The following is a 139,655-nucleotide window of genomic DNA, read 5'->3' on the forward strand; positions in this document are numbered from 1 at the left end:
GCAATAAGCTTTTCAAGCAAAGATGATTAATGTGTTTTCTGTAGCCAAGCGTAAGTATTCTTTGTAAAATATTAATCTACTTTATAAGACAAGTATTATAATATACATGAAAAACTAATATTGATAAATTCAAAATCAGATTTTGCACCACATCTAAGACATCCTTAAACAAACAATTCCTGTAAGCAGGATTTGCTACAGTTCCTCACATTCCAAAACTCTTTTTTCTGAAATGTATGGTCTGATTCCCTTGATATAAGTGGGGGGACGGAAGGAAAAAGGCAAATCAAAGACATGCCTTCCAGTGTAGAACGAGATGTCCATAGTGCCAAGGACACCTCCTTCACCCCATCAGTTCATAGTAAGACATTTAAGCTACACGCAGAACCCCAAAGCCCTCCTGAAGAGCAGCTGGAGTTACTAGGAGGCAGCGCGATCTTACGGCCCACAAGTACCCAATTTACTGAAGAGCAGGGACGAGCGATGCTCAGCATGACAAAGCACAAGCTGACGGAGCGACCAGGAGGCCCTGGAGTTACAACACACGCTGTCACCAACCTCAGCCAACTCCACCTGCCAGCAGAGTTCTGTGCTGTGGCTGCTTATTGTAACTGATTCCCACCGTTTTCTGCAAGGAGAAAAAACCCTAATAATATGCAGCCATATTGAACACAGAGAAAAACAAAAACAAACCCAACTTATTCTGGAATGGACTGTTGTCCATGTATAAGCCTTGGCTCCTTGGAGAGAAACCCTTCACTGGTATTGGATGCTTCATTAGTTCTTGCTTTATCTGCACTAAGTTCATCAGTTCACATGGAGAAGAGATCACCCGGCAGAATTTCATCTAATGCTAGAAAAAATTCCTGTGAAATTGCACAATGTGCTGCAGAAACACTGCAGCCTCTTGCCTTGCAAAATATTTATGTGATTCCAAGCAGTACAGTTTTTAAGTATCTCCTTTCAGGAATTCACATGTGAAAGCATTGTGAGGATATTAAAACAAAAAGCTCCTGATTTCTTTTGTGGCATACTCCACAGAATGTAGAAGCTAGTACTGTGCCAGGAAATATATAAAACTCAAAACAAGTTACACCGGTGTTGACATCATACGGCATTGGATGGAGATATTTACAAACAAGCCACAAGATTTATTAATCCTGTGAAGATATGCAACTTATTTATTGAAACCATGTTACATTTTAGACTTGTTAAGCAACTTTCAGTTCAAATTCAAGAATTATGCTGTATGTATTAAATTTTCACTACAATTATATAGTAATACGAATATTGTATTGACTAGTGAGTGGCATAGTTAAAAATAGTTCGAACAAAAGGCCTAACAGATTTTTTCAGGACTGTATTTTGTGAAGTAGCAGGATAATAAATAGTTAATTCCATATTTACAGAACTTGTATTTCTAAACAGATTTCAAAGGAATTTGGATCATGTGACATCATCTATGATTTTCAATGCAACCAGAGGAAAAAAAAATCACATTAAAACAATATTATATGATAATTTCAACTTTTAAGTCCACTTATTATAAGGACAATTAAGCCTGTCCATATAATAAACTGAAAGTAATGACTAAATTTTGAATTCTGCTGTAAGATTCCCGCAGCAGAGGCCGTACCTTGTGTTTTCAGAAAGAGGATTTGGCCCTGAAAATTCTGTGTAATGGTAACATTGATGAAAAGCAGGATCAAGTGAAACACTCAATTAATGCAGTATGCAGAGAATCAAGTTTAATTAGGTACCAATAAAATTCAGTTTGTCTAATCAGGAAAAGTCCTGGGAAAAAAATGAAAAGCCATGCAAGTGACCATGCAGCTGAGCAGAAAGAGATGCAAACAATTTTACTTACAGATGTTTAGTAACGTGTCTGGCATATTTTACAGCACTTTTCATAGTTAGTCAATCTGGATCCAGCAGAACTATTGGTCACCATCTTTTTTATATATTTTATATATATATACATATATATTCTTCTTTACTTTCTTAGAGTTAATTGTAATTACTACCACCATGACAGAGAAGCTACATAACTCAAAATAAGTAAATCTAGCTAACAGTCATCTAGACAATATTTTTCAATAAAGGCCATGATATACTTGTAAGTACTACAGTGTACAGACCTAGGTGCCTGTATTTTTGTTTTTTTTATGATCCCCCAGTTAATTGCATATAAATTACTAATAAAAATTAATATTACATATAAAATTCTACTTTCTTGTTGAAAAATGTATATATTGAAATATGGAATGAATGAGGTGGAGCAGAACAGATATCTAAACCTGCAGTAATCCTGTAAACGATGCAATGGCATGACTAAACACCTTTCTCCTCTCCCTCAGCCAAGTTCAATATTGTCTGTATTTTAAACTCCATTTACATTAAGGGACGTAAATACAGTATCTACTAAAGAAATAGGAAGAACAGAAGTTTTCTCTTGAGAATGGCAAAATTCATGTAGAATTTTATGGAGAGAGAGAAATGGGTAAAGAAAGGGAAAAGATTTATTGCTTAGGAAAATTTATTGATTGGAAAATGATCTCTAGAAAATCATGTTCTGATTACAAGCTGTAACAAGGGGATGGTGGGTAAGTCCTATGCTAATTTTTTAACATTCTGAATCCTGATGGAATCGGGACACTTTGAAATGCTTTTAGTTCTCATATTAAGGCTTTTAGTTAGCACACATCAAAACAGTTTATAGCAAAATGGAAAATCTGAAATAATTGTTAGTCTTTTCAAAGCAGTTTAACCACAGTACTGCGCTGCCATTTAAAACTACTCCTTCATCATTAATGGTTACATTGAGTAAGCATTACTGAAGAGCACTTGACAAGATCTGAGAATGAGGAGTTTGTTGGCAAAATAAAAGAAATAATTGGAGATGATAAACTCATCAAAACAAAGGCTCTGTGAGCAGAAAATATACAGTAAATGAACTGAAGTCGCACAAATGGGAATGTGCAAAATACTTGTGAACAGATGTGTTAGCTGCAGCATCTGTACAGATATGGGGGATAAAAGAGACAGTAGGAGGCAACTAATGGGGTACTTGGGAATCAGGATCAGGATGAGGCTGTAGATGCAACTGTCAGGTCCAAGATAGAAGTGACAGCTTAAAAACAAGCAGAAAACGATGCAGAGTGGCACTCAGTGCAGTTAAGGACACAACTCATCTAAGGCAAAGTATTCTATTATTTTGGCATGATTATAACCTGAGTTACAGACCTGTTATAAACCCGTGGAGGAACAGAGGCATTGCCATAGTTTGGAACTCACTGATCTTTAGATGCAATTTATATTAAAATATCAAATAATAAACGTCATGGGAAAGTTGTATGTATTCTTCCACAAAATAGTTACTCAACAGCAAAAACAGGACAAGAAAATTAAAAAAATACAGTTGCAATTTAGCATGCCGTTCATTTTAGATCTTATAATAATGCAACAGTTTGCAAGAAGTAGCCCACAGCTTCAGGCTCTCCCTGCTAAAAATCTGATTTTTTGGATATCAATCTTAGAAAGTTTACTGAGGAAGTAAAGTTGATAAAAACAACTGTGAAATACGGTATTTATTATTAATATTAATTTGATTCTATTCATCTTTTTTGTTTGTTTGTTTAGCACACAAAACTGCATGATTCAGGGGATATTTTTTGGTATAGAACAGTGTCCTTAAACCTCAAGGCTTCCTTACTAAGTTGTAAATCTGTTGATAACATTAACTTAGAGTAATCGGGTTTCATTCACATGTGTGGGTATATATTAATTTTCCATATGATATGCTTTTGTAAACTGACAAGATTTTCTTTGCATATTGCCTTGAGTAGAATATAAAAAAGTTCATACTAAAAATTGTATTGTGTTGTAAATTCATCATAACACATTCTATTCATTTACAAAAAGGAAAAGGTATTTGTTAACCAAGCAGCCCCCCTTGTCATTTATAGACATAAATTAGACTTTTCTGATCAGCAGCATCCTTCATAGAACTGGAGTTTTAAGACTAGTGCTGAGTAAGCTCACATTTTCCCAGATGAAGAAATTGGAATTTCAACACAGCATTATGTTTCACAAGATATGAAACTGAAGACAGAAATTAAATACTGGTTTTCAAATTATTTTTGGATTTAAATCAAACATCTGCTCTGCATAATACCATAAGAATTACTCCAGAGTTCAATTTCAGTATCAAATGTAAAGTAATTGGACGTAAAATATGCTCACTTTATACTGTATTTTCAAAAATGAAATCTGGAATTCATAAGCAAAAAAATCCAGTATGTCAAAAGTAGGCTGATTTGGTTTTTGAACACTTTTTTTTTAACGGCAACTATTTTTGTGACAATGATTCAATAGTGATATATCAGAAGACTGATGCAACAATAATAAAGTTTCACAAATCCTCTTTTCCTCCTTTCTTTTTCTTTTGATATTTACAGTTCAAGTGGTTCTGCATGACAAAGAGGAATTAAAGGTAACTTGTTGATTCAGTGTTCTTCATGTCTCGTCGTCTTCAGTGATTACAGTTTTGGCTGATTCTCTCTCACTTCTTCCAGTTTAGAAAGTATCCACTGTGTAAGGCAAAAGGAGAAAATAAAAGTGTTTCCTTAGTAGAAACCATGCAGAACAACTGGAAATTTCAATGCGAAGGACAGACTCTTCACCATCCACTCTTTTCCCTAGCTGAGCTTTAGCACAATGCCAGCAATCCTTCCATGGATTATTAATTCTTGATTTTTTTTGCATGAAGATAGAAATGTTTAAATACCAAGATCTGATATGGGCACACTGAGGACCACGGCCAAGCTGACTGGATTCAGCAGCTCAGCGAAAGGTATTTTATAAAAATAAAGGACACCACAGGCCATCGTTGCTAATGCTGTACATTGGTCTAGAACTCAAGGCCATAAAAGACAATGGAAAAGAACAGTTTGCGTCAACGTGATAATACTGTTACTCTGAAATCAGTTAATTCATTTTCTTGAATTTCAAATTTGCATGCTTTTTTAACATACTAAAAGGGGAATTAGTTCCTGAAAGTTTAGAAAAAATGTAAGGGACAGTGACATGAGATACATATATATGTATGTGTATATATATGTATATATATATATATATATATATATATATACAGCTTTCAGGAAAGATGAGTGGATCGTCACAAATCAGATGCCGCGTTAGGGAGAAAGTGGAGCCCTGCAGCCGCCGGGTCTGAAGGGAATGCGCGCCTGCTTAGCTGGACACTGGAGGCTTGGAGGGAGACACAGCTCTGCCAGAAACGACTACGTCCCACAGGGGCAGAAATACCTTGTGCTGCCCCCGGACAAGCAAGGGACAAGGTCCATGGAGCGGGGAGCTCTCGGGGGTCCCTGCCGCCCCTGGCTGCGCGGACGGGCGCAGACGGCAGCGCTGAAGCCCCGCGGCCGCGTCGGGCCCGGGGGCACCCGCGGCAGCACCGGCCACCGGGGCTGCTCCTCAGGCCCCCATTCCCGCTACATCTGGTTTTGTAAAGTGCATAGGCTTTTCCAGGGGAAAAAACATCACAATAAACATTTTTGTGAAACATATGTGTCGTCTTTCCAGTTTTCTTTTCCTTGCACCCCTCTTGGAGTTTGTTTTACTTTGTTTTTTAGGAGAACCTAAAAACAGTTGGTTTGGACCAACTGTTTTTGAAATGGAGTCATGAACCTGTCATTTAAATGTCCCTCTGCACAATGGCCATATGGCAACACTGAATTTAAACCAGGTTTCCTAAGGATTGTGTTCCAACTGAATCAACCCCTACACACAGAGGAGACCTCTGGCTTATACTGAAGCACTGCATAAATAAAATTCACTGCCTAAATAAAACATTTACACGTTACATGTAAAAACATATGCTTTTTACCCTCATTCACAAAAGCTTCATATCCAACCTACTAAATCAGCAGCCATTAGGGTTGACAGAAATAGGCAGGTTTATTCACTAATATTTATGTGCTTTATATGAATGACAAAAATCCTTATAAGCATCTACTTGCAAGTGGGAAAACAGCTGGTATTTCACACTGCAAATGCCAGCCGGCCGCGCCGAAAGCTGGGCCGCCCCAACCCGTGTCAGCTCCAACCCGGTTCAACTCCAGCGGGAAGCAACACAAACCACAAAACACTTCTTGTCAGCACCCACGAGGCCGGGAACATTGCTATTCTGCTTATCTCTATATCAAGCGTTACACAATATAATTTCATTAAGATTCTGAGTTTACCTTAGCATCTTCGGGGGTTTTAAAATTAATAATTTTTCCAAATTCTTTGGCATGGAACACAGACTTAACTCGTTCCTAAAAAATTAAAAAAATCAGGAGTGAGTTCAGTTTCTTCAAACTGGCCAAGTAAGAGGTTATCTACCCAAGGCCGTGCGTGGAGCCGGCGCGCCGCGCGCCCGTGGCCCTGGTCGTGCGCGTTCCCACGGGAGCTGCTCTCCGTGCGCCGGGAGGGGAACGTTCCCGCACTGCCCCGCGAGCCCCAGCTATAGAAACAGGCAGGGACGGAAAGCAGATAATGAAATATGGGGGATCACAAAATCCAGGAATAAGTAAAAATTGGCAATTCTTCGTTCCCATCATTGCCGCAGTTCCACGGACTCGCGGGCAGCGCGGACACGGGCGCTGCTCTGCCGGACGCGGCCTCCAGCCCCAGCGGGGACGCTGGGGACGCGAGGAGGCCCAAAGCACCGCTCTGTGCAGGCTAAAGGAAGTGTGCTCCGGCACTGCCTGAAAGGGCAGAAACCAAGAATTATGGCAGGGTCTCCTCTCGCACATGCAGACAAAACGGCCAGCTTGGAAGACGATGATTAACACAGCTCTGCCCTGCATGCTCTCTGCAACAGAGATGAACCAAAAAAAAAAAAAAGAAGTGAAAAACTGAATGACTTCGTTCTTACAGATACGACACCACGACTGCCCTGACATCCTCATGTTTTATTACGTGTGAAGCTTATTTTTAAAAGAGGAGAAAGTAAAGAAAGGCAAGTAAATTTGTTGATTCAAAAGCAATTTAGTCACTATCCTGACACAAATCTAGGGTTAGTTCTTTGGGTGCCTTGCCTCTATAAGCAAGCTCTGTCGCCAGTGCTTGGCTTTGTTTTTTTTAAATGCAACTGAAAGCGACATTCCTCAGCTTGAGCTGAGAAGGGTAAAACAGGCACACCTCACCATGATTTTTATAAGGATATTATACTTTTGAAGGACTTGATCACTAGCAGATGGAAAAAATCCTTTATGCATAGCATATGCAAGGGGATTGGTCTAACATACACGAATTTCTGTGACAACAGTAATTTTGCATATTTTACGCGCTGACTTTGGACTTTAGACAGAATGCATGATGGATATTCTGTGACCTTCTAGAGAAAAACAGAGTACCACAAGGCAGTGCATTTAGCAAAAGGATGGCTGAGAAACACAAGTTTTCAGATGCAAGTTTCCATTCTGCTCCACATGCGCGGCCGGTGATCCCGGTAGTTTCCTAACGGCAAACGCCAGCTCCCCTCCCCGCGCCCCCGTGCCTGGGAACCCAGGGCTCCGCGCGGCGGGGAGGACGCGGGGAGGACGCGGGGAGGACGCAGAGCGCCGCGGGACGGGGCCCTCCTACCTTGGCCTCAATGCGCAGCCTCCTGCCGTCCACAATGAAGGGCTCCTTGGTGAACTCGTCGTACGTGTACTGCCACTCACACGTGAGCTGCCCAAAGGTGCCTTTTGTCACAAACAACACGCCGCTACACAGGACAAAGCAAAATCAGCAATTTAAGAATTAACGTTAAAAGGAAATCCCTAAAAGTTACCACGTTATGTGTTAAACTAATCACTGAAAGCGATGTCATTGTTTAAAAACAGCTCGTGTCCAGCTACACGTAACCATCATACAGTGTAACTTGTGGAAGTCTCAGTTCTGAAGGTTCACCCAATGGCCAATTTTCTTTTCCTTTAATAGCAGAACAGTAACACTACTTCTATTACGGACTCTTCATCTAAGAGGGATGCCTGACATCCCAGTGCTAGACCTTACTGACTTCCCATTCCTGTTATCCCTTTTTTCTGCAGGATGCTAATTTATAGATGAATCCCACATTTCCACTGGTTTCAGCCTGACCAGATTTACAGCAAAACTCAGCAGTGCTGCCCTAAGCAAGATTATTATTGCATTAAGCATGATTTCCCCATTTTCCTATCCATGCATGTAATGCCAGACACATGAAAGCAGCTACCCATACTAAAGCAGGCTTATTTTGATGATACAATTTCAAGTTACTTATTAATCAGACACAAAATGGTTTACCTTTTAGTTACCATTAACAAATCCGTACTGTTTACCATGGCATGCGCAATATATCTGAATTTTGCAAATCTTCCATTTTCAATTTTCTAAAAGAGATAAAAATTGTATAGCTTAGAATATGCCATTAAAATGTCATGTATTCATTTTGTGCTTAAAATATATTTATCCACATGGTTTTAAATAAAAGGCTACTTTCATAAAGTCAGCATGTGACTGATCTGTGACATCTTATGTTACTGATTACAATTATTTCATCTCTCTCAACGCAGCTATATATGTAACATCAACTCTAACCAAATCTGACCAAGAACAATAATGTAATTTCCAAAAAGACTTCAGAACTCATTTTTTATTTATTATTAGTGCTTTCCAAACTTGTATTGATCCCTGAAGTTTAGAGTGAGCATAAGAAATAAGCAGATTCAGAAAAATCTGAGGGACCTTTAAGCGGAGTCATCTACAAAATATCAATCATTAATCCTCACCCTCACACAAGAACACAAGACTGTGCAGACAGCAAAACTAAATAAACATACTTCAGATAATGCTGAGTGTATTTCTATTTGTTTTTGGCTTTTTTTGGTTTCTAATCAACTTGCTTAATTCCTACGTTTTCTGTGAATACTACAGTAGAACTTCCTTTACTAGGAAATTGAACCTAAAATATGAATGAGAGCAGATTATTCAGTTTTAAATACTAAGGTTTTCCTGACTTTCCAAGCTGTGAGTGACCAAATTAATACTCCTGCACCCCAGTTTGGGATAGCAGCATGACTGCTGGCATGTTCCCCATCTGCTGCAAGTTGGAAGAGAAAACAGATTAGCACGAATAAGTACGATTTAATAAACCATTACCTATGAACATGCTGCTGCAGATACCACAACCCAATATTGTGTAAAAACATGTTAAGTTAATCAATAAAACAAGTTAAAACAATAAAACAATTTTATGAGTTTATGAGTTATAAGTTATCAGCTTTACAACGATTTATATTCTCTAGATGAAAGAAAATGTCCATTTAATTAGGCCTACACTAAAACTGGAAAATCTGAAAACAAGCCAACAGAGAACTCCACTTGGTCTAACATCTTTATTTTTTTAAAAAAAGATGCCTTCCTTCAAAGATGCTGGTTATTTAGTGACCAAGACACACAAACACTTGAATAACTTCCAAACTTGTCAGAAAAAAAAAGATCATAAAAAGCACAAACGGCATGCAGGAAAGTCTGTGTTATTTCACTCCCTCTAACTCAGCTGGGCTGCAAAATCACAACAACTCACCACATGTCTACCCGCGCTAAGTCACTGCTTGAATTTAGTCCTGCCAGAGCTAAAGGGAAGGAAGAATTCAACAAGAAAAATGGTATGAGAAATAAGAAAGGCCTTGGCACTTTTCTCCTCTCTTTTCTAAAGACAATTTTGGAAACTCCTTATTCAGGGTCCACGTGGGAGTTGCCCTCCTCCCGATCTGAATCTCTCCCTGCCTCTTGTATGAAGTAGGAGCTTGGAATTCTTCAAATAACTGAAAAACCAATGGACAAAAACCCCACAACCTCTCAAACTGCCACCCGCAATGTGGAAAGGAGACAAACCGGAGGGCCGGAGAGGGCGCCCGCCCTTGGGAGCACCCGCACGAGCGACAACAGCCCAAAGACACCGCGGCCCGGCCCAGCGGAGCCGCTTGCGTGGCGTGAGCAGCGCACCGAGACAGACAAGCAAAGGATGAAGGAAAAAAAGGTCGGGAATTCACATATTTTAGGGAAATTTTGTGGGTGGAAGAGAAAGCACTAGTGAGCATAAAAAAAAAAATCATAGTTGTGTTTAGTGTTCAAAACTGCGACACCACCGGTGATCTCTCTTTGTGACCAAAACTACTCCAACTCCTTCAAGCACAAACATCATCACTCGTATGTAAAAAAAAGACTGTAGGTGTAAAAGATTGTACTTAGCAACCACTGCCTGCAGGGCTTCATGAGGATGGAAAGCACCTTCATTCTCCTGCACGGACAGATCCCTGCTCCTAGGCTTCGTGTCGTGTGAAGGTGAGGCTGGCGCTGGGTACCTCTTCCTGCCTCTCCCTTTCTGCTCTGTTGCTTTGGGCAAATCGTACCACCCTGCTGCCATTTTTTGAGTTTATAGATGATGGACTGAGAATTGCAAAAATGAATATGGATATACTGTACTTTGCTGACCCAGAGATAATCTGACGAAAAAACTACTTAAATGTCTCTGAAAGTCAAGAAAGTATATTTCATTTTATTGAGATTCACAAACCAGCTATCTACTCAGCAGGAGGTGCTGCCGGCGCGTCCTGCGCTGTCTCTCAGGGAAGTTCACCCTGTAAATTGCAGCTGTAAAAAGCAGACTAGTGCAAGCCTGCGCCTCCTTCGTCTTACCTGTAGTACATTTGTCTGTCACTGCAGCAACCTAATGCCAGCTAGGATCACCTACGTAGACAGAGGCTTGCAGAAACGCTCGCTGTCCTGAAGCTTTCCAAGAGCTGGATTTGCAGAGCATCCCAACCTCACCCCATGGCCCCATTCCCTGGGTAGGCACACAGGGACCTTTGGAAAAGCAGAAATGGGGCAGCACCGGGCACAAGTCGTGGAGAGCAACTTAACGTGTCCCTGGTACTCGACACACGAAAGTCTGAATACACTTATCACCTCTCTTGAACTAATTTCATCTGAATCAGTATCTCAAAACCCCTTTGAAGACTGTGACTGCTTAAAAGATTGTTACATATGTCTGCCATCCTTTATTCTTCCTTCATCTTCAGTTTACATTTGAATTTTTAACTGGATTTTAGACCGAAATAAATTTTATCTATTTCCTCATAGGCTGCCCAGATGTACAAACGTGAAGGGCTTGTGGTTAGACTCCATGATCTTGGAGGTCTTTTCCAACCCTAATGATTGTGTTTCTATGAACTCTGATGGCAATTTGCTGCTGTGAATTGCTGATACACCAGCAATATTAAACCACTTTCTTGGCTCACCTCAAAATGAAGTGACCTTCTAAAAACACAGAATTACTATCTCATCCAATTAACCTCGTCTAATACTCATCTTCCCCACAGAACCATTTCAATGATTCCAAACAGTATTTTCCAGATTATCTAGGGTCGACATGCGAGGAAAGCACCCCCTAACAGCTATGACATAAACCCTCCCTTCCCCGCGCTGCGGGATCCCCCGTCCCCGGCTCCCGCAGCGCTCGGCGCTGAGGCGGCGGCGGCAGCGGCGACGCGGGTTCCTCGGCCGGCGGCCGCGGGACCGACACGAGCGCAGGCCGCGCGGCCGGGCCGCAGCCCCGCGGGCGCCGGGCGCTTCGCAGAGCTTCGTTTCTCCTCACGCCAGACGCGACCTGAACAGGGCGGCTGGCAGAACAAACTGGGCTGGTATTCAGCTAAACACCAACAAACTCATTTGAGGAGCTGTGCGGAAAACCCTCTCTGACCTACACTTTCGACATGACTTCCAGGTCTAGATTTTTTGTGTGTTTTCAAGCCAAAACGATGGTTCTTTCCCCATTTGTAGCCCCTGAGGTGCTTCCTGGATTGGGCAGTAAGACCTCAGCGTTTCTCTCCGCGGTGCCTGTGCCAGGCAGCTCAGCCCAGCACATGCTCTGCCCAGGACAACTCAAGGTCCTGCCTGCTTTCCTGCAGCACGTAAACCTCCACAAGCCACAGTGAAACTGTGAGTCACACCGACTTCCACGTGCTCCTCAACTACTGGTTTTCTTTAGTTTCCAATAAGTACGTAGAGGCCTTCTATTTGGCGGGCTGAATAACACCCAAATACTGCACATGCAAGTGGGGTCTGCACTCTAGGGCCCCCAGGGAGGAAGGGAGCCAACAGCTGCGACCCAGACCCCACATGTGAGCGGATGCCCGATAAAGGCCACAACACAGAACAAAACGGGGGTGTTCTGGGCTGCTGGAGGGATTTGTCCTTGCAGCTTTATGGAGCAAAGCCCCACCTTCAGCAGCTACATCCTGCAGTGCGTTCGACGTGACCTCAGCCCGAGGGCCGCGCTGGCGGGGAAGGCCGTGACGCCCTTTCCCCTTTCCACAGGCGTTCAGCTCGTTCCAACGCTCTGCCGCTCCATCTGGAGCTCAGCTCAACTCACGACCAAAACCAGGGACGCTGAGCGGAAGCCTGAGCTGACCCAACGCTTGTTACCTTTCCTTTGCCCTGTCCCCATTCTCTCTTTTCTGCTGCCACATCCAGTGCAGAAGCAGGAGCACAAGTCTGGTCTGCCGGCGCGTTTGGTGACTACAGCGTGTGCTGAGCTGGCCATGACGAATGGAGAAACGAATCCTGCCATCACAGGCAGTGTGATTATTGGCTGTCCTAAATCCGCTTATTTACTATTAATCCATATTAAGAGGATGGTACTCGAAACAGAAACAATTAATTATTTGTGCAAAACGAGTATTTTTTTTTGATACAAATACTTCAGAAATAAAACTGTTCTCCATGAAACAGAGAAAATAATGAAAGGTATATAACCCTATTTGCTTACTTTCCTAGCCATTGTTTTTCTGATTTTTTTTTTGCAGGTGGCATTTTAAAACCTCTGTATATACACCTGGGAGAAGGAAAAAAGAGTTATTTTTAAGCCATATAATGAGGCTTAAAGCAATAAAAAGCAATAAAGCTATGGTGTCAGATCAAGAAATGCTGCAATTTCCACAAACTTTTACTTCCAGATCCTGCAATGATTTGCGAATTTTAAGTTAAGAAAATTGCAGGGTTGGCTCAAGTTTCTAGTTATACGGGACTCCTAAAAACCAGAAGTCCTGTTTTTGCAGGGATGCTTCTGTCAAAGAAGTAACGGTACTTCTATTTAAAACTCTTTTAGAATGAAGATATAGATTTTGTTATAAAATTTACATGCTTTTTTGGCGGGGGGGAGAAGACAGGTCACAACAGAAGAAAGGCAAAATTTGATGGGATAAAATAAAAAAGAAATTGCACTAAAAAGTCAATTATAAGCACACCAAAGGAAAAAGAAATGTTAAATAACAGCTTTAAAAGGTACTCTTCTCAGCCTACGGCTAGTTAAACACAGCAATAAGTTGTCAAAAAGCCAAACTTCATAACTCCCTCAACACGGCTTTTTTCAGGACCCGAGGCCAGAACCGTTTCCTGCCTCTTTCCAGCGCGCACCCCCGGCCGGGGCTCCCTGCTCAGCCCGGCCCGGACGGACGGAGCTCCGTATTTAAATGTATTTAAATGTATTTAAATGTATTTAAATGTAACCTGCTCCCCGGCAGCTCCGCGGCTCCCGCAGCCCCTGTGCCCCAGAGCTCCCCGCGCCGCTCCAGAGCCAGCCTCGTTCCTCAGCCACTGGCAGGAAAGGTGACTCTTGTCTGCAGTAACTACTGATACACGGAAATACTGATGCATTAAAAAAGAGGGAAACTACTCAGACTTCCCAGCGAAAAGAAAAATACAAACAAATCGCAAAAATAATTTTAAAGCAAGTAACACAAAGCTACACACACGCAAAAAAATACAATACAGAATTATGGGGATTTAGTTGTTTTTCACATTTTTTTTTCCTTCCATCTTGCTTAATTAAGAACTAAATACTTCTGCACTTTACACCCACCTCTTTGCCACTTTATAAAGTGGCATACTCTTTGCCACTTCGCACACGCCTACACATGCCTCAGTTTGGCACTGGAGACTTCTTTTGATTTGTTGTTGTTGTTTTTATGAAGACATTAAAGAATGATTTAACAAAGGAGTAATTTGTACTCCCAACCCTAAGCAACTAAATAAACACTTGTCCTTCACATCCCTCAGGATTCCAAATGATACATAAACTCAACATTTAAAAATAGCCCTAAAAGCAACAATGAACAAAAAAATAAATATATTAAGTTTTCCTTTTTAAAAATATAAACTTGTAAATAAATGCTTTTTTTTTGGACAACTAGTGTTTCTGTACAATCTAGTTCCAGGAAACACGAGGAACAATGTTGGAACAGAACAGATGAATCCATTTTTAGATATACTTTTTATATGTTTATTGTTTAAAAAAAGAAAACTGGACAAAATACTTCTGAAATATAAAATAAATAGAATATAAAACAATCAAACAGCATTTTAATAGCAGTAATGACAGTACAACTCAGTAAAGTTACACTAAACACATTTAAAGGCATTGCATCTAACAAATTATGATAAAAAGTGTAAAACACTTATGTAAATGCAAAAACAAATTAAATACACCTAAGAGAACCGCATCTGGAAATAAACTCTAATTCACAGTAATACTTTGTATTTCTTTATACTGTTAAATATTTAAATATTATAATCTAATATCCAACTCTCTGTATAGAGATTATTATTTTTATTATATTCTTTACCTCTTCCCCTAACATCTGACATCGTGTACTTCATTTGCCCGCATTTTATTTTTGCACAATTTTAAAAATATGAGGTTAATAGCCGACAATGCTGATTTCTCAGTGGGAACTATAGCAGCAACATTTAATTCTCAAAGGTCAAAAGAATAAGACAGAGGCCCTGCATAGCTGTAAGAGTCCACATTATCCTAACTGCCATCATCATCATCGCTACTACTGTGAGTGTTAGTCCATTCCCTGTAGGCCTGTCTTTTCTGAAAGCATGATAAGGGAAGAAGAAAGCAGAAGTATTAGTTCAGAAGAGCATTAGTTTGAGCTGGAAAGTTAGTTGATTAAAGCAAAATAAAAACCTCAAAAGAAAGCAATTCTGGTAATTTGGGATACAACACAAACACTCAATGTCACATGTATCCTATTTCTATTTGGTCAGCATATGCAGGTACCATCTGTAAAAAGAAGTTGTATTTAAATGTAACCTGGTGTGCTGCTGAAACTGCAACAGCACCGTGAGGGCAGGCAGGGTGGTCACCAGACCTGCGGCCACGGAAATGATACAAAAGGGGAAATTATTCTTATTTTTCTGTAAGAAAACACTAAGCTAGTAAAGAACTACTTCAGGGAGGAACATGCAAGATTCTGAGTCTCATGCAAATACGAGAAACACCTCTAGAACAAAAAACATTAATATACACAACAGCAGTAAGATTAAGACATCAAAGATACTATACCAGCAACTAACACCTGTAAAACAAATTGCATAATTTGTTTTGTGAAGTTGTTCTCTAATGTGGCTGCCTATGTTGAAAGACTCTTGTTTGTATTTTTCATAACCCTTCTTCAAGAACACTTCTACTGAGAACTGTCAGCAACAAAAAGTAGTATGAAAAATGCCAATTTTCAACTTCAGCTTCTCACAAATGGTAGCTGCCCCCCCAAAATGACAGGTAGTCCTTATTCCCTATGTTTTTCAAGTTGGTAAATTGCAGGTGGTGGTACTCACCCACGCAATACCACAAAAATTAGAACCACGTATTTTAGAAGTGGTTCAATGCTATGTTCTTCTATGCGAATTTGGGCAAAGCTAAGAAACAAAACCAATGCAAAGTCATTTCACAGGTTTGAGCATTTTAAATCTGAACTTGCTGGCTTGCTAACATTCTGTTTTCATAATAGATCATTAAACAGAAAAGGGGATGTTTTGGAATCCATTTGCCTACCAGAAGGAAGAAAAAGTGCCATTAAGCGTTCCTTGGCAGCAGGTGTAACTGTGCTCAGCTGTAAGAGCCTCTTCGCCCCGGGCGCCGCGGCTCCGCAGAGCGCTCCGAGCAGGGAGCGCACGGGACGCGGCCGCGGCTCCGAGCAACGGGAGCATCCGCATGGGAGCCGGACATGGAACAACCTGCACGTCCCAAAACAGTCTTAAGGGGCTACTTAATTCTTATAATATTCTCCAAAGTAAGTTTTGCTGGTTCAGAAAAAAAGTTTATTTTTGTATGACATCTCCAACATTTCTTGGCACGCTGCTAAAATGAATTATTCAATGTGTAATTAAAAAGGTCTATTATTTTTATATCCCCAGTTTTCATTTGCCTAGTCAATATTTTCAACTTTATTTCTTAAAAACTCTGTTTTATTTATATCAAAGAAAAAAAAACTCTATAAACTAACAGTTGAAATTTTTTCCACTTTAAAAAAGTGGAAAAAGTTCAATTGCTGTCAACTGAGTCCTGGTCCTGGGTTTCACAAGGAGCTGAATAGCAGCTGAATTATTAAAGAGTAATTATTCAAACTAAAAGCTGCTTAAGGCACTATTGATACAAACAGTGTTCCACTTCAAGTTATTTGTAAATCCTTTCAACGATATAAATACAAATATTTTGAGTTTGAAATGGTATGTTTTCCAAAAAAAAAATCTAAAACCTGTGTTTAAAATGTATATTATAAAATTATTAGAAAATGTATCTGTGTGTCTGTCAACTGTTTTATCAAATATAAAAGGTTAAAAAAAAACATATAAATCTTTTTCTCCTTTTAAATTGTTCTTCGTCTTGCACAAAGCTCTCTATATGTTGGTACAAATAGAGTGTCTTTCCCAAAATCCCTTAGGAAAGTAAACAGGACTTAAAAAAAAAAGTTAAATATTTATTTCGATATCAGATGAACTATATTTTATGATAAAATATCTTTCAGTTTCTTCACCTGTAACATTTGACTCCCGGTTCCATCTCTTAGCCTGTAAGGTCTAATAACTCCATCTTCACCAAAGAAGCGAGGAGGGCGCAGACTTATCACATCTTCTGATGAATCTGCAACTCTGAGAATAAAACAAAAATAATTAAAATACATACCATGTCTCCCCTATGTTTTTTCAACTGTAATATTTAGTAAAGTTCAAAAATTATTTAAAATACAAATTAAATTCAAGTATTAGTAAAGTGACACCTTTGGTACAGGCATACACACCCAGGACATATGAACTAACAAAAGACTTAGCTCAGATATTCAATTTCATTCAAAAAATGATTATTAGAAAAATCAGATGGCAACGCATGGGTGCAATATCAATTACTATTTGAATAAAAATTTCTCACACAAATGATACAAAGACAAAGTATTCCTTCTATTCTCTGTTCCATCCAATATGCCATGCTTCATTACTTATTTCACTTACTTTTTAATGCCCTGAAATGTGCTGCTTGCCATATCTATGATTCCACCGGTAGGCCTAGCTACTGCTCCCACTAAACCTTTTCCAACACCTTTGAAAAAGCCAGCTGCTCCTTCTCTTTGGGCTCCTAAAAGTTTGAAAAGCAGCAAATAATTATAAAACATTCTGACATTTTTCTTATTACAATAATGTTAGCAAATGTAATTTATAGGTAATTATCTAATTACATATGATAAGTAAATACAATTTCCTCCATACAAAGTTCATCATCAATAGTACCTTAATTATAGGCAAGAACATAAAATCTGATACAAATTTCTATAGTTCTCAGATTTATGACCCCTCTCATCAAATGTCAAAAATTTTAGATTGTAAGAACACATATAAAACATGGTAAGACCTGTACTTACCTCTTATTGGTTTTGTAACTATTCCCGTTATGCCACTGACAAAACCCTACCAAGAGAAATCAACAAGATTTAACACAGGTATCTTCATTTTCATACATTATTACAATTTTCTTATTATTTCAAAAGTGAATAACCTCAAAGCGTATGTTTTCAGGGAATGTAAAATCCACCGCTAAGTGAAAAGAATCAGAAATATCTGCTTCAGTTTCTCCTTTCTACCCAATTCTCATGCATTTTTCTTTAAAACTACCGCTCTATTGGGGCAATATATTTGCAAAAAATTAGGATTCAAACGGAGAGATGCAACTCGTGGCAATTAGGGCAGTCTATAGGTATATTACTCTTGTCTGGATAAAATCTATTAATAATTATTCCTTCTGTCTCCTTACAGAAACTAATCCTTTTCCTCCACGAGTGATACCCTCTCTTAGACCAGTGGGTTGTCTATTCATGGCTTCTCTCCTTTTCTGCTGGTAATCCTCATCCATAGTTATTGCAGCTACTCCTTTTGCCATTGCACCTGTGATTCTTGAGGCTGCACCAGCTAATCCACCTACGAGAAAATCAAAGTCTCTAAGTAAAATGCCAATGTGATTTATAAATACTCTGTTACACTGCTCTCTACGTGTACACTGCTGTAATAATACTGAAACTTACCAACAGCTCCCCCTACTAGTGCTTTAAGTCCCAAGGCCATTCCTTCTATAAATTCTTCAGGACCCTGGATGGCTCCCTAAAAGAAAATCACATTTATTTAAAGTTTTAAATATGAGGTTTATAGACATATATATAGTGTATGCACAGGCACCTGCAGAGAGAGAGAGAGAGAGAGAGAAAGAAAATGAGAATTATTTTAAAATACTAATTCAGTCTTGGAATTCTGATCAGACAAATGCAAAAAGCGGAGTTACTGAAAAGTAAGCAGCATAAAGTCTTTTGTGAATTAAGTGTTAGAGACTATCCTCTCTTTTTTCTTGTCTGAATTTTCTAGTAACATTTCCTGGCACTTTCACTATGAATTTTCAATTATAAATCTAAGATAAATATTTACTAATAAAACTGATGTTTTCAAAGCAATCCATACAGAATTATCTGTGCTATATTTCATATGCAGCCAGTAGAGTCTTTTTACCTGATAAGGCTCATAGAACAATGCTTCAACTCCTTCAGACAAGCCCCTTATGAATCCAAATGGATTACCCAAGACATCAAGGCCAAGAATAAGAACATACATCTGTTTAATAGCCTAAAATAAAATTAGATTGTTTTTAGTAAAATATTGCAGAAATCACACAATGAGTAAAACAAACAGAATACTTGAGACAGTACAGACGTGAAAAAGATTAGTATACTAAGAACTCAATATAACTGAAGAACTAGAAATAGTAACATTTAAAAGGATTTTACAATAAGTAAATCATAGAAGCCCACAATTAAGTCAGCCAAAGCAACTCTACTTTTTGAAAGCAGTCACAAATAACTGAAATTAACTCTTCTGAGATTTTATGAAAAAGGCACATTATCCGGATTTTTCTCACACTGCACAACTACGAAATTTGATCTGCTTGCATATCCTGAGAGGAAATTTTGTCCACTGTGATTAACATGAAGAATTGGATATAAAATAATAATAATAATAATAAAATGCTCCTAGGGGATTTCCAACCGTCTCTCTGTAGAAGAATCAAAAGTATGATAGACAACCCATTTCCCAATTAAAGCAGAACTTTTCTCTTTTAGAGTTGGTAGAGCACAAAATAAATACATTCTAAGAAGATCTCTTAACAATGATGTGTGGGTAAAAGAGGCCTCATCTTTTTGCAGTAATGTGTCTACTGATCTCTCTCCTCAAAATGTTGGGATCCAGCAGGTCAAAGAGGGATAATAATTCTGATGGTAGTGGAGTTTGAGAGAAAGCATTCTCAGTTTGATACAAATCAAACCAGGAATGTTTTATCAGAATGGCACTGTGTGTGCTATTTACTCCAGGAGTTTTGTTAACCATGATATTTTCCCTCTAGCAGGAAATTTAGAAATAATGCACCATTGCTTTCTTGCCCTATAGTTTCTTCCAGAATAAGAAATTTGATTCAACTAATGAATAACAGTTTCTTGTGAGCTGGGCGTCTCATTTATTCAATTTTTTTTTTTTTTGTCAAAAACCCACCAAGATGTCAAGGAGAATTCAAAGACTCGGCTTCCAGGAAATATTAAAAAGTTACATTAAGAAAGGATGTACTAAGAAGAGAGGAAACAGATGATGATTATTCTTATTTTAAAATGACCTCCCCCTCCCTTTATAAATTAGGAGATTGTAATTTAAAGCAATAGCTTTTTCCTGTGATTTATACAAATATACAAGCCTGAAAGGTTTTATGCATTTTCACAGAACTGAAAGCATATAGCAACTCACTTAAAACAGATATTCACTGAAAAAATAAACTATACTATTCCAACCTGTTTTGAATAATGCTTTATAACTGCTGATTGCAATTGTTGTGTAGTACAGAAGTGATAGTTTAGTTCAAAGAACGCCAACCTAAAAAAGAAAAAAAAAAAGGCAGTCATATTATTCACCGCAAAAAAAAACATAACAAAAATTAGATTGATGTGATCTCTTTTTAACCTACTTAAAGACAACATCTTGTACATCTGTGAGTGTGGCACCTATACTCTTCAGCAGGAGATTCAAAGATTGAAGTGGTATCAATTCATTCTTTCTTTCTTCTTTGTTGCTATCTTCTCCACCCGTACTAAGTGAAAAGCTTAAGTGTAACTGAAGAATAAAAACAAAAGTGGAAAAAATATACAAATGTCTATCAGAAGTATCATATTTCTCCTTTTGTAATTTTGTTAGAAGATTTAAAATTTGAGATATGGCATTTCTATACTTGATTGAAATCAGACTGAATAAATACAGAAAATACAAATACACCATTTAAGGTGACAAAACGATACTGCAATTCAAACTGAACACATACAACTACTTTTAAGAAACTAGGAACTGCTTACCTTTTTCTTCATTTTCTTCTCTCTTTTTTTTTTTCTTTAAAGAAAAGAAGTACCCAGAATTTTTTAGCTATAATTTCAGTCATTATCTTGTTTCCAAACTATTATTTGTTTCTATTACTAATACCAAAATGTGCAGCACACTGAAAATAATAAACACAGTGTCTAACCAGGAATGAGAAGGAAAGTCCAAAGGAAAGAAAAAAAGATTTTTTTTAAATTTTTGAATTCCCCTACAATTTTTCAAATTCCTGTTATGTAGGAGACAAAGAAATTCTCCATTCAGAGAGCAAGCACAACATACTGTGAGAAAGGCATACCTTTATTGGAGAGATATGAAAGAACTCATACAAGCTGATTTGTGATGTATCCATTGACGACACACTCATCAGCTCTTCTTGAAGAGATTCTACATCCTTTTTGAAGAGTTCCAACTGTGAATGAATTTTCAAAAAATACTACTTGCATATGTAGAATATTTAAGCCATTTAATCTTTACGTAAATTTATAAAATTCCATCTTGAGATATTTAGATTCCTAACTTGCTTGCAATGTTATTACAGCCATGCACTTCTCTGGTTGTTATACATCTCTAATTTCCATTTTCTATTTCCCAATGACCAGCTATTTACCTTTTGTTTTTATTTTTGTATAAACCTGATCATCACTACTTCTTTTCCAATTCTGGCATGTAAATTAGGGAAAACAAAGCAAAATAACATCTCTTTTCATCATACATTTTACTTGGTATAATAAGAAAATATCTTTTAATGTGCTATTGGAAAGCATCTCTTGTCTTTATTCATCCAGGCAGATCTTACCTACAGGTTTTTCTGGTTCATTTTTTACTAGAAGCACCTTTTATTAAAATGCAGACAAAACAACACCACACATTCTGCTTAACAGTACCTCATCAATGTCTCATATAGTGAAACTCGTATTTCAGTATAGTTAGAAAAACAACTTGACTGATACCGTTCAGAACTGCATTATTACAGTATATCACTTGGCTGCTTCAGGTTCCTTGGCAAAACCAAGACCCTTCACTTCCTCTGTCACCTTTAGCTTTGGTCTGAAGTTTTCACTGCCGAAGAAAATGACCATGCACTTCATGCCATTTCATCTGATTTCTACTTTTCTTATGAACAAATTCCTCTCATTCACCCTGTAGTATAAGTCAGTCCTCTCCCACTGCCCTTCTCTTTGCAGTACTTCTTGGTATAATCATTTCAATTGTATCGTTTACCTATTTCGCAATCTCATATAAAATTACTAAACAAACTTCCTCTCTCCACTCCCTAAAGGGCCTTTATCAGCCCTTTCCTGACGAAGTATTTTCTAGATATTTTTTGGCAGGTCTAAGAAGAAAATATTATTTTCACTCTTTTCCTGTTCTTTTTATTGGAAACATCAACCAGGTATTGTAAAGACTGCATAGAGTCTTTTTAACATTTTTAACTTTTACTTTTATTCCTTTAGTAAGGTTTTAAAGACTTTTTAGATATTATACCAAAATAAGGATAAATGAGAGCCTACTGTTTGCCTCGAAAAACAGTACTTCTTTAAAACCCCATAGTTTCCTATTATTCCCAGATACAACACTCAGTCGATGCCTTAGCCATACAAGAATGAGTTGCTTTTTTGTTGTTGTTCTGTTTTTGAATATAGTTTAAATAATTACACATGTAAATATATCAATCTTTAAACAACAGAAGGTTTTTACCTCTTGGTCACTGGGGACATCAGTCTGTGTAAAGAATTCTACCAGTGCATACAGGAACCCAAGGTCTAGTCTGAGATCCATCTCCTGAATCAGGACCTTAAAATACCTGTACAACACATACACACACACACACACACAAATAAATAAATAAAAGTAACTATTTTATGAAAAAACAAAGAGCTTTAAATAACAAAGTACAAGCTAGCATATTTAGGGCATAGGGTATTTGTTTCACTTATTAATTTCACATACTTACCTTTTTCTTAATTATTTATAGGGGGTGTCATCAGTTTTAGTTAAAAGAAAGCAGTATAAGGTAAACATATATTTTGTAAACAGAACTATTTTATTGAAAGAGCAGCATTTGGCACTAGGGATAGCATTGTTAAATGCAGTTTACTTTCCAAACTAAAAAGCATAAAAATCTATATTCAGAATTCCTAAAAATGCTTCTTTTACTCTCGAATCACATGGATAATAACCTTTATTCTGGAATCACATGCATAATAATAAAACTTTCACCTCTCTTTTTGAAGTGCTCTCTTCTTTTCTAGAATGAATTGGTACAAAATCATCTTGTCTTATTTTTGCTGCTACTTTTGTTTTAAAGCCTGAATAGAAATGATCAATGGCAAAAGAGATGGAATGTTGAAATACTTACTTAATGTGAGATATTTGTGAATGTCCTGCAGTTCTCATAACAATACTGACATCTGTAAATGGTTTTGGTGCTATGAAGTCGTAAAATAAAAAGAGATCAGAACAGATTTTTGTATGCTTGAGATATATATATATATGTGTGTGTGTGTAAAATTTCATGCATTTAATATGAAAAAGCCATACATGGTTAGGATTTTTTCAATCCTATGAAGCAAGAATATATAATGGATGAGACAGGAAAACAACTAATTTGGGGAAAAGAGCAGGAACTGAAAGGAGAAGGATTCAAGAATGAAATGGAACAATAAAATTCTATTTCATTTATTTATCTCTGAAAAATGTATCATTGACCAGGCCAAATTAATGCTGATAATCTTAGCCACATACAATTTCTGCAATCATGGGATAAATTTATATTTCCAAAGACTGATCTAAAAATACAAATACAGAATAAGCAAATTATGTTCTTCAAATTCATGCACTCTAAATTGACCGTAATCAGGATGAGCATTGTCATAATAGCTTCTGAAGAAGAATACAGTATTCTTCATCTCAACCCAGACTCTTTCCTGCCAATACCCTCGTCTTCCAAATGACTTTGCCCTGAGAAAGTTTATGGAATACTCTTCGAAAAAAGCTCAGCAGTTCATCACATCATGCATTGACTTTGGACCAAGCAGTGCAGAACCTGGAAGGTACTTTCAGACAAAACTATGTCTAAATTTAAAATAATTTGTGAGGCACCATTTAAAAGGTCAACAGACGACAAATTATGTCTTGTTTACATTTAGACTACTATAGGCAGAAGTTTCTTTTATAACTTAGCTAAGAGAGTAGCATGCAGTTTCATTACTGGATACAAGTAAATTAGAAATAAGCTTCATAAACACCACTATTAGGATAAACTGAACAACTTATTTTAATCAGTAGATAAAAATCTAGTAACTAGATATGAAAAGTCAGGTTTAGCACTAGAACCCTCATTACCCTGGCACTCCAAGTGTAAGCAATAAACCGGGCAACACGTTTGTTGCCATCAGGCCTAGCAACAATTCGACTTTTCCATTTTTAGCAGGTAACATTTCTTCTGCGTTACTTATTTTTGTTCTGATTTGCATGCAACTGCCACAACCACAATTTCAGCTTGAACTAAATTTGACTTAAGACTTATGTTCTCAGAGAGCACCAATTAGTATTTCAGTAAGATGCTCTTCAAAGGTATGATACTGATGAATAAAGCAGTTTTTTATTCTTTCTTCTAACAATCGTTAACAATTTACATGGCTTTCTCTAAGTCCTCTTTGTGGAGCTGGGGAAGCAATTTTCTCTAACATTCGTATTTGTATTTTGTCTAGTTAGTTTTCCAGGGAAGTCTCTAAATTTTTAAACAAGCAGTTTTCACCGAATAGAACTAGCAAGGTGGAACTTCATTAAAAACAAGCACCTCTTCCTTCTGTAAGTATAAATTACGTTAAAACTAGAACAACAAACCTGAATCCAGGGTGATGGACTTTGGAGGTTTAATAGGATAGAACACAAAGGGAAATATGGCTCCAGGAATCTGGTTTTGTATCTAGTAAGGGTAAGGACAGGACAAGGTGTGGCATGTTAGCTTTTCAAGACATGAAATATTTTAAAAGCAGGACAAGCAAAGAATTATATATTACCTGTTAATCTGCCCTAATTAGAAAGCAGAGAAAGACACTACTGTGGTTCAAAATAACTGTTTTCAAAATGAAATTATTCACTCCAAATAATCTAGAAAAGCTTCTCACATTATTCACTGCAAATAATCTAGAAAAGCTTCTCACAATCTGTGGTCATAAATGGTAGAAAAAGGTTTTGCAGAGGATAAATTAAAAAAAAAAAAAAAAACACTTGAACATATAAAATATAGCAAGTTTTACCCAATTTTCAGTTACTTGCAATTAGAGACCACTGAGGAAAGATCATGGAAAATGAATGGTAGATGGATTTCTCTCAGTATTTTTAGGTGTCTGGTTGTTTTGAATTTTATAAAAATCTGGTAGTATTTCCATAAAAAGATTGAGAATCAGTGACGTAAAAGCCAGTGGCTACGGTTAATTTGAAAACAACAAGAAAAACCCAAAGTTTCTAAAAAATTAATCCTTCTAACTTTCCATATTTTTTCCTATATGCAACTCCCTGTTCTTTGGCAACACTCACCTGTATCCTGTAAATTTGTACTCTGAAAGACTTCTGATGGGCAGATGAACTATATTCTACTTTTAAAGCTGGTAGATAATTTCTTCTGATAGGAATCTCATTTGGCTGTTGAATTTTCATGTTACTTCCATTAGGAGTTAAACACACCTATTATATCATTAAAGAAAAGTATGCAATGTGTTTCAAAATGTTGCTTTTTCCACAACATATTTTAAGTTTTACAGTTTTATTAAGGAACCAATAACAAAAGATTAATGGTAAGGCTTTTACAGCTTTCTAGTCAGATGTCAAAACTATTTAAATCAATCAAGTTTTGTCTTAAATTTCAAGAGACACAAAACTAGTAAGTGCATATATATGTTGAAATTATGAAATTAATTTTTGATATTTCTGTGTTTGAATCACATGGGTGAATCATTCCATAATAAGCCACTTGAAAAATTCAAGACTTTTTGTTAAAACAAACAAACCAAAGCCAATCACCCAGTTATATCAGATTAAGAAAATGTAAAGTTTCTTTCCTGCAGTTTTGCATATATTTAGTCTCATAATCTGCAAACTTTCAAACCTTCATGGAATCTTTCTAGACAGAGATAAAGAAGGAATTTCAAATGGGACTGGATAAATCAGTCATCTCAATTTTCACTGGAAATATTTTGGGAGACAAAAAAAAAAAAATGTTATCTTTGTTCTATGTACACATGCAAACAATAGTTATCAAGTATTACCAAAACATTTGATTCCAGCTCAATAATCTTATTTTCTGAAGGAGTAAGTTCGCAGTAATCTTTAAATTCTTGTTCTAATTTATCAGTTTGTTTAACACTCATAGGTCTCCATCTTGACTTCTTCTTGGGTTTTGTCTCCCAAACCACATCAGAACTTCGAAAATCATAGAAAGGATCAAGAGAAAAGGATTAGGTATTTCAAATTAAACTTTACTTATTTTAGCATGGCTTTTAGTATGTCATAATGATGAAATGAGAAAAAAAAAATCACAAAACATTCCTGGGGTAAATGACCCAAATGGCCCTATGCCTTCTCAGTTCTAAACAGAAGGCCAATCTTTCCAATGTAATGCATAAAAAATAAGTTTACGGCAAGTTTGTCCAACTCCCACTTTGATCAAAATAGGTATGTAAAGATACAGGTTCAACAGTACTGCTATCCAATCCTCTACAAACTCACCATAGGCTTTCAAGTATGCATCCTTGCTAAAATTTGGGATGGTTTAATATACCAGAATTTCAGAATTCAGCAATGAACTGCTCCTCACTTTGCTAGCTACTTTCTACACTTTCTATCTCAGTCTGAATCACTAAATACTGTTTTTCATTGCTGGAGTCTCCTGATGACAGATGACCACTTCGAGAAAGGACCGATTTAGTGGAAGTAGTCACCTAGCCTTTAAATTTGGACAATTTACTCTCATAGCTAAGATCAGGAAATTTTTTATTTTAACATTTGGAGATGGTGAAATGTTTCCAGATTTTAGATAGTTTTTCATTTCTCAAGTAAGGGCAAGGATCGGGATTTTCTTTGTAAATGACAGAAGGGAATAATTTGTACCTAGGTGACCAAGTTTTGCAGAAACTCTGCTTGTCTTGTCTGAAAATTATTCATTAGGAAAAGGAAAAAGCACATTCTGAGCAACGCCATGGCTAAGAATGATTATCAAGGCAGTGATATACAAATGTCCTTTGAGGATTCAAAAAATACCCTGTATAAATACATGACTCTTATGAGCTATAGTAGAAACACAAAGTATTAGATATTTGGCTTGCCTCAAAATAGAGAGGACTACAAGATGTTACCTTATTGAAGTTTTGACTGATGACCAAAATCTATTGATACAAACAGCAGACCCTACTGATGACTCCAGTACCATCCCAAACCATAGAGGTAAAACTAAGCTTCGATGGACTGGGGAAGTATAGCTATGCTTAATAAACTGTAAGAGTATGCCATCAATCCAAACACAGATTTCTATATATTTATAAATGTAGAATTCTCTACATTTCCACTACAAAGGAAAAATATATAATGATTCAATTCTAAATATCCTTGATCAGATTTATTTTCCCTCCTCCCCTTCTCCTCAACACAAAATTCAGTTTGTTAAAATAACAGGTGTTAAACATTTTGCAAAGTGAGTAAGTTACCTTGTAATTCCAATATAGGACACCTCCTGCTTTGTGTAGTTATTAACCAATGAGATTCCAACATCCTGTAAAGACAGAACAATTTCTTGCTCCGCTAGCTCTGCTTTTACACTTTCGTATGTCAGTTTAAATACATTCTGATCTTCAGTGAACAGAAGAATACGCTGTAAGCCTTCAAAAAATGACACCAGATACACCATCTTTCTATTATCCAAGCTGAGTATCTCCATTCTGTCCTACAAAACAAGAGAGAGAAAATTTTTAGACATCTATTCAGTTTAATCCGGCAAACAAGTTTTACCACAGTCACATCCATAAACTTTGGAACTGAAGATAATGCTTATTAGGTCTTTGTGTTAGACTCTCACCAGACTGGTGATTTCACTTGCTATATATAGAATTACATATATATTCTTATCCCAGTTACAGATCCAAAGTATAGATCCAAGTTACAGAAAACCAAAATATATATTTTTTCCCCAAGCATCCACTCAATATTCTAATAATTTCATAAAATCAAGGTTTGAAAAATATGTACATATTTTATCCAATATGCTTTTAGGGGAAAAAAAAGAAAAACTTTTGCCTGGATATTGCCATATTATAGGTTTTTATGGCAATAGTTTCATGCTAGAATTTGAAAACATTTTCATATTTTTGAAAACAGAGTCTTTGATATTTTACCTTCAGCTTTAATAAAAAAGTGTCAGTCTTATTGTTTAGGCAGTGAGGGTGCTTTCATATGCCACTTATTTAGTGGGTCATTAAAGTCTAAAATGTCATGTGCAAGGTAATGTCATGTGCAAGCTCACTGATACTGAAATTCTCCATACTGACTGCTTCCAGAAGCCTTGAAAATTCATCACATCTATCACTGAATCAGTTCAGGAGGGAGGAAAACATACACAAAAACGACAAAACTAAAAGACCCCCAAGTAAACAAAAAAAACCTCTTTTCTGATTATATTGTTTTCTGCCATTTTTATTAGCTGCATTAGCACAGAGAAGGCTCTGGTAAGCACCATGTGGAAATACAAAAACATGCAGCTGGAATAATGAGATAATGCAGAAGTAAGAGGAGGAGGCTGCCACCCTTCAGTGTCTCTCAGTGACACTGTGGTTTTTTGGAGAGTTCATCACATCATAAACAACTCTGTAACTTAATTTGCCTCTTTATTATAGGAAAGTATTACTTACATACGAATGAATCTCTATTGCATTACCTGTGGCAGACAAACATTTAGATCACTACCAAAGTACTGGGGGGAAGAGGGGAATCCATCTCCATCAGATGCATGAGAAAAAAAAACAGCATTTAAAGGAGCTGTACACAACAAGCATACCTCCTTCGGGCTAACTTCCTCAGCTCTCTTTCCACATTTCCATTTCAATTTTCTAGATCCTGTTGGGTCAGCCCAAGTATACAACACGGCCTTATTTGGCTGAAGACAGTCTTCCAACTCACAGAGGGAACTAAGAAGTAATGCAAAATATTCATTCACATTTTATTTTCATATCAAAGACTTTGCAGAGTCTAAAATTTCAGTTGAAGGAACAAGAATGCTTACACAATAAGTTTTAATGAAAACTTAAAACAACACTGTGTTTGTAACACGTGCACAAAACTATTTTCATCACAGTAATAAAAAAATAGTTTTATTAGTTACAGAACTTCTAGAAATGCAGCTTATCAGTAACATTCCAAATACTCATTTTCTCCTCTGCTTGTATTTATAGGGAAACTTAAACTGTGAGAAAGCAGAGAGTGGAGCTCATGAACTGAAAAGGATATTCAGGTTTTGTTATCTAATAAATATTATTAGAGGGAGGAAATGTGGTCACAGCCTATTGTTCAGGGAAGATTTCTTCTATGAGATTTGCTGAAGGGAAAACAATTAAAAAAAAAAAAAAACAGACTGCCTTCTAAATCTCTCTGAAGGTGCCTGATGCTGTGCATCATTAATTACAAAAACTGATCTATACATGTTGAATTTAAATTCCAAACTGGTATGTTCAAAGACAGCTAAAAAGCTGAAGACTTTGAAACTTTTCAAATAACAAAGCAAGACATTGAATATATTCTTTAAGAGATGCATACAGCTGCAAGCCTAATTGGACTAGCAGTTCTTCAGCTTTTCAATCACCAATTTATAAGCTACACTGCTTTTATTGTCTGAAGGAATGAAGATTTTGCTTAGCATTTACAAAGACACAAGCTAAAGACACTGCAGACACATTGCACAGCACGCACACAGTGTAGCAAAGCTTTATGAAGATATAACAGTACGATGATAGAACGGGGATAGCTGCAATAGGCTGGTAGCACACGGTACTGATACGACTTTGCTGCTCTCAGCCTAAGCCGCACTAACAGGAGGCTTGGCTCCAATCTCTGCAATGTGCCTCAGAAGCGGCTTTGTACAGAGTAACGTGAAGCCAAGAATTTGAGTTTTAAAGATTTGTCCCTCTTTTTTCAAATCCTTGCCTCACATGCATGAGATGTTTGAACAAAACCAAGACAGAGCCCATTTTTAGCAGTTGCAGATAAATCACAATTTTCAATTTCTTAGTTTTGATCTGGCTTAATAAAACTTAAATAACTATCCATCTGCCTTTCTGTTGATTCCATCATCGCTCCCATAACTATTGAATCTATTGCTCCAGCTAAATCTGAACTAGATTTGACAGGACATTGTATTTATTTAGGACTCCTCTGTTACCTGTTCTGCATAAAACAGTACACACACATTTCCAACACCGAGTGTGTACTACAAGAGAAGGTAAAGGGTAAGGACATATAAAATGACACCATTAGTACTGTTGAACACAAAACAGCTTCTTCACTTAGAGAAACAGAACCTTGGCACTATGTAATCCTTCTTTGTTAACAATCCATCTTGTTCAACTTATAAAACAAGAGTCTTCTGGGAGCTGCAACAAGTTTAGGCAACTGCTGCTTAGGCACTTGAAAATGAAAGAGAATTTTGGACATAGAACTCAAATCTACACTTTTCACAGATGACTGACAGACTGAAAAAACAAGTTCCCCTGTAAGGAGATGAAAGTATTCTACCTAGTAACACTCTAATAGCTCCCTGCATGGTGCTCTGATTTTTGCACACAGTTGAAGAAGGGAATGTTGATGCAACTGTTTTGTTAATTCAGTATGTAATTTAGGCATTTTTAAATGTATATACTCTATCCATAAGCTTGCAAAGAAAGATTAAAGCATAGCCAACATGCCAATTGTGTAACAGCAGTCAAGCCTGAACTTCACATCACTTAGGTCATACTGTAGTAATACGTAGTGTCAAGCAGACACATTTATAATACAGTTCAGATGTTCATGCAGACATACACACTACAACTACATACATACCTCTGACCATACTCAATAATTTCTTCTTTAGTATGGTTTATTAACAAAAATGGAGCTGCACCATCGTGGTAATCAGAAAATGTAATTACTGTAGAATGCTCCGTCAGGTTAACATCCACTATAATTCCTCCAAACTATCAGATGTAAAAATTACAAAGTAAATAACAGTGGTATGAATTTCTAAAATTGTAACTTTTACGCAGTAGTGCTACTTTTGAAAGTACCATTCTACCCATAATACTTTATACCTATAAACTTAAAATCATCAAAAATCCACCTGTTTTAAAATATTTAAAAAATATTTTCCAATCATACTATTAAGAATTTCCATACTCTCAAGTTTTAGGTTGACAATAGAGGAATCTTTCTTGGATCATTCACATACAGCGACATCATGTAAAACATACTACCATTGGAAATTCACCAACTTAAAAACTATGTGCTAGATGAGACTATGTAACACGCAGAAGTAACTTTAGTGAAGGTTACCTGTTAGAGAAACTTAGTGTTACCTTAAAAACAGGGTAACTACTTTCAGCTTTAGGCATGCAACACAGTCTCTGTTTCAGATTAGAGAGATTTGCTTATCAGAGAAACATTTAAAATGAAATGCCTACATATATTTGCGTATACATATGCCAGCGTAAATTAAATTATACTGTGGGAAAAACGGTGGAAAACAGATCGAATGAAAACACCATACATGCACATATACATACAAAATATTGTCCTCCTTACGACTGTGGAATGTTTGATTGTATGAAAAGGGAGAAATGTTTGGAGGGTGAAGTGAAATACATCTTTATATTGCTTTGCCTGATTTCTGAAAGAAAGCATTTACCTTGTTGTCCAGATGCAGTAAGAGACAGTTTTCTTGTTTATCAAAATTTATTTTCTTTGCAGGAAGATCAGAATTTTCAACTCTAACAAGCAGTTTGTTGGCATCACTTTCAGGCCAAAAAGGAATGCACTTTAAAAAAAAAAAGTTTAAATTAAGTAACAGAAACAAGCTAGATGTTAACTGAACTGAAGTTCATTTATTTAAACTTTAACAGAAACTAAAGTAAGCTGGATCAGAAACTCCATTAGAGCACCTAAAAATCCACAGTTACTCAGCTGAATAAAATAAAGTCAGAAAAAAAAAATCAGACCAAAGTGAAGAAATGTAAAAGATACAGTGACATGAGTGAAAAAGGTTAGGTCTATATAAAATCCACAGTATGAAGTTGAGCAGAGCTGCAATACCAAAACGGCCCAGCTGGTCAATGAGAAATTATGAGAAATTTCAATGCATAAAGCTTTTTTTTTTTTTTTTTTCCTGCAATAAGAGATCTCTTGCCATAAAGGCATTAATCACAAGGTAATCTTATCTTAAAAAAAAAAAAAAAGGTATATAAATATAATGTTAAGTAAGTGGAGTTCTCAGGACACCCGCATGCTGTATTTATTTATTTATTATAAATCACAAAGGACATTCTGCTATTCACATTTCACACCCCAGCCATTATGAGTTGAAGATGATACCATTTCCGCAGAAAATCTCTCCTCCAGTAGTTCAGACACAAAATGGACAGGGAGTGGGGCCGTGGTGGGGGAGGGAAAGAGGCAGAAGCTTTAACTGTAACTGAAGTCCGACCCCAGGAATGAGCTCAGACTAGTGGTAACTCCCACTGTGTTGACAAACACGCGCTGCATTCTTCTAAAGACTGTGGTGGTTTTATGCTTATAATGAAAAGATCAGCAAAAGCCAAAGACTGTCTAGATAAGTCATCTTGTATTTCAAACTGCTCATCTGCAACACTCAAAACCTCAGCAGCATCTCTCCAACACATACTATGAAATTAGATTTTTATATTCAATTATGTGTGATTGAATTAAATCTTCAATGGTGAAAAACTAGTTCACCAACTTACCATGCCACTAAGTTCCCTTTCCCATTGTTTCTCACACCACAGGAAGCAGGAAGACAAGGGAAAAAAATATAGTTAAACAGCAAGATTGAAGGTGTTATCTAAATCAACATGGATCCTACAGACAAAGGAAATTTAAACTGTTTTGTAAAATAGTGTAAAATCCAGCAAGTCACTCTCAACATGGAAACTAAAAGCACCCAGAGGAAATGTAGAGAACCAAACAACAGTAAATTAGAGTTTGAATTTAAAAGCAAAACAAATAAAAAGGATTGTCTTAACAAGAAGTAACAGAAACAAATATAGAAAACAGAAAAAAAAATGTCTTTAGTTACAGAGTATGTTCCAACATGATGTTTCCAAAACTTTCGCAATATGCTTACAAAGTGCTTCACCAGATGTTGTATGTATACTGTCATTTATAACCATTGAAGAAAACTGGATTTTCTAAAAACAGAAATCAGTGTATGTGACAGCTGACTTCATGCCAGAGAGCGAACGTGTGCAGGAGGAGAGGGACTCTACCCGGGGATTCCATTCCATCTTGATAAGACGGATTGTCACCAAGAAAGAACAGTCATAAAAAGAAGAGTGGCAGGAGAGACTCTGCTTAGCCTTAATGTGACAAAAATTGAATTAGGAGGGGAAAAAATAAGGCAAGTAAATCAAGTCAAAATAAGGATTAATGATTAGTTATGATTAACTCAACAATCAAGGAGTATATTAAGAAGTAATCCAAAAATCTGAGGCACTAATTCAAAAGTCTAGTTTAGCCAGGTAGTATCAGATCCATATGCCAAGAATGGCAACAGACTGGCTCCTGGAAATCTATCCTATATACCAGAACTGAACCAAGACTGTCTGGACTCTACTCAATTATAGATGAGATTAAAAACATACTGAAATGAGCGATCCACAAAACTGAACAGTGCGGGGAGACTTAACTGTCACAACACAGAATTGTCAAAAGAAAAAAAAAGAGACGCATTGTTGGAAGACTAGAAATTTGAGGAGCAGGGTCTGGAAGAATTTAAAACAGGAATACAGACGCCCCTGTTAACCTCTACTGCTACTACTGCAGTAAACTGTCATATTTCATCTTCCAGTGAGAGTAGCAGTGATTCTAAAATCTACTAAGTTGTCCCGTGATACTTCATAAACGAATGGACACTGAGAGAAATTAATGCACTTGCGAAATCCTTGAGAAACATTGATGTTTTGGGGATAATCTACAAAATTCTGTAAGCGTATTGATAAAAGAATCAATACAGGGAAACAGCTATATCTTCCAACAATATATGTGGAACTTCAGAACTATTGCCTTTCAACAGTTTTGACAAAGAATATAATTATCTCCCTGCAAAATTATTTATTCTAGCATCTCTTCTACTAGAAATGAACACATCAAGTATAAACCAAGAAATACTAAGGAATAGGGAAAATAAGAGGTTAGATGTGAAATGTCCTACGACACTACACATGAGTTACCAGATTCATTTAAGAAATCAATAAGAAACTTTATGGAAACAACTAAACAATGCAGATTCAAAAGCTCAGAGGAACATAAGAACGTTAGCAGATGATAGAAGTATGCAAGCTTATGCATAAAATCTATTATTGAATAAAACCAAAGAAAAAATTTGTATGTAATAACTCTTATGGGAGCCTACATCGACTTAAACCTGAACATCATTCTGTACAACTCCACAAAAGGTCTCTGTATAACAATGACATTAATTTTACAAACGGAACTAGCAGAACTCTTACATTTGTCATTTCATAACAGGTTTTGGTCAAAAAGGGAAACAAAATGCAAATATGATCACATATGAAAATGCATACCCTTATATTTGTTTACTCCCATTAAACATTACTAATATAAAGAATTTAGTGTTTTTCAAAATAAAAACAGATATTGTACCATTAACACTGATAATTAACATCAGTCAGGAATTTTAAAATAATCAGAAGTAGATAATGATTCATATGAACCTTCAGGAAGTTTATAAGGAATTAATTTGATCCAGCCAGACTATTAACAATGGCCCCCAATTCTTTTTCCATGCCTTCTAAAGGGAAAGGTTCATTACCTACCCACTACTGGGGAAAAGATACTAAAACATATAGCCCATATCGTCAATATTCATAATAATTGGTTTGAAGGTGTCCGATGTAATCATTATCTGGTCAGAAGTTCTCTTCCATAACCAGTACAGATAAAATGTTATTTAAGGAACATGTATTTAGAGTACCAAAAGAAAAAAAAAAAGAGAGAGAGAGAAAAAAAAAGATATATTTACATATACAGAAGGATTAAGGTTGGAAATGACATTTGGAGATCATCTAGTCCAACCCCCTGCTCCAGCAGGGACACCCAGAGCTCATGGAAAAGGGTGGCATCCAGGTGGGTTTTGAAGATCTCCAGAGAAGGAGACTCCACAGCCTCTCTGGGCAGCCTGTTCCAGGGCCCTGTCACCCTCACAGGAAAAAAGTTCTTCCTCTCGTTCACATGGGCCTTCCTGAGTTTCAATCTGTGCCCACTGCCTCTTCTTCTATTGCTGGTCTCTACTGACAATAGTCAGGCCCCATCCTCTTGACACATCCCTTTAAGATATTTTTTAAGATATGCAGGTAGTTCCAGATTATTTTAGTCTGCAAGATTTTTTTTTCTTTTTTTTTAAATTCACTAGGCATACCTATAGTTCTAAATAAGAGACTTATAATAATAAAGATAATAATAAAGAGGCAGCACAGGGCCTTCAGCAACTTTTCTGTTTATTAAAATAGACTCTGAAAATGTTTTGGATCTGTCTTCCTCAAGACACATATGACACAGAAGGAATTCAGTCTACAAACTCCTCCCAAAAGGAAGCGTGGTCCAATTATAGCTTTTACAGAGCTCCAACACTACCCCAAACAGGCGCTGTTAAAATCTTTTTCCCTCCCTTTAGGGAAAAAAAATAAAAACACATTCCTTTATAAGCTTACCTGTTGCAAAACAATAGGAATCCACTTTTCTTTGCCTTCTTCAGATACTTCCAAAGTGTATTTGCTTCTATTTGAGATCATAAAAAATGGAGTGAAAGTTACAATTCTAGTAATATTAAAGCTGCTGTTGTTTATAGTGACTCCAACCTGTGAATTGAAAGACACTATTGAAGTATGCTCTTTTTACCTATAATTCTTAAAACTTTGAAAGATAAATTTAACTCACTTGATACTCTTTTTTATGACTCTTGCATTTCACAGAACCATGACTTCCCACAGTGTCCAGTGAAAACTGATCAGATAGTTCGCTGTCAGTTACCATAAGTTGCACCTACAAAGAAGTACCCTGAGTTTGTTTTTGATTTACAGATACAACATTTAATATCACATATAAAACATATGCACACATTAACCTATATAAAAACATACTGAAAGCTTATGTTTCCACTAAAAAGTCAGGACATGGCTATTATCATTTACTAGCTTTAATTAAGGCTATGTGGGGCAATCATTTTAAGTATAATATTCTAGGGAAACCAACCACACTGGGATCCAAGCCACACTTTATCACAGTGTAGATCTCTAACGTACATAAAGTCACATTAACAGACCTTTGTCATTTCTCCAGTATCAACACTCTCACTGCTATTCTAAATTGTTCCAAAATATTATATTTACACAATATAACACTCTAGAAATCAGTAATACTTGGCATTAAAAACACTGCATAGCAATCTCAAAACAGAAATTGTAATTTATACCATCTCGGGCCCAGATTAAAAACCACCACCGCAAGGGTTCACTTTTCAAAAACTCAAGATACCTATTCATATTTAGAACAAGGAAACGTATCAAAGAACTTCTCCTATTCTATTTCTCTCGAAGATGATATAGATTTCACATCTCAGACATATCTGACAACATATTGTGTCATGTATCTGTGACATACATACTAATTATCAGGCCCTTATTATGGATCACTTTCAAAGTGTAAAAATCACTTTTATTCATCAAGATAGGAGAGTATGATACACAGCTCTATCAACTATATAATACCTTGTTGTTTTGGAGGAAGTTTTTGGGCTGGAAAGAAAAAAGCAGCGGCTTTTTGTAATCCGGAGGATGCTTGCGGTGAATTCCATCAGCTTTGTACTGCAACATTCGACCAGTTTTATTTACCATCCAGTAAGGACTGTGAATCGCAATGACCATCTGTCCAGTTGTGTAGGTCACATGGACAGCAATATCCAATTCGGTCTTATCCAACTCAGTGATGCAGTAAAATGTTGTGAAGCTGATATCTGGTAGATTACTTTTTATATGGTACTCACTTTTCCAATTTTGATCAAGATAGTTAAGCAACTGTAAGTCTAGCTTTGTTTGATCCAAGACTGCGTTGTGAATCTGGGCTGAGCATCCATCTTCTAAAGTGTCATATTTGTTTCCACTCCCCTTAAAAAAAAAAAAAAAAGTATATTTATGCAGGATTCACAGGCATAAAGTATATTTATGCAGGAACAGGCATGACGGAGCCACTCTAATTGATGAGCATGGTAAATTTTGCAAACCTTCAGAAACTTTGCTAGGTTCTAGTTCTGACTGACTGCACACATAAGCCCTTACTGACCAATTCTGGGACTAGGACTGGATCCTCTGAGAAGGAGTCTGGAGAGCGAGGTCCATTCCAAACCTCACGACTCAACTGGAGGGTGTCCCCGACACTTTCTGCTGATCCTACCCTCCACGCTGACTTTGCCATCATGTCCTGTTAAATCACTGTCTGTTTTTGACTGAAATTTGTTGAGCCACTATCTGACCACAAAAAAATATTGGCTATTTCTGTCTTATAAGTGAAGTGCATGATCGAAGGATGAGTGAGAAGTGCAATAACAATATAGAGGAAATACTGTAGAAATTTAAACATTAAAGGATTACCTCAACAGAGTAAGTTATTTGATATGGAAGAAAATTGCGGAGAAGAACAGAAGGCCATAAATGCACAACATATGGAAAATCCCATTGGTCATCCACAGATAATGAAGTTGTCAAGGTGTCCTTTACTGGGACAATATTGATGACAAGTGAGTGGCTAGTTGACTTCACCGACTGGCATTTCCTCTGCATTAAGCTATCGACATTTTTCATAATTTCATCAAATGTAATTCCTTCACACATATCATATTCTCTATCCACCTCATATTCATTGGAAAGGGGTTGCAAACTCAGCATGGACCTGTAAATTAAAATTTAAAACAGTTAATAAAAGACTGAATTTTTCAGTTACTATAGTGTTTTCACAATGCTAATATTCTATTGTCTGGATTTTTGAACATTTCTGACAGTAATATACTGTCTGCCTTCATCTTGCTTAAAGAAGGAGCAAGGAGGAAGGCCAGATCACAACGTTCCTGTGATTGTACTGGCTGTTTTTTTTATTACTTTTTTTCCATACTCTATGTAACATTGGAGAGAAAGGAGTGTTGGAGATTCTTACAAAGACACTGCTAAATTCCTTTACAAGAACTGCTATTTATCTATTCAAAAAAAAAAAAAAGGTGAAGAAAACAACCGGGTGGACAATTCACTTCCAGGACAAGGATCCGCAAAAAGCACCCTCTTCCCAGTCACCAAGTATATGGTTTATACACAGAGTTTTCATAAGGCAACTGCTTTAATCCAGTCAACTGCTCCTTCACCTGAGATTTTTGCTAGTAAGCAATTTCTGACTTCCTAGTGGATTTCACCAATATATCTATGCAATGAACCAGAATGTAGCTCTAATTTATTAAATAAAATACAGATATCAGAAATATTAATGAACCCACAGTATCTTCAATGAAGTCCAACAAAATAGGAAAATGGAAAGTCAAAGTGGTTTCATTAAGAACACTGAAACATTCTGTAACTTACAATCACTGTGTACACTTTAGGAGAAAAACATAAATATTTTAATACTTATGACTACATAGATGGCCTCTTACAAAATGGAACTGAAAAATGTGTGTGGGAGAGGGAAGGAAAAAGCTTCTGCAGTTCTAAAAAACTACTAAAGCAAACTCTTAAATACCTACAGTTAGTGAGGGAGTGTTCATATAGCTGCTATACTTGGGCATTAGCTTGAAGACAATAATGACAGCTACCCTGGAAGCAGGATCTTTGTACAGTTTACAGGCCTTTTCCTACTTCTACAATGGAGATTAAACATACTAGTTTGAACTTTATGCTTCAAAAATGACCAGAATCAGAGACAGCCTTTTTTTCTTCCTTTTCAAACTAAAATAAATCACTTGACATTATTCCATTACAGAGCACATTTTCCTGTAGACAGCCATCACTATGTCCCAGTATCACGCAGGCTCAGAGTCAGTGGGAGTCAAGCACTTAACTAATTAAAATTGTTCAATAAAGTAGCTTTCGAAAGAGTCTAAAAGTAATTATTTAAAAATAAATAATACTATAACCATTTTTAATCTAATTACATGAATACAATATGTATACATATAATTATATGAATACAATACGTGAATGTATTCCATAACAAAGGAGTAACCAAATACCTGTAAGAGGTCAGAGGTATGTTGAATTCATTTTCTGGTGAGGCAGTTCCTAAACATCTTCCTCCCTCAAAAACATTTAATGGAATTGAGAAGTGATTCCTTATCTACGAAAAAACAAAAACCCAGTAAGACACAATAGAAAAAAAATGGAAAAATAGGATGCTTCAAGCATCAATATAAGAACTCTCTGACTGTTCAATATTTCATTCCTAATTCTAGTGCAGGTATTTAAAGACAATAACATCTGGTAACATCTTTATAAAATTTTACTGTGCAGTAAATGCTATATTATGAAATTAATATATTAGCTGTAAAATGCTCTTCAAGAACTAACTTAAAGCTCTGTAAAAGGGAAGACAAGTAAATCTTAATGACCTGATAATCTGCAAAAAAATTTTCTGTTCAAAATGTAATAGACACATTGCTTGCATGTCCAATTCCATATGGCAGAAAACACAAGAGAAATACAACACCTGCTTAAGGTTTAGCCACCACATCCATTGTAATATAACGTGCATACAGTTTTTTCACTGTTTGCAAACATTAATGCTGTATTTTTGCTATAATTTAATCAGATTATCAGATCCTGGGAATGAATCATTATTAGCTATTCACTTTTCTTAATTTTTAATGTTCTTAATTGCAGATCTGTCTGGAAGAAAAATCTAATTTTGCTGAAAGAGTCTAAGAATTTTAGATAGACATTTACAGGTTATACTAACAAAAAGACATGAATTACCTACACTGATTACAGTTTTTCTGGTTTTGTTAGCATTCAGTTATTAATATACATTAATACTCAACTTTCAAGTCTCTAAACAGATCGCTGTTGTTAGGGAAATAATTTTGTTATATATTGTAAATTCATTCAGTCATGTCATTATATTGCACACAAGAGTGATCATACTTAACAGAGAAAGAGTGAAAGTTGGTCTAAAATACAAAAGTTGTATTTGAACAATATGCAAACATGAGCAGGAAAAAAAAAAAGCTTGCTGAAATGAAAATAACTTCATTTCCCATTGGAATAGAGACATCCCTTGCACTCAGACATCAGGTCTAGGTATATTACAGATTACAACAAAGTCTGGATACTGACCAAAATTTAGCTATTTCAACTAATCACAATTGATATTAAAATTCAGTTCACGGAAGAAAAAAGCAAGGTTCTATGAACGGTTTGAATCACTCAGTTTGTATAATACTGTTTATGTAAGACTAGAGAATCTTATGTAAGACTACAGGATCATTTGCTATGATTAAAAAAACATAAGAAAAAATAACCTGTATCGGAGAACGTATAGTTATCATCTTGCTTCCTTCAACAGTATCAATTTGACAGACAATGGACCTTTCAACACCCGATTCCTCATGTCTTACAGTGTAAAGACATCGCCCTACTTTTGTCAATGGAATCTTTTCCACAGTAGAATGACCATGTGGACCTAGTGGTTACAAGATGAAAATGAAAGACTTAAAATGATCACAGACATGTATTTAAACAACATAAATGTGCATTCAAGAGTATTTTTCTGTACTACCCAATGTGTATTGGTACAATCACATCAATTGTGAAATAGTTGAAAAAGTACTATCACCAGTTTTAATCCGACAGTCCTGTAGGACGACTAGGTAACCAGTAATGTTCTTCTCAGTCTCACAGAAATCCATCAGTTTTAAAGCTTTCATATCTTTTTGCCATTGCAAACAAAATTAATGCCTATTACAAAATCTAATGGCTTATTAATAAGGTTTAGCACATATAAATTCAGTACAACTAAAACATAAAATCAATACGACTATTAATAAATCAATACAAGTATTAATAAATAATAAATAAATAAATAAACTTGTATTGTAAACTCATCCACTATTAAAATAGGTCAGCTGTACCTTTTATTGTAGTTTTAATTTAAATTATTTAAAGCAATCTTTCCTTAAAAATACTCCCTTCATGAGTAAACTTCTTTCTGAACACCCATACAAAGGCCTTATTTTGTTACAAAGATGTATTAGTTTGGGGCAGCTTAATTCTGCATTACTTTAAGAATACAAATAAAAACTAAACTAAAACTATTTAACTGCAGTAAAATATTACATTCAAATTAATACCTGCAAATTAATTAAAACACTTAACTGAGAAGACTGAAGCAAGAGTTCACATACTGCCATACAACTATAACCCTGGACAACATTCTTTTCACGTTATGAAGTCCCCAAATATTTACTGGGACATACAAATACAATCCTGTACTGTACTTTACAAAAATAAAATATTTATGATTCTTGCAACTTACAGATTTGAATGTAAAACCTTTTGCTACTCAGAGTTGTCATTGCTGTGAACTGGTCACTTTCATTTTTCATTCTGACGTATTCCATATTTAAATTCTCTCCATCTTTTAAGTGAAATATTTTTGCTCCAAACTCAACATTAATGACACTAAAGGAATCACTAGGTGAGACAGTGATAGGAAGTCCTAGAGAATTCATTATAACAAAAGGTGCTCGATCTTTTTTGAGGATGTCTGAAGTTTGGCTAGCTGCTTCAGCAAATGCCTAGAAAGGAAAATATAGATATGAAATGGAAAGATACTGAGTAAAATTTCATCAATATGATGTATGCAAATACTTGTTTAACACGATTCTGAATCTGTAAAATTAATATTTCTTACCGTGCCCAAGTTACTCAACATGACTAGCCCACATTTGGATAGCGTAATATTCAGCTGGTCTTTTGAGGAAATATGTATTACTGTTTTGTATTCTGGGACTTTGTAGTTCTCTTCTTCTGCATCAGACTCAACTAACGCTTTCTTAGCCTTCTTTTTCATCTGAAAGGAAATTTTTAAAGAATTCTTATCAGGCGATTTTTTCCAAAAAAGTAAATTCTACTTGAACACAGTTTGACAACATCTCCTTCATGAGAAGCAAAGAAGTTGGTTCAGAGCACACATGCAAGTCCTTTAGCAATCCTACCATGTGGTTTTCCATTTTAATCACATGTGGGTTTTTTTTTCCAAACCCCTTTTATTTATTTATTTATTTTTAAGAGGGACAGAATAAAGAATGTTATAGTAAAAAATGTAACTTGAAAAACAGCAGCTAAACTTTTCGTTATTCAAAAGTAAAGAACATGCACCTATATAACTTACTGCACATCTCTAATAATGCTGTGTAAAAACTACAATACTAATGGATTTTCCATTCTTAAAATAGTCACCTACATTTAGGCTTTATACATTCCCAAACCAAATACTCAGTATTGAGCAAACACATAGGTAACATGTTTTGTGGGCTTTCAACATTTCAGGGTATGATATTTACAGTGGTATTTTTTCAAATCTGAGAAAGAAGATCTGTGGACTTTGACTCATTATCTCCTGCTTTTCTCCTTCATTAGGGCCTTAGCTTTCTACAGTAACGATCTCAGAAGGGAAAAGATTATTTGGTAGTGACAGTCCAAAGAAAAGGACATTTTTCATTCTGAACAACATCTAAGGGGAAAAAAAGAAAAAAATAAGAAAATTGTGGATGTAAAAACTCAACAAAAGAATTAGAATGGTGGGGGCGGTGAGAGGAAGTATCTCCCTTCCTTAAAGCAAATCTTTTTCTACTTTGAGATCAGCCTAGATTACGTCCTAATGAAATATGAAGTGAAAAGAACTACAGTCTGACCATACACTGTGTGCAATTCAATAATAGACATTTTTTTTTCTCTCTCTAATAGGATTCTGGTACAAAATAACATTGTGGAATGAGATGAATGGTCTCTCCTTCCGAAGTCAATGAATTCATGCCATTACCATATGAACTGACTTCAGAGAAACTGATATAAAGCCATCATGGTTATCTAGCGCAACAAGAATCACTACTTGCCAGTTAAGAGACAGTCTTATTTTAAAGATTTGAGAGACTGGATGTTCACTGGTGCCTACTGTAAGAGCTATAGTTGTTCAATAAAATAGCTAAAAAGTCTCAGTAACCAAAAGGGAGGAACCAAAAATCAGCCTCAATAACGAAAGGGTTTTTAAAAGAAATAGTAAGAGAGGAAATGACTTCTATTTATGAAGAAATGGTTTTAGTTTTGGAAATTGTACCTTGAATTCAAGAATCCATGGCTTGAATAAATCAGTCTTCTCAATTTCTAGTGGTTCAAGCAAAGGTTCCCACACCCCAAACATCTCATTAAAATAATGCACCTACAGAATGCAAAAAATCAATTAGTGTCTACGCAACAAGTAAGAAGTTAGATAGAACGGAAATCATGGAAAGCTCTAAAGATTTTTTAAAAAATGATTTTTGATTGAAAATGCTTTAATAGCTTTAATAACATAAGACATACAATCAGACTTCACTTTTACTCTATTTTGATTAGATGAAGCAAACGTCTAAGGCATAAATGAGGTCTGCAAATCTCTTTCACAGAGACCCATTTCCAAATGGGTGATAAAACATCTGTAAATTCAAAAACATAATTTTTGTTTGGAAAAAGGCACGTTTATAGCACTACGAAACAAAGGTAAACAAATCCACCTGTAATAACCAATGAATTTTCTTATCACTAAATTTTTATGTATGATTTTTGAGGTTTTAAATGCAGTACTGGTACCAGATAAATATTATGGCAATGATACATTAATATATTCTATTGCAAACATAATTTAAATATGTCAAAATTTTAACAGGTTGCTATTTCATAATTTAATATTGTTGCATAGAATATAAATGTGAGATGGCACACCACAAGTTACTGATATTCATACAGATATATTACACATTTAAGTTACCTTAACACCTTAAGGTATGTATGTATCCTTAAGGTGTTATATTCTTATATCTTGCTCTTCCACCATGTATCTGTATGAGTTTAATGAGTCAAATCTAGAGATCAGTTTTTATTGTTTATTAATAAACATTACTTAGTTGAATAATCCCCAGAAAACTAGGTTCTCCATTTTAGGGTTCCCCACCTCCAGCTCAAGCCGAGAATGTAGGTTGATAAGAGTACTCCAGTTTTTCACTTCTCCAAGAAATGATGACTTTGCTAAGAGCATTGGTACCGTTCTGTGACCAACCCCAGCTTCAAGTGTTATTATAACTGATTCAATATTTATTTTCAATGCCTCTCCTGTAGGAACTAGTTCAGTGGTTGGATTTGTATCTTCCTTTTCATTTGACTCTTCAAGAAACCACATCTTTAGATTTTTTATATCTTTCTTATTCCACAAGTCTGGAGGAATTTGACTGATCTCCTTCTCTGTTGTTTCCGTAGTTGGAGAGAGGGCTGATGTAATGGTAATCACTGTATTTATGATTATTGGTGAAACCTACAAATAAAAAGATACAGAATTAGATATGCTAAGGAGTACAAGGAAGAGAGTCAGTTATTTTCAGACTCAAAATTATAATGAAAATGTTTATTGTAGCAAATGTCCTCCAAACACTTTATCCTATATATGACCCTTTCCTCATTTGTGAGGATTGACTTCTTTCCCTAACCTACATTTTAACATGTTCAGGTTTTCAACTCCCACCAGTCACCCAGATGACAACTTCCTAAGCTACTCATCCAACTCCCTGTATGTAATCACTTCCAAATTTATCTCTGCATTTCAAGATATCATACAAAATACAGATTCCCAAAAGTGTAGTGATACAGTTATTTCTTAATTTTGTCTTCACATGCAAAGCAGCTAGGTGATCTGATAAAAGATGGGAAACAATTCCTCACTCTAAGTCATTCTTTTATTTTTCTTTCTTTTTTTTTTCTTTTTTTTAAAAAAGGAAGATATCTCACAAGCAACTTCAAAGCTTGCTGAGAAGGAAGGGTAAAAAAACTAAAACCATGATCTACTTACTTTTATTGTTAGAGATTTAATCGTTAGATCAGCAAATTGTGGTTTAGTACCCAACCGCTTCATTTCAAAGAAGAAGTCACAAGGTTGTAATACCTATATTAAGGAATAGAACAGCATTAATTGAGAAGAATCTTTTAAAAATCATATAATTTTAAATGTTATGAATACAAAACACGACCAGAAAAATACTGTTTCTTCAAAGTAGAAATCTGGTACTTCAAAGAGTAATTTGAACACTAATATTAACAGCAATTTGAACACTGATATTCATACAAATATAAAAGGGAAAAGGGCATAAGAAGCAACATCTCAGCCTTTTTCAAACATTAATGTATCAGAAAATAGCTACTGTAAAATGTGTCACATTACAGTAACTCCATTTTTTTAGATAATGAAGTCTGTGTTTCTCTTCAAATGACTTAAAATGCTTCTGACTTTTGAAGAGAACCAGACTTTTCAGTTGATGGAAACAAAGCAGCATCAATTTTCTGAAGTATCTTGCACTCGTTCAGAACAAACAAATCACTGTTTGAATCATGATCACTCAGTTCCAGCATTATTTTTAAAATCAGCTTTTGCATATTCCCATTTATTGAAGCTTACTGAAACCTTAACCATATGAAACCATATGACAAAGGTAGGTGATGATGAAAACAGTCATGTGACTCCGATATTGGAGTGATAGCAGTATTTGTTTTCCAGTCCCCACCTGAGAAGCTAAGCATCTCTGAATAACAGTAATTTCCAATTTTGCACGTATTCCTGTCTTCTCTGTCCTTTCCTAAATCAGATGCCAGGAGCACAGAAACACTCCACGTTAAGTTTTACAATCCCTTTCCCAAGCGATTTCAACCTAACAGAATTGTTTACTCATATTATTTTTGCTCAAGGTTATACCTTTATTTCTCTTTTGCATGAAATGAAAACACATTCTCCTTTGGATGAAGATACAGGTAACAAAAGCAGGAAAAGAATCTCATCATGTGTGCCACTCTCAATCCAAAAGCTAGTCTGCAGGGTATGGTCAATGAATCATAGAATCACAGAATGCTTAAGGTTGGAAGGGACCTCTAGAGATCATCTAGTCCAACCCCCCTGCACACACAGGGTCACCTAGAGCACGTGGCACAGGACTGCGTCCAAGCAGGTTTGGAAGATCTCCAGAGAAGGAGACTCCACAACCTCTCTAGGCAGCCTGTTCCAGTGCTTGGTCGCCCTCACTGTCAAGAAATTTTTCCTTAAGTTCCTGTGGAACTTTCGATGCTTCAGCTTCTGGCCATTTACTCTAGTTCTATCTGTGGCCAGTCCCATCCTCCTCACTGCCTCTGTTGAGGTACTTATAGACACTGATCAGGTCTCCTCTCAGCCTTCTCTTCTCCAGGCTGAAGAGGCCCAGCTCTTTTAGATCCCATTTACCACTAGGACCTCAAAGATTAAGCCTTATAAAGTCTTCATATGAATACTAAGTTTTAAATTTTGTGATCTTCACAAAATAGAGCTCCCTTTCTTGACTAAAGAAGTCCATACAATGTCATCGCAATCTCTATTTTCTAACATGTCTCCCAGACTGAAATCATACAGCTTACTGGAAAGCTGGGTTCAGAATTTTCCTTCATCTGCACACTTTCAAAATGATCAGCTATGCTGCTATCTGCAGAGAATGATCTTAACTGATCTCTCAAAAGTGCTCTGACTTGTTCAGGCAAAGTACTCTTTTGACCATCAAAACTAAGGTTCTCAGAAGTTTTTTCCCCCCACTTACACCCTAAGGATCCTATTACATAAGGAAAGGATTTTCTGTTTCTGAAGTCTGGGATAAGATTCTGGTGGCTGGGCCTGATGCCTTCCAATAATATACTGCAAAACTTGCCACATTGACCAGCTAAGAAATGGAAGTGAGGAGACTCTGCATTGTGCCATGACAAATAGTGCAATGGCACTGCTTTCTGTTTCACACAATCACTAAAGTTTTAACAGATCACTGTAATCAAAAGATGTGTCTATACTCCCAATATTTCTACAAAAGTATTTAATCCTTTTTAATAGGAGAGAAAGTGGAAGTCACAATTCTTGCATGCTTATGTGTTTTTCTCAGCCTAGCTGACTCTGTAATGTGAGCAAGCATAACAGAGTCGAAAGAATGAGCTATTCAAAAGTCATCTGCAGTTGGAGTACACAAATAACCAGCTGGATTTACAGGCAAGTTAAATTCATTCTCTAAAGCGACAATATCATTTTAGAGCTAACTTCAGAAAAATTCTTGTCCAGACACTGCCGGTATGAAGGCAAGAAAATTAGTAAAAAAAAAGGAAGAGTCAAAGCATACACACTCTGGCAATGTCTGACCCTGCTGCCAAATTATAAACAGGTAAAATTGATTTATAGGCCTTAACACAAATTTCTGAACTCAATATGATTAGTACCTTAATTCAAAATATAAAATTTTCTCCCCTGCCTGTGATCCTTTACCATTCACTTAAATAGACATTCAATACAACACTTTCAAACAAAATCATTCCAAATTTAAAAAATTATATCTCAAATGTTTTATTCTTATAGACTTCTATTTATTTTGCTTACCTGTGACACAATTAACTTCTTCTCCTTTCATATTGTTGCAAAAGAAAAAACAAATCTCAAAGCTACAGACAAAGGATACCAACCAAATTGAATAAAAACAATAATAAAATATTTTTCTTATATCTAATCAAAAAGTGAATGAAGAAAGCTTTGAAATAACTTGCATACTAGTAGTATATGTTCTATACTGGCTTGTAAATACAATCTTCTTTTGAAACTCACCGTAATAATGTTTCCTTTCCTTTCTTCAGGAAGAAAAGGGCATGCTTTCATTTGTATTTCTTTAACAGCAGCTGTCATGCTGTACATTTCAGGGCTATTTTTAATGAAGACCTCACACTGAGCTGTGACTACCAGTGCAGGAGCGTAACTTTTAGTTAAATCGGCCACGAACACAATCTCTGGATTTTTAACAATAATATTCATTTCCATTGTAGACACAGGCTGCAAGGGTGCTTCAAAAATATAAATTGTTAGACTGATTGTTCAAAATATAGGTTGACACTACTTTTGTTATCTTTCATTAGTTTTAGAATTTATTTTAAAGATTTAGTGATGAGATCTAGCTTAGCTAGAATGTTAAAATAGCAAACTATGAGATGACTGAGTGAAATGTCAAGAAGATGTAGAATAGACACACGTACAATAAGTTACAAAATCCACAGCCACACAGAGGTGATGAATTTCTGTTCCAAAAGATCACATTCAGATTATTTCACTGCAGGCGACTTCCAAGCGGCAGCCCTTCCATACAGAAACTTCACAGAGTCACAGAATGGTTGAGGTTGGAAGGGGCCTCTAGAGATCACCTAGTCCAACCCCCCTGCTCAAGCAGGGACATCTGGAGCACATGGAACAGAGTGGCATCCAGGCGGATTTGAAAGATCTCCAGAGAGCGAGACTCCACAGCATCTCTGGGCAGCCTGTTCCAGGGCTCTGGCAGCCTCACAGGAAAGAAGTTCTTCCTCATATGGAGGTGGAACTTCCGGTGTTTCAACCTGTACCCATTATCCCCTGTCCTATCACCAACCACCACAGAGAAGAGCATGACCCCATCCCCGCTACCATCACTCCTCAGGTACTTGAACACGTTGATCATATCTGCTACCAGCGTTCTCTTCTCCAGGCTAAACAAGCCCAGCTCACTTAGCCTTTCCTCATACGATAGATGTTCCAGTCCCTTCATCGCCTTCGTGGCCCTGTACTGGACCCTCTCTAGAAGCAACACATCCCTCTTGTACTGAGGAGCCCAGAACTGCACCCTATACTCCAAGTGCAGCCTCACCAGAGCTGAGTAGAGCAGGAGGATCCACTCCCTCAACCTGCTGGCAATGCTCCTCCTGATACAGGCCAGGATCCCATTGGCCTTCTTGGCCAGAAGGGCACAGTGCTGCCTCCTGGTTAACCTGATGTCAACCAGGACTCCCAGATCCCTCTCCATGGAGAGCCCAGCAGGTTAACCCCTGATCTCTCCTGGTGCCTGGGGTTATCCCTGCCCAGGTGCAGGACCTTGCACTTGTTCTTATCGAATCTCATGAGGTTCCACTCTGCCCAACTCTCCATCCTCTCCAGGTCTCTCTGAATGGCAACACAGCCCTCGGGGGTGTCAGCCACTCCTCCATGTTTTGGTCATCTGCAAACTTCACGACTAGTTTGTCAAAGGCTCATATTAGAGCAGGAAATTTAAGAAAGAAGCAACAAGATTGCCATGCAACAAGTATAATGGGCATTTTACTCAAAAAAAAAAGAAATAATCAGTTGCATTCTAGTACATTTAGTTCTTCCAAGTGCAAGATTGGTGCATCACTAAGAGTAAGAAGTCAAGAAAAGAGGGCATGGATGAGTGAAGAATACTTAAGGAGGATATATACAGAATGCGGAAAAAGGGACAGGCCTCTTGGTGGGAACATAGGAATGTTGCCAGAGTATGCAAGGATGCAAAAAGGAAGGCTGAAGCCCATTTGGGATTAAGCCTGGCAAAGGATGTCAAGGGCAGCTTCTTCAAATGCATCTGTAGCAAAAGGAAGGAAAATGTGGCCTCCTAAATGGTGCGAGTGTCCAGTTAACAGAGGATACAGAGAAAGGAAGGAATGTCTTATATTTGCTTCAGTCCTTACTGCAAGGCCATCCCTCAGAAATCCCAGATGCTGGAGACAAGAAAGAAAGGCTGGAGAAGGGAAGACTGCATCATCTTTGAAAGATCATGGAGAAAGAGAGAGGCGCCTGAGGACTGGAAGAAAGCCAATGTCATTGCAGTCTTCAAGAGAGCAAGAAGGACGACCAGGAACTTATAGACTAGCCAGCCTCGCCTCCATCCCTGGAGCATCTCTCCAGAAGGACAGGCTCGGGGCAGAGTGGCTGGAGAGCTATGTGGCAAAAAAAGGCTGTTGAGGGCATTGGTCGACAGGCAGCTGAGCAAGAGTCAGCAGTGTGCCCAGGTGGCCAAGGCAGCCAACGACCTCCTGGCTCATACTGGGAACAGCAGAGTCAGCAGGACCAGGGAAGGGATCATCCCCCTGTGCTCAGCGCTGGTGAGGCCGCACCTCAAATACTGGGTTCAGTTTTGGGCCCCTCACTACAAGAAGGACATGGAGGTGGTGGAGTCTGTCCAGAGAAGGGCAACAAAGCTGCTGAAGGGGCTGGAGTTCAGACCTTACAAGGAGTGGCTGAGGGAGCTGGGGTTATTTAGCCTGGAGAAGAGAAGGCTCTTCTACAACTTATCGCTCTCTACAACTACCTGAAAGGAGGTTGTAATGAGGTCAGGGTCAGGCTCTTCTTCAGAATATCTACAGATAGAACAAGAGAACATGGCCTCAAGAGGGGGAGGTCAGGGGAGGTCCAGGTCAGATATTAGGAAGAATTTCTACACAAAAAGAGTGGTGAAGCTTTGAGACAGGCTGCCCAGAGAAGTGGTGGAATCACTGTCCCTGGCAGCGTTCAAGAAATGTGTAGATGAGACACTTAGGGACATCGTTTAGCAGGCAGGGTGGTGAGGGCCTTGTGGCTGGACTAAATGATCTTGGAGGTCTTTTCCAAACATAACGATTATACGAAATCATGATTAACCAACTTGATAGCATTCCATGTGAGAACAACCACCTTGATGGGTGAGGGGGAGATCAGTAGATGTTGTCTACCTTGTCAGCTTTAAAACACTGTCTCTCGTAACATCCTCATAGATGTACCAAGGAAATGCAGGCTAGATGAATGGATAGTCAGATGGATTTAGACCTGGCTGAAAAGCAGCACTCGGAGGCTTGTGTTCAGCAGCGCAGTCTAGTTGGAGGTCTGTAGCTAATGGTGTCCCACCTATGGGTTAATACTTCAACTTACTCATCAATGACCCAGATAAAGTGACAGAGTGCCTCCTCAGCAAATTTGCTGATGATACAGACAGCCAGCAGTGACTGAAGCACCACAGGACTCTGTTGCCATCCGAGGGATGTGGATGGGCTGAAGAGGAATGTCAAAAAGTTCAACTAAGGTACGTGCAAGATGCTGCACCTAGGGAGGAATAGCTCCATGTACCAGTAGAGGAAGGGGGTTGATCTGCTCGAAAGCATGTCTACGAGAAGGACATACGAGTCTAAGCGGACAAGTGGACAACCATGAACCAGCAAGGTGCCTTTGTGGCCAAGGCAGCCAGTGCTCTTGGGCTGCATTAGGCACAGTGTTGCCAGTAGCTCAAGGGAGCTGATCCTCTATTGAGCCCTGGTGAGGCCATGTCTGAAATACTAGGTCTAGTTCTGGACTCCCCAGTAAAAGAGGGATGTGGAACTACTGGAGAGTCCAGCGTAGAGCTACAAAGATAGTCAGGGGATTGGAACATGTCTCTTATGAGAAAAGAATGAGAGAGCTGGGCTTCGTTAGACAGGCAAGAAAAGACTGAGAGGGAATCCTATCAGTGCGTACAAATATATTAACAGAGGATGCAAAAGAACTTTGGGTCTGGACCAATGTGGACACTGACATGACAAGCCTGTTCACTCAAGATGGGAGAAGGGGGCAAACAGACAAGTGAAATGGCAACATTTCTAAGAAGTGATAACTGAGCCCTGAAACAGGCTGCCGAGAGAGGTTGTGGAATCTCCTTCTGTGGCTATCTTCAAACCCCGCCTGGATGCCCCTCTGTGCCACACACTCTAGGTGTCCCTGTTTGGGCAGAGAGGTGATCTCTAGAGGTCCCTTCCAACCTTAACCTTTCTGTGATTGGCACGCTGAATTCATGGTTAAGCATAACATAAGAGTATTTTCAAGCACGAAAATGATGGCAGTACTGACCATCATTACAAATCTTGTTCAGATTGCTAAAATGCACAAAACAAACCCAGATAGTATTGAAAGTAACTGCCTTTTTCCATTTTATTTTTCTTTTTAGAAACAAAAGTATTTTTGATCAAAATAAACACCTACAGACTGAGGTACACAAACCAATTTCTCTGGTCCAAATAAAAAAATGTCAATGGTTAAGAAAGACTGTATTAAGCACATTAACAAGAAACATTAACAGAAACATTAAGCACATTAACAGAAATAACACAGAAAGACTATCTTCAAAACCCGCTTGGACGCAGTCCTGTGCCACGTGCTCTAGGTGACCCTGCGTGTGCAGGGGGGCTGGACTAGATGACCTCTAGAGATCCCTTCCAACGATTCTATGATTCTAGGATTATCTATTTTTAAGAGTATTATAAAATAAAATTAAATGCACCGAAATTAAATGCATAGCTAAATAAAGATTGAAAAAACCTGCCAGTAAATACCTTGTTCTTTCAAAGGTAAAGATTGTTTGAAACTTCTCTGTGCAGCAGCACTTTCTGCATTAGCCTTTAGAAATATATCTGCAACAGTCAGTAGAAATTCCATGCTTGCACATAAGTATATCTCTTGAATAATCGTGTCAAGAACAGTACCATCTCTCCCTTGCTTATAACTTATATCCACCATAAATTTCTTTTCAAATCCATGTTTCATTTCCACCATCCTGAAAAACAATTAGGGCAGCACTTAATAAGATACTAGAACAGCTACTCACAACTACTGAAATACACTCTCAAGACTCTTACTCCAGCTACATTATGACATTAACAAAAGTCCACTAAGTAATGCACAAAATTTTAAAACACAAACAACACTAACATTAACATAAACTATTTTCATCAACACCAATAGAACGTCAGTATACATGCAACATCTCAGGAAGCCTTTTCTCATCTCCATAAACACAAACCTTTGACAATAACTGAATTACAATTTTAATTAAATTATTTATTGTACCTTTTGCAAATTAAATTGTAATGTAGAACTGTAATTTGTAAAATATTTTAAAATATATACACATTATGTTGTAAGGTAATCATCACTTGATTAAATGAAAGAAAATCCTTACTGTAAAGGGTATACACAGGTATCACAAATGATGTAATCTGAAGGGACTGGATATACAAGAATAGAAGAGCAAAGAACACATGACAATTTTTAGTATCACTTTTTAGTAGTATTTTTAGTATCATTTTTTAGTACCATTAATATTAAATAAGCTCTTCCTTCTGAAAAGCAGTTTGTGATATTCAAAGTTACGTAGCTCTTTTGCTCTTCTCCTCTAATTAAAACTGATAATAACTTTAAAGAGCCAAACTGCACTCAAATCATTACAACTTCTTGCTTACATACAACTCCATACAAAGGTGTCATAACACTACTTGTTAACTCTTCACCAAAAAAAATTCTAGTTGTACTGTTCCAGTGCCTTAACATGGCTGGAAGTGAAATCTGTTTTCATATACTTCTATGCTTTTTAATTTGAAAGTTTGAATATAGCACCTATATTGGTCTGCCACAGAAGAACACCTGCCACAAAATGGGAGATATTAAAAAAAAAAAAAAAAAAGGAATACTTCATCCATACAGCATAAAGGAAGCAACATATAGTTACACAACCTACAACAAAAAAATACAGTTTCAACAAATTATTAAAAAAGAATGCATGCAACTCTTGCAAACTCTAATAAGCAATAATTGATTATTTATGTTAAAATACAGACCTCGGTTTAGCCTTTTGGATCGACTGTCTTTTATCATCTAAGGTACAGTTTGCTAATTTGACTGAAGCATTCATTGAGCCATCTGATAACATTTTGACAGCAGCTGACATCAAAACTAACTTAAATTCTGCAAGCTTTAGAAGATCATCTCTTTGATCCATAACTGCAGCCTGTTTCAATTGAAATGAAAATATTTCAACACAAAAGCATTATAACTGATAAAGTTCAGAACAGCAACACAATAAATAAATCTACCAGTAATTCAAAACAAGACTTTAACATATCTTTAACATATGCAGAGAAAGTCCCATAAATAAAAAGTTTTACCTTTTCATCAATTTGCTATCAAGTTACCTGATGGACACAATGTTTAAAAAGAAAGTAGAATTGTTGTATGAGGTTCTAGTTTGCTGTTTTAAGTTTGAAAATATATGGTGTTTTTTAAAAGTACCAAATGCTGTGAGAAACTAAGCTGTATCTGAAAAGCTATATTATGTATTACTTAAGTACACAATACAAAATATGTAAATGTATTATTTCTCCAACTAATGAAAAATCCAAAATCTGAAACACCGGAACACAAAATTGCAATACAATGCCACTGAATCTTTAGTCAAGAATTTACTGAGAAGTTTTGCAAGTTTAAATCAAAAAGAACAGTAAAAATGGACCAATCTTAATTGACTGTAATTGTAATATTAATTTTCAATCTCTCTCCACAGTTTATTTATAGAAAAATTTTGTATATGCATGCATATAATTAGAAAAACTTTGCACCCCACTGCATTTTTCTCAAAAATTGTATTTTATCCTAAGTCCACTGTAAACTTTTAGTCACATCGCAGACGGTACCCAGAGATTTTCACTGCTATCAGTGCTTATGCTATTTCAACCAATCTCCTTGTGCAACGAGATCGAGCTACATGTAATTCTTCATCATTAATATTCGTTACTACTGCTAGAATTTGCTTTTTCCATTCATAGCTGATGTACTCAGAATTAAAATATTCCTGTTCAGAATCTCCAGTATACTAAGCAACCTCAAAGTTTTCTCTTTCTCTTTGTAATCAAAACTTTATTTACCTGTTTTGAATTTGGGCTATACAACACCAAAGTCAGAGAGTCAAATCTGAAATCCAGTTTTAGTGTAGTTTTAATTTTAACAGGTGAATGCAATTCCACTACAGCTGATGTCACAACAGTCACACCTATCAGCAATTAGAAAACATTCATATTACTGAAAATGAACCAGCAGCAAATAAGCAAAAAATTATACATTCTTGCTAATGTCAAAGAGAGCACAACTTCCTTTCCATTTCTCATATCTACATTTGAATGTTTTTGATTTATTATCCTCCCATTAATGATAGGGTAAAAATCACACATTGCAGAAAATAAAATAATCTGCTTGTATTTTTTATGTACAATTTTTCCACCTTTGAGGAAAAAATGGACAATTTGAATTAATATTATACAGTATTGTGTACAAGAATTATGATATATAAAGCTTACTTTTATCTTCATTTGTTTCATCTTGCCACTTTTTTTTTTTTACTTTTAAATATAGAGTTTAAGATTTTTTTTTCTTTTTCATTTTTAAGCATATGCTGAAGAGTTTTTTTTTTTTTTTTTAGCAATGATGCCTACTGAAAAGGAACAACTTTTTGTGTTGCCATGATTCTGACAAAACAATTCTAAAATACTGAACATCAACAGAATCAGCAAACAGCAAACACAGGAAAAAAATACAGTAGAAAATAACAGGATATGATTTTCAAATTAAGGAGATTATTTTATAGTCTTCTCATATCCATATACACATACTTAAAAAAAAAAAAAAAAGTAGTGAGTAGTGAAGTTGAGTGTTATAAAACCCTACTAGCAGATTTCTAGATGGTAATTGCCAGTAGGACAAGACAGCCCACACAGTAAAATGGGCCACACTACAACATTTCCTACTGGCCATTTACTTACACTGCCTCCAATTCCTTATTCCTTATCATTATTGCTGACTACATCTCAGTAAACAGTGCCAGTGTAACAAAGGCATGCATTTAAAAGCAACTAAATCAAGCACTGTAAAGATAAAGATAATTCCAATAGAAATAATACATTTAAAGTAAAAGCTAAGAACACTGGATTGTGCTTGATTACACAAAACATACCTGCAGAGTGCTGTGAAGTACTACGCAGATCACTACAATGGCTACTTGTATCTTTTGATTCTGGTAAAGATGGTGGTGCACCAGAGCTCCCACCTATATTTTCATTTAGTGTCCTTAATATTGTGGTTATGTCTTCCTGACTGAGGATCAACTTAAAGAAAATAATACACACTATTAAACTCAGAGCATATCAGTTCATAAAATGTTTAGTAACGAAAACCTGAGTTATTCTGAATTAACAAGTTAAAAACAGCCTAAGATGTTATGAAACAATATTACCAGAAAGCAAAAGGTATGTATACTCAAACTTTGAAACACGGTAAATTCATCTGTGTCTTTGCTTAGCAGAATGAAGAACCAAGTAATCTTTTTTTTCTCATATGCATAATTCCTTAAATCAGAGTATGTTTTTTTCTCATAGGTATAATTCCTTAAACCTCTAAATCAGAGGTGATTCACAGAGTATTTTATTTGGTATCTGCAATCTTTACGCAAAGTTACAAAGTTGTAAGTTAGAACTTGATTTATAGAAGGCATACTGATTTCTTGATCTATAGGTGCTCAAAAAAGGGTCATGTGGGTTTTGTCACTAAGTACTTCACAGTGAGGTTTGCTAGCTCTGTTTCTGAACTTTGCAAGCCACTTTTTCATGCAATTGGTATCCTCCACACTTCCCAAAGTTAAACAAATGCACACTAGATGTTGCTCAAGCTTTCCACATGTATGAATTCAGCACACAAACAGGCCTTTAAAAAACAACCAATCTAATTAATCCTTGAAAGACACTGGCAGACCAATAAAACAGTGTGTAAGAGCATGCTCTTTTCTAACCTGCAACAGTAATATATACTAAAATGTTTACTTGCAGCATCACAGATCAAATCCAGAATTTAGAAGAAAAAACACTACTTGCTCATTCTTTCTTGCACTATGAAACAACAAAATCCACTCAACCTCTATGTCTTCCAGTCAAATTAATAACCTAAACAATAACCTAAGAGAGATAGGTTGGGGACAAACCCAAATAGATCACAGGGACAAAAACGAGTGCTTACATTCATAGGCTTGAGTCGTCCAGATATTTCAATATCAGGAACTTCACTATACCATGCAGCAGCTAAATTTCGCTCGACAAAAACTTCCAGATTTAGGGGCTGCAGCAGCTGTACTTCAGTTTGCAATGTATCACTCTCATAGTACGATCTTTGAACAAAAACAAAACACTCTCAAATGGACATACTTCACTCACACATTGTGCAGAAAAACAGCACGTTGCTGTCTTTGCCTCTTTCTTTTGAATATTCCTCTAAAATGGCCTGAATACTTGAGTGTCTGAATCCTACTGTCTCTTCCTGACAGCTTACACCACCACTTGGCATGGAGTGATATTCGGCACATCCAGGGAGAGCCACATATTTATTCCCTAGAAGATCTGAACACTTCTGAATATCACTGTTCCTTCACTTTTCTGTATTTTTCTGTCTGTGTTTCAGAAACCCAGGTTCCTGACTCTTCATCCCCCAATTTCAATTTCTTCTTTATAGCTGTCTGACCTAATTACTTTCTTGCTATGGACACCGAGTAAAACCAATCAAAATACTCATGCATCCTGTCCTAAAGAAGTGAATGATGCACGAGTCTGTTACTTAAATTATATTCCCTGGGTAGACATTTCCTTCAGTTATAAGAGAAGACCAAGTATTAAGTCTTTCAAAAAAAAAAAAAAGGTATTTAAAAAATTACTTAAGCAGTATATTACCTGTATAACTTCAGTTCACTCAATTTCACTGTCATAGAGTCAATAACAGGTGGGAGAGTATATCGTGTTTTTGTTTTAGCAATAACGAATCGGTTCTTCACAGTGATTAGACCAAGATCAGCCACCAGGACATTAGCAGACATTGCTGACTGTGGAACAATCACAACTGGTGCTTTAATATTGATATCTAGTGCCAATCGGGAACTACGCTCTGCCAGTTCTTTTACACCTGTAGCTGCTTTCTCCGCTGCTTGAACAGTTGCCTCAGTAACTGCTTCTTTGGCTGCTTGAAAGTTATTTATAAAAGCCTAGGAAAAAATATGGCTTTTGTTAATTATATTAAAATTTACATTATTTCAAAAACACCATGAATCATAATATTTAAAATACCTTAGGATAGAATTATGTGCTACTACTTTTTTTTTTAAATATGCTTTAATAGCATAATATCACCCCAAGAAATGATACAGTATGCCTATATAAAAATGAATTTCTATACTGAATATTTAACAAATTATAAGCTAATATCAATGAGCATGTAAAATGACTTGTATGAATTATGTTTTACTTATTCAACTGCTGAATAAAAGACAGGTATTGTTGGAAAAATTTATGAAAAAGGCATTGGCTTTCATGATTTTATAATTATATTCCAACATTATAAACACAGAACTGAGTATACATGCAAAAAGCTGTCACAAATTCTTAAAAAAAAAAAAAGAAAAAAAAAACCTCAATTATATGTTTAGCCTTTCATTCCACAATAACAAATATATGAAGAAAAATATTTAGCCCAACTGCCAATGCCAACTAAGCTTTTACAAAATTATATCTGGGGTGCATTAAGAAGAGCATTTCTAGCAGGCCGAGGGAGGTGATCCTGCCCCTCTACTCAGCCCTGGTGAGGCCACATCTGGAGAAATGTGTCCAGTTCTGGCCTCCACAGAGTGACAGAGGAACAGCTTGCCAAAGAGAGGTTGTGGAGTCTCCTCCGGAGATCTTCAAAGCCTGCTTGGACGCAGTCCTGTGCCACGTGCTCTAGGTGACCCTGCGTGTGCAGGGAGTTGGACTAGATGATCTCTAGAGGTCCCTTCCAACCTTAAGCATTCTATGCTATAAGAGTTCTTACAAAATTAACATCACCCCACCGGTACTTTTGCCATATTTATCTTACCATAACTGTATTCTAAGAGAGACAACTAGTGAAAAAATTGAATTACCAAAATAGAAGAAACAAACTTGTTGACAAAAACTACTTGAATGCATCCAACAGTTAGGTAAATACGACTGTCAACAACATCCATATTTGTATATGCAATACCATCTGTAGCATTCACATAAGATATCATTCTAAAGTTGAAGACTTCTTTTCCTGTGATGTAAAGAGCCTGAAAAAAAAAAGAAGTCTCTCTAAGGTAAAAAGGTACAGTAAAGAGAAAGAACACCAGAACACAAGGTAGTCCTTAATGTTTCCAATTCTCAATCTTAAACAACTAAACTACAATAAAAAATAAACAACCCCCTCCAAGAAAACAAACAAACAAAAAAAACATATCTTTGACTAAGTTGAAAATATTTGCAGAATTGCAGCTTGAACAAGCATGCAGTCATCACAGTTGAACAAAATCAATTTTTATTCAACTATCATTGACTTTCTGGGGGGAAAGAGAATGTTGTTATGCCAGTAGAAAAAAATGTTTGTTCCTAGCAAACATACAAAGCAATGTATGAAATCACTCAGCTGTGATTTCTAAAGTTCAATTTAGCATCTCTACATCAAAAATACGAAAGTGTACAATACCTTCTTATACAATGCCATCTCATCAGAATCCACAATAATGATGTTCTTTAACTTTGCATTCACTTCCGTTGCTGCTTTTTTCATAATCACTTGGCTATCCAGACCTCAAAAAAAATTACATATAAAATTTAGAAACTAATCCGGTTTTCAAGTTCTGTGTTTTTGTGATGAAAATTTTGTTCTTACCTTCGATATGAATTTCAGATATTCTTTGTTTTTTCTCTCTAATAAAAACACGTAAACAGGATAAATCTGCACAGATATTGAGGTCAACAATATCTTCATACTTCGATTTTTTGGATGCTGTGGGAAATATGGACACTGGTATTGTTTCTTATAGCAACATTGAAATATTTTGAAGCTTTATTTGGAGCTACTGTTATCAGTTAAAAACTTCTAGGTATGTCTGAGACTGCTCAAGTTATTATTATTCTGCTTTAAGCAAAGAGGTAGTTGAGTACAAGCTATAGAAAAGGATGTGGACTAGAAAAGTATAAAAAGTGGAGTTCTCAAAGGAGAAGAGGACTGTAATATTTTAATAAGCTTACTCTCAAAAGCCTAGTTGGTGAAAAGCCTAGAGCATTGGCCTGATGTACAACATTCATACTAGCAGATAGGCAAGAAAAAAGATCATTATATCCACACTGAAGCGAGGGCTTCACTCATTGTGGTTTTCAATACTAATATTTTATAAACTGCAATAAGCACATTTCATATACACCTGCATGGTGAAGTGCATTATTAGTCACGGCATATTCAGTACTAGGCAGTTTAACTAACATAATGGAAATATTATAGCTATAGTAATAACAGTCTACCTGAGCTGCTGGTCATCATTTGCTACAAATAATCTTATTTATAAAATGCAAGGGACTTTTTATCTACAAAATCTATGTTTTCTAAAACCAAGTTTTAAACAAAGAAAAACTATTAACAGAACGAGGCATTGAAGAAAAGCAGTGTGTATAGACAACCACTAGATCTACAGAAAATACAAGCATAAATCTCATGCCTTTACTAGGAAAATTCGCCACATCTGTATTTCATTTTCATTTTTTTTCCAAAATTGAACAGGAGAATAATACTGTATTTCACTGTTAACCAAAATAGTCTCTGTTCATTTTGGAGATGACTGAACTCACACAAAACTAGGTGCAGCTACAGTGCTAAATACAGAAGCCAAATGACAGAAGATTCAATCAATAACATAACCCACTTTTTCTGAAAGTCAAATTTGAAGTTAACACTACATATTAATTCAAAAGACAAATATCATATCTTCAGGGACTTTATAAATGGCAAGTTTTTACAAAAATCTCGTAAGCAAAGCTGAAAGCAGCCAAACTAAAATTAATAAAAATTCAAAACAACTTTTCACATAGGTTTTCAGACAAGATATTGCATTTAAATACTGTGTGTGAGTAAGGCTTTCTCAGAATCAAACTATGGTGCCATAAATACATCAACTCTAGTGCATGATTTTTTTTAATATGTTAATGAGACAAACTCCTCAGCTAAGGTAAATCAGCCAACAACTACCCTGCAATCCTCAAAACCTTTGTTGCCATTCTTTACAACACTTTTCAACAATAAAATGCCCATTATCTAAGCAATAAACAACATGGAAATTGTTATACATCAGTAAATAAGAAACTCATTTCATTGTTTCAATCCAAGGACTTCATCAGCTACCAGCAAACACTCCAGAGTTTGATTGCAGTAAGGTAGTGAGTGTTGAATATTCTGTGGCTTACTGACTCGTTAACAGAACAGAACTCATTAAGTTCAATCATACATATGTTACTGCTGGTGCACAAGTGTTATTTCAGCTGGTATCCAAGCATGTCTCTATCAGGGAAATCAAGCAACCACCATGAGCTAGGACAATTTCAGACAGAGAAAGTTAAAAGACTTAAAAATGAATACGCTTTATCACACATGAGTGTGAGAGTATTTTTTCACAAAACATTTATTTCATCTCTTTTCTCTTATGCCTATTATTCAATGGAGACCTACAAACACCTTTGAAGAATGTGCTGAAGATTTAAACTTCTTAAAATTTCCATGGAACAATAAATAGAAAGGGATGCCATTGACTTAGTGCTGAGGATTTAATGCAAGTATTTATGTGAACAAGTTCCCAGAAACAAGCTCAAACAATGGAGGGTTTGTTTTTATATGGCATTATATACAAATCAGACCCCACAAATTCTCTGACCTCTCTTAGTCAGAGAATAATAAAACTACACAACAAGCAGGTTGTTTACAAGAGATGGATGTTCCTTAGATGCAAAGTAATAAAAACTGTAGACAAACAACACAAGAAGAAAAACAGACAGTGTTTTACAAAAGCTCATTGCCTCAAGTAATGAGGAAAAAAAGCTAGCCACATTTGTTGCCAAAGAGATAGATAATCTCTCACCTTGGGCTCAGCAAAGCTGCATCTCCACTGCTATATCAGCAAACTGGAACATGGAAAGACATGAGTTTCACTGACCAAGGGGACCTTAGGGACCAAGGTTATGAGATAACTGACTGGCCTGCATACCTTTTCAGGATGAAACAGTGCTAACACTTTTACAGACCAAGGAAAGCTGCGAGTCTAGAATTTATACATATAAAGCTCTACAGAGCTCTTCTAAGCTGACAAACATGTGGAGACTCACCAAGTCTCTCTCAAATTGCAGGAATGTACATGCTACCCATTTGCCCCTAAGACCTCTATTAATGAATGCCATACCAACATCTTATGATAAATGATTGAAAATGCCCACACAGCTCCCACCATTCAAAGACTTCCTGATACACTACAAGCTTAATGTAAACTCTCATACTCATCTAACAACCCAAAGCAGCCGTTACAACAAATCATACCTATAAAAACTGGGATCAATTAGCATCAACCCATTCAGCAAATGAATATAAAACTGTTCCAGAGTCTATGTGATGAGATGTAGCAGTGTCTGTTTCACATTAACGTCTATAGCTAATGCACATACATAAACAAAACGCTCGAGATAACGTGTCAGCAGCAAACCTAATCAACAAAAGTATTTTGATGATTAGAAGAAAAACAGTGTACAAGACCATTCCACTGATGATTCGAGGCAAATGGTAATTATGATATTTGAAAAGTCACAACTATTTGCCATATATCCAGACTTCTATCCTAGATTTTTATTTATTTTTATTTTAGTAAGTACAATGGTGCAAAAACTCTTACTATTATTGTTATATGGGAGAACACTTTAAGTTGCCAAGAAAGCATTCAAAATCATAATTAAGAGAATTCGAAGATGTCTCGATAAAAAACACGGTTAGAGTCTACCTCAGAAATTGCCAAAAGTTGCAACACCTACCTTGACTCATTGACTCTTTAAGTTCCTATATTGTATAGTCTCCACTATGCACTTACATCCACGGAATAGTAGCAGCATATTCTGCTACTCCATAAAACTCTCATAGCTGATATTAACACATGCTTAGCCATGCTGAGATTACAAAAGGCTCCACAGTGCCTAAATAAATGCATCTTAGACAACATTTCTCATTTCAGAATTCATGGACAGATTTTTGAAAATGTAAAATAATGTCTGTTTTCCTTGCTTACATGAATGGAGTATTAAATGAACAAAGAAAGGGGGAAAAAAAAATAAACAAACTTACTTAATTTCTTAAGAACATCCTTCTTTTCCTCTACCTTTTCCTGGATTGTTTCTTCTGCAACTTTAGTTTCTTGCTTTGGTAGGAGACTGTTCAGATAGTTCATGGCATTTAGGAGAGTTTCAGTATGCAAATGAATATCGAGAGAAGAAAAATTCACCTGAAAAAATACATTATTTTTTATAAAATACACTTCTGTCCCCCCAAAAGGGAAAAATATTTTCTAAAAGTCATACCTTTATTGTCTGTAGAACATTCTGATAGGTAGTTTTCAGTTCTGGTCCATTAATATCAGCCTATTCCACCAAACATGCGAACAAACAAACAAAAAAAACTGAAGAGGTTTGCAAACTTCATAGAGAAAACTTTCTTCAAAACACTACAGCTTTTGATATAAAAGTTAGTCTATTTTGGAATCTGAGCTGTTTACTGTTGGTTTACAATTACAGTGAGGTTTGCCATTTCCTTACCTTTATGTATTCCAGAGTAAGAAGATCATCTTCAACATTATCCAAAGTAGTAATGAGATAAACTGGTTTGTCATTGTCATCTAAATAAAAAAAAAAAAATTATTTAAAGATTTTTTAAAATTAGATTTTAAACCTGAACACTAGCTTTCTATTACCGTTTAATCAAAAAACTCTCTCATGTGACCCTAAAACAGTTAGTAACATCAACAGTACTGGAAAAAAGTTATTAAATCTTTAATAAAAGAATAAACTGCAAAATAACTTGTCTGTTTCTTCTCCGATTCAATTTACAGAGGGAGTTCTTCCCCAGTCGACAAAAGAAAGACCAGCAGGCTTTCTGAAGACAAAGTCATAATGTTAATCTTCTATGAAGCACTTTTTGATCAGAATATAAAATGCTTACCCATATATTCTGGGCACAGCAAGCAAACTTCACGAAGGAAAGCATTTGCAGTCATGTCAAATGTTCTCAATTTGAGTTCAGTGCCTAAGCCTACAACTTCAAGCTGCAGCACAGGTGTCTCAACATTATTAGTAAGTCGACACAATTTAATTAAGACCTAAAAAACAAATAAACCAGTATGTGACAATATATCTACTTATATGGCATGGGATTATCATATTAGCTTCTATAAAGATCAAATATTTACAGAAACTTTACCAGTTAATGTTAGCATTGACCATGAAACACTATACAGTAAATGCCCTGGAAGGAAAACTCAGCTCAGGAAATAAAATCACAACAGTACTGCTTACTATTATGCAAGAATAAAAACTATAAATGTACATATGCAATACCACAGTTGCACTTACATTATGTTTTATACAAATCAATTCTGTAAATCATATGACAACATTTAACTCAGTTGAAAGTGCATTTTTCAGCTAGCATAAACAGCTTACTACATTTACTGGAGTTTCTTCAGAATTCGCCAGTAATAGAATATTAAGCTGAATATCAACAGACAGGAGTTCCTGAATTCACATTCATACATGTTTAATGAATACTTGGCTGAACTGTCTTAGGTCCCACTGTTATCATCACTCTTTCATAACCAAAGGAAAACAAAGATAATGTGATCTACTTTTTCACATTGTGCACTATTACTTTACAAATAGTAAAAAAAATCCCAAGTTATTTAAGCTATAAAGTCAAAAACATGAAAAGTATATGGTTCTTACTAAAATCTTTTATTATCTTAGAGGTTTCAAAAGGCACAAGTTTTCAGTACAGAATGTAAAACATAGCATTTATTCTTAAACTAACATTTCCTTAAAAAGCAACTGTATGTTTTAAAGAAACCCAAAATAAACTTATATCACAAAAAATAATAAGCTTTAGGATTTATGTATCAGTGTGATGTATAATAAAATATACTGTAAGACAGTTATGTTTTGAATCCTTTCTGTAAGTCCCTACCCTAAAATAAAATTTGTAAAAGTTAACTCATTATTTATAGTGAATAGCAGCAATAGCTTTACTGTAGCCATGATGCTTTAACTACAGAATGAAGCAGAGCTATTGATACAGATGGAAACAGAGATAGGCCTCTGAGGAAAATACTCTTTTACTTCCAAGCCTGAAACATAAAACAACTCATGGTGAACACTGATTTAGGTATGGGACCAACAGAGGTTGAGAAAAACATATTGGAGAGAAGCACTTCTATGAGATGAAACAGCATATGCTAGTCTGTTGACCACAGCAGTACCTTAAAAAAGCCTATCAAAAGCTACACTTAAACCAAAACAAATGCATACAGAATAACAGAATGAATGAAAGAAAGCAAGGTAAAAGTAATTCACTGATCAACTGAATACGGAAATAGAGGAGATAAGGAAAGTCATTTCAGCGCCAACAGTGCAGAAGCACAATCGTATCTTAGAAAAAGCTCTGAGCAATGCAGAGCAAGGATTAGCAAAGGAACAGTGCATGAGTAATTCTGCACGGATGGATTCAAGAACACAACAAACAGGGAAGAGTTGCACTTGAAATGTACCTCGGAGAAAAATAATAATAAAAATGTAAATTTACCTCAGCTACTTCAAATCTTAGCTGGAAATCTGTCATATTCTTCATAGATTCTTGTTTACGTAACTTTTGTCGTCTTGTACTATTGCCTCGTTTGAGGGAACCACATGAAGCTTCAAAAAATGGCAGGTCTTCCACAGGACTGCTTAGCGCATCATAAAATTCTTCTTCTGATTCTAAATAGTAATTCACCACAAAATTACATATACATTTAGACAACCAGTTTTGCAGTAACATGGACAAGAATTTTTATATCTCTGTCCAAAAAATTTAAAAGTACAAGTACCTAGCTGATCATCAGCAACCTACAAAGTCTGTTTCAATAGTTATCTCGGTTCCTGCTTTCACAACTTTTCCGAGTATCTGCAGCTCCCATAACACATCATCACAGAACAGTCCTCATCAGGAACCTTTTTGGCCAGCATTTCCTGATTATTAGCTATGCAGAAAACAGCATAAACTGGCGCTTATCTTAATATCTCTTTTGCCAGACTGTTTGAAAGCCTCATAAAACTTTTCTAAGTAGGAAATGGTTGCAAACTAAAGACCCATGTAAAACATAGGCCATCACAAATCTCATGATTTTCCGTATCAATCCAAACTACAAGGCCATTTCACCTTCTTTTCTTCTAACAAAAATACATAGTTAAGTCCACATAAGCAAATAAAAACAAACAAAGCCATCTTACCACACAAATGTTTTACTATTTTGCCTTTAGGAAGAGAAAGGACAAGCATATAAAATTTTGCTGCACTAAGAAAATACAAAGCATTCTGTAAAGAGCAAATCTAAGGAATATATAGAGAATATACAACTACATATATATATAAATATATACAGTATTATTCAACCTAAGGAATTTAAGACGTAGCCTAAAAATGGTCACTTACTACAAGAAAATCAAATGAATACAGTGAATTCAACCTATTTATTAGACATGTGAGTGTCTTAACCTATTTACTAAATCAGTTTAAAATAAATCACTTTACCTGACTCGGTAAGCGAATGAAGATCCAAAACAGAAAACACACCCTGTGATAAATGTGGTGCTGACACCACAGGAGATATTGCAGCCTGAAAAAGGTGATGTCAAACATTTTTGTTAAAATTCACTGGTCACAGTTATTGCCTTCATATTTGGTATTGCACAAATTTTACAGTGGATTAAGAGCAAATTATTTAAGCAATTTAAGTGATTATGATTATTAAAAATAAAAGAATGAGCAGAAACACAGTGTCAAATCTGGTAGAATCATCAAATATTACACATCCATTTAAGACTAGATAGAATACACCAGGAAGAAAATCCCTGGAGTTTGGTATCTCAGTCTTAAAAGATACAGATGGAAGCGGTACATCACATAAAAATAAAGGAAAGACAAAACCTGGGGAAGGCCCTCTGCTGAACTAGCAAGGGGCAAATTTAGAGAATAGTAATACCTATAAAACTCAGATGATACTAGCAGCCAGACATGATGTAAGGGAAAATTGCTGCAGAAACCTTTCTAGCAGACAGCCTTGCCTCCAAACCTCTAAACATATCTGGAGAAATAGATTCTAGTAGAATCTTTGATTGCAAATGATGTCTTTGTCTACAGACCGGAGATGGAACTGAAAAAGTATGAAATGTCATGCATGTCACTAAATGGACCAAGGGAAACAAGAATCTTCACTCCCTATATTCCACAGAATGAAACTGCCCTAGTGCCACCACTCAAAAGGTTTATTCGCCAAAGCCAAATTTCACATCAAGACTCAGAGAACAAAGGTTTTAGTTTGTAAAAAAACTATTCTCTGCATGTCTGTAGGCATATTTGGCATACCTTTCACTGAATACTAAAGCAAGACAGAGGTATGCATCATCTGCATGCTTTTTCTTCTTGAATATTTTCACACACATGACAATACTCGTGGTTTTGTTTCCTAGTTGCTGCTATTTCCAAAGCCCAGTATTTAAAAGCCCCAGATTCTATAGAAATCTAAAAATTAGCGCAACGGAATAACATTCACCTTTGAACCTTACTTCCAAATGGCTACTAAGGCTCCACTTTTCATCTTGCTTTTCATATTTTAACAATCTCTTCCCGGTCTCCGGCCTATACATTTTGACTGTAATTTATACATTTATACCCACGTCTACATTGATTCACTAAATTTTGATGATTCTTGGATCTCTGGAACCGCATCATCTCTAAGCCTTCTACATCATAATAAGATAAGGAGAAATAAATAAAGAGCTTGACTTCACAAAAACAACTGGTTAAAACACCAGTTGAGTCTTCCATAGCAAAGTGGATTGCCCTCATGTACTAAAGTACCAGGAACTGTAGGCTGCAAAAATCTGGAAGAATATATTCTGCAGTGCATTTTGTTCTCAAAGCCCAGAAGAATTCCTCCATTTATTGCAAATACAGAGGAACCATCAGGACAAAATTTGCATACCAAGCTCTCTGTAAAAGATTTTTCTTCCTTTTTGCTATTACTTCATTTCTGAACCAACAAGGCTCAAAAAATTTTAGCTACAAGGATTATATTATAGGTATCTATCCCTAATTCTAGAAAACTGGCTAGAATTAAAATAAAATAAAATAAAATAAAATAAAATAAAATAAAATAAAATAAAATAAAATAAAATAAAATAAAATAAAATAAAATAAAATAAAATAAAATAAAATGGCTAAAGTTTAAGATGGCTAAATACTAAGATGACATGTTTTGCATTTTTTCCGCTCCTTTGAAAACTGCAGTGCTGACAGCCAAAGTATTCTTCTCATAGTTACTACTGAAATAAGTTTAAAAAAGAAAAAAAAACAAAGGCCTTACCTCAGGCATTCTGGGGGGAGAACCTGTAGCAGGGGTACTTTTTGGCTTCGGAATACTATCGATAAGTTCCAAAATACTTGTCAACTTTTCGTCTGATACTTGGATAGAAAGCAAAGGCAGTTGTCCAGACATTTTGAACCTGATATGTAAATTATCCATGTTATTTCAGAGCAATTTCATTCAAACTTCACATTCCTTTTCCTCTGAAAAGCACATTACTTTTTTCGGTTAGAAAATTACAAACTTCACCTTCAGGTAAAGAGTTGTTCTCCCTGTCATTTCACTACTAGATTTCTAGATATGGCATGCAAATTACTTCTTAGGACCATTGGGAGACTGAAGTAGATAGAAAACAAACTCACTCAATTGTTGCTGAATCATAGAATCAATATAGATTCGAAATGGATACTCGCTGGTTTCTCAGTGAAGGTTAAACATTGGTTACGACCTGTACCTCACTATGGAACATGCTTATGCAGTACCAAACCACGATCTGTGGCATTCTGTAACAATTGTAGACAGCACAGGTACCCAGAAAAAGGCAGCAGGCATGGAGCGCTCTCCAAAAAATACTACTTTTTTCTTTTTTTCTCTCCTCCACACGTATCTGGACATAAGTAAGTATCATTTATTTGTCAAGTAACTGGCCTTAGTAAGAACATGGAATACAAAACTAATATCCATTAGAGAAAAAAAATCCCACAAACAGGTGAGAAACTGTAGACAGAGATAAATTGCAACCAAAAGGAGACACACTCCTGGTAGCTGAAACCATCAGGTAAGTGGTGCAGCCCTACTGCAGCAGGCATTCTCATTAAGACCAGACACTTCCTGCTTAATCCAGGTAATACTAGCATAATTGGGGAAATAACGAAGATTACAAATCTACATTAAAGTGACATTCACTTATGTGACCACAGAAATAAAAGCTCACTTCCCATTCCTTGACTTTCTAAAGAACATCCTCAAGGAATCTGTATTTTATTGCTTTTACCTTATCCTTTCTACAGGACAGAGGAAAGAAAAAATTTTAAGTAGGAAAAGAACAAGACTGCTTCTGCATCAAAATCTAGAATTTAGGTTATCTTCCACCAGAAGGTGGCACCATGACACCATACAATCACTAATCTGTGGTCTCATCATTCAACATTGGTGATATACAGTATTTAAATTTTATTTCCAAGGAGTTTTTGAATACTTTATAATAATCTGAATATTTATTTTGCTGATTGTTGCAAATATTATAAAATAACTTTCTAAAACTAGATTATTTATATGCTATTAAATTCTTAAAATGCACAGATAAAATTTGTTAAATTTCTATAAGGCAGAGTGAAATAAAAAAATGCTGCTTTGTTGTAGTGTAATAATGTGAGTCTTATTAATGAACTAATAACCAAATAGCCTCGTAAAACATTAATGTGCTAGTTTACATTACGTCAAAACTGAAACAATGCTTAAACAGTGTCGGTATCAGGCACAAGTGAAGATACATTTTCTAAAACGCAAAGCTAATCTTTGCCATTCCAACTCTAATGAACTCTAATACAAAACTGCATCATCAATCTTTCCCTTGGATTAAATTATCTAATGATCCATGATCTTTGAAATTACGATATTTGTAATAGAGGACTGCAAATTTCACACCTTTTGTATATACACTGTTTCCAATAAGGATTAAATATGACTATTAGGAAGACAGACCTAAATAAAATAGATTTAAATTATTTATATTATTTACATATATTTTATAAATATATTATTTATAAATATTATATATATACACATATTTGCCAGATCTTTGATATCTGACAACTCCTTGGATCTCCTCATTGAAGCTGAAAACATAAGATTCAGAACATATTTTAGTTCCCAATTTCACCATTGCTGATGGCCATTTATTGTAAAATTATAAGACAGAAAAAAATACATACTTGGGCATTCTTGCATCTGTGACAACCATAGCCCTGCTAAATTCCACTTTTACATCCAATGGCTGCAAGATATGTTGAGATGAGTATTTCAGCTTACGAGCCTCTTGCCAGTTTTCATCTAGAATAGAAACAGAAAACATTTGTTTTTTCTGTGAAAGGTATTTTCCCCTTGTTAACAATATGACAGAATTAATACGTATGATCTTAACTAATACAAGTTGTTTTTTTTTTTAAAAAAGACTATCAAGTGATATGATCCTCTTTGCAACACTCTCTGAAGCGCACACATGTCAGAGATAACAGTACTTAATACTTTTTCCTCCCAAGTCTGAACAGCTACCCAAGCAATGTAGAAGACTCCAAAAAGCCTAATTCATAAAACACACGTTGTACTGGGAGTGTTGGCTTTGGATTCACCTCTGGAATAGATAGCTACTTTTTTTGGTTCTGACTCCCTATAGTTAATTCCCAAAATCACTGCTAAAGGCTTCTCTCAGAAAGGGATTCTGCTCTTTTCTTTACCCTCACAAAATGATCAAACCTACAACTACTTGTGGATTTTGTTTTACAGTTGGACAAAAAATTATGAAAAGGCACTGAAAGGCAATAAATAAAAGTACCAGACTAACGCAGTAAGAGTAGAAGTTCATGTGTACTATGCAACAATCAAATAGGACATTCCAGGGCCTTAAATACGTAATTATAGTTTTATAGTGCACATTTCTTTAGGTTAGCAAAACCTAAAGTTAGCATCTATATTAACAAGTTTGAAGTTGTGCCTGAAAAACTCATATCGTATTTACAGGACTGGGTATCAAACATGTATTTCATGATTTTTAACCACATAAAAGGAAAGATTTAATTATATAAGGAAAGGTTTCCTTCATGAATACTTACCATGTTTGCTGTACAGTAACTGTATGCTGCTAAGCTGGACATCGAAACTGTCATAAGCTCTTGACATTATATCTTCAATACTGCTTTGTCCTATTTTAAGTTTTGATAAGTCAGAACGACATTTGCTTTTCATCTTAAAAAAAAAGAAAAAAGAAAAAAGAGTCAATCTTAAAATACCTAAGCATTAATTCTACAAATACTCAATTCTACTAGTAGACTAAAGACTAAAACTTAATTTCTCAGTAATGGGGCACAGAAACATCAGAGCAAAACCACTATCTAAGCAGACAGCTACATCCAAACAAGGGATAGAGAATATTAAAGCTTCATCAGAAAGAAATAAAAACATAATGAATCATAATCTATAAAATTTTATATAATTTATACACAGTAAACTGATCTTAATTTTCTCAAACCCTTTATAAGCATTATAAGCATCATAAGCATTTGCACCACTGTGTATTTCTAAGTATAAAAATAACACTGTGTTAGTCATCCCAGAAACACGACATCTATTTTTGAATCCTGTTAAATTTAGTTATGGCATTACCCTGTCACATATTAAACAAATTGACAAGGTAAAGTGAAGAGGAGCTTTGGACTTTTCAGCAATGTTCCCAGTCAGGCCTTTTAATTAATCAGTCACTCCTTTTATATTTTACCAATACCAGTTCTTTGATATTATACATTTATATGTGCTGTCTCTGCCATTCACCTCTGTACATATCATCCATACATGGATAATATTCAAGAGAAGGTTCATAATAGTGAAATAGGTTTAAGTATTTATGTCCATGACATAAGATTTCTTTCTTCACTGCAGCTCAACATTAAAAATACAATTTAGTCTGCAAAGCCTAAGATTAAAGTAGTACAGAATAATCAAATTAATACTGCTCATGCAACCTTAATTAAGTCCACTTATGCATATGCCTTGAGATGCAGTTTAAATTACAGCTGCTTTTTTCCCTGTACAGGACTTGACCTCATATCCTTTATAACAGGGGGAAGGGAACTGTTTGTTTTTTATTAAACATTCAATGAATGTTCTGCATCTTATTTAAGCATTTATCACACAAACTCAGTATGGAATTGTTAATCAGCTCCTGTGATATGTCTAACTAACTTTTCTCTTTTGATACTACCTGGCTTCCTTCATCTTACTTTCTAATTCTGTTAAAGGATAGGAACCAAAACAACCGCAGTCACATCCTCTACACAAAAGATTTTACCATTTCAAGCCTACTGGAGTTTGATTTTGAAGCCTTAGTGGTGTTCTACCATTATTTTAAGAGCACTCTGTTGGTGGACTGAAAGAAGGTAAAATGTTCCTGGTCTCACTTTAAAAATAAGTAACCAAATAAGCAAGAAAAAAAGTCTAGTGGGTAGAACTCACAGAATCACAGAGGGTTGAGGTCAGAAGGGACCTCTAGAGATCATCTAGTCCAACCCCCCTGCTCAAGCAGGGTCACCTAGAGCACGGGGCACAGGGCGGCATCCAGGCGGGTTTGGAAGATCTCCAGAGAAGGAGACTCCACAGCCCCTCTGGGCAGCCTGTTCCAGGGCTCTGTCACCTTCACGGAAAAGAAGTTCTTCCTCATATGGAGATTAAACCTCCTGTGTTTCAATTTGTACCCATTACCCCTTGCCCTGTCACTGGCCACCACCAAGAAGAGTTTGGCTCCATTCTCTTTACATTCTCCCCTCAGGTATTTATACATGTTGATCAGATCCCCTCTCTATCATCTCTTCTCCAGGCTAGGCAGGCCCAGCTCACTGTATCTTTTCTCATGCGATTGATATTCCAAGTCCCTCAAGCATCTTCATCACTCTAAATTGGATCCTCTCTAGAAGTTCCACGTACCTCTTGTACTGGGGAGCCCAAACACAAATGAGCAAAATAATGTCAATCTTTAGATCCTCAGCATCAATCTCCATAATTTATGCTGAGAAAAACAATGGAGAAGAGCACATTTTCTCCCGGAGGCAAAAAATTTAAGACATAGAAGTAATTACAGATCCTTCATCAAAAGTTCCCCTTTCCTGCAACTTCATTTTAATGCAAAGGCTTCTTCCTGTTTCAAGCATTTATCCTCTACTACTCCCCAAAGCTCTTTCCTCTTTATTTCATAAAAGGCCAGGTAGTAGTATTTTTCTCTGAAAAGAGCAGTTAAATTACTGTTTGTGTGCTAGCTGCAACAGACATTCCTTGGCAACAGATCAGCCAGAGCACTGATAACAACAAGAATTAATTTTCCAATATACAAGTGAAGGAATTTGTCCTGGAAGGACACAAGTCTACCAATGAGTAAGACTGCCACTTGCACACAGGAACTATCTTTTTGACATTTTTCTTAGATAAAATGTGTTAAAAATGCAGATCAAAATGTCTCCAATTTTTATCAAGCTATTTTTTAAAGCACAAGTACTTACATTTTTCCCACTTCAAAGAAAACGGAATGAGAAAAAGATCCTAACAGGAGTAATACTAAAAATAAGACCATTTAACAATGTACATATGTAAATATGCAGGTAGGTATGTAAGTAAAATGTTATTGATCTGTAAGATAAAAAAAATGTCCAGACCTTTTCACATAGCAATTCAAAACTTCTACAGTCATTTTACTTTGGGGAGCACCATTTTCTATTTTTTTTTCAGTTGAAAGAATCTGTTTGCAACAGCTCATTAAATTTAGTCTTGACTGGAAAACAATGTAAAATAAAAACCTAGCAAATAAACTGAAAGAGGAATATTTACTTAGCCAGTTACGTAAAATACAAATTCAATAAACCAGACATTTAAAAAAAAAAAAAACCTATAATTTCTAGTAAAATACTTCATTATGCACACACATACCTTAAGACTACCAAGATCCAAAAGCAGTATGTTTGATGTACAGTCATAGAATCCTTTTTGTGGAACAATGATGTATGAAGCCATGAGGTCAATTTTGAGGTCAAGAACTTTCTGTGTTTCAATAACATACAACAAACCTGAAATAATAAAGTCAGGAAAAACAAATCTATGTAACACATAGAATCTATATACTACATGAAATAATACACAGAAACCACAAAATAAGAAGTTATAATAGAAATTAGAGGTCTGAATGAACTATGAGTGCTAGATTATTAACTTTGTTTCAGGAAGACTATTAGCATCTGAAGCTGAAGCAATTCAATATGAAGATTAAATTTAAATAACATCATCTATATATCTGCTCAATAGAGCTCTCACTGTTTTCTGTATTGTGTACAGTGTGGATAAGCTTCCTACTCATCCACACGCTGCACAAACAGGTGCTCAGCTCTTTCACTTCTCTCTGCATTACAAAAAAAAACAAACAAACAACAAAAAAAGACACCTTCTTTCTCCTTTCGTCTTCTATTACTGCTATGGAAATCTTCTTACTCATATCAAGTTTAATTACAGGTGCAGATGCTATTTACATTTCTTTCAAGCCAACAAAACAAAGGTGCATCAAGAATAGATGGCATAATAATGCTAAACAATGTTAATTCACAAATAGAAATAACGATGTAATATATGTAAGTTGATTAATTTTATATTGAATAAAGATGAAATAAGAACAAATGGAATTGGAATAGGTGCTAACTCTGTGCATTCACAAACAAGTTTCTTTCAAAGTTCTGTTATGGAGACTGCCCAACTGCACTGACCAAACCGTGAGTGCTGTGAGACACTAAAGTTTAAGCAGATTCCACCAAGAAGCATCTGCAACTTCAAGAACAAAAAGTGTCACATCTTAACAAAAGTTCTAAAAATAAATAATTAAATAAAGTTCCATTAAGCCCATTAAGTACTTACCATATGCAACATGGTGTCACAGAAACTGGAGAAAATAAATAATGAAGACGACAACATAACACTGCATAATACCCATACACAAAAGGAGCAAAAGTGGAATGTGAACAGCTTAGATTTCAGAATATACTATCACATAAGATGTATAAGCAACTTTGTTGATTGATTGGGATAACCGGGTTGAAAGGCACTTAAAACTCTTCCATTAGTTGTTGTCCTGCCACAGGACAGCTAGCTTAGTCAATGAAGGCAGACAGGGAATATAGTGGCAAAAGTATTCCAGAGTTTTCAAGATAAACCTTTTATTAATCCAAATTATTTTACGACTTCCTCAGCTTCTCAATCTAAACGTATTTGAGTAACAGGAAATTCTAAAAACGTCTTTTTCTTCCCCCTTCAAGTGGCAACAGAACCTAGCTAAGTCCATAAATTGAAGTGATGCCAGTTTCATTCACAAAATTAATTTGCTAAAAGTAATTGCTTATACACAGTATGCTTAAGTTTCTGTAATATGTTCCATGCACTAGCACAAAGCACTTTGAGTTTTAAAAAGCTTAGTTTAAATGTTAACATGCTAAAAACTTAAACAAGGTAAGAATCACCCGACAGCTCCTCAAAAAAGAACTAAATACATAATCTAAATTAGGTAGATTATATTATTAGATTATAATTATAATTTTATAATCTTCTCCCTCGGCATTGTCTGTCCCTTAGGTTAGAGATAACCTGAAGTCATTCATGATGAGCAGGGTATCTACGGTCTACACAGCCTCAACCATTCTTATCCAAACGTGCTCATTTCACACATTTCAAAGTTAGTCCCAATGGCATTAACCATTTTTGTTTTTGTGTTGAAATATAAGATGTCTAGAGATAAGAACATGAAAACTAAAGAAATGCTTTGAATGCTGAATACTTGGTATTCAGAAAAATTACTTCATCTAAATCAATCTAAATGAAAACAGAACATTCACTGAATAAAGAGTGTGGAAAACAACTAAAAAAGGCACATAGTGTCCTGAAAAGCAACAACTCTGAAAAGGATTTAGGAGGTTTAGAGGAGCAGTATCTCAGTATCAGCTGCTGAAGAATATGACCCAATAAAGGCTATTCAGAACAAAAGAACGGAAATGCTGAAAGTAAAGCATGCACGGCTGCATAATTTCTGAAACAGGACCTCAGAATAGCATGCATATCTTTTTCAGTTTTCAAACTGCATGAGATATGGACAAAATTATCAAAACTCAAGAGAATTAAAAGAATTCAAAAGTAACTATTACGGTTTTCTTTTAGTAAACTATCACTTGGGTCCACATAACCACGTAGAGAAGGATATCAAGCAACTTCATATTCCTAGAATTCAAAATTCATCAGAACATGTGTAGCCGGAAGAACAGCACTTGCCTGTTGATGTTTTCTCACGAAACTCTTCAAGCTTCATCAGAGTTGCTGAGGTCAACTGCTCTAAATGTACATCTTTTGGAGGCCTGAAGAAATCCACCAAATTATTTACCGTCCTCTGTTAAAATAAATGAACAATCTTAAATGACATGTTCATGATTACATAATATTTGTACAAAAGTCAGAATTTATTCATTTACTTACTGCATCATAAATTATTTCCAATGGTTGAGATTCTATTCTAAGCCTCTGGTCTGCTTTTTCATCCAAGGGATTAGTCTCAAACATTATGCTCAAGAGTGAGGTACTATTGTCTGAATAGACTGTACGAGAAGACAGCAGACAGGGTGTACAATTTTCTTGGGACATGCCTGTAACTTCAAGTGAACTTATTTTTGTTTCAAACCTGTACAGAAAGGTTACAAAACACAGAAATTACATTTGAATATCTTGCTTGATGTAATTACATGATAAGAATATAAGCAACCAGTTAAAAGCCAAATAAACACACGCCTGCCTGTCAGGGAACGTTACCTACTTCCCATTTCATTAACTTTTGCATCTATCTTTTGCTACCCTTTAGCTAACTCAGAAATAGTGTTCAAATTATTCTCCTTATGTTCTCCTCACCTCATAGGCAAACAGGTGTTAGGTAGGAAAAGCAGACTCAAACAGAAATGCTGTAGAATATACTCAAGAATTAGGTGGCAAAGAATTTATTCTGGAAAACAGATATGCAGAGAAGAAAGGAAAGGATTTTCTGTGCAGAGAAACATAAGAAACACCACAAGAGCAGCACATTTCCTGAGGAACAGAGAGCTGATAGATAAAGCTTACCGTATTGCTTGTGCACCTGGTCGTTGCGTAAATACTGTACTCAAATCAATTAATGCAAATTTTACCAGCTCAGGGGTTTGCTCATTTTCTCTTATTGATATAGACATGCTTAATAGCTTCACAGATAACTTCATGGCTTCATACTAGATAGACAGGGAAAACAACGATAGTGAATTTTAAAAATACAGTACACATTTCAAGCCATTTTATGAAGAGATGAAAACCACGATTGTTTTGAAACTTTAATTCTAGTGCTATAAACCTCTTGCATCATAGTTCTCGGAAAAGTGATTCCCCAAACATATATTAAGAAGCAGGGTTAGAAAGATAACAGTAGACCACTATTCCAAATACGTAAATTTACATAAGTGCCTCTACTCCATATTTTAAGACAAAGGGCATCTGGCATAGAGTAGGAAGGGCAGTTCATTGCACTGTACACATCATCTCACATAAAAGTGACTTATCAGACCATTTTCTGAATGGGCCAAAGAAATTCCTCCTCCCTAATCCCAACATCCCATTCTATATTGCTCATCTATGCTCCAAATTTAAAATAAAAAATATTACTATCTAAATTATTTTACTCTATTTGAACAACCAAAATTTCATTTAGAACTTTTTTTCAAAGAACCCAAAATAATCTCTATAACGCTCCTGAAACTCCAATATGACAACACTCAGCTAAGGATGCTCTTCTGTGCAACGACAGCAGGTCATATGTCAATTGCAAAGTGCCACAGCATTATTCAAATAGACAAAGGTAAGGCTTAAGGGGTTTGAACTTTAAAAACGATTTCCTTTCATCTTTAGATTTTGTCTTTTAGTATAAGACTACCTATTGTTTGTTAGCATAGTCAGTTACAACTTACTGATTTTGGAAGTGTTGGATCCACAGCTGTTTCGCTATATCCAATTGCTGCATAAAGTTTAGCCTTCTCTTCAAGTGTCATTAGCTCTTCAAGACCTGTCAGATTGTAAGTTAATTAAACACAATATGCACAAATGAAAATGCAAAAATCAGCACATTACTCTAAGACTTAGAGCAGATACTGTCACATTTTTTCCCAGAGTTGGCAAAAACAAGAAAAAAAGTTTTATAACAAAGTCTTAACTACTAAATCTCCTACTTTTTTTTAAACACGGGTTATATTCATATTCTGAAATGTCCTGAAGCTATTTTTAGCTTGTTAGCAATCATTCCAACTTTTTTGATTTACCTGCTGCATTCCAGAGCCTTTACTAGGTGCCTGATACTCACTTGAATGGATACAACACAAAATAACCAAATTATAAATGAATGAATGCAAAATTGTTTGCTTCCATTGACTGCCACCACTCTTATTGTTTTCTTTTAATCTACACACTCAGCACACTATGCAAATAAGTGTAAAATTGGAAAAGGAGAAATACAATCTAGAGACAGTTGAGATAGAACTATGGAAAGACTTACATACAAAATGAATTTTGTGACAGGCAATTAATAATTAATCAGCAGTAGGAGAAGCAAGAATCATCACTTAAGAGAAAACAAACTTTAGACACGCAACAGCACAAATACAGTAAAAATCTTGTTAAGAATAATTATTCTAATTACTGTTAAGAATAATTATTCTAATAGGTAATTTTTAATAATAGGAAAGCACAAAAATCAAAAACAACACTCCCCCCCCCCCCAAAAAAAAAAAAAAAACAATGAATGTACATACTGGAACCCTTTACTTCTTGTTTCTGTTGGTCCTTTTTTTCACCTGACCAGCCCCATAACCAGCTAAACCAGCCACCGGAATTTTCATCATCCTGTTTTACTCCTGGTCTGTAAATTTTTAATCCAGCCTTAGTAGCCTGAAATTAAGAAATATACAAAATTATTTTATTCATTTATTTTTGGCATATACAGAGACAAATACAAAGAATGTAGACACAAGACATGCCCTAGCATTCTAAATGTCAAGTAACAGCCATGAAGAAAGTAATCCATCATCTTTTATTTCTTCTAACATTTTTTGAAATACACAGTGCAATATCAGAATAGTTCTCCACTTGCACAAAAATCAACCACCTTTATGAACAAAAACAGCAAGCAAAATATATTTTAAAAAATATTCTACAATAGCACAGCAAATTTTCTAGTTTTTTTATGATCTAGATCATTAAAAAATGCACAACTTGCTGCAGTGCTCTACACTAAAAATGTCTTTAAAGTTACATAATTAAGCAATTAAATAACTAGCTTGGGTCAGATTTAAATAGTCCCTCTACTTTTAATTTCAGGATGACTGTCCAAAGGAATAAAATGAAGTTATTATTCTAATGGTAAAATATTTACTCTGAACAATACATATCATTCCTGAATCTGATACATGGAGGCACAACAATAAGGAAAGCACTCATCTGCCTCCTCATCCATTATTTCAACTACTAGGAAATAAAGAAGTGTTGCATAAGCCCATGACTCATACTATATCTGAGGCTGCACCTACTACCACAGCCCAAGGCAAAAAAAGTCGTAGACAGAACAGAGGGGAACCGTATATCTGAAAGGATAAAGTAACCATCTGTGCAGGATAGGAAGTTCATCTGCCTGAAGAAATCCTGTTGATCTTTCCCCTCCCCTTACTCTCACTTATGATGGTCTAAATGAATATGACCACTGTCTGAGGAAGGATTACTTAAGAGTGAACTGTTTTTGACTAAAAGAAGGGGAGAAGCAAGCGCTGACCCTGTATCCCAAGTTAGAAAGTCTTCTACAGACGAAATGCATAAATATTTCTCAAGTTGTCTGGCACGGCGTGCTGACAGTGTGCAATACTTTAAGAGGAGCTTTAAAACGCTTCTTTTCTCTGATTTTAATCAGACTATGTTTAAAGGGAAAACATTTTAAGGCCCAAGTACATGTAAGGACAGTCCTCAAGGTATTAAGCTGGTAGCAATTCACCTCTTATGATGTCCTTTTGATATTTTAGACAAGTATCATCTGTTGCTAGTAAGGCAGATGGATTTTGAGTCCTAGATGTAGTCAGAACAGAGTTTGGAATCATCACATACTGATTTTTAATATCTGGAAATGATTTCAAAGACTTAGCTAACAGATCTTTCCAAAGATCATTCTCTCACACTTTTCAAATGTAGTACTTATCATTTAATCATTTGAAAATTCATTTAGTTGCAGCCTTCTCCAAGAACTATCAAGCCCTGCTTTTTAACTGCCACTGCGGCTTCACCATTACAAGAAAACAATATGAAATATTTTTTTGTAAACAGTATGGTCACACTGGACAAAAGAAGAATAAAAATCAACCAGAAGACAAAAAAGAGAGGAAGAAAGACTGAAAACTCTCCAGTACCTCTCCCTTATCTTAGAAAATGAAATAATAATTACACAGCACAAGCTGAAAATAAGTCAATATTAAATGAGAAATAAAGCCAAAAGACCATGAAAGGTATTCCAGTTCAGCCAAATAACCAAAGGCAACAAATGCACCATAGCTATGTGAGAGGCTGAAAAATAATCACACAAGCATTCAAATGTGAGTTTACACACAAAAAAAATAGAAGAAAAAATAAATTTATGGATTTGTTTACAGAGAAACTTGTTTTAGAAGTATTATACATATCACTGCAGCAATTGTGTTCATATCATGCCTAATGCACTCCAAAACAGAATTTGAAATTTCTCTTCCAGGGACTATGACAATAGATCTATTATCAACAGACAGTTAAACAACTTATTATCAACCAATAGGTAAACCTTAATAATAAACAGATAAATTCAGATTCTAAGCTTCACATGGCGAAAATTCTTAGTCACAGTGATTACAAATGGAGAAAAATCATTTTGAATATTTCAGAAAGTCTATGCTGTTTTCACTTTGGCTTCACAGAAAGACCTTCCAAGACCACGTTGAGGACTAAGTTATATACTAATTTAAGAAAAAAACATGAGTAATAAATAAAGTGGCACTATTTTTAAAACCATGTTTTCTTGATTTATTATAATTTTCAGTCAGAAACACTTCATCTAAACATTTCATCTAAAAGAACAGGTTCGTAAGCTACTTAGATTTCATTTGATTGCAGGCTAAAACTAACTATCCCTTATAATAATATGTGATATAAGGACAGTAAAAAGAGTAAAATTTATTATTTAAAGGCTAGAATTAAATTACACCTAAAGCATCCACAATTTTATGCCAATAGAGGTTCTTCACATCACTTAAAGGATGAAATTTTACCTCAACTTCGGCTTGTTGCCTCGCTAGAGTGATGTTGAAAATATCCAGGGTCTTTTCAAACTCCTAGAAAGGAAGTGAGAATTTTTTTTCCTTTAAAATTTCACTTGGCCAGATTTCAAAGCACACAATTTTACAATTAAAAAACAGTCCATAAGTCATTCAATGAAACCCAGTTCTTTAATAGGTCTGAAAGATTAAATAAATCTGAAAAGAACTTTCTTTAAATAAATCTGAGAAATAAATAAATCTGAATATAAATAAATAAAAATCTTTAAATAAATCTGAAAAGCAAAAGTACGTGAGTTTATTAAGCTTTCTTCACTGTAATTACTAATGAAAAAAATCCTTTATGCAGACTGTTCACAGAAAAAGGTACCAAGAGTACAAGTCAGCTCACTGAAAAGTTTTAGTGTAAATTAGTATTGACTTAGGAACATGCAAACACCGATGTTAAAGAAAATGGCAGGATGAATAAATTTCACATTCAACAATATTTAAGCCTTTGATGGAAGTAAACTAACCTCCAACAGCCTTAATATTTCTTCATTGGGTTTTTTGGACGTTATCTTTGTTTTATAGATCTCTTTGTAGTTCTTCACTTGTTTCCTGTGGTGCCGAATATGTTCCCACGACCACATCTGGAGCTTTGGTTGAACATTTACCTCAAGGATGCCATAAATAACATATTTCCACCTAAAAGCAAGGACAAATGAACTATGCTTTTATGCTGGCATACTGAAAAGACTGCTAGAACCACTCAGACTAGTGCTAAATACTGCTTCAAGTTGTGAAACAGTGAAATCCCTTGTCTAACATCACCGTCGGGGCAACAAAAGAAATCAAGGATTTGAATTTTTTTTCACTCAAATTCCAGATGTTGCTATTTCCTAAACCTAGAAAGTACTGAGTTTGTTACAAGAGTACACACTAGTGTGCATGTTGCACATGTGCATATATATACATTTAGACTTAACCATACACATGAGTACATATGTATATGTATATTTACATACACAAACACAGATAAATATTTTCTAGATAGATATATATTTACAGGAAAATATTAAAAATATTCAACTTCCATCTATTTCAAAGATTTATATATTTTTAGATAATAGCTTTGTGTGTACACTGTTACAGAACAATGAAATTCATTCATCAGAAGAGAGTTAAGGTATTTAAAGATTATTCAACTTAAGTTTCATTTAAGATAGCAGGTGCAAGCTTTCAAATATTTTGTCCTTGTCTTTCAAATGCCTTTTAGTATTTGCAAATAATTTTGTGCTTAAGAACAGCACAAAACAATACAGAAGATAGGGCTTCAGGAACAAACAAATTCTAACATCTTGAAAAGTAAAAAAAAAAAACACCCCTGAAAATTATTTCAAATGAACAACTAATAAATTATTTTCATTATCTTATGACTCTTACCATATCCTGGCATGGTTGTGCAATGGAACATCAGGTCTGTATTTCCTATACGGTAGATTTCGAGTCATCATATCAATAGACTCTAGGAGCTCCATAACACTGAAGTACTGAAAGAAATTGCAAGCACAGATTATAACTGTCTTCCGAGAACAGTATAAACGAGGTAATTCTTGAACGCGAAAATAAGTCTCAAAGAAAAACAAGACTAAAGAAAACAGTCAAAATTATTTTTACATTTCAGTCTCTTTTTCGTTATTTTTGTAAAACTAACTTTTTATCATATTACAGACAACTTCAAAAGAGTAGTTTATACCTGTGGCTTATTGAATTCAACTGTTATATCCTGTAAATTTACATCTAAATCCATTTTTGGTGTTGAAAAGTCAACATCTGATCGAGGATTCATAAGGAGTTTTGCTTTAGCTGAAATTGGGCGAAATACTATAAAACACAAGAAAGTACAATAAAGTTATTTAAGACTGCCATTAAAAATACAATTTACTAGCTATCAGGTTAATCCCAGATCATTCATTCAAAAATGCTAGACTTCAGGATATAAAGACATGATCAATATGGCTTAAAATTAAACACAATCCATACTCAATTTCCATTTTTATTCTGCCAATACTGTAAGTGAAACATTTTCACATGATTTCTATATACAATATCACAAGGCAGATCCTTCAAGTAATACTTAGAGTAAATTGAAGTTGTGTTGCTACGATACAAGCTATTTAGTGTTAAGCATTATTAAGCATTGATCAAGCAATTTGTGTTTGAATTAATCTAATTTATGATAAGGATTTTTTCCATGCTTCAAGATTACACATTAACGTAGATTTTCAAAAACTTTACACATTAAGAAGAAAAATTGACTGTTCTTTTATGCTACTCATGTTTTCAATTGTTTGGTAAGTTCTAACCCTGGTAAAACCAGGCATTCGCGTTTTTAACTCAGTGCTCAGGTAAGCCCAGAACAATCAATTATATGCTAAGCACATGGGAAAATGAGTACTGATACTTAGAGCATAAGCGTTTTACCCGTTTTCAATCAATTTGGCAGCCATAGGCATTCAATATAGCCATCAAGAATTATGTTTGTTTTACTTTTTTTTTTTTTTTTTTTTTTTAAGCAAGTGACTCAACAATGAGAATTTTTATTATGGAAAATTTCTTTGATTTCAACACAAATACTTACCATATAAACAACAAATATTCTAAATTCACAGACAGGTAGAAATAGGATTTTTTTTTCCAGATGAGATACCATCTACTTTTGATTCAGTTTAAACCAAGTACTGCTTGTAGTAATGTAGTTTATTTTTTGTTCCAAGTATCTTACATGGAGGCACAGTTGTTTTCCACTAATTTCTCCCTGCAGTTAGCATTTTAAATTTCATTTTTCACTCTTTGCAAGTACATATAATTGCATAGTTCACACGGAAAAAGCAATTACCGCTTGCCTATCCATGCTTCAATCTAGAAAACCACTTTGAAAGATCCTGCTTTTTCATTTCGTACAGAATATAGGCATGATAGAGGCCTTAAAATATCTGTCCTCATCTCTCATGATACTGCTGAATTTTAACAACGTAAATCCTGACATCCGAAGTTTTGTCTTCAGCTATTTTGGACTTCTACATAAAGATTTGAACAACAGATGATGTCTGTGCCTATTTTCATCCAAAATAGTACTTTTCTTTCTTCTAAAAAAAAGTTAAAGCTATAAAATGACAGATAAGGAATCAAAATAAACTGCTAATATTTTTCTCTTTTTTGTGTGTGTGTGATTTGCAGAGATCTGCATAAAATGTTTCCTCTGTTCAAGCTAATGTAGAGCAAAAAATATTCTGCAAAGTTGAGGACAACTCAACTTACATACTTAATAGAGGACAATTCTCTTCAAAAGCTATTCTGCCTTCTGAACAAGTTCTAAAAAAATCATACAGAGGCACTTATGTATGACAGCTCACTATCTTCTCTACAATAAAATGCAGCAACCAGCAACTCTGAATGGAGCAAACATAATTTAAAAAAATAAACTAAGCAAAATTAAAAGTACAAAAAAGTACAGATATTGTACAGTATTCAATAGCACAGCCATATTTCTGGAGGAAACAAAAACAAAAAACAACAACAACAAACAAACAACAACAAAACACACACACACACACCATAGTGCACTCTCTACTATGATTTCTCAGTAACAGCCATGTGAAGTAAAGCATTCAAATATATTACATTTACAAATGAAATATGAAATAATACCACTTACCAAAATCATAACCCTCTGGAATTACATTGCGGCAGGCAACTCCCTGTTTTAAGTTAACCTACACATATAACAAAGTTAAAAACAAGCTGTATTTGCATTTCATGATAAACTTCTAAAATAGAAAACATATATATTTTAATATGGGCTTCAGATAATTCCTCTGATACAGAGTACAGTTCACAACAATTCAGCTTAAGTTAAAACATAATAACATCTATTTATTAAAGGACTACCATTTTAGCTAAATTAAATGACTAAATATTTAGTGGTTTTTGTGTAACTGATAGTGGTTTTTGTATAACTGATAACTGGCAAAGGACATCTTGCTTAACTTCTACAGAGAGGTGAAGTTGTACTTCAGTCACATAAAAGCCTTTTACACACACCGTTTTTGTTCCTAAAAGTCATTACTAACTAGACAATTTCATGAGCCATTGAAACAAACAAAAGTAGAACTGAACATGAAGCACACTAAACATGTTAGGACGTGAACTGAACTACTAGGTACCTTATCACATGCTTTACTTACCAAAGATTCTTCATAACCATTATGATAGAACATCTCAGATTTCACATTCCAATAGGCAAAAAAATTATCTAGTCGTACAAGCTGAAAATACAATGAAACATAAATAAATCCACTGACAAATTTTGAATGAATAATTTGAATTTCACAGAGTCTGGATGAATTAAATTTTTCAAAATGCTCCTCACAGATCAGACACCTTCTATTTCATAATCTGTAGAGTTATAACTTTTCTTGATATTACTTTCCTTATGAGCATTTAAATTTTTAAATAGCTTGTATTACAATAACTCTTTCTTTAGCATATAGTTTATATTGTACCTTGTAGAACAACTTGGCAGTTTCATCATGTAAACATGGATTCCAGTTCTTATCTGAGGTCTGAAAAGAGATTCAGGAAAGTTACTCTGATTTTATAATATCCCAATCCTGCTGCTTTAATCTTAGAATCATCACTGAAATACGTTAGTAAAACACACAAGAACAAAATCATAACTAAACACCACTGGAAATAATAGGAGAGTTTCTTTAAGTGGATTAAGCCTTTATTTTCTTAATTGGAACTCCATCAGACTACTTTCCCCAAAACATACATATATCTTCAGTGATTGTTGGAATGTATTCAGAAAAATTTGTAAAATTATATTTTCAGTATTGCAAACTGTGATCTTTTACCAGAATTATTTTAGGCAGGTTTTATGGAAAGGGATAAACAAAGGACTAGAATTCTTTTCAAATCTGAAAGCAGCATTTTAGTTTGAGCAAAACAAAAATATTTCATGTTATCACATGTTTTCTATGTTGATATGAAAGGCATTTCACGAGTAAAACAGTAAGAATAGCAGGAACTTTTTGTTTGTTATGGATACAGTACTTTTATTTGCATGAAGGAGTTGGCAAAAAGCTTTGCCAACAAATATTCATAAGACAATTCTATCCATTCAACAGAATAAAACAGTATTTACTCAGATACGTAGTCTTTAAAATTATTAGCCATTGAACAGAAGCTACTGAATCAGAGAGAGCAACTTAGCAGAATCAACATATTGCATTACTTAGTAATCTTCCAGAAAAAATGTGAAGTACTTGTGCAGACTACTATTACTATCTTAAATTGGAAAATGTAGGTCAAAGATTTGAGCTCTCCAGCTCAAAACAGGATATCATTCTCATTAATTTTCTAAATAGTAAGAAGTTCATTTCTCAGGGCTTATGGCAATGCTGCCATTTACAAATGCTGTATTTCAACACTGCAGCAGAGTGTGGTGCTTGCAACAACACAGTGTAGCAGGCAGAATAATCTTTATGAAGGTCCACTCTTTCTCCCCACCATGTTCAGGACAACCACCACTAGTATTTATGATATGGTGAAGGAAGTAGTTACATATGGGCATACTTTCAATATACAGTACCCTAGCAGAAAGAACATCAATATACAAAAGCTTGACTTGGTGATAAATTATAATCAAATGCAAGTGATTTAACAATTGCTTTTAAATGAAAATATACATTACCTGCAAGCTCAGATTCTGAAGAGAAATGCCAAATGACAAGGGGTTGTTCTGATTTGTGATCTAATAGAAGGAAAAAATGACAAAAAAATCAAAATTTAGACTTAAAAATAAAAACCTGAAAATGAATATATGTATGTGTATAAGTGTGTGCACACATACACATACATACAAACATAGATATTTTGCAAAAATTGGACAGCTTTATCCTCTATATACTCAAACTCACCCACATAAAAATCTGTATGCTTTGGTAAAACGTATTTATCTATTTTTATTTTAAAATTTACTTTCAAAATTTTAACAAGATTCTCTCAATGTAAAAAGCAAAAGAAGGATGAAAAAACAGCCCAGTTCCTAGTTTAATGTTATAGTACCCAACACTATACAGTAAATATACAAAAGTACTTACATCATCTTCATAGCGAACATGGATGTTGGAAATTTTCACCTGAAGATTTTTGATGACCTGAGTTACTAATTTTTCAACAAAACTGTCTTGCTTCTCTTCTTTTACTTTATCTAAGTGGAAAGAAAAAAAAGGTTATTTTATTTCCACACAACTCAGTTTAAAGAGGAAAATAATTTTAAAAGTAAAAATATGTTTTAGTTTACAAAAAAGGCAACAGTTTTGCACCTAACCAGATGTTAGAAACACCAAAATCAAGAATCAAATCATTCACATCTACACATATTTACACCAGAATAACATCATTTAATAGATATCTGAATTTTGTATTATACACTACTCTAATTGCATAAACCTCTAACCTTTCAGTATATTCTGTAACATCAGTATACTCCATAATATCAAAATTTCTACTTAAGATGAGGAGACTTAACATATTCCAAATAAATGAAACAGAACCTTTAAAATGCTGTAAGTCTAAGAGTTCTTTGGTGCTGTAAGCCAAGATAAATTGTGTCTTACTAGAGAAGAGGTGACTTAAGACAAGGTATGACACTTGTCTCTTGGTTTCATATTTACCTGCTTATTTACATCAGACCATGTCATCCTTCAAACCTTTTTATTTTCAGGATGCTCCTTCTGCAGTAAGGATGCCATATAACACATATATATAGATATATATGCATATGCATGTATACATAGGATACATACATAATCACAGAATCATAGAATGCTTAAGGTTGGAAGGGACCTCTAGAGGTCATCTAGTCCAACCCCCTGCACACGCAGGGTCACCTAGAGCACGTGGCACAGGACTGCGTCCAAGCGGGTTTGGAAGATCTCCAGAGAAGGAGACTCCACAACCTCTCTGGGCAGCCTGTTCCAGTGCTCTGTCACCCTCACTGTTAAAAAAATTTTCCTCAAGTTCCTGTGGAACTTTTGGTGCCTCAGTTTGTGGCCATTAGCTTTAGTTCTGTCAGTGGCCACCACTGAAAAGAGACCAGCACCATCCTCTTCTTTCCCTCCCTTGAGGTGCTTGTAGACACTGATTAGATCCCCTCTCAGCCTTCTCTTCTCCAGGCTGAACAGGCCCAGCTCCCTCAGCCTCTCCTCATAGGGCAGATGTTCCAGGCCCCTGATCATCCTTGTGGCCCTGCGCTGGACTCCCTCCAGCAGCTCCACATCCCTCTTGTACTGTGGAGCCCAGAACTGGACACAATACTCCAGATGCGGCCTCACCAGGGCTGAGTAGAGGGGCAGGATCACCTCCCTCGACCTGCTGGAGATGCTCTTCTTAATGCACCCGAGGATCCCATTGGCCTTCTTGGCCACGAGGGCACACTGCTGCCTCATGGTCAACTTGTCGTCCACCATGACACATACAGTGGTGTTTCGTACATATATGTTATATGTATATGTACATATGTGTATATGTACAACATACATATAACAACATATATATACATTCACTGGAAATAGGAGAGGTTCAATTACAGGTTATTATTAATAGGTTATTATATATGACATATGTACATATATACGTATATGTACATATATACGTGTGTGTGAATGTATATTTTTATATATATGACTCAGTGTGAACAAATCATCTGATCTTCATCTGAAGGTCAACAATACTCTGCACAAAAATATTCAATACTGCATAGCCAACAAGTACTTGACACTTTGGCAGGGTTATAACAACTTCTCACAGGGAGTGTGAATCTGTAAATTATCTTAAAATATCTAGAAGGAAATATTTGCAATTTAAGTAGAAAACTCAGTTGTATTAAACAAATACAAAGAAATAGCATCACTTCCTCTAGCTTTTCCCACACTTACCTTGGTCAGCTATTTTCTGCTTTGCTTCCTCTATCCTTTGCAGTTCTCTTTGCCTTGCTTCCAAGAGCTGTTTGGATTCTTTTTCTGCATCATATTTTATGCCTAAATACACAATGCAAGAAAAAATAAGACAAAAAAAACCTTAAACATTTTGGGGGGGATACTGTTTCCCTTTTTAATCTAAAGTAATTCACATTTTATTAACAACAAAAAATTAAACTAAATCAGAACTACTGGAAGATATCCTATGGAAATTATCTACTTGAATTTAGTGAGAATATCTCCTAGGAATAAAGTTCATGAAAGCAGTATCGAACAATTACAGACACTTCTGAAATCCCACCAATCTTTATTTCTCTATTCCTCTATATTAACTTACTGGCTGTGGGTACGATAAGCAAATAAACTCCATCAAGAACTGCCTCTACGGGTTGAGTATAAAGGTTTTGCCATGGAATCTGCAGGTTAAGTTGACCTACAAATGCAAAAGAAAACGCTTGAGCTATATAGTTAAGTGTTTGACCAAAAAAAAGATTAAAGATTAGTAAGATAGATCACAACAGGACTCACAACAAAATTCTAGACTGAAGGATCATATCAGACAGGAAAAAAGAAAAAAAAAAAACATGCCTTGGGGGGCCTGAGTCATTTGGGTTGTCTGTTTGCTTGCACAGCACACAAATGAACAATAAGCAAGTTTTTCCAACAACAAACGTAGTAAGTCTTACAGTTCCTCTCCTTACTGCTTTGACTACGCTCTTTCTTCTTAACAACCTCTCCTCCCTTCCATATCCACTGCAACACTCTCATAAAAAAAAGAATATGGGCAGGTCATACATAACTGGCCAGCTATTGCTGCCATACAAAGACAAGTTTTAAAATACAATTTTTTTATTCTTTATTGTGACCCTTCTCCACAGAATAAGTCTATGTGTCTGCAAGCATAAGGAGCAGTGGATCCCAAGGGGACCATGTCTCTCATTTTTCATACAATTGTCAGTTTTAACAAACTTAAAGATCAGAGATACGAAAAGTATATGCTTTCAGAACAGGTTTCAGAGAAGCAAAATGTTTTTAGATTTATTTTTGTGCTTTAAGAAATACTTTCTTTTTATGAGTTAGTTAACTTGTACTGCAAAAACATTTTGTATATGCAGAACAAAAAGAGAAAGGAGGATAAAGGATGAAGAGGGGGATCAACACCACTTCTGAAGTTTGCTAAAAAAAAAAAAAAAAAAAAAAAGAGATCCAGTATTGCCTAGCTGTTAATCTTTGCTATGATGGATTCTTTACTCTTTAGTATTGAAGTCTCATATATATCTTAACTTTACCATCTTAGCTCTAGGAAAGAAGTATCTTCCAACAGCTAGTTGTTTCAGATGAAACAAACTTCAGAGTATACAAAATATGCAAATCAAGACAACTAGAGAAATTACTGGTTTAGGATGCCTAAGACTACTATCAAGGAAGGGTATTTATTAATTCTTGCATTACTGAAACACATATTACAAAATATAATTTAGCAATGTGTCAAGCATGTATTAAAAGATCTAACTTACCAATATGTCCTGCTTTAACTTTAAATGGTACATCCAGCTGACTCTGTTAAAAAAAAAAAAAAAGATTTTATTTAAAAGGTTGTGTATTCCAAAATACGAACAGAAAAGAGCAATTCAGTATGTTGTCCAATAATTCATTTTTACAATAGTACTATTTTTGTTTTTACTCACCAGTGCATTTTCTTTTATTTCAAGATTCTTCAGTGCTACAGCCCCTAGAAGTCAAGAAGCCAACATTTTAAAATTTAGAAAGTCAGCAGTGGTACAAATTAAACATCTTTAAGTCTAAATCCATGGTCTTTGACCTTTGGTTCTCCAAGTTTTGGGGGTGAAAGATACCCACACATTAAATATCACACAAAAGTACCCACAAAATCGCCATGAAAGCTCATTAAGGATACAATGTTCATATTTGCTACAAAACAATCTCCCTTTGAGACTTTCCCATGGAGCTTTCGTAAGATGGGAAGAAAAGGAGATTCCACAAAGTAAAGCAGGGTGGAAATGACTGCCACATTTTATGAGAAGCCCCCTAAAACTAACAATTTGCTTCTTTATTTTCAGCCATCTGCTTCCTATGCTTTTGTAAAGGCTATAAGCTATGTTACAATGCCACACAACATCCTATTTGGATGTTACGTATGATGCCACATACATCCTATTTGTAGGAGATGTTAAGGTGGGGGGTAGCCTTGGCTGCAGTGACCATGAGTTAGTGGAGTTCGGGATCCAATGAGGAGGTGGCAGGGCTGTAAGTAGCCTTGCAACGATGGACTTCAGGAGGGCCAACTTTAGCCTCTTCAGAGACCTCCTCAGAAGAATCCCATGGGCTAGAGCTCTAGAAGGCAAGGGGGCCCAAGAGAGCTGGTTAGTTTTCAAGCAGCACTTCCTCCATGCCCAGCAACAGTGCATCCCTGTGTGTAAGTCTGGCAGAGAGGGCAGGAGACCTGTGTGGATGAGCAGGGAGCTTGTGGCAATGCTCACGCAGAAGGCAGCGGTATACAGAATGTGGAAAAAAGGACAGGTCCCCTGAGAGAAATACAGGAACATAGTCAGGAAATGCAGAGATGTGACAAGGAAAGCTAAGGCGCGGTTGGAATGCAATCTGGTAAGGGATGTTAAAAATAACAAGAAAAAATTCTTCAAATACATTAACAGCAAAAGGAAGATCAGGGAAAACGTGGGTCCGCTGGCGGACGGGATGGGCACCCTGGTTACAAATAACACAGAAAAAGCAGAGTTGCTCAATGCCTTCTTTGCTTCGGTGTTTACCAAGGGCAGCCCATTAGAGCCCCAGGCCCTAGGGACAGGAAAAGAAGCCAGTGGAGAGGAAGACTTGCCCTGGGTAGAGGAAGATTGGGTCAGAGAGCACCTAAGGAAACTTGATACCCACAAATCCATGGGCCCTGATGGGATGTACCCCAGAGTGCTGCGAGAGCTGGCAGAGGTCATAGCTAAGCCGCTCTCCATCATCTTTGAAAGATCCTGGAGAACGGGGGAGGTGCCGGAGCACTGGAAGAAGGCCAATGTCCCGCCAGTCTTCAAAAAAGGCAAGAAGGAGGACCCAGGCAACTACAGTGGACAGTGAGCCTCACCTCCGTCCCCGGAAAAGTGATGGAACGGCTCATACTGGCTGTTGTCTCCAGGCATATGGAGGACAAGAAGGTGCTCAAGAGTACTCAGCATGCATTCACTAAGGGGAAATCTTGCTTGACTAATATGATGAAATGACCAGCTGGATAGACGAGGGGAGAGCGGTGGATGTCGTCTATCTTGACTTCACCAAGGCTTTTGACACCGTCCCTCACAACATCCTCCTGGGCAAGCTCCGGAAGTGTGGGATAGATGAGTAGACAGTGAGGTTGATTAGGAACTGGCTGGATGGCAGAGCTCAGAGGGTGGTGATCAGTGGTGAAGAGTCTAGTTGGAGGCCTGTAGCTAGCAGGGTCCCCCAGGGATCAGTCCTTGGTCCTGTCCTGTTCAATTTATTCATCAATGACCTGGATGAAGGCACAGAGTGCTCCCTCAGCAAGTTTGCTGATGATACCAAACTGGGAGGAGTAGCCGATACCCCAGAGGGCTGTGCTGCCATCCAAAGGAACCTGGACAGACTGGACAACCGGGCAGTGAAAAACCTCATGAAATTCAACAAGGCCAAGTGCAAGATCCTGCACCTGGGGAGGAATAACCCCAGACACCCATACAGGCTGGGGACTGACCTTCTGGAGAGCAGCTCTGCAGAGAGGGACCTGGGTGTCATGGTGGACGACAAGTTGACCATGAGGCAGCAGTGTGCCCTCGTGGCCAAGAAGGCCAATGGGATCCTCGGGTGCATTAAGAAGAGCGTCTCCAGCAGGTCGAGGGAGGTGATCCTGCCCCTCTACTCAGCCCTGGTGAGGCCGCATCTGGAGTATTGTGTCCAGTTCTGGGCTCCACAGTACAAGAGGGATGTGGAGCTGCTGGAGGGAGTCCAGCGCAGGGCTACAAGGATGATCAGGGGCCTGGAACATCTGCCCTACGAGGAGAGACTGAGGGAGCTGGGCCTGTTCAGCCTGGAGAAGAGAAGGCTGAGAGGGGATCTAATCAGTGTCTACAAGCACCTCAAGGGAGGGAAAGAAGAGGATGGTGCTGGTCTCTTTTCAGTGGTGGCCACTGACAGAACTAAAGCTAATGGCCACAAACTGAGGCACCAAAAGTTCCACAGGAACTTGAGGAAAATTTTTTTAACAGTGAGGGTGACAGAGCACTGGAACAGGCTGCCCAGAGAGGTTGTGGAGTCTCCTTCTCTGGAGATCTTCCAAACCCGCTTGGATGCAGTCCTGTGCCACGTGCTCTAGGTGACCCTGCGTGTGCAGGGGGTTGGACTAGATGATCTCTAGAGGTCCCTTCCAACCCTAAGCATTCTATGATTCTATGATCTGCAGCAACTGTTTAGCTCTAAATAAAAACCTTTGCAAGTTATCGTATAATTGCTACAAAACCATTTATCTCAATAAGGTCAAAGGTCAATATGTCTCTGCCAGAAAAAAAAGTGGTCCCTGTTAAGTAGCTCTCTGCTGCTAGCATCCATTAGAGCAGCGATGAATTACTCAGAGGGGAAAGAAAAAAAAAAAAAGGCACTTCATCATTATTAGTTCCTTCAGCTTTCATGCCAGCTCTACAATATACTACCTTAAATTATCGTAACTAGTTCAATATTTTATTTACATATTTATATTAAATGTCCTATTTGTCTATACGCCAGTGAGACGCGGAAAACTGAAACCAAGCCCTATATAGAATCCTATGCAAGTGATTAAATTGCTGACGAGCAGTTAATTGGACTAAAAAGTTCTATTATTTCATATACCTCAGATCTCATCATTCTGGAATTTTGAACCTTCATCTGTTTCTACACATTCCAGTAAACACATGCTTGTCTTTCTCTTAGTGTACACTTACAAGCTTATGGAAAGCCCACAGAAAGTAAATCTAACAGTTAAATATGTCAAGACAACAATAAAATCCTGTAAATACAGAAAAATTTACTTTATTTCCAAGGTCTCTTTTTATAATACAATCTACATTACAAATCTGATATTATAGGCAAAGAGTTAACTCATTACTTAAGAATGTAAACCTAGCTGGAAGCAATGGCTTCTGCAAATTCTACAAGAAGGATTGAGCACCTGCAACAATTACCATCAAATTACTTGTACACTGCTAACACATGCACATGGAACAGACACCCGATACGGCAGAACAGAGACATAAATGAGATTCTGAAAACCAGATGTACACTACATGTCTGGAAAGTCATGTGACTTGGGAACTTGAGATTGACCAAATAATTCATTCCTTTCGGGGACTCAAATTAGAAATGAGCAGACTTTTGGGAAGACAAAGACTCCAAGAGGAAGATACATATATTCTTGCGGTTACAAAGTGATGATGGCAGTTGACGACTGTTAAAAAGTACCACCAATTCTAAGGAATAGGATTCTAATCTCAAAAATTGCATCCTTACAAAGAGTTGATTCAAGTTACTGAATTTGTTTTCAAAAAATGTTCTGGTAAAATAATGACCGATTTTAGGGTACTCAAAGTACTGTATGGTTTTGACTGATTTAAAGTATTCATCACAGTAAGTTATAAACAGCTTCCAGTAGCACATTTCTCTAATATGCTGCTATCAGCAAGCGGTTCTGCTTTTAAACTTTACAGTACATCTAGATTGACAAGATTATTAGTAAAGAATAAAATAAAGAAAGCACTCCCAGTATCAATCTAATAACAATAGTCCAATAAGCAATGCGACAGTATATATTCACTGTTGGAGTCCATTCCACTCAAAATTTATTCTCTGACAAAGCTGACGCTGCACACATAACTAGAGCACTCATTATACAAAGTTTTACTATGTGAGGAAGAGGGGAAAAAAAAAAAAAGGCAAGTAACTCTAATGGTATAAAGAACAAGGATTCGGGTTCATAACCCAATTACAACAGGTTAAATTTTTGCATGTCAGCTGAGCAATGATAAACATTCATAAGCATAGTCTAAAACTACATGACACATTAGGCAATTTAACTGGGTCTAGTTTCTTTGGCTTCTACCCTTTACTAAGTAAAATTATCCTTCATTTACTGAAGGCATAGATTATGCCACATTTCAAGTGAGGCATGGCAATTTAAGCTGTAATTTGACAGCCCTAATGCTTCTAGAAGTGAGGTACTATAAAGTAAGCAAGGATTGTTACCCCAAGCATTTACAAAATATAGTTTGTGATAGAGAAGCACAGCTTTTGTTACCTGAGCACATCATGCTGTTTCAGCACAGACGGCATCAACACTGTTTCAAACATGATGGTTTTGACAATTCTACATAAAGATCTGCGATGGGAAAGGCAAAGGGGCCACTGAAAAAAATCATCACTATTTTTCATTCTGTATTTGCAGTTATGATTCATAAGTTTAAAGGTTTTACTTAAAAACCTTAGCTATAATAAAAAAACTGCAATCACCTCCATTTTAATACATATTTACTGAAACACATTCACTAAAATATTACAGTTTACTTACTTACAGTGAATAAACATAGTGGATTTACTACTTTCCAAACACAGCTTGACAGTGTAAGATCACACTGAATTGACCATCAAAGCACATAAAAGGCTGCTGAAGCCCTGTGTTTTGCACATTGATACAACCTTTGTTTTTTCTATGCTTGACAGTGATCAAGGACAGTCACTAACATTCTTGCAATTAAACCTCATCTATTTCAAAAGTCACCACACCTCAACTAGCACTCAACCAGCACTGCTGATTTGAGACACCAAAACAGACCGTATCTGTATTCTCCTTCATTGCAAATAATAATAATAATAATAATTCTATCGCACTTAGCTGTTTCATTTGCATGAAACTGCCAAGTGCCATCACACTATAACCAGACTGCTGTATGTTGCCTTGCAAACACAGGTAGAGAAATAGGATAACAAAATCTCTGTTATAGATTATAATATGCCTACTGAAGTTTACTTTCTTGAAGAACTGCAAATGGATTTTAATTGCAAAAAAAAATCAAAATACATCTAGGTTTTTTGGGTTTTTTTGTTTTGTTTTGTTTGGGGGCAGGGGAAAGGTTGCTTGTTTTGAAGACAGAAATGCACCTAGATAAAACTCTGCTTAATGAAAAAAAGCTGTCCAAATAAGCCATTTTGAAAACTGTATATGCACATAGTTGTATAAATATCTAGCTTTAGACATGCAGTCCTACATCCAAAGCAGTAATAAAAGATGAATGTTTATAAATACCTAGAGTACAGTCTACGATTTATTTTGGATACAAATGAAGCAATTTCTTAGCTTTACTGACATCTGGATATTCTCACTAATTTAACAAAAACCAAACACTTGTCAAAATTCTGGAATAAACAGATTTATAGATTTAATTTTATATACCAAAAATAGCTATTTGAATTTGAGTGCATGACCAAACATCTACTAAAAGGTACAAGGGTATCTCTCAAAGAGACATAGGAAATAAATATTCACAGGTGAACCAAATAGTTTCAGAAGAAACCTAACTGAGCTAACTGAATTTTAGTTATGGATGTCAGTAAATTCACCGCAAGGGGAAGGAGAGAAGAGGCAAGGTCTTTATCCTAAGGATTCATCACATTGCTGTTGCCCTTGAAAATAAAGGTAATTAGGAGGCAGGTGTGCAAAAGTACTATGAAAGAAAACAAGCTAAGCATCAGAAACTGAAAATAACTCAGTTGATATCAGATCACTAATAACACTCTTATTCACCTGTGTTAGTATAATCTCTGCCTTTTAGCAGGAGTATTACATCACTGATTTGGGTTCAGTTTGTGATTCCCCTTCATCACGTTCTACAAACTGCTGCCTCACCAGGCATTTTCTGCCTGTGTTTGTGCTGTTGATTTTATCTATTTAAGCATATCTTCCGGAGACAAGCTGAAAGTCTTCCAAGACTTGAATGTTTGCCAATTACCTCATCTGTTGACATCTGTGGTACTTTAGCTCACAAAACGCAGTAGAAACTACTAGATATTCTTCATCCCTCAATCAGCACAAATGACTTTACTAGTATGTGAAAGAATACTTGCATCCACTGTACCCTAAACATAGAACTTTCCAGCTGCCTATGTAAAAGAAGCATCAAGTCACTATGGAGGGTTGGACACTTCCTTTTCTCCCTAGCAAGATACTCTGAGCCCCAGGTGCCTAAAATTAAATCGCAGCAGATTAAGACCTAAAGAAGTTTCACAAAGTGCTGTAAAATCCCCAATAATATCTATCCAAATGTCCAATTAGCTGCTCAATTCCTTTAATTTTGTCTTAAATACAGTCCGTTTATTGACATTTTATTTTCCATTGACAAGATTGGGTGAAAATGATATCAATATAGCCTCTACAAGAGTTCTCCATGAGGGATGTGGAGAATCACTTGTTTCAGTAACTAGGGCTGTAGTCTGTTAGCTTCCTTGTGAACTGTCTGCACTAAACTACCACTAACTTGGGTGTGCCTGCACCTATTGTATTTACATTCTCATTGAGCATATGTGCAGATTTGCCATATATTAGACATTTATCGCTAAGTACAACTGCTTAACAGACTGAGCAACTTTTCAGCAATCACTCTAAAAGAAAGTGAAGTTGGAAAAATCTTCCTGACAATTCACTGTCACAAAAGCAATCCCTACAGTACAAGTTCCTTCGTATAGAACAGGAAGAACTACCACCTCCCTAACTGTTGGTATGTATGTAAGAGTTATTTTGGGTATGCTTATTTGCTATTCATTTAAGTTTAAGCAACCACTGAACTTGCTATTTCGTAGAAATGGTTTTATTAATACTGAGGGACAAAGTACCGTGCTCTTTAAGACAGTTCGGAGTTGCTTTGTGTTTCCTGCAGTGGTATACTTATTCCATGCTTAAAATCGAACACCACCAGCAGCAACAGAGCACCAAATAATATTCCTCCAAGTTGTTGGAGGCATACTAACTTTTGGATTTAAGAAGCTTCTGAGATAGCAGAACACTGCTGAGAGGCAAGAGCATGGCTGGACCACAGAGATCCTGCTTTCTGGTGATAGAACCAATCATCAGTTCAAAGCAGCAATCTGGACTGCTTCTTCCTTAGAACAGCTGGCACAGTGGAGAACACTTGCTCTGTGTTCTAAAAAACATTATCAATATTGTTTTGCTTCCTTTCCACTTGTTCTTTGCAAACACATCACAAGATACTTACGGAACAAGAAACAGATTTTCTTATTCAAAGATTCTCTTATTCATGATAGAAGTCCATGAGATTAACCTTAGCAGAAAAACTGTGATCCACTGTTACTCATGGGTATTTTTAATGACAGCCATCTTTCAAAGGACTAGATACGTAAAGGAAGTAGTCTTTTCTTAGGTGTAGCTAGAAAAAACAGGTAACAAGTGTTAGAGTGCCCATAAACTTGTATCAAATATCTGCCTAGATATTTGCCTCCTCCAAACAACATAGCTCCCCTAATAATCAACTTACTTAAGATATGCTTAAGACACTAAGTCCAAGGCAGTAAAAATTAGCATCCTAAAGTTCAGTTCTGAGGGTCAAAGACACTGAATGAAAAGTTCCTTAGACTCACCCAAAGGAAAACAGTAGCCTCATAGATTTCAATTGTTTGCTCTCTCATGGTTTCCAGAAACCTAATCTGCATGCTCCACTGCCTCAAAGATAACTGCCAACTTCTCAGAATTCCTCAAATATATCTTCAAATATAACTGTATTAGATCTGGAACATTTGAACATCTAATTTAACTAAACTGCTTTTTCTATGAAAAGTTCTGGCCCATTCATTAATGTAGCTCACTGAAACGAACCTTAAGTGAAGACCAGAACAAGAAGAGGGTTGAAACACTCGCCTTCTCAGCATCATCCACACAGTAGCTTTCCTTATAGCTACTTAACAGATTAACTTTTTTACTTGTCCTCATACTAATGAAGTTCTTAATAAGCAAGATTTTGCTCCCTGTTAGATTTGTGTCTGAGCAATGGCCTTGCATGGTTGGTGTTGCATGTTCAAATTAACGTTTCATTTTTGTAGTTTGGCCTACTTTCTACTTTCTATATTTTTTTGAAGATTTCAGGTCACTGAGCTCTTTCTTGCAATTCAACCATGCCTGTGTTTCCAATATTTCTTTAATTTTGCAGCTTGTAGGGCAGTTTGTGATTTCATCCTTTTATCTGAAGCTTGTGATAAAAAAAAAAAAAAGGATTTTATAACATTACTAAAGTAATAGAATCCTGTACCTGTATTTTGTTAGGAGTAATGTTGTGTAATTCTACAAGAACTGAATTTTAATAGCTTATCCCTTGACACATTGAATTCTCTCATCATACAAAATGGAAATGAATGTTAAAAATATTCATTAATATAATTTGGAAACTTTATACACTATTTATCCAAAGCAGGTTATCTGTATTAGGCTACCTAAGCATCACAAGTTGGACATGTGCATACCTTTAAATATAGCTTAAGTTGCATGCACAGATGAAAGTTGCATGCACATGATGCAGTGCATGATCAAAAAATCACTCTTCTATAGACGATCCTTCAACAGTGTTGTGCTGTGGTTCTAGGAACTTCAGAACAAGATGTAGCTCTTGTTTACATACATACATCAGTTTTCTATGCCATCTCATATCCAAAAACTAATTTCACCACAGAGCAATGGTGCAGTACTGAGTACAAAGTTTTCTCATAGAAAGAAAATATGTCTAAAGCTTCTGAATTAAAACTATTTAAAGGGAAAATGATAAAAAACCCTGAAGTCAAGCTCCACATGTGTATAAAGCATAACAGCTGAACATCAAAACTCCAAATTAAAAATTACTGATACCTATTTAGAGGGAGTGAACACACTCTTCATATCATTAGGAATTGCCAGATACAATCATAAACTGTCAAGAGTAATCTCAAATGAGACTTTGCACAGCAGGAAGAATACAAACTTTTATTTTTTGTATCATAAAATGTTGTCCAAGACTTTTAAAGATGTTCTATGTTTTAAGTTAAATATTTTGCTTGCCTTCCCTGAAAATAAAGAAATTAAATGATGACTCTGGAACTACTGAGTTCACGAGTCAAACAATTAGTGCAAATAATCCCTAATAAATATTAGTTAATAAATGATTAATGTTTTCTATCTAGCAGTTACATGTGTTGTGGCAGTGATAGTACTCTGCACAGATATAACTTCACAGAGATCTCACATATGCTTTGACTGTCTTAAGAAAAGTTTGTGGCACAGATGACATCAAAGACATCACCTTGGAAAACAGAATAAAGAATCAAAAATGTCCAGGATGCAAAAAAGATCTAAGAAAAGCTTCCAGAATCTAATTCAAGATATCAATTCTAGGTTGAGAATAGTCCAAGGATGCTAACTTCACACCTACAGACATACAAGTATACAAGTAAAAAGATCTGGACCATCTGGTTTCCTTTACCTAAAGCTGCAGGTACAAAAAATACAAGAAATTCTGTGCAGAAGTGGTCTCTGCATATGCAGGTGTCAATTTCGTATGTCTCAGTTACTTTAATGCCATCTCGCCTTCCCCAGATATACCGGCAGAGGATCTCAGTCTCTCACAGGTGGGCCACCAAACGGACCCCACCACACCACACACAGCCAGGATACCCTCCTCCCTTCACAACTTACTTATTTTCACGCACTACATGGGACGGGAAGGAGCTGCCCAAACCTGCAGAGGCTCCGCCCACCTTTCTACTCCACGGGCCAGGTGCCGCGCAGTTTCACATTCGCTTTTGTTTATCTGTTCATATATTTATTTATGTTTAATCCTTTCCCCCCACCACCTCAACGGCCCCAACGCTCCCGCACTGCCCCGTCCCGTCCCCGGCCCTGCCCCCTGCGCTATTTTAATGGCGGGGCAGGTGGAGCGGCCGCCGCGCGTGCGGGCACCGAGCCCAACTCGGCGGGCCCGGCCCAACCCGGCCCGGCCCGAGAGGACTCGGCGGCGCCGCGGCCGCCGCCCCTGCGCGGGCGGCGTGCTGGAGCAGCAGCGGGCGGGAGTTGCGCGCGGGAGGCCGCTCGTTACCTCCCCAGATGCCCAGCTTGAGCTGCGAGCTGTCCAAGTTCACCACGTAGTCGCCGAGGAAGCGGTTCAGGACGTCCACGACGAGCGACTCGAACACCATCCTGCCGGCGGCACCGGCAGCGCCCCGCGCCGCCCCGACTGCGCCGCCGCCGCCCGCCCCGCCCCCCGCGCCGCCGCCTTCTGTGGCGCAGGCGCGCGCCGCCCTCCTCCGCGCGCAGCCGCCTGCGCGCACGCGGCCGTTGCGGCCGTTGGGCGGGGGTGGCGGCGGGGTCCTTTGCTAAGGTTGTCCTGAGAAAGGCGAAGGTGCTGGCGCTGGCTGGGTAGTACCGCCAAAAGGCGTCAGGCTGGTTTTCCCTGAGGATTTCAACACACTGGCTTTCATTGGGAGCGGGGCGGGGGCTAGAGGAAGATCCCATTTTAACACCCCCCCACCACCTATGCAAATGCAGGAATTGTTAATCTTTTAGGTATTTGAGAGTGACTGGACTAATATTAGCCCCATGACTAAAGCAATTTGAATTTTAGGTATTCCTCCAAAGCAGCTGGCTCCTGTGCGGTGTGCCTGTTCTGGGATCTGCTGAATAACACTTGAAAATCTGGGTCATGTTTGCCTTGGGTGAATGTAGTGCCTGGGTGAATGCGGGCCTGCTGCACTGGAGAGGTTTTTGCGTTAGCTGAGCCACCAGAACACATTCTTAATAGCAGAAAAAAAAATATTTTCTAGCTTGTTCCTGAACCTTCCATGTTCAGTGCAAACCCAGTATTTTTATAGCATGCTATGACTATATGGAAAATTTAGGAGTGTTTTTTGCCCATGAGACTTCTCAGTGATGGTGCTTGTCAGCAACCAATTAAAGTGAAATGATATTAAGTCCTGTGGAAATGCAAATATTAGTAAGAATGAATCAGTGCTTCTGAAAGAAAATAAATAAAATGCTACTGGAACGTCAGCTGCAGCTTGTTCCTCGTTAGATGTGAACTCCCTCTTGGAACATCTGCTGTCAGGAATTACCAGTTCTTATTGCTCAAGTGACTTCTGTTTTGGGAAAAGGATACTGCTGTTTCTTTTGCTCTTCCATTTCTTACCGAAATGAGTTAAATATGATAAAGCAATATAAATGAAGTTACTGAAGAGGTTTTGAGACCTTTTGATGCTTTGAGAAGTTTATTCTTGTGGAGTATAAATTGTTCTTCATCTGCTTCTCAAGGAGCAGCAGATACAAAATTTAAAAGACATATTGCAGGTGATTCCTTTCTCCTTATGCTTGTAAAAACATTGTAGTAAAAGGCAACTAAAGTAGGAATTCTTAAAACTAGGAGAAAAAAATAGAGCATAAAATAGTAAACTTGTTAATTTTGTAGATTGCAAGTACATGTAGGAAGAAAGACTCTTGGGAAAGCAGTAAAACAAGCAGGCAAGCCAAAATGGTTATGAAACAGACTGTATATCTCACAGATTCAAAGCAAATAGGAAAAGAAAAGAAAGAACTCAGTGACGGTACTGAATTTGTAACTAAGCCCAGATATTTAAATGTTTAGCTGTTCTCTAGAATTATTGAAATATTAATTGTCAGATGTGTTTAGAGTATACTTATTCTGTAATAAAATATTTTCTTTAGTTCAGAGTAAAATCTTCTTAGAATATAATAGCTACATTTTCAATCACAAGTTTTTTTTTTAAATAGTAATTTTTGTCACTGTCAAAGAACTTTGAGATCTAATATATTAAATTTTAACATTTTAATTAGAGTGTTTTAATCACTGAGGCAAATAGGAACAGGAAGACTCCCAGAGATTTTATGCCTATTTATTCCTTTTTCTAGTAGCAGGGCAATGCTGGATGTCACATAACCTGCAGTTTCCTGGTTGTTCCTTTTACTGTAGCATATATTTGCTTACTCACTCGCAACCTGCTGCTTCATGGATGCCTTGCTGCCCTGCAACGTGCAGGATTTAATTGCTTACAAAGAAGTAGGCAGGTTTAAGGAGGTGCGCTTTGCCATGAACAGCCTTGCTGGTCTTTGTCAACAGAGTCAGGGGAGAAAGAGACTGAAGAAGAATAATAGGTAATGAAAAAAGCATACCACCATTTTGACATTTAGCTTTTTTCTCAAGCTTACTGTGTATTGTTTAAAGAAATTACAATTACATTTATAATTCCTGGTTTTAGCACCTTTTTCTTTTGTGAGACAACACTTTTGTAATAATAGAGCCAGTAACAATATAAAAGCAAACCCTACATTAGAAGCAATTAATGTTGACATTTTAATTAAAGAAAAATGTGACCAGGAGCTTGCACACATGAAATATAACTGAGACTATGCACAAATACACAGGCGTGAGAACATTTATGCAGCAATATTTTTTATAAATACCTTGCACAATCCCAAATATGCTTATCATAAATTGGCTCTAGAGAAAAGCATGAGCACATTTTACAATATGCCTGCATCACATACTTTTTCTATTTAGTCATTAAAGTAATTCATTAGATCTTTATGTATTTGTTAGAAACGCTTATTTTCTACTCTTGTCTGCATAGGCTCCTTAAGCTGGGCTTTAGCAACATGCATCCTGTGTCTCCTGCCAGCCAGTTTTCCATATTCACTTTGTTTTGTCAGCCCACAGCTCAACAGTTCCTTTGCATTATACAGGTATTCCTCCAAGGATATTCTTAGGGAAACAGAGGTATCCTAAATTAACCAACATCCATATAAATCAACAGGATAAAATTGGCACTTTGTCCTAACTACATATATATATAGTATAAAGGAAAAAAAAAATCGTTGGTTCCATCTTTCTTTTACAAAATACTACACACAGCAGCCAGCTAGACCTGGAAGCTTCACCAAGGAAAACTCTCTTACTGTTAGGTCTGGTGTGGAAGGCCTTAGTAAGTTCCTGCTAGCAACCCAATTTAATTAAAATTTGTAACATCCCCAAACTGACCAAAGCAGTGGGGTTCGTTTCTCATCCCTCATCGGCCCCTCATGCTCACTGGCACCAGCAGGTGCAGGGAAGTTCTCAAACCCAGCCGTAGCAGTAGCTGAGAAGGAAGGAACAGAGTTCATCAAAAAGTGGTGTATCTGGTGGCTACCTTCCAAACACATGAACAAAATTTCTCTTTATGATTTTTCTAACAGAAAAGTAAGAACCTTGTCTATGTACAACAATAATGTGCCAGATAGATTTTCTATGCAAACTGTGTCCTATGTGTTCCTGTAAACCCCATAGAAATCTATGCTCCCAACACACACATTTATTATGAAATACCTCACTACCCTTGGCAACTCTTTGCGGATTCATTACATCATCAGCATTCAAATTTACCCATAGCCCAAGTCTTTAACAGTTGGCTGAATATTAGCGACAGGATTTCTGGCCCTAGCTTACACTCCAGGCGGAGGCCAGAGGTCACGGACTTCCCTGTGCCACAGGGGAGTAATGCCAGGAGGATAGTTTACTGCGACTGCTGCCTCAACGCGGCTCGGGTTCCAGCTGAAATGACTCAACACCTCAAAGGTCTGCGAGGACATCTGTTCTCCTTCAGAGCACAGTGCTGTCCTCTGCCACCACACAGTTACTGGCAGTGCTATGAGTTCCATGTTGGGGGTCCAGAAAAAAGATATTTCTGTTGTTTTTTTGTCATTGTTTTTGTTAATTTTTGTTTGTTTTCTTTTAAATCCTCCTCACAAACTTAAAATTACAGGGTGTGGTATTACATAACTTCATGCCTACTGCCACCAAGCCATTTATGCTTATGTTCATAAACACAACAGTGCTTTTTGTTGTTTCATCCATGTGGCAGATAGTGCTTTCAGAATGGCCTTGGCTTGAAGTAGTAAGAATGGGGGTCAATAAAACAACATGGACTATGGACACTTAGTGTGACCCAAAACCAGAATTCCATGGTCTAGCAAGGAGGACAGAATTCACTAATTATTTGATGAGGTGTTTTTAGAATGCACTCCTATGTGCACGCTCCACAGGGATGCTGCATTTCCAAGTCTTCCGGAGCCACCAGACTTCAAATATCCTTCAGAATCAGCTGAATCATGCTGCAACAATGTATTTGCTCTATGTAACCTCAGGACAAGGTAGAATATATGCTTGAACTAAAGTACATCAATTATACAAGCAGCAAAATAATAACTACTGAAAAGTCTGGAACTCACAGAGAGAAAACATGAATTTTAACTTGTGGTCATGGTCATGCTGTAAAAACTCAGGGAGCTGCTTATCAATAAAACATTTTAACTTCATGTTAAATCTAATCCTTGCAGTTCCAGGTACAAGCTGAAGAATATTTACATTCTTCCTGACATCGTCAAAGCAATACATTCTGGCAGTTTGGCAGAACAGAAATCTTAAAAGTCCATTAGGCCTCTGGACATACTGACTCAGGGCAAGCATGATCTAGATTTTTATGTTTAATTCACCAGATTCCTAACAGCATAAAGTCTGGCTTATCCCCTGTGAGTTGTGAACTGCTATCTCTTGCTGATATCTCCTGGCAGGAATTGAGTTACTCATATCAATACCATCAGTTGTCTATTTTTAGTTGCCTAAATGACTGTAAAAATCTGGTCCTACCTGTAAATGATTAACAGAAAAGAGACCACAAAGTAGGAGGTTCCTTCATTAATTGAAGAGCTGCCATATGGCAAAAGGAGAGAAATGCATTACTTGCTGCCTGTGATACCAAGGACACCACTTATATTCTTTCCACACTTTTTTCTGTAAGCACACACAAATAAGGGAGTACACGTGCAAGAGATCTTAGATGTGGTACATACTTTCTTTTTTGCACAGACAGATCTCATCTACCTCTATTAGAAAGCACCCTTGTGCTTTCTGCTTCACCTGTCACTATTCCTACTATATAAAGGGTTTTTTTTTTTTTTACTATTAATTATTTTTACCACTAATAGTACATTATTTTTAAAGGAGATATATGAAAACAATATTTGAAGTAATATTATTTTAGATGTAATTATTTATGTTGCAAGCATTATTTTCAAATACCTAAGACTGAATGGTCTGTTCCTCACTGAAGCTTACTTCATCATAAACAAAGAACAGAGGGAAGTTCCTCTTTCATAACAATTAGTTATTAGTCATTTCTTAAGAGGACGTATTATGAGTGTTATGTGAATTTAGGGGTAGTTGTCTTAGTTGTCTGCGCATAGTAACCTGAAACAGATTTCAGAGAATTTTGCTTTGAAGTTTCTTCTCTGTGTTTTTATGTCAGTTTTTTTTTAATTAATATTGAACATTTCTCTATATGCTAGGTGTATTGGCCAGGTTTCAGAGGAATACAGCATCTAGGTATGTTTTCTGGAGTCAAGATATTCCCTGGCAATTTCAAGCTCCTGCCCTAACAACAATCTTTGTTAGCTGAAGGTCTTTGATTATCACCAGATGGGCTATTTCATTCATATCATGATTTACTTGAATCCTCTACATTAACTATTTGAAGAGTTGGTGTGAACCTGTTTTGAAATAATCTGGGGAAAACAAGAGAAGCAATTATGAAAAACAGAAGAAATAATGAGTATTTCAAAGTTCTATTGACAAGTTTCCATTGAAGTATTTGAAGCAGATGGCATGAATTAGAAAAAAAAAACACATAAATTTCTGTATATAGAATATACATTAGCGTGTGTAGAATATACAGTAAATGAAATTGTGATCCAACAAAGCAGTGGGCCAAATAGTTTAGAGTTGCTGTGTTTGTTTGTTTGTTCATTTGTTTTCTCCAGTATGGCATAATGACAGATATTCTAACTAATTGAAACAACTGAGGCAGAACTATATTTAACATTATATGTTAAATATATTTTATTTATTTATTGTAAATAAATGGAACTTTCATTGCACTTCATTTCTTTTTAAATTTGGTAAGTCAGTCATAAATGATGGAAAAGCACCATGTCAATGAAGGAAAAGTAGGACTGGAATTGCTATATTTGTATATAAACTGACATACACTCGCCTTGCTGGTTGGAAATACTGATGCAGCACTGTTGGCAGGAGGAATTTAAATTAGGGCACACAATGCTTTAGTTACACTTCCTTGTTTTTGTGAGTCATGAAAGTGTTCTTCGGGCAGCAGGGCAACACAAATTATGTTCTGATTTTAATCAAGAAAAATGGACTGATAAAGGAACTACTGCTGATGGAAAAACAGTGATTTCAGTAACAGGACACCCTCTTCCATTTAGGCAAAACATGAATGTATCACTGATGTTCCAGTAGGTCAGAATCTCCTTTATTTCAGTCAAAATAAACTATATTTTATGACCAATTTTACCAGCTCACCTTAAAATTGGCCTAAGAGTTTCCTTCCTAAAGACAGGTTTTACAGTAGCATTTTACAGTAGCAACAATGCTACTGTTAACAGAACTGTCAAATGCTACAGAACTACAAATGCATTAACATTTGTTGCAGTTGAAGGAATGTCAATCTAACTCCTGCTTTTGTCTATGTATGTGTTGTGTGAGGGTTTTTTTTTTTTTTTTGGTCATAATGTTTCAGGAATCAAAGTGAATGAATGAATTAGCTATTAATTTTAAGGACATTCAGAGCTTTACTTGGAGAGCCTTCTATGTTAAGTGACGGAGACAGCACCATCTGGTGGATTTGCCTAGACTTTGCGGCATAATGTTGATAAGTACGTGTGTTTTCTAGTACCGCATTCCTAAGAAGAAAATTGCAACTAACACGGGAGAAGAGGAGAGGAGAGGAGAGGAGAGGAGAGGAGAGGAGAGGAGAGGAGAGGAGAGGAGAGGAGAGGAGAGGAGAGGAGAGGAGAGGAGAGGAGAGGAGAGGAGAGGAGAGGAGAGGAGAGGAGAGGAGAGGAGAGGAGAGGAGAGGAGAGGAGAGGAGAGGAGAGGAGAGGAGAGGAGAGGAGAGGAGAGGAGAGGAGAGGAGAGGAGAGGAGAGGAGAGGAGAGGAGAGGAGAGGAGAGAGGAGAGGAGAGGAGAGGAGAGGAGAGGAGAGGAGAGGAGAGGAGAGGAGAGGAGAGGAGAGGAGAGGAGAGGAGAGGAGAGGAGAGGAGAGGAGAGGAGAGGAGAGGAGAGGAGAGGAGAGGAGAGGAGAGGAGGGAGGGAGGGGAGGGGAGGGGAGGGGAGGGGAGGGGAGGGGAGGGGAGGGGAGGGGAGGGGAGGGGAGGGGAGGGGAGGGGAGGGGAGGGGAGGGGAGGGGAGGGGAGGGGAGGGGAGGGGAGGGGAGGGGAGGGGAGGGGAGGGGAGGGGAGGGGAGGGGGGAGGAACACACACAGAAAAAGAAGTTATTTTGCGTCACTGGGGTGCACATTCATTCAATTACTGGGACTATGCAAAAAACAAATGTAGATACTTAAAAACAAACACAGTATTTCAGGTGGAACTGCCCTTCAGAAAGCAGGGCAGTAATCATCGAGCAGCGAGGGGATCTGCTCTATGTGGATGCAGGCAGATAAACTCTATGTGATCTCTCCTATCTCTAGTATCCTAAAGCAGCATAGACAGAAGTCCTACAAAGGAATCTCAACCTTCTTGCTAAGGTGTAAGTCATCCTAGCTAGATTCATCTTTGCCTATACAGTAGAGCTCTTACTTCCCTTCCTGTGCCACGTGCTCTAGGTGACCCTGCGTGTGCAGAGGGGTTGGACGAGATGATCTCTAGAGGTCCCTTCCAACGTTAAGCGTTCTGTGATTCTATGATTCCTATGCTGCAATGGAATCTGTGCAATTCTGAAGGGACTAGTGCCATCGTTGCATGTCTCCCTTCATAGTATTTCTGAACTATTTGCTTTCAAGATGTAGATGAAAATGCCAAGATTCCGTGGAACAAATAGCATTTTTGCATAAAATGCTTCTTCAATGAGTTTTTTTCATAGGAAAATGAAATAGAATGGAGAAGCAGAGGCACACCCACCTTTAATGAGCAAAGTTTACATACAAAATTTGTTTGAGCTTTGTGTCTTTTTATTTGATATTGTTGCCAGAACCACCTGTCTGCTACAAACAAAGTGCTTAGGTTAGCCTGCTTATTCCCTTGCCCAGTCACTATTCTTTTCCAAAAACTCATTTATCTCAGTGGAAAAAAGTGTTTAACCTTTTACTTATTCGTACGAGCCCTTCACAAATGCAAGCCTAGAAAATAAAATTTGCATCAGATGCTAAGTTATATTACATGTTGCAATTCTGATTTTCAGTTCAAATGAAAATAATGAAAATCTTGGGATTTCTTTATTTGTATACATTTATTGCTTTACAAAAGTGAAATTCCATTTTGAAGAGAATACTCTATATTCTGGTCAGTTCATGCCTACAATAAAGATAAAAGCCTCTGTCATTCAATTACTTATTTTTGCTTTAATGAAACATAGACCTAAAAAGATCTGAAATATAGTTTAAGCTTCAGCTGAAATGGAATAGCTGTACATTTTATGAAATACATTATATATTAAAACTTAAATATCTGCTATAAGTTATTTAAGCTTTTTTTTAGTCTTCTCAGAATCTTTATCTTCTGTAAACTCGTTAAAGATTTTGCGAAGGGTGATAGGATGTACTCATTGTTAAAAGTTTACAGCTTTAAGAAAAAATGGCATTGATATTGTTTTCATTACACTGGAGACTTCCCATAATTGTCCGAAGCACAGGAATGGAATTGTTAAGATAGAGCACAGTTGTAAACATACTCTTTCATTTATTCAATCTCTTGTTCCACTTCATTAGTAAGATTAGTAGATTCATCAACTTCAGTATGCGTCTCTGAAACACTCATCTTTAAACTTTTCACATGCTGAATTATATATATATATATATATATATATATACTTCTCATACTCTCTTTTTAATATTACAACAATATTTTATCACACAGTTAGCTGTGGAACTAAGTATTTTCTTGTAAGATAGTTTATCCAGAACTTTTAGACAGTCTAAATAAAGGAAAAGTCTACAATCCCTTTATTCTCTGTTTTAAGTTTTTGAAGAGATCTGTTCTAGCTGCTGAAAGAACAGACTAATGATTCATGATAAACTTAGCTGAGATGCTTGTTTGTTTACCTCTGTTGATGTGCTGTGTGTTTTTTTTCTAAAAATTTACCCACCTTGCTTTTTGTTATACAGACTTACGGCTTATTTATATACAGTTTCCGTCATTTGCTTGGGAAACAATGTCTATTACAAGCGTAACTTCCACTGTGTAATTGTCTGTAGTTGGAAAAATGTCTTTAAAATGCTTAATACATAGCTTGTCATAGATAAATGAAAATTCCTGTGCTCAGTTTTGTAGCTCCTGATCTCTGCACGGTCCCTGTCTTGAGAGAGAGGCATTGTTCATCATTTAGGGAAACGTTACCATTAAAAAGAGGGCACGTAGGAACTGTACTGAAGTACTGTGGCATTACTTGCAGGTGGGTGTTTGCTGTTTATCTCGACTGGTCAGTGGTAAGCAACCAGCAACAGGCAACCAGCCCAACAGGCTGGTCTAGACAAGCCCTGAATGAACTGCAGCTAAACCACTTCTGTTTGAAGGAGCATTTCACATCCAAGCAGGGCAATCATAGAAGCTAGAAAGCACAGGCAATGGGATAACAATAATTTTATGAACTTCATTGACTTTTGAACAGGCTGGCCAGAGAGGCTGTGGAGTCTCCTTCTCTGGAGATCTTCAAAACCCGCCTGGATGCCACCCTGTGCCACGTGCTCTGGGTGTCCCTGCTGGAGCAGGAGGGTTGGGCTAGATGATCTCTAAAGGTGCCTTCCAGCCTCAACCACTCTGTGATTCTGTGATTTACTAGATGGGTGCACACAGAGAGGAGAGTGCTTAGTCCCTGAGCACTGAGACCCGAATGTTTTACAAATGGAAACATTTTCACCACATTATCAAACTGAAAGAACAGGTCTGCAATGACCATTGTGCTAGAGACAACTTAATGACCATAAATTGTAGTATGGCCTCATGCACTACTTTTTGGTTACCAGAACATTAGGTTGATGTTAGGTGCAGGCTTATTAACTTCTCTTAGAAGCAAAGGTGATATTCAATTTCCAGAGCCAGAGCATTTAAAACTGGCCTGCAAATATCTGTGCCACTCTTGACTATATAGAGATGTATTTTGCTGTTTAGCGCCTCAATATTTACCGCATGATATCTCCTTTGAAGAAATTAGAAAGTCATTTTACACCTTTGGTGTATTCATGTCAATTTGTCCTTCAGAAGTTGCATTAGAATTCTAATAATTTTCCCTTCTGTTTCTCCTTATATTGCATTAAGTCTGATTTCCAATGTCCCAAAGCACAGTGTGCCCCCAATGTTTATTAGGCCCAGATGTATTCTAACTTTCTAATCCTTTGTAGAACCATCTATTTTTGGACCAATAAAAATTTTCTATGTAGTATAAAAATGCAACACATTACATCAGTAAGGATATGTATACTTATATTTATCATATTGTATAATACCATTATATAATACCATATAATCTGTATCAGGTAAGTTAAACTCAAAATTTTCAGGTAGTCTTAGAAAAAAAAAATGGAAATCTGTTATTATTGTCTATGAAATATAATCCCATTGTAAATATTTTGTCCAAAAATTACTTTATGTAAACTAACACTTGTGAAATATCAATATTGCTATGAAAATGAGTAGCAGATTTTTTTTAATAGGCTGTTTTATTTTGAATCTATTCCAGATAAACAGTCTGTCTTGAAAATACTTTTTAAAAATATGTTTGTGACTTTTTATAAAACCAGAAGAGGGCAGCAAGTGTTGACTAGAATTTTTCTCACTAAACCACTTCACACCTTCAGAGAAAATCAATATCCTTTGTAATGCAAGTATTTGCTTTGAATGTTGTATGTAACAGAAAAGAGCTGATTTATATTTGTATCAGTGGAATTATTCTAACAAAGGAAAGTAAGAAGACTAATCCATTTCAAACAGATTTATCCATTCAAAAAGAGGGTTTGTCAGTTTGCATATGCCAAACAAACAATGCAGTGAGCAGGCTAATACATTCATGGATGATGTAAAACCACAACTATAATGATAGTTGTTCACTTTTTCTCATCTCCCCAGCACATGGTCAGGGGAGAGAGGATATTTCTGAATAAATGCATCATCAATTGGGAGTATTAGTGAGGACAGAATATATGTTAAGTTTGAAGTAGACAGAGTGTACCTTATATTTTGATTTCAGGATAGTTACAGAATGAGGGTGGTAGAGACTGACACCTCATGAAGATTATTGAGAACACCTGAAAGCTTTCCCAGCTAATTCTCCTCAGGGTACCAGCCTGTTTCTAATTCCTCACAGTGGAATTAAGCACTGAACAGACAAGTAGAGGTGCAGGTGATTTAAGGCTTAATTTGTAGATTTTAACTGGGGCATAATGTCAATTTGTGCAAAAGCAGGAGTAAACACAGACTGTACTCTCTGCTTTTCTTTATTAGAATGACATACCTGCCACCATACCTGGCTGGAAAAATTTAAAATCCTTTTAGGAAATCACATTCAGCTACAAGCAGGTGACTCAACAGACCTGGCTGAAGTTACAGAAGGAGAAGGTCCTTCCTATTAAGATTAATAAGGGCAGATTGGAGAAAAGCCAGGAGAAGTATAACAAATCTCATATGTCCCTGAATGTTACTCCCATTATATCAGCGTCTTTTGAAGAGGTAAAATTTGAAGAAATGTAGTGAGGGTGTTTTGATAAAAGCTTTAATAGTCTTCAAAAATCACTTGGAAGTTGATAAAGACTTTTAAAGCCTCCATCATATTTTTATGCTTCTGTTTCCTTACCAGCTTGAGCTGTCTTAATTTATGTAGTTTCTACTCAACAAAACCATCCCATTACTTTGATTGTCATCATTGTCTTTTTTTTTAACCCAATTTATGTTTGAAAATGATGGTGGCCATAGACTTACACAGTGACATAAATATGTTCATCAGTGACTCCATGATGGTCTCCCATATTTCTTTTCTATTATTTGCAAAATTTGATTTGTTTATCTCATAGCTTCTGCTATTCCAACTGCCAGTTAAATATTAAAATTAATCACTCAGTATCAACTCCTTAGTTTTGTTATAGCATCAATCCAATGTGCTCAGTCCCACAGTCATAGTGATGTAAAGAAATTGAAAAATACAACAGGGGAAACTGTATGGTGAAATCTGTAACAGCTTTTTAATCCTTTCCTCTATGCAAAGAGAAGGTAAGTAGAAAAGATGGAGAAAACTTGTAACAGTACAGAGAATCTATGCTTGCAAAGCTAGGTACGATTTATTTCCAAAATTAAGGTTAGTCCAGGAAGTTGCATAACCATTTCAACTGATCCTGAAAGATTTTCATCAGCTTTCTGGGTCAGATATAAATTAGGCACAAATTGGAATTTAGAAAGAAATTAATGTTTTAAATTTCTGTTAGGCTAGTATTGGTCTAATCATCTACATCTGGTTCATCGAGAGACTGGTGAATTCCACAAGAAATTTCACTAGCTTCGTAATAACATCAGTAGTCTATAACAATGATTTTAAAGAAACCACTGCCCCAAATAAATATTCAGTTTTGAGAACATCTGTTTTCCAACGCCACTTTTTACTCAATGTAATTCATCCTCTGAACAAATCCACTTGGAATGATAACTAGAAGAACAGTGAAAGAAGACAATTAACACTTTCAGTGGTCTGATAATGTAGATAAATTAAATGTCTTTTTTATTTTCATTAATACTTCATTAGTGTAGTAAAACAGTGAGTGTTTTCCTCAAAGTTGAACATCTGAAAGGTAGTGGAAAGGTAGATTTCCAACAGCCTAGGTTTGCCATGGAATATAAATCAGCATTCCATGCTCTGTTGGCTAATTTGACATCTTTGTAGAGGTGAAGCACACTACTTACTTACACCATGATGACTACAGCAAATCCACTCACTCGAGGTATTTTGTAGTGCTGTTCAATCAACAGAGAAACCTGAGCTGGTCATTGAGAATGAATGTCAAGTAGTGTCAAGACTCCACAGTTCATAACAAAGCTTGAGTGGCTGCATTTGTCTCTCTACAGTTGCTGTGGTCTTCCTCTTTACTACTAACTCTTTACAAACTTTGACTGAAGAACATCTATTATTCAACTACTGGCATTGCTGCATTAGTGCTGTAGTATTTGGTTTTGGTGTTAGTTTTTGAACAACTCTTTACAACAACTAAATAAATTAAAAAATAAAAATTAGACCTTGATTTTGAGGGTGTATTGCCTCTAGCAGGAAAGAAAATGGCATAATAAATGCAAATTAGTGAAGCATGAGAGCATATGGATTCTTTTCTTGACTATATGAGTGATGAATTGTCATCTTGACTTCCATCCTTTTTTTCTCTCTCCTATTTTTTTGGTTTATCTCGTCTGTATTTTCATTGATACCCTCTTCCACAGTTTTTTATAATCCCATTCAAATTAATTTCTTAGTCCACAAGGGATTGTAATTCATCTTGAGAGTGATTCACTGTGATATCATCACAGTTTTTCGCTGGATTGCTTGCTTAATCGGTGAGGCAGTGATGATATAAACCAAGGCAATACAGCTCTGAATTCCTGCTTTTTTTTAAAGAAGACTTCTACAGAGGGAATTAGTTTTACCACAACTTGAGACAACTATGTCTGTAATTTTTAACATAAATTAAAAAAAAAAGAAAAGATATTTATGTTCCTTTAAGTGCATGTTAGTTACATTGGAATTACTTGACTGAATTTCCCTCTCATCGTTATTCTAAAAGATGTAAAAGCTTTTGCTTTGTCTGCTGATAGAACATCTGCACTGCCATCCTTGATGTTGGTTATCTACTAACGAGACTAACAAGATGCCCTGCCCCAAATTGGGTGCCATTTGTTACAACTTGTGAAGGAGCAGACTCCAGTGTAATGCACCAAAGACATTTTATTGAGCATGAGACAAAACTTATATACCATACTATACCAGATACAATACCTTATTTGTCTACTACTATGGGAAACACAGCTGATAAATAAACCAACAATTCAGTGGTGGTGGCCACCACTGGAAAAAGGCTGGCCCCATCCTCTTTTCTCCCTCCCTTGAGGTACTTATATACACTGATTAGATCCCGTCTCAGCCTTCTCTTCTCCAGGCTGAACAGGCCCAGCTCCCTCAGCCTCTCCTCATAGGGCAGATGTTCCAGGCCCCTGATCATCCTCGTAGCCCTGCGCTGGACTCTCTCCAGCAGCTCCACATCCCTCTTGTACTGTGGAGCCCAGAACTGGACACAATACTCCAGATGCGGCCTCACCAGGGCTGAGTAGAGGGGCAGGATCCCCTCCCTCGACCTGCTGGAGACTCTCTTCTTAATGCAGCCCAGGATCCCATTGGCCTTCTTGACCACGAGGGCACACTGCTGCCTCATGGTCAACTTGTCGTCCACCATGACACCCAGGTCCCTCTCTGCAGAGCTGCTCTCCAGAAGGTCAGTCCCCAGCCTGTCCTGGTGTCTGGGGTTATTCCTCCCCAGGTGCAGGATCTTGCACTTGGCCTTGTTGAATTGCATGAGGTTTTTTACCGCCCAGTTGTTCAGTCCCTCTGGATGGCAGCGCAGCCCTCTGGGGTATCGGCTACTCCTCCCAGTTTGGTATCATCAGGAAACTTGCTGAGGGAGCACTCTGTGCCTTCATCCAGGTCATTGATGAATAAATTGAACAGGACTGGACAGACCCCTTGGGGACCCCGCTAGCTACAGGCCTCCAACTAGACTCTGCATTGCTGATGACCACCCTCTGAGTTCTGCCATCCAGCCAATTCCCAATCCACCTCACTGTGCACTCATCTATCCCACACTTCTGGAGCTTGCCCAGGAGGATGTTGTGAGGGACACTGTCAAAAGCCTTGGTGAAGTCGAGATAGACGACATCCACTGCTCTCCCCTCATCTATCCAGCCGGTCATTCCATCGTAGAACGCTATCAGGTTAGTCCTGCATGATTAACCCTTGATGAATCCATGCTGACTACTCCTGGTTGCCTTCTTTCCCTCCACATGTTTGGAGACAACAGCCAGGATGAGCTGCTCCATCACTTTTCTGGCGGTAGAGGTGAGGCTGACTGGCCTGCAGTTGCCTGGATCCTCCTTCTTGATATTTTTGAACACTGGTATGACATCACTGCCTTTCTTCCAGTGCTCCGGCACCTCCCCCATTCTCCAGGATCTTTCAAAGATGATGGAGAGTAGCCACTCTACAATAACATCCATCAGCTCCTGCAGCACTCTGGGGTACATTCCATCAGGGCCCGTGGATTTGTGGGTATCGAGTTTCCTTAGGTGCTCTCTGATCCAATCTTCCTCTTCCCAGGGCAAGTTTTCCTCTCTCCAGGCTTCTTCTCTTTTCTCTGGGGTCAGGGATTCCAGAGGGCTGCCCTTGGTAAACACTGAAGCAAGGAAGGCGTTCAATAACTCTGCTTTTTCTGCATCTTAATTAATAGCAAACATTTCTCATTTTGAATACATCCCCATTGCCCACATTTCAACAAAGACCTATTGTCAGCCAGTAGGCAATCGCACTTGGTGTGCTGAAATGTCTTCACCCTACGCCTTTTTTTTACAATCAAACAATCACTGAACTTCATAACAACTATGGGATAGTATAGTTGACAAGACTGAAAAGGCATGTTGTGAAATAAAAGGATTTTACAAAAACAAAAACAAAAAGAACAGCTCTCTTCCTCTTTCACTAAGGCATTTTCCATCTGCATGACTTCTCTCATGGTGTTCAGTAGTCTGACCATACTATCATCTTCTTACAAAGTTAGCAGTTGAAGTTTCCACTTCTGTATCTATTCTATAAAAAAAAAGGTGGGAGGTGGAACAAAACAATCAAAAATGATTTTTTTTTGCATTGAAAAACAGCAGTAGTCAGGCCGTTGTGTTGCACTTGCACTCACATCTAACTGAAAATGATTTAGAAAAGTGTAAGCTGTGCACTGGTGTTGAATCCCAAACCCTGGAGAGGACATCATACTGAAGTGGCACGTAACATACTATACTTACAGGGGTCCCCCACAGAAATATACTTGAAGAACAGACACACAGAATGGAGGGAGTTTGGTTTTTTTTTTTTTTTTTAAATAACTTTAGCTGCTAAATGAATGGAAATCTATGCATTTACCTTTGAAGTATACTAGCACGAATTTCGCGCATCACTATTCTAGCTATTTCAAATGCAGGAATGTATTTCATTCCATTTCAAGCAAATGAAAACAAAAACAAACAAATTAACAAAAAACTGCTGGAATCCTAGAATTTCAGTTGGAGAAATGCCTTCTCAATTCACCTGTATGAAATTCATATTTACTTAAATACATTTGCCTTAGAACACAGAGAAAGAAATTCATTTATAATTCAAGATATGCATCTTCTAGCCAGCAGACTTCTACAACACTAAGCCTTCCTTCCTGTAGCAAAAGTTCATTTAGCAAATGTAACCATTGTATAAATTAATGTTAAAATGTACAGTATAATCCAGCAATTCTCAAGAAGCTTCTTTGGAACCACGGGAATTTAGAAACCAGTATTGCAGATCTCCTTGACATATATAGACTGAAATATGTCCTCATTACAGTTCAATAAAACATTATCTAATACATAATCTTGTAGAATTTTGTGTAGTTTCATATGCAAATACAAAAGTATATGTAAGTGTAAATGTAAAAGTAAATTCATATGTAAATATGATTAAATATTTGACAATGAAACATCACTCTTGTTCAGAGTTTTATTTCAACAAGCTATGTTATAATTTGATAAAATTTGATTTCAGAATATATGATTTTCCATAGAAAAATCATATCCTTTTCCTTATGCAGAAAATATTTACAATTTGTCACCGGTATTTTAAGAGCATATATATAAAGGGTTCATCACATCTTTTGAATTAACAATTCTTATATGTGAGTGTCATGATGATTAAACGGAAACTTGCCACATAGATTAACTAATAAAAAGTTGAACATTCCCAGTCCCCTCAAAATAAAGAATACTCAACTATGACATATATTCATCATAGCTATTGAAGTGACTTTCAACTTCTTGTTACAAAGTGAGAGTGTAAGTCAAAAAGGAAGAAGACTTCAGCTGTTAACAGTTGTTTGAAGCCCATTGAGCATGAGCTAGGCTGCTGAATAAAGCAGACAAGATAATGAACTGGAGATAAATGATCCCAGGCGGGCCCCTGCTGGGTGCCAGGAGAATATGTTTATACAATAGATTTATTATCTTAACATCTTTTAGCAGTGACCTCCAATTTAGAGAAAATACCTGAAACATTTATTGTTTGGGTATTCTTCTCTGTAACTGCAGCACAATGCATTTATCGTTTTCCTAGAGCAGCTGTGAGTAGTTTTCTGTTGAAGATGTAATAATCAGTTTGGTAAATTTTGCTTTCAGGTGTGTAAAAGCAGTCAGACTAGCTTTTGGATTAGGAATCTCAGTCAAATCTGTTCTTGCATAAATAATTAAGGCTAGACATTTATCTTCATAACAACAAACACAGTAACTTCCATGGGGTTAGTTTTTACAGCTTGTTACTTTTTTGAATGTAAAAATCTTACTTTATATATTTTGTTACTGCTATTCGTTTCATGGTTACATATATCTGTTATTGTATGTAACCCTGGTAAAGAAATACATAAATCTGTAAAGAATTATTTAAAACATACTCTAAAGGTATTCATACAAAAAAGAGAGTCATCACACTCAAGAATGATTAAGCATTATTGTCATTGTGTACATAGAGGTTTGTTCCCCAGAAGCTGTGCAGAGGCAGAAATGCCTCTTATTTTCCACAGGTACAGTGCAAGTAATACTCAGAAAGGCACTTCAGATTCAGCCCTCAATTCCCTACATTTTTCTTTCAAATTTATATATTGCTTTTTAGCATTGTTCCTCCTCAAACAGCTCCTTATTCCTTCTCTAGGAACTCTTCTTCTTCAGTTGCTAGAAAAAAAATATACGAAACAAATTTTCTACGTATTCTGCTGTACAGTATAGTTGCATCTCAATGAACATACTTGGTGATTATCTCTAGGATTTCAGATTTACAGAGGAATGTTCTGCAGGATACCTTGTGTTTTAATGACCTCATTTAAACTAAACTGTTCTAAAACTTAATCTTGAATTCTCCTTCTCCATACTGAGACGTTAGTACCATGAACAAAAGGTGTATATAAGCTCCTCAAAGGCACTGTTTACTTGCTAACAGCTATCGTTTTTGGTCCTGGAGCAAAAAGGAGCAGGGCATTTCCCTTGGATGCCTTTTCAACTTCTGATGAAAAGACTAATTTGGGGGAAAGGCAGGTACAAAATACTTTTATCTTTAATAATGTGCAGCTGCAGCATATGTAGTGCTACTCTGTTGGGAAAGAGAAGCTTAGCCACTCCGAACTTCTCTGGATAAGAGTAATACAGGTATACGGAAGTGTCTGGTTTGTGGTGAGAAGGAGGGAGGAGGTGGAGGAGGAGGAAGGAAAAGAAGACACTTACCATTTTAAGTTCATTTTTTGCTTATTCTGCACAAGGATATTGCCAGAATTAATCAATATGACACACATTTCAGCAAATTAATGATTTTAAACAAGTTCATATGAACCTGCACATACTGAACAATTAATATGTTTTAATATTGAAATGAGAAAGTATCATTTTATGCAGCACTTAACGTGTATTCATAAATAATCATGCATACAAACATATTAAGTCACTTAGAACTGTAATTAGTAATTTTCAAGTCCTGGCAACCAGCAGGATTCAATTGGAATATACCATTTAGCCTACTTGGCTTTAATAAAACTTTCAAAGACGGGGCAGCATGTGCTTTTTAATCTCCTTTTTAAGGGCTAGTAGTAAATAAATGAACATGAGGTTGGTGGGTATGACAAATTAATATGCACACTGACAACTTATAAACACAGTATCGCTTAGGGAATTACTATATGAATATATACAAGCAATTATATGATTTATTTCATTTTCTGAATAATATACCGTTGAAGTGGAAATTGATAAAAAAGAGAATACAAATACAATATTATATCAACTTTTTACTGAACTTATTAAGTGGAGGTCCTCTTAATGAGGAAATTAATGAATGAAGCAGTTCATTATGGATAAGCATTCTTTGTGGTCGTTAAGAATTTGTCACCATAGACCTGTCATAGACAGTTTAATTATGATTAATACCTTATCTTGAATTCCATCTCCATTCGCATCTGAGAAACAAATGCAACCTCTATTACATGATCAAAGTTCATAAAAGAGGGTGACTTGCTGATGACCTTGTATTTTATTCATCTTCGCATTCATATTTATCAGATCTCACAAGAACTGAAAGTAATCTTCCAGTATTTTTAAAAATTTTAGTTTTTAAATACCTGGTATTTAAGTCATCTTTAGAGCTTCTTATACTTAGAGCTGCAGCATATGCTCAAGATAAAATATCGTGGCTGTTTTATTACCCTTTTTTAAACTGTGGTTATCAGTGTTCTATGGCAATTTAAATAAAGAGAATGACTGCTTTAGTCTCTAAGCTTTACTGTAAGTAAGACTCACTAGGCTATGTAATTTGAACTGTTTTTATTTAGTCAAAGCTCTCATAAATACAAGTGCAAGCTGTACATCAGCACTACTCAAGGTTTCATCTGTTAGTCACATGCCCTTTTAATCAGTGTGTGTATGTGAAATATTGTTTGGATTGTGTATTTTAACTAATGTTTATAAGGGCATGTACATCTCTGAAAATGGTATCTACAGTCATCAGTGATCCATAATACCCAGTATCTGACTCTTTACTAGGCCACTTAAGTCTAGACTATAGTCTGTGCTGTATTGGTGGCATTAATATCAAGCTTTTCTTGTCTGTTTTCCTACAAAATAACTAAAAAGTTATGTGGCTGTACCTTCTATTTGTCAATCACCTTTCCTTTCCTTGAGCACTTCTGCTAATATCAGGCAAGCTTCTACCTTGCTAGAGAATCAGAGGTCTCAGAAGTATGAAATTCCTTCAATATTCATGAAACCAGGCACTGGATGAAAGATGGAGAATCAAATTAGATGAGGACATGGGAGTGACAGGCTTTGGGGAATACATGATACAAATTTCTAGTGACTCAGGTTTCAGTGTTTCCAGTTCTCACACAAAGTATTATTTCATATTTTACTTTCAAATCAAATTATTTTGCCATTTCTAAGAAATAAACTATTGAAATATATGCTGTTTTGTCTATGTTAAAGAGCTTACTGTAAAGTTTGTTGAGGTGGTAGTATTTCCTGTCTAGTATCTCGAACACTGAGAAAATTTTGTAATTTGGGGTAGGTAGTTCAGCTTGAAAGGAAGCTTACTTTAGCATTAGAGATGATATAGTTATTATAACGTGCTAAAACTTGGTCTTAAGCACTGGAAAGTATCTATTTTGTCACTTTATTTATTTATTTATTTATTTGCACCCATTGCACTAACAGTATGTCCCAGAAATGAATCAGGATAATATGATAATAGCTTAGGCTTGTTTAATCCCATCCACATTATTTGCAGCTGTTAGGCAGTTTTTACAGAGCTAAAGAAATGATTTCTAAGTGAAGAAAAGAGATTTCCAGAGCAGATGACTAAATTCCATCCTATTCTTTCTTTTTGACAATGAGATGATGCTGGGCAATAACAGCACCTTCAATGATGGCCATTCATTGATGGTTCCCGATATCTGAGATACTTCAGGAGTATTTTGTTGAAATTTCAGTCAAATTAGAATATACGATAATATTGGAAGATAATTTAGAACAGCTGAAATAATGACAAAAATAAAGGGAAGTGCAGAGTCCCGCGCTGAGGGATGTCCCGGTACAGGTCCTGGAAAGCAGCTCTGCAGAGAAGCACCTAGGAGACCTGGTGGACAAGTTGACTATAAGACAGCAATGTGCCCTTGTAGAAAAGGCAGCCAACAGTGACCTGGGCACTACCTGAAGGTGAAGCAAGGTGATCCTGCCCTTCTGCTCAGCTCTGGTGAGGCCACATCTTAAACGCTGAATCTGGGTCTGAGCTTCCCAGTTTAAGCGAGACGTAGAATTATTGGACTCCAGCACTCAAAAGAGTTACTAAGTTACTACTTCTCCCTCAAATGAGGAGCATCTTGAGTGCGAGAACAGGCTGAGAGAGCTGGGACTTTTTAGGCTGGACACAGGGGAAATTGTAAGGGAAGATTGTATCAATCTGTTTAAATGTCCAAAGGGAGGGTGTAAAGGACAGGGCCGAATTCTTTGTCATGGTGCCCAGAGCAGGACAAAAGGGAAGCCCATTGGAACATAAGGAAAAGCATTTTTACTATGAGGGTGGCAGACCGCTAGAACAGCTTGGCCAGGGTGGAGTCTCCATCCTTGGAGATATTCAAAAGCCAAACAGTCTTGGGTAACATACTGCAGAAGACCCTGCATGAGCAGGAATGTTGGACTAGAATATCTTTAAAGCCTCCTTGCAAGGTCATCCATTCTGTGATTCTCTCAAATTTATCGTGTATTTCTCATAAATATTAATATTATCCAGTTGTTACATGAGTATAAAAATACAGTCAGCTAGACTGCTTCCAACAGCCAGACTACGGGGAAGAAAGATCTGTAATTCCACTTTCTAGCAGGCTCTAATCATTCTTAACTTGTTACCAAAATGAAAACAACAAGGTGCATCACATATAATTCAGCTTAAACAAAGTTACCCTTTGATTTTTGTATTTGAAAAACAAACAGACAAAATCATTCCTTAGACTTAAGTCTGCTTTACCAGTATTTACCTGCATCAAGACTGTCTGAGTTTTAAGTCTCTTGCTTTATTGTGTTTTTGTAATGTGTCCTTTAGCAGCACCAAAACTTTGTGATTTCAGTTCAACTTGAACAAATTGTGTGTAAACAAGAGAAAAATAAAACCTCATGAGATCTAACAGATTATTCTCTGCTGTACTTTTCCCACAAAATGAAGAACTTTAATTTTCCTCACTGTCTGGAGAAAATCTCATTTCATTTTAGACGCCTAGTTTGCCTCAATCTGTGTACAAGTCTGTGAAATCAAAATTAATTGCCTGTATGATTAAAAGACTTGAAAGTCCACAATTTAGCTATAATTTCCCATAGGTAGTTGGGGTCATATGTTTAAGAGTGTGTGATGCACTTGCAAGTTATGTCTTTTAGCAGTCTCCACTACTGACTTAATGAGTCTGCCCTTTTGAAAAGCACCCTGTATCATATTTATGATGTTGTCTTATTTAAGATTGGTACTAATCTAAATCTACTGGACTAAGTCTACTGCTTGCACTCTCGTGACTGTCACCCCAGTGAACCCCATGAGGCCAGAAAGGATATGAGCAACAGTTTCTGCACTTTATTGGTGACTTTGTAAATACTTTTCAGGACATATCTAACTTGTCATGATCTTTCCATCAGTAGCTCTAAGATGTTCTCTTACTACAGTCACATCTCCTTTTCTCATCTGTTTCATATTGGTTATCACAGGATCATCTCCCTGCTTTATCTTTGTTCAAAGACTTCAAAACTTCTTAAAAAGGATTTAAAATGTCTTTTTAAAGTGTCTACATTTGCTCTCCTTCCATTATATAAGATGTCAAGGCTTTCTCTGCTACTCCTTACCGTACTACCCTTTTTCACTTTCTGCCAGTTTTCACAAGAACTTTTTTTGTCAGATTTTTATTTAATTACTTTGCCTATTTCTGTGTGCATAATTTTAACTCCACATTACAATACATGAGAACCCTGCCTTATTAACATTTGATTTACCTCTAAAACTCACTTTGGCCATTTGATGTATAGAATATTTTTTACAATTTGTATGAACTGTATATAATTTGTCTCATTCCTAGTCTGACCCTATTCCTCCAGTAATAAGCACTTCCAGATCGAAGCTGCCTCAGGTATCCAGTTTGCATTATTAGTGCTATTGCTGCAGTCATTTTAACAACAAAGTAAATACCTTTCTGGAAATATGAAAGATGTTATGCTAAGAAGTACTTAGGAAAGAAAAAGATATATATGAGAGCATGTTATTTTTTTCCTCCTATTCATTCATTCATGTAAGATATCCTGTTTATAATAACCAGTACAAAAAAAAAGTCTGATTCATTGGCCGTGACTGGCCAGTTCAAAGCTCTAGAAGTGACCACAGTCGGTTGCTCAGTTCTAGCAGATACATGGGCAGGTCTGGTCAAAGGTTTACATCTGAGAAACGTAGTGGTAAAAAAGTGTCACAGCACAGAACGTAGTAATATATCGGCAGCCATTTCAGTATTAGACAAAAAAAAATCTTAGTTGCTTTCATTGTTCAATATTTGTTTTACAACCATCAGGAAGGTAGCTGTGCAAGCCAATAATATTTCTCATGGGGGTGCAGTCAGAACCATAACCCACTAATAAACATAAATCAAGTTTTAACTCAGTTAACCTCTCACAAGAAAGAGAAGAATAAATAAAAAAGAAGAATGTGTCTCTTGAAATAAATCTTAGTAGACATAAAAAGAACTATAAAAGAGGAAATAAAGTGTAACATTATATGGATATATGGATAACATTTATATGCACTGGTAATAGAAAATAGATGCTAATCAGAGAATGAAACAAAAATATGAAAATGATATTTCCTACTTCAAACTTATTGTCAGTGTGGAACCTTACTCTGTACCAGGAAAGTAGAGCTTTGCATTACTGTAATAACAAAAAATGGTGGTGGATCAGGATTATAAAAATCATAGTATTGTTTTTAAATCTCTGCCCTCAGATTAATGAGATAGTGAATATGATGCATATTTCACTTCATTTTAAAGAAAAGGAAGTTTCAGATCCATGGCTATGAGGGTTTTGAGGTTTTTCCTTTTATACTTGAAAAGGCAAAGGAAAAGATTGGGGAAGTCAAAGCTCAGGGGTTTTGAATAGCTTGAGTTAGCTATTGCCTGAATGAAGAATATTTGTCTACTGGCATGATGACAGAATGGAAGATTTATCCTGCATATTGCATTTTGAGGAAAGTGTTAAGTTGCTTCTGGTTCATGCCAAGGATTATTAAGCATATAAATCCCTGAATTTGAAAAATCTCTGTGTTTTGGATACTTATGTTTTCTTTCAGTTAATGTATTCATAATGAGGAAAAAAAAACTAGTACACTTTCCCCTTGACATTTTATCTCATATTTCATATTGCTGCAACACACCTCGATGCTCTACACATGCATAGATACATGCACACATAGACACACACAGTTTTACGTTCTTAGGAGGAGAACAGCAGTCTACTGTTTCTGTGAACTAAATCTTTTGGCACAAAATTATTACATCACAAAATTCACTAAAAAGTAATGTCAAGATAGTTTATTTATGGATCATTTAGGGTGAGAGGCTAAACTATTGTCATAGATAAGCTATGCAGACATGTTTCTCTGAATCACTCAGGTGTTGAAATTTACTCAGTTTCAACAGCTTTTCTGTTTCTACTGCTGAAAGGAAGGATAGCTGATGGCAAAAATATTTGCTCTGCCACCATTACGCAGTGAAATTATTTAGTATAGGTGTTTCTTCATAGCAATCAGTCCCCATTTTTATAATTGTTCCCTTCCTGAAGGTTCAAGAAGAGGATTTTGCAGTTTTTATATATCTTTGCCTGTTTAATGTTCGTAAAATAGTCTCCAAGCTGTAAAGCAGTCCTCCAGACCTTCGAATAGTTTACAAGACTACAGCTTTGGGCTGAAGACAAATGCGAAGTATCACCTTCATGTTTTCTATTATTCGTCTCATGCAGTTTACCTAATTAGTTGCAATTAAAGCTAGGGCATTACAAACACACATCCTTCAAGGCAAGTGAAAAGAGTTGCCTGTAACTTCAATTACGCCTCTGGGAATATATTTGACCTCACACCTTCAACCCCAAGATTGTTTAACCATATCCCACAACTAGTGAATTTCGATTATTTGTTCAGAGGAGACGTCCATAATTGCCTGCTGTAAGCCTGCCTTTAGAATGCAAAGCAGAAAACAATGAAAATGCTACATTGGTGAATTAGAACAGCAGTACTTAAATGTATAAATTAACTGGGCCTCTTTCACAGCTTTCTCGTTCTATTCTGAGAGGCTTCAGTCTGGTGACATCAAAGACAGGATTACTTGAGAAGATAAAAACTTGATCTAATGTCCATGTTTGAAGTCATGAAAGTCCTCTTCTCTCCAAGCTAAAATAACCCTCCTTATAACACAATGAGCTAGGGTCCAGGTGCAGGGGTGAAGTTTTCAGCCAGTCATGGCAGTATCTCAGAGAAACCAATGATTTGTACATCTACCCATAATCTTCCCAAATGTGCTAAAAGATTCTATATAGACTTGGGAAGCTTTGTCCTGGTGATTAATATGCTAAATCTTTCTTTCAAATTAGGAATGTTATTATGCATGTGGCTGGGTTGGTCTTTAATGAGAGTTTAACCTGTTTCACCTATTTATAGGGAAGGCAGCAAAGGAGGTGTAAAGGAAGGAAAAGAGAATACTAAAATACAGCACCATCTAAGACTATATAGTGAACACATCATGTTAATTTAAAGAAGTTTTATATTACATTTCTGATATATCCAGTATTTACTGCATAAGTATTACAAAAGAGTTTAGATTAAAAGAGAAAACAAAGGCTTCTATACTTTGAAAATTTATCCTCTCAGTGGTAAGCTCTGGTTAAATTTAAATATTCAGAGATGTGATGAAATGATCTGCTCTGCATCTCTAAAGACTCATCTGAGATTGCTATAAACTTTCCCTCTATAAAGATGTACAGATTTACTGTCTGATGCAGAAGGCTTCTGTTTTAATGTATATGTTCCCAAAATACATGCCTTTCAAAGTTCCTGCCCTTAACATAGTGAAAGAACTATCTCAGGTCTAAGCAGTCTCCTGAAAGGTCATAAGGAGTGTTTCTGTCTGTCTTAAATGCATACTGATAGTTGCAAGAATATTTTATAAATATCACGTACTAATGAGAATGCTTATACTTTATACAATCTGTAATTCTGCTGCACAGAACTTTTAGCCCCATATTGCTAGAGTATTACGCATATTTACTTACAAAAGAGACACAGAGATAGCAGTTTTTTGAACTAGGCCCATTAGATGCAGCATTCCATGCAAAAAAAAAAAAAAAAAAAAAGTCACAGGTGTCAAAATGTCTGATATTCTCCACAGTCTCAATTCCAATATTGCACATATAGCAAGAAATTTATCATATTCAATTCTCTAGTGGTGAGAGATTTTTAAGTGCTGTATTTACAATAGTTTTAAAATAATGTATCTATTACCAATATTATTACTGTTTACATAGTTCAAAATTTCATACATTCGTAAAAAGTTATATTTTTATAGAAAGATTGGCATAAATATTTTTCAGTTTGGATTATGATGGCAAATTGAAAACTACTATTCAACAGTCTGATTTTTACACTGACCTTATATATATGTTTCTTATAGCTTGTTTAATTTGTTATTTTTATAATCAGGTCCGTTCAATTTGTAAGATCAGCTCCTGAACCCCTACTTAGTAATATCTATTACTTGTGAAATAATTTCTCCTTTTTCTTGATGAGTTCATTTCATTAACTGTACTCTTTAAAATTTGTAAAATGCATTGGATTGGATACTCCCGTGAAGGGAAAGCTTGTTTACTGCAGGATTCATGGAAAAACTTTCAATAACATCTTTCCAAATGGATCCTTGGCAAACAATATAGATTTGAATGTAGTTTCTCCAAGATGCTGGACCCACGAATCAGTACTATTTCTATAAGCAGGTAGAGCATTAATTAAAGGACATGTCACAAAGTTTTATAAAACATGAAATTATGAGTGTTATTACAGTGGTCTTGCTGCTGTGATATTCCACATACGTCAAGTTAGTCTTACAGGTGAATATTTTCTTCTGATCTAGGTTTTGGGCAGAACACTGAAGCTGAAGTGCCTGGATGACTACAAATAAAGGTTTCCATTATTTGATGATGGTGGGAAGGTCCTCATAGAAGATTTTCAGGATGTTAAAAGGGGAGAAGCTTTAATCCTGCAAGAGCCCCTTGAGGCTTCTTTTAGCATGCACAGCTTTGGGTGGTCCAGCTGAATCCTTTGTGGTCATTAGGTCCCTGTAAGCATTTTGATGACAATGAAATTTGTGGAAATTCTTGGGAAGTGGGCCTGCTAGAATATTTAACAAGCTCTCAGCATCCTCACTGCTTCTATGTTGCTTTCATTTCCCACCTTCCCGTTTGGCCAATCTGTCAAAAATTGAAACAATGGATCAAAAACATTCTCTACCAGATTCCACAGGAGAAGACAGGAAGGTTCGGTAAGCAGAATAGTTGTGAATAAATAGAGATTTGCTTAGCCAAGAAGAGCTGGTTACTGTCATTGCTAAAGCTGAAATGAGCTGCCTAATTAGTTTGGGTGAAGAAACAACAAAAAGCTGACATCCATCCATACTTGGGGCCAAACACTGCCATCTGCTAGCACCAGAACCTCATGCACAATGGCACGGTTCTTCCAAGAAACTGAAACACAGTGTCCTTGGAAAAGGGATAATGCTAATTAGAAACTGCAAAGCTGAAAGAGGTAAGTAAAACTGATTAGCTTGTTTAACTCAGTAAGAAAATGAAAATATTTGGTTCAGACAAACTTCAAAGGAAATAAGAAATTTGTCTGAATTCAGCCTGGTCTCTGGGACTATGCTGGGCCCAATAATTATTTTCATGAGAGTGCTAGTGGATATTTTCTGAATACGACAGGTAGAGAAAATGCCGCAGACTTTTATTGGGACAATACTTTCTTTCACAAGCCTTTAGTTGTTTTCATCTATACATGCCTGAGAACTGAATTAAGTGGAAATATCAACATGAAAAACTTGCTCCAAGAAACAGGAGCAAGGCTCGCAATAATATTTGTGAGATTTAGAGGCAGTCTCTGACTCTTCCACAAGCCTCCTGAGCATCCTTTTTAGTTTTCTCCCATTCTCTACACGTAAGATAAGACAATAATGCCTTTTTTTCTTCTACCTTTATCTGTGTTGGACACATGTAGTATGATAAACCCTTGATCATGACTGGAACGACCAATTTCATGAGTGAACAGACTGAAGAAACGTTCTTGACTTCTCATCTGCCTTGTACATTTGCAAGAAATGGAGATAACATGGGCTTATATTATTTTTACCTTTTTTTAGTTGTTGTTATGTTGGATATTATTCATTATGGAGATGCTGGAGTGTTTTCATGATTTAGACTGGTGGACCAGGAAGAAGAATGTCCCTATAAGCACAGCAAATTTATTGAAACACTGGGGGACTCGCTGAGAGGCCTTTGAATGTCCTTACTATATTGGATCAAAGAAACTCAACACCTCCATTAAACCCGCCAGAAAGACTGAATAGAAACCATGTGGATTTCTACCCTTCCTCTTAGCCTTTCTATGGCTTTTTTCTTGTTGGGGAATTATTGTCTAGATGTCTGTACCCAAATTAAATACTTACTCAGAAAAATTAAAATCAGAGAGACACCAAATGAAAAACAACAACAACAGCAAAACTTCAGTATCAGGCATAAAAACAAATTGTATAAATCACCTTCAGCAAGCCTAGTAAATTTATATTGAGGAAAAAGCCTTGAATGTCCCTTACATATATTTTTTTAAACCCAGTATTTACTTTCACACAGTTTGTGAATCTTTCTCCTTTAATAGGTCAGCTCAGGCACAAATCTGATTCTGTTTGATGTGTCATCAGTAGGTTTATAGTGAGTTTCCAAAATTTTGAGACTTGTAGTATCATGTTTCACCACCAATCTTGGGAGATTTCTCTGGAGACCACCAACATTTTTGCACTAGATTCTCAGAAAAAAAAAAAAAAAAGATGTTTTAGTTCAGATGTTCTTTCAACATCATCATTGTTAGAAGGAAAAGAGATTTTGTTTTCCTCTGCTGAATCTTGCGAAAATAAGCAATACTCTAATGCTACAAGATGCAGTCCAAAGAGATCTCTGGGTGTTAGACTGAGAGGATCATAGTGTTGAGATTTGGAGGAGCCAGATCCCAGCAAGGAGAAGAAAGGGCAACCTGAGCAGAGGTCTTGCAGTGACCCAGTGCTTCATAATAATTGTGTGAAAAGCATGTGCCCTTAGTAGTCAGAAGCCTCCCACTAGTGGCTGATCCTTTTCCTGCTGTGGATGCCACAAAACTCCCCATGCCCTGCTTCCATGACTGCCAGAAAACTGCTGCTAATCATCAGGTGCTACTCTACTGACATCAAGCTGCTGCCACTAGCATGGGCCTCTGTTTTCCTCAGTCAACTATATTCAGTTCCAGGTGGCAATTTTTATTTTCAGCAAATCAGGAGAATGCATTTGAGGTCCACAGGTTTTCAATTCCTGACTGCCAAAGACGTGTGTTTGCAAAGCTTCCCAAGGGTGACTGGATAAAGTAAATTTGTTAGCAGAAGGCTTGAATTCTTTATAAAGGATTCTTCTCACTGAAAAAAAAGTAGAAATTCAGTAACTGAAAAATTCAAAGCTACCTTTTGGTTGTTTGTTTGTTTATTTGTTTTGCTCTAGCAATAATTCCACACAAGGGGTGGTTGACTGGTTGCCAGATTGTTCTCCGAGGAGAAACCAGCAGGCATTCACTATCAAACTGGGAGAACATGGATTCTGGGGTGGATACGTTTGAAGTTAGTACCACAGAGCTGGAGACGTGATCAGAAATGAAGAAAATTGGTGGAGTAATGAGAAAAACTACCTTACAAGGAAGGAGGAAATGGGGTTAATAATACTATTATCATATGTAAGTTATAAGTGAGAGGAGTGTCTGGGACATTTCATTTTCATTTTTGGCTTTCATTCCTGCAAACCCTATGTTTTTTTTTTCTCATTTGTTGCAAAAGGTATAATTTCATAATTTCACATTATTTCAGTGCATTGTCATATGTTTGAGGTTCCTGTCCTGCTCTGCTTACATTGTGATTTTCCACAATGCCACAAGGCACCACAACACAAAACCTTTACTGAAACTCTGTGCAATATTCCCTCTACTGCGCTACTTTCATTTACATTAGAAAGCAATTGTCAGAGAACACCATGAAGATGTATTCACAGATTCATATCCCTTTCTAGGCCTGGTCCTGCAACCCTATTCGCATGAGGAGATTAAAAAAAAAGGTTGCATTCTATGATAATCAGCTAGCCATGTGGCATATTACACTGCATTTTCTTTGAAGTTTACATGTACCAAGAATGTTTTTCATCAGCTGTTAGTAGTAGTCAGATGTAAATATCTGATAGATACAGCCATACATTTTATTAAGCATAGGAAGTTTCACAATAATTTGCATATTTACTAATCTTTTATGGTTCAAATTCTCATCAACTATAGAAAAAAAGATCACAAGGGTTAAAGAAAAGTCTAATGACAGTGTTCTGGAGGGAATAAATCCAAATCATATATTACACATAAAACAATTGGTTAATAAAACAAAAATGGCTATTACAATCACATTACTAAGTCCTCTTACATTTGTCCTAGCAAATGACCATTTTATGGATTATATTATGGATGTCAACTGTATTAAATCAAAGCTTTCAAAGCTCTGTGAAATTGAGCTTTATTTTGTTTTCTTTAAACATGCAGTAACTCTTCTTCTTCAACCTTTCTGTCAATTATTTTTTACTTCAAAAGCAAACAACTCATTTTCACTGGCACAGTAACCAGAAAAGGTGATAGAAAGAGATACACTCAATCAGTGACAGTAGTGCAGCATGGATGCTCCAAACATATTTGGCACAGGCATATCTGGTATTACAGGCTCCAGGACAGTTGCTCCACTGTCTTTGAGGGAGTTTAGATCCATTTCTATGTTAAATTAATTTACCCAGTGTGTTAGCATATTATGCAGAGGGCTCAGTCTCTCATACTGAAGCTTTCTAAATCTTAAAATTAATTTCATTAAAAATAAACATTAATTAATCTTGCCAGCAAGAAATTCTCTTTGGAAACAGGAAATTGGCCTTTTCAGAATCATGTGAAGTATGTAAAGTAAGAATGTCTTAATTTAAAGTAAGAAGTCTTAAAGTAAGAATGTCTTACTTTAAAGTAAGAAGTCAGTTGTAAGAGGAAGGTGTAGGTTCTCTGTATCTGCATCTCTGCATCTGCCTAGGATGACTACCATCACACAGAGATATCATCACACAGAGAAACTCTGTTGCTTTGGTTTAGGGCACTTAACTACAAATGGAAGTCACGGATCTCAATCCATTCTCCATCTTACAAGTGAGACCAAATGCTGATATGGCCCGGCAAAGAGCAAACAATTGGATGCTCCAGAAAGAGCAGGACAGCAAAAGCATGTCATGATACTTTCCAGACTACATTACTAGTGCAGCAAGATCTGTAATCTGCAACAGTATGAGCAAGGCATAACAACTCTTCTTGGAACTTCTCTCAGTGGATTTCTCTTACATGAGTTTTCTAGTTTCTCTTTGAACCCACATTAATTTGGAGCATCCCCAAAAGCCTTATGACAAAGAATTACAGTATTTAAATATCTGTTGTGCAAGAAATCCCCAGTTCCAGTATGAAGAGAGACTAGGGACAAGTATGCCTTAGTCACCTTCTCCAGGCCTCCCATGAGTTTGCAGACTTCTGTCATACAACCCTGTAGTCTCTTGTTTTCTTTGCTGAACAGCCTTAGTTTTGAACTGCTACTTGTGCAGAAGATATCCCTCTGATTATTCCAGAAGATTTTGTCTGTATCTGCACAGTTTTAGAAAACCTTTTTTTAGGTGTGAAGAGCAGAAGTTCATGATGTATTCAAGTTTATTGTGGATGTAAACAGTGACATAATTATGTTCTCTGTTATATTCTCTACACTTTCCCAAAAAAATCCCTAAAAATTAGATGTCCTTTTTTTCCCATAGTTAATGATTACTAAGATGACTTCTTTTTTTAAAAAAAAAAAAAAACAATTGAATTAGTAGCATCAGCAAACATTTGTCACTTCCCTGTCATCCCCATCTTTTTATACAACATGGTGATGAATTTGGGAGATAGCCACTTACTGGTGCATTGGTTGCTCTTCTGTAAAAACTTTACCCTTCTTTTACGCTTATTTACCCTTCTTTTCCTATTTGTGTTCTATGTGTTCTCCAATGGCTGTAGGGCTCTACACAGACCCTGTGACTTATCTGAGACTTCATGAAGCTGATGCCTGCTGCTACATAAAGGAAAACCTTCACGGAAAGGAGACTGTGGCTTCTCTTTTCCACATGCCTTTTCAGAGCTGACCAGGATTGATACACAGATATGAATCTGAATTCTGTTGAGCTGGAGTTAACTTGAACTCAAATTTCCATAGGATTTACTTAGATGAGTGCTGCAACCACTATGCTGTTTTACATAGGCAATGAAGTGGCCTCACTGTCAAGAGGCAAAGAGGTTATTGAATCTTTCAACAAGTAAAAAACATATGTGTGAATCTTCAGAAAAGTGTTCTAAAAGAAGCACGGCATCCACCTATAGACCCCAGACAGGTAAATATTTAAGGGAGGTGAACTTTAAAATACTTTCCTCATCCTGGGGAGATTTAAACAGAGCCTAACATTCAGATTTTTCAGACCAGCATCCCAAAGTACCTGATTCTCCTTTTCTGTTGGCATTTAAATGGATTCTTCATTTTAAATCAAGGATTAGGAACTTACACTTGGCATATTTTAGTATTTAGGGCAGAAGTGTCTAATTTTTATCTAAATAAAGTTGGCTCATCTAATCATGTGTTCAGAAAACTTTTAATATTTCTGAGATGTTGATAGCTGCTTCTGGAATTTTATTTCTTAAAACTGAGATGCTTATAGAATTCAAGTACCTAGAGGGATGAGCATAGCTAAAATTAATGAGTATGATTTTTTTTTATGACTTAAGATTTTTAGGAGTGAAGAAAAATAAAGTCTTAAAATATAGGGAAAAACTTGATTCCAACAAACATCAGTGGTAAAATTCCAAGCAGGCTTCCTGGCCTGTCAGAATTTAAGATAGATTCAGTGGAGCCAGAATTTCAAAGGGAAATTTGGTAGCTATGTTGTGACAGGTATCACTGAATTAGAATCTTTTAATTTTTAACCTTACTTGATTTGCATTTCTTTTCTTGACTTGTGTGTCCTGTGTAGTGATAGTTAACCACTACAGCCTGTTTAAATGTAGCTTGCCTTAGGTAGAAATAGCAGTCACTACACTAGCAACAAGAAATCTGAACCATAGTGAGCTGGGGATGTTTCTTTCTCCTTAGGCCCTTCTGACTTGTAGTTTGCTGCTTTGGGCTATCTAATTAGCCCAGGATTTATCATCCTGTCCTGCTTGCATTTATTTCTTCTATCCTGTAAAGGCTTCGCTGCCTTTCTTTGCAGATCATATGCGCACTTTGTCTGGAAGGCAAGTGGTGTCAAGCGAAATCTAGCAGTTGATGGTCTAGCAAGGCCAGGAGTCTTGAAGACTGTGGATATGGTGTGTTTCACTGTTTGATTTATCTGGTAAAAATCTTACCCTTTGCCGGTTTACCCCTGCTTTTTCATTTGGAGGACAAGATAATATTTAATTTTCTGTTGTTTTTACCATAATACATAATGTGAGCAGCACTGGGATTTTGTTTATGCATCAGAAATGTCAATTGTTGTTGCACTGTATAACACCACAAAGACTGTGTTTAGAGATGTAATCCTTAAAAATAAGGAGAAATATATAACCTATTTGGAAAAATATTTTTCAGTTGATTTCTCAGCCTTTTCCCTCTTACAAAGGCGGACCGGTTATCCGGTCATTCTGCCATGCGTAGTTTTATGGTATGAACTGGGCACGTGGGGATCGTTATTTCGGTCCCAAGAAGAGTGAGAATGCGCCCGGAGAGCTGCAATAAACCTTGGCGGTGAGAGACCCCATGGCCTTGAACTGCCCTCTCCACAGGGTCCTCATGGAGAAAGCCCCGTGCAAAAAGCGCTGCGAGCATCTCCCTGAGCTCATCCTCATCCCTGGGGATGCTCTGGCGCTGACGGGCAGCGCGGCGCGGAGCCCGGGACCCCCGCGGCCCCTGCAGCCCCAGTCCGGACCCGCCGCCCCCGTGAACCGCCACGTCCGGAAAACAACACATCCCCGCGCGGAGAAATCCAGGGGATTGTCGGGAGTCTCCTGGATTTCTCGGAAATTATTCCTACTGCTTTCCGCCGTTCGGCTATCCCGTTTCCCGTGCCCCATTTTTTTCAGAGGGGGAAAACTCGACTTCCTAAAGATGCCTCGGGACCGCGGAGAGCAGTCTACACCTTCCTTTGCTCTATTTAAATACATCGAGACACACGTAATGAGCGCGATTCGCAACGCGAGGGACTGCTTTCCTCAAAAGCGGCTAATTTGTTTAATTTTATTATTTCTTTTTCCGTTGCAAAAAGTATCGACTTGAATCCCTGCCTAAAATGGAAGTTAGCGGGTGAAGGAGATGTGAAGCACTGAATTTTCCCAGGTTCTTTCGTGATCGAATTCCTGCTCGTTTTATCCGGCTGCAAAACTCCGATTTGAGGAGTTCCTCCGAGCTGAGAGGATTCCTTTTGCAGTCCAGTTTCCAAACCCTGACAGAGACCCGTGTCCCGATATGCGGTTGCCAGTAGCATTTTGCAGCGTTATGTATAATTCTGGAAATTAAGTGAAAAGCCGCTCTGCGAAGCAGAGGGAGCGATCCCCGTTGAATTCCCTAGCAGCGCTTCTTGGGAGGACGCCAGGCAGCCGGCACCTGAGAGGGCAACAAGTTGGGTTTTTTTCTTTTTTTTTTCTTTCTTTTTTTTTTTCCTGTTTATTTACTTATTTCCAGGAGTGGTTTGTGTGAACGGAGGCCCGGGAAAGGACGACCCTCTCCCAGGACACCCTGCCCTTCCGCGCGGAGCGTGGTCTGCCCGCACGAGCGGCCGCCTCGCGCTCGGAGCCTCCGTGCGGCACCGCGGGACCCGCGCCCGAAGCGCGACTTCTCCAGCAGCGCCGGCCCCGAGGAGCAGACCCCTTCCCACCCCTTCGCCATGGGGCTTCCTCCCCCTTTCCCACCCTGGGTGTGTCACGGAAATAAACTTCTGAGTATTTCTGGGATTTTTTTGTTTGGGGGGGATAAGGAACCTACGCTACGAGGCCAAGTTTCTCGGGGGCATCTCGAGTGGTGTAAACGCGAGAATTTTAAAGAGCAGCACGAGCAAGAAGAGCAAATGAATATATGGGCTTTAATGAGCACTGGAGCACAGCAGGGCAGGCAGGGTAGGGCAGCAATCACTCACAAACCAGCTGGGACTCGCCAGCCGGAGCATCGCGCTCTGGCTCCTCATCCCTCTGCTTCGTGCAGGTCTCTCGTCTGTCGGAGGCTGCTTTCAGTAAAGTGCTTTTCCCGAAGAATTTTTAAAACATTTTCATGTTTTTATCCCCATACAGCAGGTTCTACTATTCACACTCACGTGGAAATAAAAATAATAATTATTATTATTATTATATAAAAAACAAGCCAAGCAACACACATAAAATAGCGGTATCTGTGAGTGGTGGAAGGTGATGTGGAAAGCACGACCTACGAATCACCGGGATGGATTGATTTCGAAGAGGAGAAGTAGGGGAATTCAGAGCCACGTGCAGGTTTGGGGCCAGAAGCCGTCCCCCCACGGCGAAACGGGGGTGATGTGTAAAGCAGGAGTGGGGGAGCGCCGGAGGGTTAGTTACAAGAGCCCTTCGACGTCAGTGCCGTTGTCATTTAAATCCCCGTTAATTAACGGAGCTGTTTAAAGCTCCGTCTTTCCTGCCCTGCACTTGCCCGTGCCCCGCAGCCCCGCTGTGCGCAGCGCGATGCCGGGGACGGGACCTGCTTCGCCCCGCGGCCTCCTCCCCTCCCCGCCGGCTCCGGCGCGGGGGCTGCGCGGCTCTTACCTGCGCGCAGCGCGGCGCGGCGCGGGGCGGCGGGGCGGGCGCCCCGTCAGGCGCGCACGAGCACCGAGTGCGGGGCGCCCTTGGCGGCGCCGCGGGGCGGCTCGAGCAGCGCGGCCGGCGCCGGGGCCGGGGCCGCTGCGGGGCAGAGCGGCGGCGCCGCCTTGATGGGCACGGGCACGGCGGGCAGCGCGGGCGGCGGGCGCAGCGCCTTCACGGGCACCCCGAAGGCGCCGTACTCGGCGCCCACGGGCACGCCGGCCACGGGCTCCACGACGCCCACGTGCGGCCAAACGGAGCCCACCACGCCGCCCAGCTGCCCGGGCACCGGGTAGCCCAGGTGGTGCATGACGGAGGCGAGCGGCAGCGCGCCCGCCTGCAGCGCGCCCTTGTAATCCCTGCCGATGATGTTCTCGATGGCGAAGGGGTGCTTGAAGCCCGAGGGCTGCCCGCCGCCGTAGGGCGCGAAGGGCGGCAGCCGCCCCACGGCCACGGCGGCGGCCACGGCCGCCTCGGGCCCCGCGAGCGCCGGCACCTTGCCCGGCGGCGGCGGCGGCGGCGGCGGCGGCGGCGGCGGCGGGTGGAAATAGTGGCCCACGTGCGGGGCGGGCGGCGGGGGCTTCGCGGCGCCGCCGGGCAGCTGGTGCTCGGGCCGCAGCACCTTGAAGCGCTTGCGGCGGCGCAGGAAGCTGCCGTTCTCGAACATGTCTCCGCAGTCCGGGTGCAGCGCCCAGAAGCTGCCCTTGCCCGGCTGGTCGGGGCGGCGCGGGATCTTGATGAAGCAGTCGTTGAAGGAGAGGTTGTGGCGCAGCGAGTTCTGCCAGCGCTGCGTGTGCTCCCGGTAGTAAGGGAAGCGCTCCATGATGAACTTGTAGATGTCGCTCAGCGGCAGCATCTTCTCGGCCGAGTGCTGGATGGCCATGGCTGTCAGGGAGATGTAGGAGTAGGGCGGCTTCTGGTCGCTGTACGAGCTCTTCCCCGGCCGGGGCATCGCCGCGGCCCCTCGCGCGGCGGGATCGGGCTGCTCGCCCCGCGCCGTCGCCGCCTCTACATCCTGCTGCGGCCGCGCGCCGCTCACGCGCGGCCCACGCGCGGCGCGGGCGCTCGGCGGCGCCGGCGAGAAGTTGCGGCGGGGGCGGCGGCCGCCGGGGCTGTGGCGGCGCCGGGCGGCGCGGCGCCGTTTTGTAACGGCGCGCGGGCGCGGGGACCCCCGCGGCGGCCGGGGCCTCCCGCTTCCCGCTGTCACATGACAGCGGCGCGGGGGCCGCGGCGGCTCCGCGGCTGCCCCGGGCGCCGCGGGGAGCCCCGCGCGGGCCGCGAGGAGAGCCCGCCCCGCCGGAGCCGCTGCCCGCGGGGAGAGCGGGGGCCGCAGGAGCCGCGAGACCGGCGCGGCGGCCGAACGGGCACACGCGTTGACAGAGCCTCGTGCCCAAAGGAGATGCAAAGAAATAAACGCATAAACCCCGCCGGGCCCGGGCCGCTCTGCGCCGCGCTCCCGCCCGCCCCGGGCTGCGCCCCGGCGCCGGGGCCGCCCGCGCCTTCGGGGCCGGTTCCAGCGGCAGCAGCTGCTGCCAGCGCCGCGCGCGCCCCGGGCACCGGGAAATGCAGAGAAACAGCGGACACGCGCGCGAGAGAAAAACTGAGGAAACGGAGAAATAAAAGGAAAACTTTTAAGACGTCCACCTCTATGCCGTACCAAGGGGAAAAGGCTAATCCAAATTTCCTCCTACAGAAGTTTTTATGTAACGAGATCCTGCCTGA

General features: G+C 37.2%; 2 protein-coding genes across 3 annotated transcripts; both read right to left on the reverse strand.

Moving 5' to 3' along the window:
• Positions 1 to 4,393: 4,393 nt before the first annotated feature.
• Positions 4,394 to 101,970, reverse strand: VPS13A (vacuolar protein sorting 13 homolog A). 2 transcript variants are annotated; one of them, XM_088522077.1, is made up of 73 exons: positions 101,870 to 101,970; positions 91,424 to 91,467; positions 91,253 to 91,295; positions 90,073 to 90,168; positions 89,694 to 89,795; positions 87,855 to 87,964; positions 87,446 to 87,505; positions 86,253 to 86,312; positions 85,935 to 86,015; positions 85,406 to 85,463; positions 83,444 to 83,571; positions 83,131 to 83,237; positions 82,221 to 82,392; positions 81,700 to 81,762; positions 79,174 to 79,309; positions 78,337 to 78,431; positions 77,465 to 77,607; positions 76,832 to 77,033; positions 76,631 to 76,745; positions 74,258 to 74,394; positions 71,401 to 71,533; positions 70,504 to 70,621; positions 68,570 to 68,708; positions 66,736 to 66,820; positions 65,749 to 65,921; positions 64,117 to 64,273; positions 63,714 to 63,793; positions 63,480 to 63,539; positions 63,247 to 63,403; positions 59,767 to 59,883; positions 59,581 to 59,684; positions 59,000 to 59,167; positions 57,780 to 58,087; positions 57,076 to 57,223; positions 56,021 to 56,171; positions 54,939 to 55,063; positions 53,856 to 54,025; positions 52,575 to 52,795; positions 48,034 to 48,266; positions 45,232 to 45,324; positions 44,344 to 44,700; positions 43,471 to 43,572; positions 42,046 to 42,204; positions 41,668 to 41,929; positions 40,655 to 40,815; positions 39,371 to 39,474; positions 37,749 to 38,046; positions 36,870 to 37,265; positions 36,040 to 36,144; positions 35,815 to 35,960; positions 32,829 to 32,868; positions 31,757 to 31,885; positions 30,916 to 31,049; positions 28,880 to 29,009; positions 27,537 to 27,772; positions 26,103 to 26,256; positions 25,375 to 25,521; positions 24,679 to 24,760; positions 23,189 to 23,258; positions 22,528 to 22,633; positions 21,125 to 21,238; positions 20,426 to 20,571; positions 20,253 to 20,334; positions 18,928 to 19,041; positions 18,453 to 18,528; positions 18,185 to 18,348; positions 17,796 to 17,841; positions 17,389 to 17,512; positions 16,917 to 17,031; positions 8,335 to 8,420; positions 7,651 to 7,774; positions 6,264 to 6,338; positions 4,394 to 4,589 (listed from the first exon to the last, which is right to left on the reverse strand). In XM_088522077.1, exons 1-73 carry the CDS (start codon positions 101,967 to 101,969, stop codon positions 4,539 to 4,541), a joined length of 9,627 nt encoding a protein of 3,208 aa, XP_088378203.1. In that variant the 5' UTR covers position 101,970; the 3' UTR covers positions 4,394 to 4,538. The 2 variants fall into 2 exon arrangements, with proteins under 2 accessions (XP_088378203.1, XP_088378204.1); XM_088522078.1 differs by lacking the exon at positions 32,829 to 32,868 and having other exon boundaries at positions 35,814 to 35,960.
• A 35,973-nt stretch (positions 101,971 to 137,943) lies between these two features.
• FOXB2 (forkhead box B2) lies at positions 137,944 to 138,885 on the reverse strand. The gene has a single exon (XM_088522069.1). The coding sequence runs from the start codon at positions 138,883 to 138,885 to the stop codon at positions 137,944 to 137,946; it is 942 nt and encodes a 313-aa protein (XP_088378195.1).
• Positions 138,886 to 139,655: the final 770 nt, after the last annotated feature.

Source organism: Tinamus guttatus, unplaced genomic scaffold (assembly GCF_059628265.1).
Source record: "Tinamus guttatus ecotype Peru unplaced genomic scaffold, ASM5962826v1 Tinamus_guttatus_pri_ptg000146l, whole genome shotgun sequence".
Lineage (NCBI taxonomy): Eukaryota > Metazoa > Chordata > Aves > Tinamiformes > Tinamidae > Tinamus > Tinamus guttatus.

What these genes read in the sequence shown, in the direction of transcription:
- VPS13A (XM_088522077.1), bottom strand. Translation starts at nt 101,969, where the DNA reads ATGGTGTTCGAGTCGCTCGTCGTGGACGTCCTGAACCGCTTCCTCGGC. An exon ending in TTGAATTCAATAAGCCACAG is followed by an intron (nt 83,238 to 83,443) that starts GTATAAACTACT and finishes AATTTCTTTCAG; the next exon opens with TACTTCAGTGTTATGGAGCT. An exon ending in AAGGTTTTACATTCAAATCT is followed by an intron (nt 40,816 to 41,667) that starts GTAAGTTGCAAG and finishes TGTAACCACTAG; the next exon opens with GTCCACATGGTCATTCTACT.
- FOXB2 (XM_088522069.1), bottom strand. Translation starts at nt 138,885, where the DNA reads ATGCCCCGGCCGGGGAAGAGCTCGTACAGCGACCAGAAGCCGCCCTAC.